The sequence below is a fragment of the Xenopus tropicalis genome, chromosome 7, assembly GCF_000004195.4.
Source record: "Xenopus tropicalis strain Nigerian chromosome 7, UCB_Xtro_10.0, whole genome shotgun sequence".
Lineage (NCBI taxonomy): Eukaryota > Metazoa > Chordata > Amphibia > Anura > Pipidae > Xenopus > Xenopus tropicalis.
In genome coordinates this window covers 21,200,835-21,345,013 of record NC_030683.2, presented here as the reverse complement: position 1 = coordinate 21,345,013, position 144,179 = coordinate 21,200,835, and the positions used below count along the sequence as shown (strand labels likewise).

The 144,179-nt window shown below is 41.5% G+C and overlaps 3 protein-coding genes across 7 annotated transcripts; 2 read left to right on the top strand and 1 right to left on the bottom strand.

Moving 5' to 3' along the window:
* The first annotated feature begins 6,799 nt into the window (after positions 1-6,799).
* Positions 6,800-26,105, top strand: ppp2r2d (protein phosphatase 2 regulatory subunit B, delta). Its single transcript, NM_001006696.1, has 10 exons — positions 6,800-7,034; positions 9,620-9,694; positions 16,564-16,661; positions 17,257-17,422; positions 19,303-19,415; positions 19,955-20,132; positions 20,725-20,889; positions 23,100-23,269; positions 23,377-23,468; positions 24,358-26,105. The coding sequence occupies exons 1-10, from the start codon at positions 7,028-7,030 to the stop codon at positions 24,635-24,637; spliced, it is 1,344 nt and encodes a 447-aa protein (NP_001006697.1). The 5' UTR covers positions 6,800-7,027; the 3' UTR covers positions 24,638-26,105.
* Positions 26,106-27,609: 1,504 nt separating this feature from the next.
* Positions 27,610-39,104, bottom strand: bnip3 (BCL2/adenovirus E1B 19kDa interacting protein 3). 3 transcript variants are annotated; one of them, XM_012966550.3, is made up of 6 exons: positions 38,894-39,097; positions 34,225-34,405; positions 33,867-33,948; positions 33,404-33,510; positions 33,175-33,324; positions 27,610-29,993 (listed from the first exon to the last, which is right to left on the bottom strand). In XM_012966550.3, the coding sequence occupies exons 1-6, from the start codon at positions 38,937-38,939 to the stop codon at positions 29,948-29,950; spliced, it is 612 nt and encodes a 203-aa protein (XP_012822004.1). In that variant the 5' UTR covers positions 38,940-39,097; the 3' UTR covers positions 27,610-29,947.
* A 39,559-nt stretch (positions 39,105-78,663) lies between these two features.
* On the top strand, positions 78,664-143,221 carry jakmip3 (Janus kinase and microtubule interacting protein 3). Of its 3 annotated transcripts, XM_031906433.1 has the most exons (23): positions 78,664-78,901; positions 89,512-90,009; positions 99,100-99,315; positions 103,777-103,896; positions 107,246-107,392; positions 107,491-107,619; positions 108,860-108,895; positions 109,000-109,059; positions 110,911-111,036; positions 113,013-113,141; positions 114,338-114,421; positions 115,611-115,673; positions 116,468-116,566; positions 118,093-118,191; positions 118,278-118,331; positions 121,172-121,237; positions 125,558-125,626; positions 125,709-125,786; positions 127,064-127,267; positions 128,284-128,349; positions 129,019-129,091; positions 130,979-131,752; positions 142,707-143,221. In XM_031906433.1, exons 1-21 carry the CDS (start codon positions 78,767-78,769, stop codon positions 129,067-129,069), a joined length of 2,529 nt encoding a protein of 842 aa, XP_031762293.1. In that variant the 5' UTR covers positions 78,664-78,766; the 3' UTR covers positions 129,070-129,091; positions 130,979-131,752; positions 142,707-143,221. The 3 variants fall into 3 exon arrangements, with proteins under 3 accessions (XP_031762293.1, XP_031762292.1, XP_031762291.1); XM_031906432.1 differs by lacking the exon at positions 99,100-99,315; XM_031906431.1 differs by lacking the exon at positions 99,100-99,315 and having other exon boundaries at positions 118,278-118,337.
* Positions 143,222-144,179: the final 958 nt, after the last annotated feature.

Here is a 144,179-nt window from a genome sequence, read left to right as displayed (position 1 = left end):
TGGTGGTCAGTGGGTCGCAAATTGGGTTGCAAATAAGGCACTTGTAGGTTGGGACATTTAGCCGGTCAAAGCAAGTAAAAATGTGGGCTGTGGGCCTGGGTCATGGGTTGCGGGTCCGTTCTGTGTCTTTAAAATTGGTTTAGTACAGTGTATTTCACTGGGTAAATACAGTGTTTTTATGCATTTTGTAAAAATACAAGATGGACTGGTGTAAAAAATGCCCTAATATTCTCTTTAAAGGGAAAATAAACATTTTACATTAGGCATATTTCCTATTAAAGTGCCTTCCCGATTTTAGAGTTTCTTTGTGTATCCGACAGGTTTGGCTGTTCAATTCGCAGCTTTTTTGTCACATTTAAAAGGACAGAGTAATTCCATGTCTCTATGCCGTGTTCTGTGTGTACGTAATTTGGACATCTCATCCTGTTGTCATAGTTTCTCTTTTCCTCTGGAAATAAGCAGCGCCGTTTGGCGAGAAAGTGAATATAAATAAGGAAAAGAGTGTTATTCATCTGAAAAAAAAAAAAGAAAAAGTGGCAGCTATTTATGGGGATAGCACATTTTATTGAGAGATCAGCTGTCGCAAATACTATCACTGGCGCATCTGCTCCTCTCTTCATGGTTATAATTCACAACAGTAACAATAAATGACACAGCATATTAAAAGATAGGGGTGATTTTTTGCATTTTGCAAGGGTGGCAATATGCTGCCAATCTCCCCATATGCCCTAAAGGGCCACTGCACCTTTATTATTTCAATTGACTGTGTATTGTTCTAATGAAAACATTAAAAGGTTAATCAATAATTATATTATTCCTATAAAACTGTTAATAGCTTGTGCCAAGGTTGCCATTGTCTTGGTCTGGCTAGCCCCAGCCTTCCTTTTCAACTGCCACTTTTTTTTTTTTACAAACTTGTAAAGAAGTATTTAACCATTTAGTATGCTATAGAATGAGCTATTCTTGCCAACTTTTCAATTGGTCTTCATTTTTTTATTCTTTATAGTATTCAAATTATTGTCTTTTTTGTTCTGACTTTTTCCATCTTTCAGATGGGGCTCACTGACCCCGAAAGCCAAAAAACGACTGCTCTGTGAGGCGACAGTTTTATTGTTACTTTTAATTACTTATCTTATTATTCAGGCCTCTCCGATTCATATTTGGACCTTAGCAGCCATATAGCTTCTACAATTTTAACTGGGGGACTGCTGCTGAACAAAAGGTGAAATAAAGGGGACATATTATGTGAAAAACAATATTGTGCCAATGAATTGTACTCATCTAAATATAAATAATATAAGTAGTGTTTTGGGCTGATTTATTGAACATTTTTGCAAAAACCCCATTAGTCCCACCCAGCTGATTTACTGGCCCAGTTAATTCTGTACACAAGGATATCCAGTTTGTATAGTAATCTGAGAAGGGCTGTCACTGGGGGGTGCTCCAGTCAGGGGCCCCGTGGAAGAGGGAGGTCTGCAAACATATTGTGGGGTGGTGGGCGGAGTTTGGGAAGATCATGGTTGGGGTTTTGACATAATGGGTTGTGAGTGGATCACGGTGTGACCATGTGTGCGTAAGGCTATTTTTTCATTGGGTCCCCCATTCTACTTAATGGCAGGGTCCACACACAGGAGGCCCATGTGGTGGGCTAATAATCAGGGCACCCTGAAGAGGAAGGCTCTGTTAACTTATGGCCTCAAAATAAATGACAGCTGAGTCTGAATCTGAGTGGCAATCTGAATGGGAAGTTCTAGGGGTAAACCATTCGTCTGATAAATTGCTGAATTCTGAATGTTCTACAAAAGATTTGGGATAAATACTGAGCTCCCTGGTGCAGGCCCAGACTGGCAATCTGTGGGTTCTGGCAAATGCCAGAGGGGCTGCTGTAAGGTGCCATAGACAGTCACTATTTATTGGGCTGGGGGGGGGGGGTCTGTTTGGGCCTCTGTGTACTTGGAATGCCAGGGCCACTATATTGCTACCTGTCTCTCAGTGCCAGTCTCACTGTATTGCTGCCTGTCTCTCAGTGCCAGTCTCACTGTATTGCTGCCTGTCTCTCAGTGCCAGTCTCACTGTATTGCTGCCTGTCTCTCAGTGCCAGTCTCACTGTATTGCTGCCTGCCTCTCAGTGCCAGTCTCACTGTATTGCTGCCTGTTCCTCCGTGCCAGTCTCACTGTATTGCTACCTGTTCCTCAGTGCCAGTCTCACTGTATTGCTGCCTGTCTCTCAGTGCCAGTCTCACTGTATTGGTGCCTGTTCCTCAGTGCCAGTCTTACTGTATTGCTGCCTGTTCCTCAGTGCCAGTCTCACTGTATTGCTGCCTGTCTCTCAGTGCCAGTCTCACTGTATTGCTGCCTGTCTCTCAGTGCCAGTCTCACTGTATTGCTGCCTGTCTCTCAGTGCCAGTCTCACTGTATTGCTGCCTGTCTCTCAGTGCCAGTCTCACTGTATTGCTGCCTGTCTCTCAGTGCCAGTCTCACTGTATTGCTGCCTGTCTCTCAGTGCCAGTCTCACTGTATTGCTGCCTGTTCCTCAGTGTCAGTCTCACTGTATTGCTGCCTGTCTCTCAGTGCCAGTCTCACTGTATTGCTGCCTGTCTCACTGTATTGCTGCCCGTCTCTCAGTGCCAGTCTCACTGTATTGCTGCCTGTCTCTCAGTGCCAGTCTCACTGTATTGCTGCCTGTCTCTCAGTGCCAGTCTCCCTGTATTGCTGCCTGTGTCTCAGTGCCAGTCTCACTGTATTGCTGCCTGTCTCTCAGTGCCAGTCTCACTGTATTGCTGCCTGTGTCTCAGTGCCAGTCTCACTGTATTGCTGCCTGTGTCTCAGTGCCAGTCTCACTGTATTGCTGCCTGTGTCTCAGTGCCAGTCTCACTGTATTGCTGCCTGTCTCTCAGTGCCAGTCTCACTGTATTGCTGCCTGTGTCTCAGTGCCAGTCTCACTGTATTGCTGCCTGTCTCTCAGTGCCAGTCTCACTGTATTGCTGCCTGTCTCTCAGTGCCAGTCTCACTGTATTGCTGCCTGTTCCTCAGTGCCAGTCTCACTGTATTGCTGCCTGTCTCACTGTATTGCTGCCCGTCTCTCAGTGCCAGTCTCACTGTATTGCTGCCTGTCTCTCAGTGCCAGTCTCACTGTATTGCTGCCTGTCTCTCAGTGCCAGTCTCACTGTATTGCTGCCTGTCTCTCAGTGCCAGTCTCACTGTATTGCTGCCTGTGTCTCAGTGCCAGTCTCACTGTATTGCTGCCTGTCTCTCAGTGCCAGTCTCACTGTATTGCTGCCTGTCTCTCAGTGCCAGTCTCACTGTATTGCTGCCTGTCTCTCAGTGCCAGTCTCACTGTATTGCTGCCTGTCTCTCAGTGCCAGTCTCACTGTTTTGCTGCCTGTCTCACTGTATTGCTGCCCGTCTCTCAGTGCCAGTCTCACTGTATTGCTGCCTGTCTCTCAGTGCCAGTCTCACTGTATTGCTGCCTGTCTCTCAGTGCCAGTCTCACTGTATTGCTGCCTGTCTCTCAGTGCCAGTCTCACTGTATTGCTGCCTGTCTCTCAGGGCCAGTCTCACTGTATTGCTGGCTGTCTCAGTGCCAGTCTCACTGTATTGCTGGCTGTCTCTCAGTGCCAGTCTCACTGTATTGCTGCCTGTCTCTCAGTGCCAGTCTCACTGTATTGCTGCCTGTCTCTCAGTGCCAGTCTCACTGTATTGCTGCCTGTCTCTCAGTGCCAGTCTCACTGTATTGCTGCCTGTCTCTCAGGGCCAGTCTCACTGTATTGCTGCCTGTCTCTCAGGGCCAGTCTCACTGTATTGCTGGCTGTCTCTCAGTGCCAGTCTCACTGTATTGCTGGCTGTCTCTCAGTGCCAGTCTCACTGTATTGCTGCCTGTCTCTCAGTGCCAGTCTCACTGTATTGCTGCCTGTCTCTCAGTGCCAGTCTCACTGTATTGCTGCCTGTCTCTCAGTGCCAGTCTCACTGTATTGCTGCCTGTCTCTCAGTGCCAGTCTCACTGTATTGCTGGCTGTCTCTCAGTGCCAGTCTCACTGTATTGCTGCCTGTCTCTCAGTGCCAGTCTCACTGTATTGCTGCCTGTCTCTCAGTGCCAGTCTCACTGTATTGCTGCCTGTCTCTCAGTGCCAGTCTCACTGTATTGCTGCCTGTCTCACTGTATTGCTGCCCGTCTCTCAGTGCCAGTCTCACTGTATTGCTGCCTGTCTCTCAGTGCCAGTCTCACTGTATTGCTGGCTGTCTCTCAGTGCCAGTCTCACTGTATTGCTGCCTGTCTCTCAGTGCCAGTCTCACTGTATTGCTGCCTGTCTCTCAGTGCCAGTCTCACTGTATTGCTGCCTGTCTCTCAGTGCCAGTCTCACTGTATTGCTGGCTGTCTCTCAGTGCCAGTCTCACTGTATTGCTGCCTGTCTCTCAGTGCCAGTCTCACTGTATTGCTGCCTGTGTCTCAGTGCCAGTCTCACTGTATTGCTGCCTGTCTCTCAGTGCCAGTCTCACTGTATTGCTGCCTGTCTCTCAGTGCCAGTCTCACTGTATTGGTGCCTGTCTCTCAGTGCCAGTCTCACTGTATTGCTGCCTGTCTCTCAGTGCCAGTCTCACTGTATTGCTGCCTGTCTCTCAGTGCCAGTCTCACTGTATTGCTGCCTGTCTCTCAGTGCCAGTCTCACTGTATTGCTGCCTGTCTCTCAGGGCCAGTCTCACTGTATTGCTGGCTGTCTCAGTGCCAGTCTCACTGTATTGCTGGCTGTCTCTCAGTGCCAGTCTCACTGTATTGCTGCCTGTCTCTCAGTGCCAGTCTCACTGTATTGCTGCCTGTCTCTCAGTGCCAGTCTCACTGTATTGCTGCCTGTCTCTCAGTGCCAGTCTCACTGTATTGCTGCCTGTCTCTCAGTGCCAGTCTCACTGTATTGCTGCCTGTCTCTCAGGGCCAGTCTCACTGTATTGCTGGCTGTCTCTCAGTGCCAGTCTCACTGTATTGCTGGCTGTCTCTCAGTGCCAGTCTCACTGTATTGCTGCCTGTCTCTCAGTGCCAGTCTCACTGTATTGCTGCCTGTCTCTCAGTGCCAGTCTCACTGTATTGCTGCCTGTCTCTCAGTGCCAGTCTCACTGTATTGCTGCCTGTCTCTCAGTGCCAGTCTCACTGTATTGCTGGCTGTCTCTCAGTGCCAGTCTCACTGTATTGCTGCCTGTCTCTCAGTGCCAGTCTCACTGTATTGCTGCCTGTCTCTCAGTGCCAGTCTCACTGTATTGCTGCCTGTCTCTCAGTGCCAGTCTCACTGTATTGCTGCCTGTCTCACTGTATTGCTGCCCGTCTCTCAGTGCCAGTCTCACTGTATTGCTGCCTGTCTCTCAGTGCCAGTCTCACTGTATTGCTGGCTGTCTCTCAGTGCCAGTCTCACTGTATTGCTGCCTGTCTCTCAGTGCCAGTCTCACTGTATTGCTGCCTGTCTCTCAGTGCCAGTCTCACTGTATTGCTGCCTGTCTCTCAGTGCCAGTCTCACTGTATTGCTGGCTGTCTCTCAGTGCCAGTCTCACTGTATTGCTGCCTGTCTCTCAGTGCCAGTCTCACTGTATTGCTGCCTGTGTCTCAGTGCCAGTCTCACTGTATTGCTGCCTGTCTCTCAGTGCCAGTCTCACTGTATTGCTGCCTGTCTCTCAGTGCCAGTCTCACTGTATTGCTGCCTGTCTCTCAGTGCCAGTCTCACTGTATTGCTGCCTGTCTCACTGTATTGCTGCCCGTCTCTCAGTGCCAGTCTCACTGTATTGCTGCCTGTCTCTCAGTGCCAGTCTCACTGTATTGCTGGCTGTCTCTCAGTGCCAGTCTCACTGTATTGCTGCCTGTCTCTCAGTGCCAGTCTCACTGTATTGCTGCCTGTCTCTCAGTGCCAGTCTCACTGTATTGCTGCCTGTCTCTCAGTGCCAGTCTCACTGTATTGCTGGCTGTCTCTCAGTGCCAGTCTCACTGTATTGCTGCCTGTCTCTCAGTGCCAGTCTCACTGTATTGCTGCCTGTGTCTCAGTGCCAGTCTCACTGTATTGCTGCCTGTCTCTCAGTGCCAGTCTCACTGTATTGCTGCCTGTCTCTCAGTGCCAGTCTCACTGTATTGCTGGCTGTCTCTCAGTGCCAGTCTCACTGTATTGCTGCCTGTCTCTCAGTGCCAGTCTCACTGTATTGCTGCCTGTCTCTCAGTGCCAGTCTCACTGTATTGCTGCCTGTCTCTCAGTGCCTGTCTCTCAGTACTCGCTTTCTTTCTAGCCCTCACATTTGAGCCTAGATGCCACAGAAACAAATGATGCTGATGAGAGTAAGGGGCCCCAGGCTGCACATCCCTGATATATATATATAACCCACCATGTAACTGTGGCTCAGAGAAAATGCTCCCTCTTCTCTACACTAAACCTGCCCCTAGGATTAGCACGTATGTGTGTATGGAAACATCGGTGTGTCCCACTGTGTGTGCCTCTACCCCTCATTCCCAATTGATAAAAATACCTCGTTCACTAACAGCCCCCTCCGGAGCCGCCATTGCGCACAAGCCCAGCGCAGCAGCACTGTCCCTATAAATATCCCTGCCGATATATAAATACACCTATGCATATACACTCAGGCTCCGCCGACCAATCGAATGGAGCCAGGCAAAAAACACCACGCCCACTATTGGTGCCGGTCAGGAGGGGAGGGGCGGCCGCATCGCTCACTCTCACTCTTTTGCCTCAGTGCCGCGCCCGGCGCCAGAAGGGTTAAATGACGTCACCGAATCATGTCGACGGGCCATGGGCGCCATTTTGAAACCCCGTCCCGGAGAAGCCGAGAGTGGCGGCTACTGAGCGCTGCGTCCCCTTTCCCGAAGCGCTTCCCGTTTCTCTCCTTCCTTCCTTCCCCCAGTCCCCTCCCTCCCACACAGGCAGGGACTTCCACACGCACCTATCCGAGCAGCCGCGCCACCGGGGGGAGGGAGGGCAGCGAGAGTCTGAAGGGCGGAAACCCCCTCCCGGGTTCGGGAAAGGCCTGGTCCTAGAGGGCAGCCATGGCAGGTAAATACCATTGAGAGAGGAGGGGCGGGCTCAGTTTGGGCAGGCCACCTCCGGGGCCCATGGGCATCCTTGCTGCTGGCGGAGGGATACTGGGAGTCGTGGGTTAGCATGGCTCTCCCAGCATTCCCTCTTGCTGCAATTCATTACGGCCTAACTCTTCTTCCTTGGCTGCTGATACAGTGTGTTACCTGTCAGGGCATGATGGGAGTTGTAGTGAAACCGCAGCTCCCAGAATGCTTTGCAGGACTGTATTGCTTATAATGCGCTGAAAGCTTTGCAGCTCCGTGTTGTGTTACATTGGGGATGGTGTATACAGGGCATGTACTGGGGGTGTGGGGCTGGGCTCCTGGGGCTCATATATATATATAAATGGGCAGTGGGGTAACTGTTAGAGCTATGTAAGGGTATCACTGGGGCTAATATATATATAAATGGGCAGTGGGGTAACTGTTAGAGCTATGTAAGGGTATCACTGGGGCTAATATATATATATATATATATGGGCAGTGGGGTAACTGTTAGAGCTATGTAAGGGTATCACTGGGGCTAATATATATATAAATGGGCAGTGGGGTAACTGTTAGAGCTATGTAAGGGTATCACTGGGGCTAATATATATATATATATAAATGGGCAGTGGGGTAACTGTTAGAGCTATGTAAGGGTATCACTGGGGCTAATATATATATAAATGGGCAGTGGGGTAACTGTTAGAGCTATGTAAGGGTATCACTGGGGCTAATATATATATAAATGGGCAGTGGGGTAACTGTTAGAGCTATGTAAGGGTATCACTGGGGCTAATATATATAAATGGGCAGTGGGGTAACTGTTAGAGCTATGTAAGGGTATCACTGGGGCTAATATATATATAAATGGGCAGTGGGGTAACTGTTAGAGCTATGTAAGGGTATCACTGGGGCTAATATATATATAAATGGGCAGTGGGGTAACTGTTAGAGCTATGTAAGGGTATCACTGGGGCTAATATATATAAATGGGCAGTGGGGTAACTGTTAGAGCTATGTAAGGGTATCACTGGGGCTAATATATATATATAAATGGGCAGTGGGGTAACTGTTAGAGCTATGTAAGGGTATCACTGGGGCTCATATATATATATAAATGGGCAGTGGGGTAACTGTTAGAGCTATGTAAATGTATCACTGGGGCTAATATATATATATATATATATATGGGCAGTGGGGTAACTGTTAGAGCTATGTAAGGGTATCACTGGGGCTAATATATATATATATATAAATGGGCAGTGGGGCAACTGTTAGAGCTATGTAAGGGTATCACTGGGGCTCATATATATATATATGGGCAGTGGGGTAACTGTTAGAGCTATGTAAGGGTATCACTGGGGCTCATATATATATATATGGGCAGTGGGGTAACTGTTAGAGCTATGTAAGGGTATCACTGGGGCTCATATATATATATATATATATAAATGGGCAGTGGGGTAACTGTTAGAGCTATGTAAGGGTATCACTGGGGCTAATATATATATATATATATATAAATGGGCAGTGGGGTAACTGTTAGAGCTATGTAAGGGTATCACTGGGGCTAATATATATATATATATGGGCAGTGGGGTAACTGTTAGAGCTATGTAAGGGTATCACTGGGGCTAATATATATATAAATGGGCAGTGGGGTAGCTTTTAGAGCTATGTAAGGGTATCACTGGGTTATGTGGTAGGACCCCTTCATTTTTATTTACTTTGGCCCTGGTTTTTACAACTTTTTTCTTTTAATAAGTAGTAAGTTGGGGTCCCCTGAGTGCTGCATATAATATACTTCTAACATGCAGTATAATGTTCCTGTGGATCTGCCATAGGCTATACACCCCCTAATCTGCAGCCATTTATGCCCTACACAGTGCTTTGTAATGATAAGGGGTTAAAGGGGCACATTGGGTGGCAGCTGTCACACACCTGAATCATTACAATTACCTCTACCAGGGTCCATGGCCATCAAGCAGATCAACTTCTGGGGGGTGGGGCACAGGTTAGCCGCTGGGGATGCCTAGTTAGGGGCACAGGTTAGCCGCTGGGGATGCCTAGTTAGGGGCACAGGTTAGCCGCTGGGGATGCCTAGTTAGGGGGAACAGGTTAGCCCCTGGGGATGCCTTGTTAGGGGCACAGGTTAGCCGCTGGGGATGCCTAGTTAGGGGCACAGGTTAGCCGCTGGGGATGCCTAGTTAGGGGCACAAGTTAGCCGCTGGGGATGCCTAGTTAGGGGCACAGGTTAGCCCCTGGGGATGCCTAGTTAGGGGCACAGGTTAGCCGCTGGGGATGCCTAGTTAGGGGCACAGGTTAGCCCCTGGGGATGCCTAGTTAGGGGCACAGGTTAGCCGCTGGGGATGCCTAGTTAGGGGCACAGGTTAGCCGCTGGGGATGCCTAGTTAGGGGCACAGGTTAGCCGCTGGGGATGCCTAGTTAGGGGCACAGGTTAGCCGCTGGGGATGCCTAGTTAGGGGCACAGGTTAGCCGCTAGGGATGCCAATTTTGGTTGAATGGAGCAGTAGGAAGCAAAGGGTCATTTCTCACTCTGCGGCTTCTCTCTTGCAGGAGTAGGCGGAGGGAATGATTTCCAGTGGTGTTTCTCGCAAGTGAAAGGTGCCATAGACGAGGATGTGGCGGAAGGTTTGTATTGCACCAATGGTTAAGGGTGTTGGGAGTTGCAGCTCCTCTGCATAGGCTCGGATAGTGCAAGCTGTAGTTCAGCAATGAGGGGCTGTGTGGGTATTTATATTCATTATCCATGCATAGAGGTAGTAGGCAATAAACAGTGCTTTGTTTACAGACAGTGCCCCAACTTTAGTTGAACAAGGACCCTTATTATCCTGTACAAGATGACTATGGGAATAATATGGAATGTATAAATCCAAAGGTTGATGATATCCTGCTAAAGAGCTTGCAGTTTATTTGGGTTTTGTATTGTAAATCATCATCCATTACTTAAGTGCAATATATTAAATCATATATTAAATTTATAGTCCTACAAAGAAGTTTATGGAGCCCTTGAGCAGACAAAGGCCATAAAGGTCTATGGGGAAGGTCACATTCAGCCCATGGGCCTCCACTTGGACAGCCCTGCCTTGGGGCTTTTGTTATTTAACAGCTTGTAACTGTGTTGATAACTATATCCCTGATATTTATGAATTCCCTGGGGCAGACAAGTGCAAGGGAGCTTTATCAGTTAGAACAATACTGTCTGGCTTTTCCATGTGGTGGGCCAGAAATGTATACTAGTTGTTGGGGTCAGATAGCAAAGGATGATATTATGCAAGCTTCTTATAGAACCATAGTTATCTCTAATGCCACAAAAATCCCTTGGGCCTGTGCTCCACAGCCTTCCATTCGGAGGGTACCTTCATATTCACAAAGTAATACAGGTATGGGACCTGTCATCCAGAATGCTCGGGACCTGGGGTTTTCCGGATAAGGGATCATTCCATAACTTGGATCTCCATAACTTAAGTCTGCTAAAAATCATTTAAATATTAAATAAACCCAATAGGCTTGTTTTGCTTCCATTAAGGATTAATTATATCTCAGTTGGGATCAAGTACAGGTACTGTTTTATTATTACAGAGAAAAGGGAATCATTTAACCATTAAATAAACCCAATAGGGCTGTTCTGCCCCCAATAAGGGGTAATTATATCTTAGTTGGGATCAAGTACAGGTACTGTTTTATTATTACAGAGATAAAGGAAATCATTTTTAAAAATTAGTATTATTTGCTTATAATGGAGTCTATGGAAGACTGCCTTTCCGTAATTCAGAACTTTCTGGATAACGGGTTTCCGGATAAGGGATCCCATACCTGTACAGTATTAGTACTATGGAAGCTGCACTCCTCCACATGATTTGTAGAGTTCCAGAATGCCCAAGTGGTCCATAATCTTTTATATATGATATCATTGTTTATAAAATATCACTTGTATACGTTTAAAGCAAACATATCCCATAATGGCAAAACCACCAAGAGCTTGGATGGTATTTAGAATTGCCAAAGCAGCAATAGGCATGTCTTGGATTGAGTCATGTCAGACATATTTTTTAATAATTGCCTTTGTTGCTAGAGTGAGTTTAGAGGCAGATCAAGTTTGTCGGTTTTGAGACATTGCTCATGTTGTTTGTTGATGGATGTTGCTAAACAAGGTGAATTTTGCTGCCTTTGCATAATATTTATAAGTGAGTTTAAAGGAGAAGTAAAGTTTCTGGGGGTTGCCAATTTGTTAGGCACAAGTGGTACTAATTGCTAAAATGCTACCCCAGAGGATGTGCCATTCTGGGGGAACCTGCCCTGCACATACCCTCAGCTTTAGTAGTCACAGGCCCGGATACCTGGAAGGTAGGTGGTGGGCATCCAAATACCCGGCCCAGTTAAGGTTAAATTGTTTTTGACCCCAGAATTTTCCCATTCACCTTATGAACACCGGGTTGGCGTGATTTTGGCACAGCTCATGAGGGCCTGTAAAAATTTTTAGCGTTAATTTGTTTACATAGCTTATGTTCTATAGGTTCTGTAGGGGTGGGTTTCTAGCGATCAAAATTGTAATAAAGCACACTGAGCTATATTTGGAGTGCTTAGTGGTCCCGCTCACTTCAAAATTGCAAGCTTGTAGGACAAAGATGACTTCTTCGTGCTTGTAAAATAGTGAAGGACTGTGAAGTACTCTGCTTGCCTGGGAGAGCTGATTTAGGTTAATCCTGGTCTGACTTTTTCTGCGCATGAAAAACAGTTGCACTCATTTGTATTTGGCAAAGCTTCCACCCTAGAACACCAATGACGTCCACTCTTAATTAGTCTCTGTTGGAAAGAGACTCGCATTTTTCCTCTGAAGAGAGGTGAGGGTTTGGAAATGCTTATTGTTCCTTGTGCCTCTAAGGCAAGTGGTGCAAATATTAATTCCGTTCCATTTCTCTCATGTACTATTGCTGGCTTCTCTTGTGTCTTCAGAGTTCTAAAAGTTAGTAGTAATTTATTGAGAATATGAACATTGTAGGCTTATCTGGAAAAGGCTCAGGTTTATAAGGGAATTTATACCCTACCCCCTCCTTTTGGCATGAACTTGTTTAGTTGTGCTTATGCAGAAAAGGTGCTTAATATTAAGCAAATATATATATTTTTACACAGACATGTCTGATTCCACAGCTAGTGTTTTATGCTGCTTTTCATATGCCCAACTGAATGAGCTTATGTTAAAAAGAGGCTATATTTTCCCTTTAAAACCAAGATAGTCATGGATATTAGTTTCTATTGAGGTTGCCAAATCAACAGTTTTCCTACCATGTTTTATCAAATCAGGATGATCTGATCATTTGGCCTCTGAGCCAACAATGGCATCTAAAGAGGCCCACATAAACATGCTGCTGCAGTCTGCACTCAACTGGATTTTCTAACCTGACTGATGGCAGATAGACAGCCTGCCTGCCTGATATCTGACTGGGGTAGGCAAAATATCTATTGAGCAGGTTTGTTAGGTTTGGGCCGCATTATGTTGGGAATGCCTGACAGCCAATGAGCACAGCAAGGAATTGTTTGGTGACCTGATTTGGATAAGCCCAGTTTGGACTACTACATTAGTGACCAGATAGGGCAAAATAACCCATCTCACTTGGTGCCTTTGCCAAGCCAGTGTATGTGTTTAAGCTACGCTATTAGAACACAATAGGGTCCATATACAATCACAGGGGCAATGCACAGAGCCAAATTGGATCCATTTATGTTCTCTCTACAAATGTTCTTCTGACTCTTCTATACTTGCACATGTATTATAGGGAGCCCTGAACTAAAGGCCTGCATTGGGAAGGTGTTGCACGCTTCCATTTGTGTGTTGCACCTAAACATGTAACTGCCAGCACGCTAACACTCTTGGGTTCCACCTGCAGCACTGGGCTTAAAACCATGCAGTTCTACCATCTCGCATGGCCACCATAAACACGCAATGCATTGTGTAAATCCCCCGCAAGTAAGGCACTTCTTTACTGACACCTGAATTATGGGTGAAAAAACATGAAGAACTATGTAAATGTTGAATTTGTTTCAGTCAGAAAAAGGAAAGTGCATGGCCAACTTCAAGACTTTATTATATTATTCTGTAGGATGTCCAGGTGCTTAATATGCTAAAACTGACCTATTGCTTTGGACTAATATCTTTACCTTTTTACCTCAATTGGTAAGCTTTAAATAATATCTTTTTTACATTTAATATATATGTGTGATATGGTTTCCAGAAGCTATCACCTAACAAACACAGGCTCAGTTATTTGCCAAAAACCACAAATTGCCTCAGCGAAGATTTGTTTCTAAAACCACCCGCAGTATAAGCAGTTACCTGAGCTTAAGGATGGACTCGCTTTCTGCTAATATTGCTGATTTCTGCTAAGCTTAGCTTCTTCACTGCAGACCATAACACACTGAGCATGTGCAGTGCCACTGGCACTTAAAAAGAATGACAAGATCATACTAGAACTGGAAATTCAGTTCATAAAAAGCGGTATTTTTCCCCCACAGTTTGTCTCTTCCACTTGCAAGGTGTATGTAAACCGACACCATTAAACCCACTCCTGTTAAAGCACTGCCTCTGCATAGAGACCATTAGCCCAGGTTTCTATCTTATTCACTGTAAATGGTCTGGGGAGTGAAGAAACACATTAACTGTTTTAGAGATAGCAGGGTTGACCTTCATAGTCTACATATGATTGCCTTGTCAATAACTGGCCCTCCTGCGATATTATTTCTGTCTGACACCACTTAAAGGGGAACTCCACCCATAATCAACTTTTAAAAACAATTAAAAACCATGTTTAATGTAATAATATGGTTTGGAGCAAGTTCCCCAAGCCCTGCCCCCTGTTCCCCTGCTGATCTGGCTGACTCAAATAAAATGTAACAGTAGTCATCTGTCCCCAGCCTACCTTCAGCCTGCATCATCCATATCCCACAATTCCCTGCACACGTGATGCCAATAAGGAAAGGAACATCACAGTGCAATGCATTGTGGGTTATGTAGTTCCTGCATGCTGTCTGTAAGCTGAAGTTGTTATGATACGGTGATGTGGCTGTGGTGTTAAAGCAGGTTGCATTGTGGGTAACAGGCTTCCAGGCGAGGAGTCGGCGTGCTGCAGTCATGAATTGAGGGGCAGCAGTGCACAGAAATTGCATTTGGTAGCATGTCCTTATGCCGTCACAGCTTCCCCTTCATGGCCAATAGACTGCATGATTGCAGCAGGGATGGGCTGCCTATAGCCTTTTCTCCTTTACAGGCAAACCATAAACATAATTGTTTATGAGCATTTTTTCTTCCTCAATCATCTACTTATAGGGCAGTTTTTTCCTCTTTAAATACTAAATGGCTTCTATAGAAATCTTGTTTTAGTGTGTATGGATTGTACAGTGTCAGAGCATTTTAGTGCAGCCTTTACAGATAAGGGAGAGTTTATTGCGGAGGTTTTTGTTACGCGGCTGCTCTAAATAAACAGGAAAATGAAAGTACTTTCAATTTTGCTCCAATGACAATTCTTTGTCAATTCCTTATTGCCTTCAGTGAGTTACATAACCCCTCTCCATGGCTTACCCATAAGTCACTGTGCCTGGAGTATGTCCTTCTCTTTAAAATGAATTGCTCTCGTGGAACTCTAGGCCCTATTTTTGGGCACAGTGTGGCTATTGTTGGCCATTTCCCAGCAGTGGGCCCCCTATTTTCATGACTTCCCTGTTGCTATGGAGATCTGGGCTTCATTCACCGGCTTCTCCCTGGTGACGCCTGAGATCAGCGCTCAGTTGGTTCTGATGATGTCAGTGATTTTACTCTGCTCAGCGTGCCAGTGCGTTCCCCGTGGCACAGCTACATGATGCCTACTGGGAAGCAGCACTGGCTGTTGAACTACATCTCCCAGACTCGCACCTTTGGCCCAGTCATAAAGCAGTGTTAATGGTAGGCGGCAGCTATAAGAATGACACACCCTTCTATGTTTGCTTATGGCTTAGAGTGAATATATGTCTATTCCACTCTTCTACATACAGAATCCCCATGATGAAGTAGGACTCTACCTTCCGATAGAAGCACCAGAGCAAGTGGAATGGAACATGGGTCACTGCCGGTGCAATGTACAGCAGAAAGACAGCCTCTGCCACAAGCGGGGTGCAGTTGATTGCCATTCTGGCCAATGGGGGCTTTTGCCTTCCATTTGAAAATCACAGTGGTGACTGTCTGGTGTTCCATTGTCCTTACAGGAAATATATTGTATTAAAGGATAGGCCTGTTATATAAAAGTCTGTCATCTCTATAGCTCCAAAGTATGGTAATGCCATTGCCCATCAGTCCAAAGTTCAGAGAATTTTTTAGACAGAAGATTTTACATCAATGGTCCCCAACCAGTGGCTCGGGGGCAACATGTTGCTCACCAACCCCTTGGATGTTGCTCTCAGTGCCCTCAAACCAGGTAGTTATTTTTGAATTCCTGACTTGGGGGCAAGTTTTGGTTGAATAAAAACAAGATTTACTACCAAATAAATTCCCCTGTAAGCTGATAGTGTGCATAGAGGCTGCCTAATAGCCAATCTTAGCCCTTATTTGGCTCCTCCATGAACTTTTATGGTGCTTGTGTTGCTCTCCAAGTCTTTTTACATTTGCTTGTGACTCACGAGTAAGAAAGGTTGGGGATCCCTGAACCTAAATGGTCCTTTTTGGTTTTGGGTTTTTGCTGTATCCAGGAGAACAAGTAGTCATTACCCAAATCCCACCCTAACTGGACCTTAGTCCGGTTCCCTCTGCCACTGCTCTGTGCCTTGTAGTAGCATCGGACCCACAGTTTGGGGCCCAGATAGGAGCTGTGATGCCAGTAAAGGGTTTGCAAAATCTCTGACAAGAAAGAAAGGTTGGCCAAGTTTGTTCATGGTGATGAAACTGACAAGGGGATGGTCCCAATGTATAAAAAGTTGATGTCTTTTAAAAATATAAAGGAGCCATAGAATAAACGAGGTTTGTACTTAATATGTGGAAAGGGGTTTCCCCAGTGTTTGTTTTAACCTTAAGGCCAGTGCTGCCCACCTTCTGAGGTACCGAGGGCTGGAATTTCTCTGGCCTATGTGGTCTAGGGCTGATAATGGAAGCCAGTTTTGACCACTCCCTTTTTAAGGCCACACCCATATTATCAGAAGAACTTTTAAGACCATACCCACATTAATGGTGTCGCACACCAAAGAAAAAAATAGTGCTCACTGCACGGATATCACCCATCACTCATATGTAAAAAAGGGTTTTTTTATTAAGACATACCCTTAAATCCAAATGCCTCCCTGTGGGTAGCACAGCAACCCCCAGCATATAATTACACACCTAAGAGACACCGTAACAACTATTTCCATATGCAGCAAAATCCCATAACAGCCCTGCCAGGTAACTTATTCTGTATGTGCTATTTTCTATGTTACCTTTTAGGTATCAGATCTTTCATACATGTGAATATAATATCAAGTGATTTTTTTTTTTCTTACAGCTGATATTATTTCAACTGTCGAGTTCAATTGTTCTGGAGATTTGCTAGCTACAGGCGACAAAGGCGGGAGAGTTGTTATATTCCAAAGGGAACAAGAGGTCAGTATTGGATTTCGGGAAAATATTATTATTGATCTGGATTACTGGAGCCTGAGTGCTTCTCTTGTATCTGTCCTGTTTGAATGGCTGTAGCTGCTCCATGTAGTTGGCTACTAATCAGGTACATTGTTTCCAAATGTATAAGCATTATTTATAATATAATTATCTATATGCATTATTTACTGCTATTCTGGCAGTCTACAAGTAGCAAGTACAGCAGTAATGGCCAGAAATATATTGTATTCTATTCTAAGATATATTGATTCATTCAGTGAGAGGGTAATTCTTCACCTTTACAAAGAACTGGTATGGCCCCATATAGTGTGTGCAGTTCCTGGAATCCATGACTTGAATTTTTTCTGACTTTTGTTTCGAGCCCACCTTGACGTCCGACGTTTGGTCTGGGCTGCCCCATACCTTTTACACCCCTTTTATATGTAAATATTGCAGTCATTTAGCCAAAGGTCCAAGAATATCTGGTGTAGAAAATGTTTTCATCTCAAATCAATCTCAAATCTCACCCACTTCTGCTTCCCCAAGGCACGGCTCCTAAGATTGCACTTGAGTATTCAATGTTTTCACTTTTATTTTCTAGAATAAAAGTCGTCCTCATTCGAGGGGTGAATATAACGTTTACAGCACTTTTCAAAGCCATGAACCTGAATTTGACTATTTAAAAAGTCTAGAAATCGAAGAAAAAATTAACAAAATTAGGTGGTTGCCCCAGCAGAACGCTGCTCACTTTCTACTGTCTACCAATGGTAAGTAAATGGGTTTGATCAATACATGGTCCCCCTCCCAGTGGCTTTTATTTTGTGGCTCAAAATAAGCAGTTGGTTTTCACTGGTGTAGTCAAAATGAAGAAATGAAATGCCTGGATGCTGTTAGTGGATAGGGCCACATTAGTTTTATAGCCTATGCAGCTGGAGAATATAGGGTTTGGGCATGCAGTTGTATACTGCCATAATATAGTTTGTATGGCTCTCTATAAATAGGACATTGTGTGTGAATTCTGATGTTTAATTTGTTTAGGTGTGAACTGCTTTTCCTGCTAACAGCAATTTGCACACTGATTTATAGCAATTCTTCTAACATGAGCCACACCTATGTAGAGGATATCTGACTAGTCAACTTAGGTGACAGAAAATAGTCCAGTTTGACTACATGGTGACTAGTGATGTGCAGGCCGGCCTGAAACCTGGCAGAACAGTCTGTAGGTTTACCTGTGGGCCAGAGGGTTCCTGCTGACATCCACACATTCTTTGTGGGGCCAGAGCCCCGATCTGTGACCTTACCATGCCCCAGTTCTGCTTCAGTCAGCCTGTATTAATAGTCTCGCGCCCTCTCCCCACCCACACAGAGATGGATGGGTCGAGTGTGAGTCTATGAATACCAGTAGCTCACCAGTTCAGGTGTGGGTGGGTTAAGGTCAGGTGGGGATCAACTTTTCATTCAGATAAGGAATCTTTCCTTAATTTGGATCTCCATATCTTAAAGGGGACATATTATGTGACAATTAATATTGTGCCAATAAATTGTACTCATATGAATATTGAAGGAATTTGTTTAAAAAGTAGTGTTTTTGGCTGATTTATTAAAAATTTCTCCAAAAACTCCACTAGTCCCACCATCTGTTCGCTTCCTGCTGCATCCTTTCCCAGGCTGTGCCGGGGGGGCGGCAGTACACTGCACTGTAGGATAGGAACCAATTAGCTGCTAGGCTGACCTGATAGGAAACTGAATCCTGCCTTTGCTTGTGTGACTGCACAAGACTTCAGGTTTTTTTTATCCTATGTGTCTTCTTTAGGTAGACTAAAATAATTTAAACATGAAAAAAACTCAGTAGGACTGTTTTGCCTCCAGTAAGGAATAATGATATTTTAGTTGGAATCATGTACAAGGTACTGTTTTATTATTACAGAGAAAAAGTATATCGGTTTTAAAAATAAGAATTATTTGATTAAAATTGAGTGTACAGGAGATGGCCTTCTTGTAATTCGGAGCTTTCTGGATAATGGGTTTCCAGACAACATCCCATGTCTGTATAAGTAAAACACCGCTCCAGACTCCTGCGGCAGTGTCACATACAGTTTTGACTAATAGCCTATGATTACAGGTGGGATTGCCCAAAATATGTTGGCCCATTGTGACGCTAACAGGAGCCTCATGTTTTTAATGAGAGAAAATAAAGGTTTTATATTTAAATTGACACAGTGCTGGTGCTTAGCTCTCCTCTTCTCATTTTAGCTTATTGCCATAAGTACCCATACACCTTTGGCTTCTCTGCCAAACCAACCATTTTGGTGACGTGCATTGGTTGATCATATTATATGTTTGGGTAGAAACCTGTGAGAAGCCACAATAAGGTGCTTCTTGAGAAAGTAGAAATCATTTTCCCCTTATATTATAGCGTCGGCAACTGATAGAACTGAAAGTCCTCAATTGCATTTTTGTTCACCCCAGATATATAGATATTGTCCTTGGGCAGGAGGCAAGAGCCATAGAAATTCCCTGCAAGGTGACATTGTGATGGCCCTGATAGATACAGTATTGTTTGGAAAGAGTGCGCTGTTACCTTACTGAAAGCAGTCATGTACAAAGGTTGTTTTCATGCACTGAAAGGAATTTATCTTCCCTGCAGACAAAACTATAAAATTGTGGAAAATAAGTGAGCGAGACAAACGAGTTGAAGGCTACAACTTAAAGGACGATGACGGCAGGCTGCGGGATCCATTTAGAATTACATCTTTACGGGTAAGTTTTGGGGGAAACAGAGTTATGAAGAAAGATAATTAGAAGGGTACAGCCACTACATTATCTATGGGCATAGGCTATTCTGGGCGAGCAGGGAAGTATTTAGTTCTGGTGCCCCTGTAGGTACTGGAGATAACTACACCCCCAGACAGCGCAATTCCCCCCCCCCCCCCCCATAGCTCCCAACAGATTTCCCCTGGTGGCTACTGGCGAGGGTTTTTATTTTTTCATTCTTTTAACTTAATTGATTATATAGGCACCAAGGACCTTTCCCCTAAGGCTGCCACCCTAGGCACAGGCCCTTGGGTGCCTATATACAAATACAGGCCTGCACACAAGCTGAAGTGGAAGGGAGTTGACTGTGAGAACTGGTAGTAGAGCCCTATGATGTGTAGTGACCATAGTAGTAGAGCCTTTACCAAGCCTTGTTTACAGCTACAAGATGTGCTGTAGCAATTGTGCCCATTTTATTCTTGCTGTTATTTCTTCATTTCTTGCCAAGGTTCCCTTTAACCACTTTGCATGTATTCTCATTTCAGGTGCCAATCCTAAAACCCATGGACCTAATGGTGGAAGCAAGTCCACGACGGATATTTGCAAATGCGCACACATATCATATAAACTCAATTTCCGTAAATAGCGATCATGAAACTTACCTTTCAGCAGATGACCTGAGAATTAATTTATGGCATTTAGAAATTACAGATAGAAGTTTTAGTATCCTTTGCTTACCATCAGCGTTGAAAAATTTACGTCAGTATGGCACTGGCAAATAGAAATATATTCCTGGAGATTCTCCTTACTGTTTATTTTTCCTAGATGTTGGGCTAAATATATGTTATGTTTTATATTATTACTGTCTCATACTATCAGTGAATTTATATAAGGATTTTCATATTGGGAAATTAATTTTTATGGGGAGTGCAGTCTACTGTATGTCGGGGCATGGAGCCTACTATATGTTCATAGCCAGCTATAGAGGTACCTGCTAGTTTTCATCCTATGGGATACAAGCCTAGACACAAAATGGTTCTAGTTAAGCATGAACTATATTGTGTAACTGAGCTTTCTGCTCCCATCTTTTGGTCTTTTTGTTTTCTACCCCCATGTGTAATAAACGGCACTAAGTTTGCCCAGGAGCAGTAACCCATGGCAGCCAATAAGATGTTTGCTTTTAAATAGGTGACCAGAAAATTCTTCCTGCTGATTGGTTGCTATGGGCTACTGCTCCTGGGCAACTTAGTGCCTATCCTTACATAGCCCCCATAATTCTATTCGATTGTTAGAAAAACCTTAACTGCCTTTCCAGACATTGTAGATATTAAGCCTGCTAACATGGAGGAGCTGACAGAAGTCATAACGGCTGCAGAATTCCATCCCCATCATTGTAACGTGTTTGTCTACAGCAGTAGCAAAGGAACAATTAGACTTTGTGACATGCGAGACTCCGCGCTCTGTGATAGACATTCAAAATGTAAGTTCCAGAATTCACCAGGTCACATGTCTGACGAAGGGGCTTCCCCCTAAACATTACATGGTTTGCACTAAATAAACACGCAGGGTTTATCCCACTCACGATTGCCCTGTTGTGCCAGTGTCTAAGTTACAGGTATAGGACCTGTTATCCAGAATGCTCAGGACCTGGAGTTTTCCAGATATGTTTTCCGTAATTTGGATCTCCATAACTTAAGTGTGCTAAAAATCATTGAAACATGAAAAAACCCAATAGGATTGTTATGCCTTCAATAAGGATTCATTATATCTTAGTTGGGATCCAGTATAAGGTACTGTTTTATCATCAATTTTAAAAATTAGAATTATTTGCTTATAATGGAGTCTATGGGAGATGGCCTTCCCGTAATTCTGAACTTTGTGGAAAACAGGTTTCCGGATAACGGATCCTATACCTGTACTATGTACTAACAGCCAAGAGCCATGTTGTACACCTGTGGTTAATGACCATTTACAGCATGTCATATTTATTGCCAAGGTGAAAAAGTGCCTTTATTATAGTACAGGTATGGGATCCCTTGTGCAGAAATCCATTATTCAGAAAGCTCCGAATTACGGAAAGCCCTTCTCCCATAGACTCTATTTTAATCAAATAATTCAGAATTTTAAAACTGATTTTCTTTTTCTCTGTAATAATAAAACAGTACCTGTACTTGATCCCAACTAAGATATAATTACCCCTTATTGGGGGCAGAACAGTCCTATTGGGTTTATTTAATGGTTAAATGATTCCCTTTTCTCTGTAATAATAAAACAGTACCTTGTACTTGATCCCAACTAAGATATAATTACCCCTTATTGGGGGCAGAACAGCCCTATTGGGTTTATTTAATGGTTAAATGATTTCCCTTTTCTCTGTAATAATAAAACAGTACCTGTACTTGATCCCAACTAAGATATAATTACCCCTTATTGGGGGCAGAACAGCCCTATTGGGTTTATTTCATGGTTAAATGATTCCCTTTTCTCTGTAATAATAAAACAGTACCTGTACTTGATCCCAACTAAGATATAATTACCCCTTATTGGGGGCAGAACAGCCCTATTGGGTTTATTTAATGGTTAAATGATTTCCCTTTTCTCTGTAATAATAAAACAGTACCTGTACTTGATCCCAACTAAGATATAATTACCCCTTATTGGGGGCAGAACAGCCCTATTGGGTTTATTTAATGGTTAAACGATTCCCTTTTCTCTGTAATAATAAAACAGTACCTGTACTTGATCCCAACTAAGATATAATTACCCCTTATTGGGGGCAGAACAGCCCTATTGGGTTTATTTCATGGTTAAATGATTCCCTTTTCTCTGTAATAATAAAACAGTACCTGTACTTGATCCCAACTAAGATATAATTACCCCTTATTGGGGGTAAAACAATCCTATTGGGTTTAATGTTTTATTGATTTTTTAGCAGACTTACGGTATGGAGATCCAAAGTTCCCTTATCCGGAATACCCTTGGTCCTGAGCATTCTGGATAAAGGGGTCTTATACACCAGTACTGTGCCTCACTATGGATAGTGCTATATACTTATAAAGGTGGCCACATACAGGCAGAGTTAAGCTGCCAATTTGGATCTGCCCATGTATGGGGCCCTCCGACAGGCCTCCCTAAACAATATCTGGCCAGAAATTGGCCAATGTTGATTGCACAGTCTTGATTTTTCTGTCTGATCAAAGACCACATTGCCTCATTGATGTAGTCCTCGCTACGACTTGTGCAATAGCACAATATTGCCCACCCAAGGCGGGCATATCGAGGGAAAGTTTCTTACCATGTATGGCCACCTTAAGTCTGTCTACCCAGTGGCATTCAGTGTTGTATTGCTAAGCACTGTGCTCCAAGTTGCTGAACTACATGGCACTGCATGAAGTATAGTTCTGCAAATCTCTAGAGACAGAAGTCAAAAGTGGGTTTTTATCTATGTTACCTGTATGTACAGGGTTGCTGGGAGTTATGATGTAGACAGCTGGAGGCCCACAAGATTGTCCTTTAGAGGTCTCTTTGCTACTAAACGTTCATGTACGAATGTAGAAAACTCCTGAGTATTGTATTGTATGTTCTCATTGTGAATATGGTAACTAGTATTAAAAAAAAAAAAATGCTGCAGACTGGGTAAAGGTTTATGATCAGAACCTGTTTATCGAATATTTTTGTTGTCCTTCTTAGTTTTTGAGGAACCAGAAGACCCCAGCAGCCGGTCGTTTTTCTCCGAAATAATTTCCTCAATATCAGACGTCAAGTTCAGCAACAGCGGCCGTTACATGATGACTAGAGATTACCTGTCTGTAAAGGTGTGGGACCTTAATATGGAAAGCCGGCCAGTAGAAACCTATCAGGTCAGTGCGCCATCAGTTGTGTCTTTTTAACCTTTGATCCCATCTAATTCTGGTTTGTTTAGACTTATTTTGAGTTTTAATGTTTTTTCTCTTTTATTGAACATCAGGTTCATGAATACCTACGTAGCAAGCTGTGTTCTCTGTATGAAAACGACTGCATTTTTGACAAGTTTGAATGCTGTTGGAATGGATCAGACAGGTAAGAGTTAACTCTGACCAGATAGTCCGATAGGTGTCCTTTTAAATGGATTGGTCACCTTCAAATTAAATACTGTCATGATTTTTATGGTATACTTTTTATTTATAAATTACACTACCATTTAATATTTTATTCTTGAACCAACAAATGTATATTTAGCTGTAATATTGGTGTGTAGGCGCCATCTCAGTGCATTGTGCCTGAGTCTGAGCTTTCAGCCAGCGCTACACATTAGAACTGCTTTCAGCTAACCTATTGTTTCTCCTACTCCCATGTAACTGGAGAGTCCCAAGCTGGACTTGGATTTCTTACTATTGAGTGCTATTCTGATACCTACTGGGAGCTGCTATATTGCTCCCTTCCCATTGTTCTGCTGATCGGCTGCTGGGAGGGGGGGGGGGATATCACTCCAACTTGCAGCGCAGCAGTAAAGTGTGACTGAAGTTTATCAGAGCACATGGCTGTGGCACCCTGGGAAATGAATATGGCTAGCCCCATGTGAAATTTCAAAATTAAATATAAAAATTACCTGTTTGGATTTCAATGCAGGATTCTTCTAGAGAAGCTCATTTATTATGATGTAGACATTGCTATTCTGAAACAATTTGCCATTGGTCTTCATTATGTTTGTGATGAGTTATTTAGCTTTTTGTTCAGCAGCTATCTGGTTGTTTGGGGGTCTCAATTACCCTAGCAACCAGGTATTGGTCTGAATGAGAAACTATCATATGAATAGGAGTGGGCCTGAATAGAAAGATAGGTAATTAAAAGTATCAGTATAATTGTAGCCTCAAAGCATTTTTATTTTTTTTTAATGTATATTTATTGTAATATGTTGTCGCTGTGTATATAATAATTGAACCCAACTGTGTGTGTGATTTCTCCGCAGTGCAATTATGACCGGTTCCTACAACAACTTCTTCAGAATGTTTGACCGCAACACGCGCCGGGACATCACACTGGAAGCCTCTAGGGAAAGCAGCAAACCACGTGCCATCTTAAAGCCGCGCAAAGTCTGTACGGGCGGCAAGAGGAAGAAGGACGAAATCAACGTCGACAGCTTAGACTTCAACAAAAAGATCCTCCACACAGCGTGGCACCCTACAGACAACATCATCGCTGTCGCCGCCACCAATAATTTGTATATATTCCAGGACAAAGTTAACTAAAAGAAAAATGGCATTATTACTTTGTTTTTTTTTGTTTTGTTTTTGAGGACAAAGTCTTGTTCTTGCATAGTTAAGCCTAGTTGTTTATCTGTAAGAGATCAGGCCTCCTTGTCCTCCTCCCAAAACCAACATGGATGCACTTCCCTTTAATAGAAACACACAGAGAGAGAGCTGGATTGTCATGGTAAGAGGTCTGGCCTCCCCGTAAGGGGGGGGAAAGGCACAAGGTTCCCCCAAAAACAAAACGTCAGAAGTGATGAACATCTCCCAGAAGCCTGAGCCTTCCTTTCCCACATTTTGACCAAAAAAACGGGGATAAAATCGTAAAATGTGATTGTGATTTTTTTTTTATACTGAATTAAATTTGACACCATTTTCTTTCTGCTGTTCTCTTTGGGCCTCTGAGAACATACACTGTGTTATGCCTGTAACATTCCTCCTCTGGCCTTTATTTGGGCAAAGTGTTTTTTTTTAATTTATATAATCCGAGCACTTAGCTAGAACTCCTCAGGTCAGCTGACCTTTTCCCATGTCTATTTACTGGCTGTACTAATGGCAGTGCCACCTGCTGGAACCACTAAATAAGAAACAAAATAAACATTTACAAAAGTGTTTTTTAGATCTGACCAGAATTCATTGGAATTTCCCCTAAAATGTTCTTTCTTATCGCATGTTCCTGAGCCGCGAGCGGTTCTATGAAATGATACCAAGATCAAATCTTCAAAACGGTTCTCTGAAATAGGACTTTGGTCTCCATGAGCTTAAAAAAAAAATGAAAAACCTACAGGGATTTTGCACAGTATTATGGGATATTTTAGCTAGACAACTTACGGACTATACCTTTTGTGCATTATATTTTTTTACTATTTTTTTTTTTTTTTAATTTCCATTTTGCATGCCATCCGCCATTGTTGCACTTCAAGCCCCTCCCCCCCCAGATCTGTCTTTAAAAAATTTCGTTATGCCAAACTGTTTAGCGTTGGAAGAATGTACAGTGAACAAATAGGTTTAACCTTCGTGCATCCGCTTGACACTAATTAGTCCGGTTCCCTAGAGCTCGCGTAGTCGCCACCCTGAGTCGCGGGAAGCGCAGACTCGTGCCAAGTGGATTTTGTGCCTCCCCTGGCGACGAACAGAGGCCCCCGACCCGCTCTGTTTTAGCCAAGAACTCGATGGTCAATTATAATTCCGACAGTTAATATGCAAGAACAAAATATGTACCTCATCCCTAATTTATGTCCATAGAGTGCCACCCTCGCCCGCATTAGGCCTAGCTACAAGAGAAAACAAATCATTTACATTTCTACAAAAAAAAAAAGAGAAGACTATCTGACTATACTGTATATGGGTTGTGACACTATATTTCCAGATGCTGAGTTGTGGAACTTTTTGGCCGTTACAAAAAAAAAAAAACCTGAGAATCCGACTACATTCATAGAAGTGAAAACAAAGGAAAAGAAAAAAAAAACATAAAAAAAAAAAAGACCAGAGCTAACAAACGGGATTGTATATATTTGTTCAATTATTTTGACCAAAAAGTTTAATAAATTTTAAATGTTTACCTGACTTGGAAGTGTGTTATTTGCTAGGTGTGGAAGGTGGTTACTAAAGGGCAGGGCTGCCCCCTGGTGGTGGTGGTGCAGGCAGCATAAGGATCTCCTATGGTGATAATACAGCAGAGCCTCAGCACCGGGAACAAGCAGGGAGATATACTCTTCTGTGTAACCTAATGTACAATTGGTCAGCGCTTGCAGTGTATTTTTTTTTAGACATGATAGTAGTAGTTTTACACTGCTAATATCAAGAATAGGTAACCTAAGTGCCCCCTGTTCTTCAAGCCGGCAGAAACACAAACGTGTTTAGAATGAACCAGGAACTGCTTCAGTCGGTTGCTCAGTGTGACTGGAGATATAGAGCTGAGCGATCAAGAGACTTCCTGTCAGAATGAGCGTTTGGCTGTTCTACCCTGGGCAAAGAGCAGGGAGGTGCTCAGGTTACACATATGTGATATTAGCAGTATAAAACTGGTAAAAAAAAATTGTAAATTGCAGAAGTGCTCAATAGGGCAAGCACCGATTTTACCTCGTTATATAACAACGTATATGTCCCCTTTAAATAGTAGAACAGCTGTTGATTTGCAGTAAAATTGTGGTTACTGTGGAGCTGATTGTGGTTACAGTGTTGCCTCATGGATATTGGTATTAAAGGGGAATTTAACAATCAAACCTATGTTAGCTACAGAACTGAAGCTTGTGGATTGTATCGAGATTTGGGTTCTGTCCAGAAGAGGGCGCTCCTTCTCCATCACTGTCCCCAGTGGCTATAGCACCATGAATGTGATAGGACAGGGATGTTCTGATCAGGAAATACATGGTGCATAGGCTACAGATTCCATAACAAGGGGGCATACACTGGCTTATACTTACAGTACCCATCAGATAACAGTACGTTATATACTTCTCTCCCTGAATGACTACAAATTGTGCCTGATGTGAAGCCGCCTCAGGTTCCAATGGCTACTCTAGCGCTTTCCATTACTGCTACACCAACTGGCTTATTTACCAGGGGATCGGCTGATCTGAGCATGTGCAGAGTCACTGACTAACGTATGTGGGAAGGACTAAACCAAAATGGGAATGTAATGGAAAGGCAGCGTATTTGGGCATAAAAAGGAGCTGAACAAGGCCTCCTAGCTAGGGTAAACTGGTCCATTTTCAAGTTCTGATACTTTGTGTAAACAATATTGTTTCCCCCATTAACCAGCCACTGACATGAATAGGGTGCTGTAAGGTTAAAGAGCCACTGCGCCTTTATTTGTCTAACTGGGAATGTATAACCACAACGCCAGTCGTCACAACCTAATCATTGCTCATACCAACCATTCCTGCCTTGTTGACACCAACATAACTGCCAGGAAAATACGTCTATAAAGCTGCCGTGCAAAATAGTAAAAAAAGGTCAAAAGCAAAATATGATTTTCAAAACACAAACCTTTATTTTTCACAGAATCACTTGTATTAACATTCATGGCAGGGCTATGATATATACAGAGTTTGGATGAGGGGGGTGGGCGTGCCTGGTTTGCATGGTCACTGAATACTACACTCCAGTGAGTGACTATGGCACCACCAATGACCAGAAAGCAGATGAGTGGAACCCGCGTTACTATAAATCAGCATCCTACAAAAGGGAAACAGTACAAACATATTACAGTGAATAAATTCCCAAATACAAGGGTTGTGATTAATGACCCTCAAGGGGGGCAATTACCCATCTAAATGTCACATTGCTCTTCTGAGCACTTTTGTCATTTACATTCTTTTCCATGATATCATTAATATGTAACAGTAGCGCCCCATGCTGTTCCGGCACAACAGAGCTTACGTTATTCACTATATATATGCTTTAGTTTCACCCGGATACTTTATCATTAAGCAGTGAGCAAATAAACGCCAGGAGACGCTTCCTGCATCAGTCATTTACACTTTTGCCTTCTTTTCAAAACAGCAGAGGGCGCTGCTCTTCCACATATATGATATTAGTGTACACAGATAAAACAAAAAGCTGCAAAAGTGCAATTTTCCTTGATACTGGATATTATATATATCCCTTTAGAAAATGCCTTTGGCTTATGAATGAAGCTCATCAATATGAATCTCCATGTACATACACCCATCACTGGCTACAGAAAACTTCACATTAATTTTCCTACAGAGCTTTAATCTTTAAACAGGGACGCCCGACCCCCTGCTAAAGGATGCTGGGAGTTGCGGCTATAAGCACACCCCGCTGAACCCTGGCAGTTGTAGGTCCGTTCCAGCTCATCCTATTGAAGATCCCCCCCACCCTTTTTAAGGTGCTTGAGCATTCTGGGACATTTTAAAAACATTAAATAGGTTTAAATTTTTAAAACTGGGGTTAAGATAATAGATATTTTGGTAAAATTACAACTTTGCTATAATATATATATATATATTTATTTTAAAATCATTTCCTTTAGTTGCAGATCTCTGTCTCATTGACTGCCCTATAGTCATTACAGGGGAAATATCCTTTTGCTTCTTGCTACAAATTGTCCAGGGGTTTCGGAAGCAGATGGTTCTGATGTGCAGGCCGGCCCAAAAGTCACGGGACAAGTGGGTTCAGGCCAAGCTTCGCTTAGTACCTGTGGGCCGCGGGCGAGTTTGGGCTACCTTACTCTGCCCTACTTTATAGGCACACCCTCTGCCCCGCCCCTTTCATGAAGTCAGAGATGGGGTGGGTCTATAAATATAGGTGCCTTGCCAGGTTGGGTGCAGGGCGACATTTTGGCGACCAGCACATCATTTGTAAGCGACAACTTCACAGTGTGGGAGACTTACAAGGGCACAAAGAGTACTTAATGGATGTTCACATTACTCCGCCCCCTGTGTAATGTCTTCCCCATATAGATATAGAGCCCCGGGGGCCCACGGTATCTATTGAGGGATTCTTTTCAAGTTTTTAAAGTGGTCGCCTCACTCCTTTTTACTCTTTCTAACTATGCAGAGTATCTACGTGCCCATACTTTCGCCAGTCCGGTACAATATCCAACAGAGGGATACGGTAGGAGGAGCCACTCACTTGGTCACATTGTCCAACAGCCCAAACAATAAGCACAAGTGACGCGGTTATTCCCAGAAATCAGGTACTTCTACACAGTTATTCCCAGCAATCTGGATAACAGAGAACCAATCAAAACATCCAACTAAAACTGAGATACTATTCTGAAACTGCATTGCACGCTGCTGTATACACTTGTTTTACTTGTTTAAATTCTATTTTTAATTCAAGGTCGGTAGCTACGTGAATAAAAAGGGCATATTTTTGGGTTATTGGCCACAATCTCAACTACCATATATGAATAGGGTCATTATTTGTGCACATAGCTCCAGAATTCATCTCAATCACAGTACAACGTATATATTTATATATAATTTCATTTCCTTAGACCTGAATCCTCCCATCTGGAGACATTAGAAGTTCCCATATTAGGACTGGTGCATACGGGCCATTCCCTCCCTAGCGCAGGAGGCGCAAGAACACATCTGTAGTTAAAAGAACCTTGTACTATTGCATGAAGCAGTTACGTTTCACAGTAGACGGATAGTTACGTTAAACATGCCCGTTAATTTCGTAATGAAAATGTCACCTCAGTTTTTGGGGCTGACGGCCCCCTAAGCTCAACAAGCAACATTCATTTACAGAGCAAAAAAAAGGCTAAAACGAATAGTGAGTTCAGGAGTCACGCTCTTGGGTGTTCACCGTTATCTCATGCTGAGAGTTTCTCCTTTAGAAAGTGCCGGTGGAAGTGGTCAGGCGTCTTCCGATGTAGACTCTTTTAAAAAAAGAAAGAACAGAAGATAAATTTGCTGCACAAAGTTGCTGGTATTGTCTAAACACAGTTGGGTAAAGAAGGAAAGGTTCTATTAACAGGCGCTGTCCCCTAAGCCAAGGGTCTGAGACTGAATCTAAAACACAGTTGGGTCAAGAAGGAAAGGTTCTACCAACAGGCGCTGTCCCCAAGGCCAAGAGTCTGAGACTGAATCTGAAACACAGTTGGGTCAAGAAGGAAAGGTTCTACAAACAGGCGCTGTCCCCAAGGCCAAGAGTCTGAGACTGAATCTGAAACACAGTTGGGTCAAGAAGGAAAGGTTCTACCAACAGGCGCTGTCCCCAAGGCCAAGAGTCTGAGACTGAATCTGAAACACAGTTGGGTCAAGAAGGAAAGGTTCTACAAACAGGCGCTGTCCCCAAGGCCAAGAGTCTGAGACTGAATCTGAAACACAGTTGGGTCAAGAAGGAAAGGTTCTACCAACAGGCGCTGTCCCCAAGGCCAAGAGTCTGAGACTGAATCTGAAACACAGTTGGGTCAAGAAGGAAAGGTTCTACCAACAGGCGCTGTCCCCAAGGCCAAGGGTCTGAGACTGAATCTGAAACACAGTTGGGTCAAGAAGGAAATGCGTAAACCAACTTGTCAAACAGAAAAGAGCTTCACCTGCAGATCAAACAACATAATAGAGCTCCATGTGAAGACCAACTGGCCAAACAGAACACTGCAGATCAACAGGGCAAAAAACAGAGCTCCACCTGCAGATCATCAAGTCAAACATAACAGAGCTCTACCTGAAGATCAACAAGTCAAACAACCCAATACAGGTCCATGTGAAGCCTAACTGGCCAAACAGAACCTTGCTCCACCTTCAGATCAAGATAGCTATACTTAAAAAAAGGCAAAATCTCCAAAGCACTTGAAGCTCTATTCTTTTACCTTTTGATCTGCAGGTGGAGCTCTGTTCTGTTTGACCTGTTGGTCTGCATATGTGAAGAGCAACAAGTATAACAGAACAGAGCTCCACATGCTTTGGAAATTCTGCCTTTCTTAGGTCCAGCTGCCACTGAATAAGAAGCAATCCCAGTAAATATTGTGCTTACTACTACTTCAACTACTTTATATATCTTTTTATTTCCAATTTTTCACTCAATCCAGATGCAGTTTGGGTGTATTGAATGGGCAGATTATGGAGGCCACTGATAGGGGTCAGAGCAGAATGATTGTACAGCAGCGCAGGAAGCTGTGTATCCATATTATTCACTGCTCTGGCCAAGGTACAGGTTATGTAGACACAATGTACTGAGTTCCCTCGGCAGTTAATCAACATGCCATTCTCACCCTGTCCTTCACTATTACGGTTCATACAAGGACAGGGCACTTCATTAAAAAAAACCTTGCATCTTATTTCCAAAACTGCTAGCCGTATATTTCACAAGAGATGTTAATGAAACAGCTAAGTAATATGCTTTGCATTTAAACAAAAACAGGCCAGGGTTCTACTGCTCCATCCTCAAGCAGAGCAGGAAGTCAGCCTCTCTGGAATCTTCCAATACCTCTCTGGTTGTCCAGAGGTTAATAGTAAGGCTGCAGAATCCCCTTAATCACTTAGATTTCCTTCTCCTCCTTGGCCCCCTCCCTCAGGAATTTACTTGGCTGTTGGCTACTGGGCATGCTCAGTTCTTCTCAGCTCTACTAAACACACCCTCCAGTCAAGCAGCCAATGAAGACACAGTATTGCTGGTTCCCCCAGAAACTCTGCTCTAAAGCTGGCCATACACGCACCGATAATATTGTACGAAACCTCGTTTCATACGATATTCGGTGCATGTATGGCAAGTCGGCAAGTCGGCCGGTATCGCAGGAAGCTGCTGATATCGGTCGACTCGCCGATCGGCCAGGTTAAAAGATTTTGATCGGGCGCCATAGAAGGCGCCTGAGCAAAATCTGCCTTCAGGGCTGAATCAGCAGAAGGAGGTAGAAATCCTATTGTTTCTACCTACTTATCTGCCGTTTCAGCCCTGAACGGTTTGTGGCGGATTGTATGATCGCAAATCGCCACGTGTGTGGCCACCTTAACTGTCTGCTCCTATTTTTTATTTCTAACCTCCTCTTCAGCTCAGCTTAACCATTACAGTACTTAATAAAAGCAACATTTTTTTTATCAAAGTTTTGCCCGTGTAAGCCTGCATTCTTGATTGCATGAACTTTTAAGTGCACATGTGCTGTTTGCAGATGTAAATGTCAGTGTGAGAGGGATTTGTTTTAGGAAAATGTGATGGTGCTGGCAAATGGAGGGGAAATATGCAGTACAAATTATGCCATTTGGGTGGGGGAGATGTGCCCCTTATATACACTGTAGGAAAAAGTTTGCGTTAAGGAAAAAGTTTCCTGATATGACGCTTTACTGATACTCACAGAGGCACTGATGGGTAAAGAAACGCCTGAATAATTCTGGCACATTTAGCCGACTGCTTCCTCCTGCGTAAGTATCCTGTATATATACACAGTTCCACAAGAGGTTCTTGGCAACAAACCCTTCCCCTTCTCTTCCTTGGCTACACATCCACAGGATAAGGTACTTCTGTGCTAAAGGGGCAGAGCTAAAGGGGCAGAGTTTAACAGTCTTTTCTCTAAACACAAGTGGCCACGGTTACATAGGCTTACGTCTTAGGTACAACGCTTGGGATAAACCATTCATTCCTGGCAAGGGGGAGCATTCCTGATGTGCCAGCCCTCAAGCATATGTAGGTATTTTATAAAACCCATTGACAGGGTCGGACACTGATCCACTGGGGTTTGGAGAAAAATGGGCCCAGCCCTACAAGCTTAGGGCTTGCCACCAGTCTGGTGTTGGGCATAGGAGAATGGGGCAGTAATGATGCAGAGCCCTAAAGGCCCAGTTCTCCAATAGGTCACATGTTTCCCAGTCCAACACTGACCATAGAACTGCCTGCAAACAGAGAACTTAAATAAGCAATAAAAAAACATGGATTTAAATCCAAGTGACATATAGCCTTATATTTGTCACTCTCTGACATCACAGAGTAACAATTACAGGGATATAGTTCTTCATTCAATGTACACTTAAAATTTTTTACTAGTAATAATAAAGAAGCAGAAGCTAAAACATGGCCAACAGGCACCCTATGGGAAGCTTTGTATCATTAACATCCTGCGCACTCACCCCAGTCCAATAGCGAGCAAGTGAGAGAGCAGCAGGGACGGGAGGAAAACTTTTAAAAATTCGGCGGAGAAAATTCCCCCTTTCTTCATGACACTGGTGTTCCTCATGCTGAGAGCGGAGCTGCGCTTTGGGTGCTTGAAAAGAAACTCCCTGAAAAACACACAAAAAGGGGTTTTAAACTGATGTCTCCCCTCGGCACCGTGTCACCCACACATGGCTCTGCTCCTACTTTGGTGGGATGTTTTCAGGCCGGCTAGACCAGTCCCATATCCAGTCTGAATTCTTCTTTAGTAGGTTTTCCAGCTCTTTCCTCCGCTCAATGTAATCTTCTTCTGACTGCAAACAGGCAAAAGAGCATTCAGCCACCAATCAGAAATGAGCTTTCATTATTCTACATGCACTATTGGGTCTATAAGGGGCTGTTTGGGCCTTTGTGTACTAGAAATGCCAGGGCCTATTTTGAATTTCAGTCCAACCCTATGAAATCATCAGATTCCATAAATATGTTAGAGATACATTAGAAGTGTGCAGAAGGAACCAAGCCTCTATTATACCGCTCTGTGTGTTTTATAGAGAGAAAGCCATGAAGGCTTGGGCTTGGAAGAACTGATAATGGAACTCTGCTAGCACAGGTGTTGGAGAAAGCAAAATGGCACAGAAATGACAGCTTGCATGGCGGCGAGACCCCCTACCTGAGAGCTGCTCTTCTCCTTGCTCCCTGAAGTATCACTTTCACTGCATCTCTGGATACTTGGGGTCTGAGAGCGAGGTGGGCTTCACATGTAAACCAACAACAACAAAGGGATTAGTACAACATTTGGCACCAATCAACCCAACAGCGGTTTATGCCAGAGGCAACACAAGTCCGATAAATAAATATTTATCTTCAAACCAAAGTCATTAATCTGGCCATTGGTTTGCAATCAGTGCCGCCCAGAGATTCCCATTTGCACACTGTGTCCCTGATCTTCCAAGAGATCCGGAGATGTCCCCTTCCTGTGAGGGCAGAGAGAGACAGAACGTAACAGAGCTGTTGCCATTAATAGATACCTGTCACAGTGTGAGCTCTCCCTGGAGCTGCTTCGGCCCGATTCGTGCTGGGCGTCCAGGAGAATTTTTTCCATGTCGCCATTGTGAATAGATATAGAGGCCGGCCCTTGGTCCTGGCCCATCAGCTGCGTCGTTGGGAAATTTCCATTGTTACTGAAGTGCAGTTCTACCCAGGAACCTGCTGGCCACAAACCAAGGTAAGAACACGGTCAGTTTTTAGAAGGGCAGTTTTTTTTCCATTCACTGACAGAGACTTTATTATGTTTAAAGGAGAAATAAAACCTGTGTTTTACATTGCAGAACTGTTAGGAGTAAGTAGTCACAGTCACGCAAATACCATAAAATACACTTCCCCTGCACAGCAGCGCCAGCCGTCCCAACCAACCAGGTATAGCCAATGGCATATTTGGGGGTCCACAGTGGTATGGTCCAGGAGGAGGTGAAAATGGTTCTACAGGGGGGTTGAATGTATTTCACAGGCTCTTTAATAAAGGAACTTGTGATTTGTGATATTGTGAAACTGTCACTACTTACTGCCAGCAGTTCTGTCTTGATTTATAGCAAGGATCTGTGTGTGTGTGTATATATAATATATATAAAAATTATATGGCAAGTTGGAATAAAGACTGAATTATGGAGAGTCCTGGGAGTGTGCTATGTGCTTATATTTATATATATATTTATACAATAATATATACCATGGTGACCAGTTTGGCAGTGCCTGTCACTGATTCTAACACCATAAATGAGGACAGCACGGTTCAAAGCACCCCTTGTGCCCTTAAACTTAATGCCCACACAGGGGCAAAAAGGCAAGTTCTTCACAGTACAGTTCTGAGGAAAAAGGATTCCAGAAGGGATTCAATCTATTACACAGGCTCTAGTTCCCCTTTAAAAGGAAACTGTACTTTGTGGCATTGTGCAACTCTCGCTACTTATTTCCAGCAATTCCATCTTGCTTTATGGCAGGGATCTGTATATATAATGTAACACAGACACAGTGCTGTCTAACTTATTACATGTAGTGGGCGGAGAAGTTCTCATATAACATGTTCGAGGGCCAGATTAAATTAAAATGATGATGTCAGTGAAGTCTATGGAGACTTTAAGCAAACTAGGGGCCATAAAATTCTATGGAAGGCCACACCCGGCCAGCGAGCCTCTGGTTGGACAGCCCTGATATAGACCATGGTGACCAGTCTGGCATTGCCAAAACAGCAATGAATGTCACTGATTCCAACACCACTGAATGGGGACCCTTAAACTTAAAATATGGGCAGGGATGCAAGATCTCAAACCTTTTGCGAGTAGCCGGTTTAGCTTTTCGCCAAAAAAATGGCAGAATCTCACCAAATGCATTGGAGTCAATGGGCATTTTTTTTCCTCAGTACAGTACAAGACAAAATGCATGGAGAAATTCTAATAATAATAGATTTTAATTATGCATTTGTCTTTTTTCCCTGCTTTTTTATTTCTGTTGAAACAAACAGCATGGAGAAATTATAGTGCAGATATTTGCCACTGGCGAAAACGCGTATTTTACAGTGAAACTGTACTAGGCAAAAAAGTTCACGCATTCCTACCAACTTGGAACGCCCAAATGCCCTGATCTAAGGTACTGGCCCAAAAGCTGCACTCAAATAAGTATTCTAATAATTACCCACACAGTAACGACACAATATGTCACGCCTAATGGTAAGTCTCGAATGAATATCCACGCGGAGCACTTTGTTCCACCTTTATTGTCATTGCCGACCAACTGACTCGCAGTCATATGACTTTTGTTTTCAGCTCTCACTGCGGCACAAGTACTAAAGTTCAGTTAAAAATAGAAATCCGATATGACCGGCTATTAGGTAATGAGGCCGGAACAAAGTGCCCTGCACCAATAGTGTGAGCGGAGCGTCACTGGCACTGGGCTTGTTGTTGGTGCAAAGATAACAGGGCGCAGGAATGAGGAATGGGAAGTGTTACACAAGCACAGCTTTACTAACAAACCCATTGCCCAATCAGCAAACATCCGCTAATTGCCTACAACTTGGCACGCTACAGCCAAACAATATTCAGAGAAAGTCACATTTAAAGGTACAGGGTAGTGATAAGCTAAATTTTTCGGCAGGCATGGATTTGCTGAGAAATTCTGCATTTTGCATTGCCAATTTTTTGGCGAAATGGGTGCAAAAATTCACTGTGGAAAAAAGTTGTGGTTGCATCAAATACATAGGGGTTGTGTGCCCAGTAGGAAAAAAATCGCCTGGGATCATGGTGACCCATCTCTCTCCTCTCATGTAGGTAATAATGACATTTTAAAGAGAAAAAATTGATACTTGGAACCCTGTTCAATAATAATAGCATTTTGGCTGTCTCCACGTTTCCCCATTAAAGGAGAACTAAAGATTAAAGGGGTAGGTTAGTAACACTACACATCATGGGGGTTACCACCCCCCTCTGGGCAGTGTGCAAAAAAAGAAACAGGAGCAATGCACCCACTTTTTTTAAAAAATAAATGGCACACTATACTGTATATATAGAATATAAATGGCACACTATACTGTATATATAGAATATAAATGGCACACTATACTGTATATATAGAGTATAAATGGCACACTATACTGTATATATAGAATATAAATGGCACACTATACTGTATATATAGAATATAAATGGCACACTATACTGTATATATAGAATATAAATGGCACACTATACTGTATATATAGAATATAAATGGCACACTATACTGTATATATAGAATATAAATGGCACACTATACTGTATATATAGAATATAAACGGCACAATATACAGTATATATAGAATATAAATTGCACACTATACTGTATATATAGAATATAAATGGCACACTATACTGTATATATAGAATATAAACGGCACAATATACTGTATATATTGAATATAAATGGCACAACATAAGGCTAATTAGTAATGAATTCAGATTCACGGAAACCAATGCATTTTGCACCAAAATGTAACCATCAGCCCTGTAGCATCAGCTTCAGTGACAGATAAACATCAATTTATGTTTGAGGCTTCAGTATAGAAAACAGGGCTGTCCAACCCCAGCATCACAGTTGTACAACTCCCATCACCCCCGGGCAGCTGCAGGATGGGCAGCGCAGTGCTATTGCTACAATCTTGCCCTACTTCAGCCATCTTTCTATCCTGAATATCTTGGCACACAATAGTTGGACACAGGCCTGGACTGGGATTCAAAATAGTCCCTGGCATTTCAAGTACACAGAGGCCCAAACAGCCCCAATAAATAGTGACTGCCTTTGGCAGGGGTCCCCAACCTTTCTTACTCGTGAGCCACAGTCAAATATAAAAAGACTCGGAGAGCAACACAAGCACCATAAAAGTTCATGGAGGAGCCGAATAAGGGCTGTGATTGGCTATTAGGCAGCCTCTATGCACACTATCAGCTTACAGGGGCTTTATTTGGTAGGAAATCTTGTTTTTATTCAACCAAAACTTGCCCCCAAGTCAGGAATTAAATAATAACTCCCTGGTTTGGGGGCACTGAGAGAAACATCCAAGGGGTTGGGGAGCAACATGTTGCCCCCGAGCCACTGGTTGGGGATCACTGGTCTATGGCATCTTACAGCAGCCCCTCTGGCATTTGCCAGAACCCACAGGTTGCCAGTCTGGGCCTGGTTGGATGATCTGTCTAATGCTCTGAGAATATCAAGATATGGATAAATAAGTCAACTGCGCACAGTACTGTATAAAAACATGGCAATACAGACATACTGAGTTGTGAGTTCATACAGGGAGCGAGGATTCCCGCCCCCGCCCAGATCAGAATGAGGGCAGCTGGCAGATAGCTGGGCAGGGACGTGCAGTTCATGAGTCGGGTACAGACTAATCTCTTGATGTCAGGGATCTGCTGACTCGGAAGAACAAACACATGGACAGACTGCATTACTGGGACTCTAAACAAAGCCTGATACTCCCTGCACCCTGGCAACGGGCAACTCAGACAGCTGGCAGGGTCAGTGCAGGACAGCGGGCAACACCAGGCTTGACATAAACCTATAAGGTCAAAAATGGTGAAGCACATAACCAAAATCTGTATCCCTGCCTTCAACTCAGCCCATATAATAACAGGGATAGCCAACAGTAAGACACACAGAGCTACTAGTAGCAGCTACTTGTCGTGGCTACTAAAATAGACAGTGCTGATCATTTACTGATAATTGTCTCTGTGTGTGTTTTAGCAGAGGGAATTCTCAGTATTGTCTATGGCAGATGATTTTCTGGAGATTAGTAGCTGTGACAAGTAGCTGCTACTAGTACTTCACCCATCAGCATCAGGGCAGCCATCCCTGCCAAGCAGCAACATTAATCCTGATAAGGAACCGGTAGCTCTCTAGCTGTCACTCAGCTCCAACTCCCAGAAGCTTCGGGCCGCCAGGGAGTCCTACATGCTTATTAATGGCTGAGAGGCGTGCTGCTGCCTGCACTGGTTTCTCCATATGGCAGCAGCAGAGGTAACCCTATCAGTACTGAATGAACATACTGCACCCCTGCCTGTGTCTATTCAGCCATTCCAGTTATTGCCGAACTGTTACACAGTGCATGCTGGGAGCTGTAGTACTGTAACAGCTGGGGACACAGATTTGAGCGGATTGGTGCCGAGTTCTTACCCTGCAAATGTTCGTCCTGCAGGTTCGGCCCCTCATTCTCGGACATGGTGGTGGTTCCCCCTTGCGTTGGCTCAGAAGCTTCTCCGGGTTCAGCTCTGCCCGCACCGCTCTCCCCGCAGCTCCCTCTCTCCCGCTGGCCTTGTTATTGTTATGCTTCTACCTCACACTGCTCAGTCACGTTGCCCGCGTAGCCGCCATATGATTGGCCAGGAGGAGGCCCACCTTCCCTGGCAGCAACAAGTCCCCGCCCACTACGCCAGTCCCCGGAGTGAAGCCAGCTCAGCGCTTTCCCCCAGCGAGTAAACATGATGTCATCCTAATGCTGATAGGCTGTTGCTAGAACGCCTGCCATTGGCCGCCTGTGTTTTTATGTGGGTCTGTCAGCGTGTTGTAGATTGTAAAGTGCAACTTGTGGGTTTTTTTACTCAAGGAAAGACAACGTTATTCTTAGCAACTTCCCAGTATTACATTACATTACATTAACATTTATTTATAAAGCGCCAACATATCCCACAGCGCTGTACAATAAGTGGGTTACATACATTGGACATACAGAGTAACATATAAAGCAATCAGTAACCGATACAAGAGGTGAAGAGGGCCCTGCCCAAAAGAGCTTACAATCTACAAGTGTACGTTCATTAATAAAACTCCAGTGGTTTTAAAGCTATTTATAAATATAATTGCTACTGAAATCATTGTCTAAATGCCGCTATTTTCTGCGCTGCTGGTTCTGACTCATGAAGGAGATAACTTCTGCTACCAAAGAATGGAGGGGAATAAACTGCAATTACATTTACATGTTACTTTAAAAACACTGACACAAATAATTATATGTCATTCATCCAGGTCATGATACACAGTATCTAATAGAATTAAGTCTAAAGCAATTGGACTTTCTGAGTTTTTCATAATTGGAAAAAAAAAACTGTTTCAAAGTTAAGTTACCCTTTATATTTCAGTGCTGATAGGTTGGTATGTTGATGTTTTTTCAGGTCTACATAGTCACATGACAGCAGTTTGCACAGGGCTGGGGGGGGGCAGGTTTTGTTGACTATTCCCAGTGGGTGAGTCAGAGGGGAGGATTGTTATCCCTGTTATTTACTTGCTGTGGAAAATCCTCTGTTTGGGTACATGAATGCCTCCCCCTGGCACCGCTGCCCATGAGTCCAGCTATTCCCAAACTGGGCAGTGACTTGGTACAATGCTGCTATTTAGTTGGCAAGCTGCTATATTGATTGTAAGCTCTTGTGAACCCTATTTTTCCCACAATTCCAGCAACATTGAGGCCACAGTGGATTGTATTTTGCTGCAAATTGCTTCTAGTGTTTTCAGTGTGGGGGCTATGGCACTTGCAATTCACTGGGCACATCTGGTGATCTTTTGACACAACCCTCTGCGGGACCCCTGCAGCTACCGACACCTGGACCCCACGTAGCTCCAGGGTTCTCCGGCATCAATAGGTGCTGTTGTGCGCAATTCCTTGGGAGAGGCACAATGGATACAAAGGAGTAATTTCCTAATGCAGCTGCAAGTGAAAGTCATTTCAACAAGGAGCGACATGCACTTAAAATTGCATGCATTCTGACACATTGGGAGCATTTCCAGCAGGAGCAAATTCCTGTCAGGCTAGGGTTGCACGGCTGGGATTTCTCTAGCCTAGCCAATAAAATACCAACCAGGGTCAGTATTACATATTTACCAGCAATGTACTATTCTGCCTGTGGTCCACCCCAGTTGTGCCCCATTCCACTTCAATCCTGCCCCCACTCATTACTTTTTCCACCCTGTAGCTCATTCCAGTTTTCCTGACAGTTTAGCAGCAATGACCCCCTCTGCATCATTATTATTATTAACATTTATTTATAAAGCACCAACATATTCAGCAGCGCTGTACAATAAGTGGGTTTCATACATTGGACATACAGAGTAACATATAAAGCAATCAATAACCAATACAAGAGGTGAAGGGAGCCCTGCCCAAAAGAGCTTACAATCTACAAGGAGAAAGGGATGAGACACAATGTGTGGGAATGGACATGACAGAGGTGTGAGAGGTGTGGCACAGGGTGTTGCTTTTAGCGGCACACTGAGGCTATTTTAAACAAGATTAGGGTAAGCTTCTCTAAATAAATGCATTTTTAGAGATCTCTTGAAGGCAGAGAGATTGGGAGAAAGTCTGACAGTTTGTGGGAGCGAATGCCAGAGAAGGGGGGCAGCCCTTGCAAAGGCTTGAATGCGAGTGTGAGAGGAGGGAATGAGAGAGGGGTTGAGGAGCAGGTCAGTAGAGGAGCGTAACAAGCGGGTTGGATGGTACCTAGAGATGAGTTCAGAGATGTAGGGGGGGCAGAGTTATGAACTGCTTTGAATGTGAGAGTCATTAGTTTGAATTTTATCCTGGATGGTAGGGGAAGCCAGTGCAGGGATTGGCAGAGTGGCATGGCAGAGGAGGAGCGGTTGGAGAGGTGTATGAGCCTGGCAGCAGTATTCATTATGGACTGGAGTGGGGACAGTCTTTGGAGGGGAAGGCCAATTAATAGGGAGTTACAGTAGTCCAGGCGAGATATTATAAGAGAGTGAATAAGAATTTTGGCAGCATCTTGGGTGATAAATGATCGTATTTTGGAAATATTTCTTAGGTGAAAGTGACATGATTTGATAAGTGATTGGATATGAGTGAAGGGCAGGGCAATCATAACCCTGCCCATTTTCAGTATGGGGCCACAGAAAAGGTGGCAACCCTATGTATTACCGTGAAATTGTGGGGTGGGGGGATGCTACATTGTAGGTAAAAAACATAATGATTTTCATCTGAAATTGCACTTTGTGCAGTGCACTGCATTTGTAAATTACCTTTATGCGGAAGGGTCACATATTTTAAGCACCTGGTCAATAAAATGAATGCTGGGCACACATTTTAGAAACAGTAAGTAAGTAGAGTAAATTCAGGATATGGAAATTGTGACCCTCCTGTGTAGAACTGGAACACTCACCGCCTGAAAGCCTGGTTATCTGTGAGTACTGCATGGAGCAGATCTACAGTACGTTAGCCACTGTAATAGGTGTTTTAATTTCACCACGAGATGGCGCAGCATATGTAATGTTACATAGTTACATAGTTGACCCTTTTGTACAAGTAAATCCTACCTAACTTCCAGCTGATCTAGAAGAAGATGAAAATAAAAAATCTTTCAATCTTCAGTTTGTCCCAAAACTGCCAACTGGACCAGTACCTGGGCTGCCTGTGCAGTAACAGATACATTCAGTAAACATGTATTTTCTCAGGAGCTAAAATTCCATCCACCCCTTTCTTGAAACATCCAATGTATTAGCCATTAGAACCCTCATGCAGAGAATGTTCTATGTTGCTAAAGGAACAGTAACACCAAAAAATGAAAGTGTATAAAAGTAACTAAAATATAATGTGCTGCTGCCCTGCACTGGTAAAAGTTGTGTGTTTACTTCAGAAAGTCTACTATAATTTATATAAATAAGCTGCTATGTAGCCATGGGGGCAGCCATTCAAAGGAGAAAAGGCACAGGCACATAGCAGATAACAGATAAAACACTATTGTATTCTACAGAGCTTATCTGTTATCTGCTATGTAACCTGTGCCTTTTCTCCTTTTTTCCAGCTTGAATGGCTGCCCCAGTGGCTACACAGCAGCTTATTATATAAATTATAGTAGTGTTACTGTAGCAAACACACCAGTTTTACCAGTGCAGGGCAACAGTGCATTATATTTTAATTACTTTAAAGCTCTTTCATTTTTTGGTGTTACTGTTCCTTTAATAAAGAAAATTATGTCATTTGCCTAACTCCTGCTTGAAATGTAAAATTCTATCTGGTTGCTGGGGCTACTGACAATGGTAATCAGTAAGCAGGCTATTCTTTAGGCTAAATATTTATTATTATTATTTTCTATGCTGAAGCTCTCCCATTCTTCCATCAGTCTGTGCTGAAACCACCACCTGGTTGATGGGGTAATTGGGACCCTAGCAACCAGATCTAAACTAAAAAACAGAACAAAAAAAAAACAACAATTAAAAAATAAAGAACACCAATTGCAAATTATTCTAAAAACGTACTATCTACATCAGGTTCATTCAATGTAAACTGTCCCTTATGACATTGTTGGTAGAACAACAGTCCCTCGCCAATGGTGGCAATTTGTTACTTTCCTTCTTCCCTTCATTGTGACTAAACCAATCCCTCTGTAATCTTCACAAGCAAATGCTAACAAGGGTGAAGTGGGAACACGGGAACAGGAACATTGTGCCAAAGATCACTTATCATGCAATAATCATACGGCTCCCAGCCCTTTCCTCTAGTACACAGACTATTTATATCCAGCTCTATGGATTTCTGCTGTTATGCTAAGAAGTACCTTTTATTTACACGGTACCCATATTGTTCCTTATTCATTGTCCCAGCAGAGCTTACAGTCTTTCATCAACTGGCTCTATCTGGGCAGCTAAGTGCCAGATGAAATTAGATGTTGGTAAATGCTAGGTTAGGTATCTGGGATTTAAAGAAGGACCTACATGGCAAACGTAGCTGTTGCAGTAAAGCCGCTCTCAAGCGCCGCACTTAGAATTTTATGCAGAATCTTCAGTTAAGGGGGGATATTATAACTATGGCATGTAGCGGCAAATACATGGATAAATGTATAGATACAGATTTGAGAAAGGGTTGGAAGGCTTTTAGCAAAGGGGAGAGGTTACAGAAATTATCCCATAGTGTCTGTACCACCTTCTGAGGCAAATTAGCTTTGGATGGGTTTTTTTTCACCTTCCTCTGAATCAGCTGGCTAGTTGTTGGGCAGGTTTCAGATGGACAAAAAAGCTAGATTTTGAAGATACATTTTTTTTTAAATTCTTTTTTATTGCTTTAAATACAAACATTAGCAAAAAATAAAGGAAAACAAATAGATAAACAAAAGAAAAGAATAGGTGGGTATGCACAGTTCATTGCTTACATGCTACTGTCAATTGAAGGTACAATGAAGAATAACGTTGCAATACACAGTGATAAAATATTGGTCTTAATGTGGGTTGTCCTCCAAACCTAAAGAGTCCAACCACCATTGCCAAACCTGGTCAAATTTATCAGGTATACCCCTTTGGTTAAAAGGTTAAATGGTTAAATTAAATGGTGTCTTTCTTCAACCTCAGCTACTATGTTACTGTGTATCAAGCTAAGCTACTGAGTATAGACTAGGGTTGCCACCTTTTGTACTTTCCCTCTAGTTACCATTTAATCTATATTTTGTTCCTTTGTACAGGAATGGAGAAAATAACAGATAAACTCTCCGCACTGCAGCTAAAAATAATGGGAATCAGAAGTGCAATATGTTCCATAGGGTAATTCTATTCATGCCAAATGGTTATTATTTAACTTGAATAGTTACACAAATAAAGTCATTAGGAGCAGCAAATTACCTCTCCGGCGCAGGAAATGCCGTTACTGATTCCCGTTACTCATTAACCTTGTGCGACTATATACAGTAGGGCTCTCACCGGGAGCTGAGGATAAACACACGTGGGCTAAGGGACAATGCCCTCCCTGCCATTTGGCTTAGTCAGATGTTTTTCTTATAGAAAAGTATTTTTTAACTTTCCTCTAGATATATAAAGGTATAGGATTTGTTATCTGAAAACCAAAGCACCGAATTACAGGAAGGCCATCTCCCATAGATTCAATTAATGATTCCCTTTTCTCTGTAATAATAAAACAGTACCTGTACTTGATCCCAACTGAGATATAATTACCCCTTATTGGGGGCAGAACAGCCCTATTGGGTTTATTTAATGGTTAAATGATTCCCTTTTCTCTGTAATAATAAAACAGTACCTGTACTTGATCCCAACTGAGATATAATTACCCCTTATTGGGGGCAGAACAGCCCTATTGGGTTAATTTCATGGTTAAATGATCCCCTTTTCTCTGTAATAATAAAACAGTACCTGTACTTGATCCCAACTAAGGTATAATTACCCCTTATTGGGGGCAGAACAGCCCTATTGGGTTTATTTAATGGTTAAATGATTCCCTTTTCCCTGTTCAAATGATTTTTTAGTAGACAAAGTTAGAGATCCAAATTATGGAAAGGCCCCTTATACAAAAAATAAACCCAAGTCTCAAACATTATGGATAACAGGTCCCATACCTGTAGCAGTTTGTTTGGAGTACAACCCTCCCACCATTTTACCCACCCCTGTACCTTCCCGTAATTACAGCATTATTGAGGATGCTAAGGGGATTTGCACCTGATGCAGTTATGATCAAGGAGTCCAAATGTTTGCAGTTAATCTAACATAGACACATAGTAACATAGTAAGTTAGGTTGAAAAAAGACATACGTCCATCAAGTTCAACCATAATGCCTATATATAACCTGCCTAACTGCTAGTTGATCCAGAGGAAGGCAAAAAACCCCATCTGAAGTCACAGTTTGGAATAAACGCCCATGCGTAAGCATCCTTAGCAGTAAAGGGGTGAAACTATATTAACACCCACACAGATAACTTCCCCAGTGATGAAGATGAGGACTGTCAGACTCCTAAAGGCATTGTGGCAATGAAAAATTTTCTACACCTTTATAAATATGTTCCTAAGGCTGCTTTGTTTTTTTTTCTCCAAATTAAAGAAGAAGGCCACCCTATCTGTGCCTGACTGTTAATATTCTTTTCACTACTGGTTCTGACTCCTGAAACAATATAGCAAAACTAGAGGAGAACTGAATTCTGCTGCATTGCTTTTACAGTCAGACCTGGAAAGAAATAGGGATAAACAAAAGCAAATACATTTTCAAACAACTGTAGAACCATTGGAAATGTGTAATAATTGTGTAATGAAAGTAGGTTGAAATGACAATTTCTTTCATTCACTGCCCTGAGCCACATTAACTAATATGCACAACAACTTATCCCTGGGGCTTTGTAGAAAACAACCACTGATACTGGAGAAAAGGATATTTTGCTTAGGCAGAGAATATAAAAATACATGATCAATACCCCAAAATTAGTGCATGTGTCAGTAACTAAATCTAAAGGGGAACTCCACTCTGTTTATATTTTTACACAATGGAAGAAAATGCAATTCCATTTTTGCTTAGAATTACATTAGGGTGCAACGTGTGGAAAATGCGAAAGCTTATACCTATTTTTGTACTTTGAACCCATAAGAAAATGGCCTCTAGTAGCTTTTTCCAGTGTAGCAGGTCAGTTCTCTTCCAGGTCATGTTAATTGCCTGGCTTCAGCTACATTGCTTCAGAAGTCAGAACCAGAAGATTCAGAGAATATAAACAGCCAGACAGTCACTGCTTACAGTAGCAATTACATTCACAAATATCTTTTAGGGCCCTGGCACACGGGGAGATTAGTCGCCGCAACAAATCTCCTGTGTCTCGGGCGACTAATCTCCCCCAAATGCCATCCCACTGGCGAAAATGTAAATCGCCGGTGGGATGGCATTCGCATACTCGAGGCAACTTGCGCGATTTCGCTGAAATCGCGCCGCCGCGTATGCCATCCGGTGGGATGGCAATCCGGGGAGATTAGTCGCCCGCGAACAGGGAGTTTTGTTGCAGGCGGATAATCTACCCGTGTGCCAGAGCCCTTAGGGTGAAGACACACAGAGCAACTAGTAGCAGCTACTTTTTACGGCTACTAAATGCCAGAAGACAATGCTGAGAATTACCTCTGCTAAAGCACACGTAGAGACAGATCAGCATTGTCTGTTTTAGTAGCCACGACAAGTAGCCGCTATTAGTAGCCCTGTGTGTCTTCACCGTTAAACCACTGAAAGCGTTTAATGAATGTACAGGTATGGGACCTGTTATCCATAATTGCTTGGGACCTGGAGTTTTCTGGATAAGGGATCTTTCCATAATTTGGATCTCCATAATGTAAGTCTGCTAAAAATCTTTTAAATATTGAATAAACCAAAAAGGCTTGTTTTTCCCCCAATAAGGGGTAATTATATCTTAGTTGGGATCAAGTACAGGTACTGTTTTATTATTACAGAGAAAAGGGAATCATTTAACCATTAAATAAACCCAATAGGGCTGTTCTGCCCCCAATAAGGGGTAATTATATCTTAGTTGGGATCAAGTACAGGTACTGTTTTATTATTACAGAGAAAAGGGAATCATTTAACCATTAAATAAACCCAATAGGACTGTTCTGCCCCCAATAAGGGGTAATTATATCTTAGTTGGGATCAAGTACAGGTACTGTTTTATTATTACATAGAAAAGGGAATCATTTAACCATGAAATAAACCCAATAGGGCTGTTCTGCCCCCAATAAGGGGTAATTATATCTTAGCTGGGATCAAGTACAGGTACTGTTTTATTATTACATAGAAAAGGGAATCATTTAACCATGAAATAAACCCAATAGGGCTGTTCTGCCCCCAATAAGGGGTAATTATATCTTAGTTGGGATCAAGTACAGGTACTGTTTTATTATTACAGAGAAAAAAGAAATCATTTTTAAAACTTAGAATTATTTGCTAATAATGGAGTCTATGGGAAATGGCTTTTCCGTAATTTGGAACTTTTTGGATAACAGGTTTCCGGATAAGGGATCCCATACCTGTATATTGAAAAGTTTTGGGGTGGACCTCCTATATATACTGCTCCTCAGCAGCTGAGCTATATTATGTGGCATTGGGACATAGTCCCCTGCAATGGAGCTGCAGACTTGTCTGGCTGCCTGTCAGGGTCACATTCAGCATCCATCTATCCTCAGGATACCCCTTGCCTTACTGTAGCGAGGCAGGCTTGCAGTTTTGGAAGTGTGCACTTGATGACGTGCTTGCACACATTTGCTAGCTGCAGGGGCACCGCAATGGCTGAGAGCGAGCGGCTGAATGCTAGCAATGAGCTCATTCTCTCAGGAGGGAGCAGGAATCACAGTGCATCCCTGGGAAATTGCATCTTGCCTGTGAAATCCATCCCCAGCATCCTCCTCCTCCTCAGCCTGATGCTCCACTGGGTGGGTGTGTGTATGTGATGATGATGGTGAGCACTCTGGTTTTTTTCTTTCCTCCTAACCGGGATTGCTGTGATGAATCATTGCCCAGCCTTTCCACCATGCACAGCATAGGGATCAGGTATGAATCCGTGCAGCAGGAATGGATGGCTTTAGTTTGTGTGTCAGGGATGAAACCCGTCCCAGTCTGCTAGGAAGAGCCTTCAGCTGCTGCTGGCTTTAGCATGAATTGCACTGCATGCCAGCAATGGTGCTATTCACAGGTAAAAGGGATTTATCTGTTGAGCATCATGATGGATCCTATATGTAAGGTCAGTCTTTTATATATATAAATCTATACATTCACATACTGTGACAATTAATATTCTTGCACCCTTTCCTAAAAAGGAGCAGTGAATAAAATGCAGTGTTAGATATTGTGCACTGATTGTCTGTGACCTAAGGGGATTTATTATCTTTGCACAATACTGAGCTGGTCCGACTGAGCCCCCTCCTAATGCTGGTTCTGGGGCTACCCGTCTGGGTGCTGTATAATTGCTCCCTACCATGCTGCTTTGCACTGAATGATTGTGTCGAAGGGGCATAATGTGCAGGAATGTGCATGTAATGTGTGCATCTCTGATCCGATATGAAATCCCATCTGGTCCCTGGCAGCTCCGCTTCTTGTTTTGCCTTAACCTTGAATACTTCTGTATCAGGAGCCATATTAGAGCAAGTTCATTATCAGGCAATGGAAAGTGGGCTGGGCAGAATGCATCTTGTTGGTTATTCCAGAATAATTATAAATGATCAATATCAGATTTGTTTTAATATCCTACAAAAGGAATGTATTAATAAATACAATATATATCATAATTATTCTATTTATGTATTTTTCAAATTAATGTCTAGCACCATTATATTTTGTAAGAACGTATTTTAGTCTCAATTTTATTAAAAGTGTTTTCTGATTGGCTGTGCATTCATCAACGGCGCTGGATAACTTTTGTAGCCAAAAACAGTTCAACTTTTTTTTTTTTAATACCGTCGCACTTCAATTGGTTTTCCCTAAAAAGATCAGGCCCCTCATTTATTTTTCCTTGTTCTGTTGAGAATACACACATGAAGGAATAAAGTGTGGATTTCTACTGTTGGTTTGAACTTTTAGGTTTAAGTGGCCACTGTCATGGCAGATATGGCACAGGGCATTTGTGGTGGTTCAAGGGAAAGTTTTTGGTTCAAGGGAAAGTTTTCGCTGTTTAATAATAAATGAAAAATCTGCAGATAGGAAAATACTAGCGTTCTATGGAAATGTATGCCAAAGAATTATAATAGTTTTATATGGGTCCAGTTGGTTAGAGGTCAGCTTATGAGATATATTAGTCTCACGTCACTAAGGGTGTCAGACTTGCTTTGACCATGTTAGGGTGTTAGGGTGCATTCACTTACCTAGATGCAGTGTGCAAAGTGCAATTTTGTATGCAATTACCATGTTTTTTTTCTAAAATGCAACAAATATTATCTAAGTCTTTCTGCTGTTATTTCCGGTGTTCACTGACTGATGTGTGCACCCTATTCTATTGGGGGAAGTGAATAGGCCTATTGATGCAGGGTGCCTCCTGGTCAGAAGGTGGTGGTAGTTCCAGAGTTCCCCTACATCAACAGGCGCAGCAGCCAGGGCCACTTTAGGGTACCAGCGGGTCCTGAGCAAAATTGAATTGGTGGGCTCCCACTGCTCCAAGATATTTGTGATAGAATAAGCCTCAAGCACGGGAAGATATAGTCTGCGCTTACTAAAGTAGACATGATCCCTAGGTGTGCTGCCTGGACCAACATCCCAACATCCCTGGGAGCAGAAAAATGATAAAATCGTGATGCCACAAGAAAAAATGACAAGGAAATTAGAATCATACTGTAGAGCTCCTTTGGCAGATTAAAATGAGGGGTCTCCCATCCCTTCAGGATGTTATCCCAGATGAATAGTGTGCTAGTGGGCTCCCTATCTTGGTGAGTGGGCCCTGGGCAAATGCCCTTTTTGCCCATTTATTAACATGGCCCTGGCAGCAGCACCTGATTTGAAACAGAAGGAAACAGACTAAGTGGCCCCAAGCACAACTATACAGAGCTTCGAAGAGCCCATTTTGACACAACTACCTTTTATAAAAAGTTGATTTAGATGTAACTGACTGCGGGGTAGAGCGCAAGTTGCCCACTGCGTCTGCAGACAAAAATGAGCTCTGTTGACTGGGCACAGCAAGAATGAAGGGGGTGTGCAAATAGCTCTAAGAACATCATTATTTGTCCTTCCCTTCCCTTTTCCTTTGGCTAATTAAAATAACTAAAGAGGTTGAATCACCATTTTCATGAAAAAGTACATATATTAATGCCTTTATATGTATTAAAACAAGGGATGTGGATGAAAAGTTACTCTGAATCCAATTTCACATGTCTATCTGAGCACAAATCTGACGCTGTTTTATTGCAGTCCCATGGGAAAATTCCATATGGCACAGAGCAAAGAGAAAGACGGAATAATAGAATCGATGACATTGGCACAATGGTACTTTTTGATCTCTGTAGATTTGTAGGTGGCATGTCTCGTAAAGGGTTAACACCGTTTCAGGTTCTGAGCAAAGTTTCTAGTACCACACACCTAAAGGCCACGTCAATTATGTATCTTAGAATACCATTGGTGGGAGTCTATTACTGAGCCAGAAGCTTGCAGTCTATAGACCCTCCGCCTATCTATGGCACCCTACTTCCTTACATGAAGGTCATGTGACAGCAATTTGTGGGTTAAGCTTTGAATTTGGTTTACATTTGTTTACTTTACACAAGGATATATGGTAGCTGATAGGAAACTACTAGGTTTACTTTTTGTTATTGTACAGAACCAGAAACTGACGTTGTCAAACATGGCAGCCACCAGCTCCGCTGTGCAGCTCTGCTCTTAATGTCACATTATGAGGGAGCAAGACTTTATAAGAGTATGTCAAATAGTTAAAATTGCAACCAAAAGGGTTTAGTTCCCCTTTGAAAATTAAAGAGCAGTCTTTATTTTTCCCCATGCAGGATTTTTTTTTCAGCACTCAATGGGTTAATTGTCATGCTCCATCTTTGTAACTGAAGTTGCTAGGCAACCAGTGAACATTTAAAATAATGATAATGAGATGTTAGAAGATCAGTGTGTGTGTTTTATGTTTCTTCTGAGGCAGGAAAATACTGATGGGTGGAGGGAGGCTCTGTAACATCGTCACGCTTCCCTCCCTGTTAGTAATAGGTTGGTTCATCTATTCGTTATGAATTGAATTTAAGCCCTGTTCTGTGGGATTGATTTGATGTGCAGTTATAAAGGGGCACTAAAGGAAAACTGTACCCCCAGAATGAACACAAATCTAGAAATATATTTATTAGTAAATATTGCCCTTGTACATCTTTTTTCTTAAAGGAACAGTAACACCAAAAAATTAAAGAGCATGCACTGTTGCCCTGCACTGGTAAAACTGGTGTGTTTGCCACAGTAACACTACTATAATTTATATAATAAGCTGCTGTGTAGCCACGGGGGCAGCCATGCAACCTGGAAAAAAGGAGAAAAGACACAGGTTACATAGCAGATAACAGATAAGTTCTGTAGAATACAATAGTGTTTTATCTGTTATCTGCTATGTGCCTGTGCCTTTTCTCCTTTGAATGGCAGCCCCCATGGCTACATAGCAGCTTATTTATATAAACCATAGTAGTGTTTCTGAGGCAAACACACCAGTTGTACCAGTGCAGGGCAACAGTACATTATTTTGGAATTTCCTTTATACACTTGAAATTTTTGGTGTTACTGTTCCTTTAAGCCACCATTTTGTGCTGGTCTGTGTGCTCCCTCAGAGATCACCTGACAGGAAATAATGCAACTGTCACAGGAAGTAGTGTGGGAGCAAAAAAAAAGAACGTTTTTATCATTTATTGGCTGATGGGGCCTAGCATGTATGTGTGCCCTTGGATTGTTTGTGTGCACCGTGAATCATATGATCCCGGAGGGCGGCCCTTAGTACTTAAAGTTAGATGAAGCATTTGAGCTGTTTTATGATATATATAGACCTGCATTGTTCAGGGGTATAGGTTCCCAGGACACTTCTAATAAATGCAGGTTGCCAAGTGGCATTGATTGCACTTAAAATCATTACAACCATACACAGTAACGTAATAGTTGAGGTTGAAAAAAAGACACAGATCCATCAAGTTCAACCCTTTTGTTCAGGTGAAACCTGCCTTACCGCTAATTGGTCCTAAAGGAAGGCAAAAATCAAACATCTGAAGCCCCTATGATTTGCCTCGGAAGGAGGGGGGGTTCTTCTCTGGCTCCGCAAGGGCAAATACACCGGTCCCTACATTTTAGTGAGTCTTTTTTTTCCACTTGCTAAAAAGGCATTCCACCCTTTCTCTAAGCTATCTACTGTATCTACCATTGCAAGAGCCCCAGATTGCGAATTCCACTTCACAGCCCTCACTGCTTAAAGAACCACAAGGTTGAAAGGGTTAAAGCTAATAGTTCACCTTGGATAATATGAGACGTTAACTCTAATTTTTGTGCCTTTGTATTTAATTATTTGTTTTTCTACTTTGTTAAAATAATATGTGGTTGCTGGGCTCACTAATACCCAGCGACCCAGAAAACATTCAATCTGAGGCGGAAGTTTGCAATGTTATTTGGATTACATGTCTGGAACCCTAGTATCCTCTAATATAAGAGCAGGCACAAAGTTTGTTCTAGGTCCAGTAACACATAACAACCAATCAGACAATTGCTTTGAAACAGCAGACTAATAATTGCTATTTGTGAACCGGTTGCTATGAGTTACTAGAACTAAAGCAAACATTGAAGCTGTTATATTGAATGTTGTAAATATAATAAATGAGAAACCACCTAGGATAAAAAATGAAGACCAATGGCAAAAATGTAAAAAGTGAACATGCTCCATCAATTTGTACATAGTGTTTAGAAGGGGGAAAGGCAAATACATACTGAAACCACAGTTAACATTGCAACATGCTCGTTCTTAAAGCCGGCAAACAAAGGAGATACTTAGGGACATCTCTAGATCTGAAATCAATGTCCATGTATCCCATGAAACCCCTTTTATGGCACAAATTTCCATTGCATAACAATGAATGAGGCCAATGCTAAGCGCTGACTTTCTGTTTGCTTCTCGGCTTGCCTTACATTTGTATTGATTGAAATCAGGGCGGCCTGTTAGGCTGTCGGTGAGTTGTTAGGAGCTAAAGTTTCACAGCATCGGTTTGGGCATTCCTAATCAAAATATTGAACTTTGCTTTTAGTATTTCCCCCATAGGGACTGTATGATCCTGAATAAAATCAGGCCCAGTTTCCCTGGATATTAAAACCTGCTACCCCACTTAGTCAATTTACTGGTCCATGTGTAGGCCCAAAACAAAATCCTGCCCTTCATAAGCCTCATTTATCCATTAGAAAAAATGGATGAGGCAAAATACAATTTTGCCCCCCAAAAATTTAATTTTTCCCCATTTATTATGCAACAGAACTATGACAAATACAAAACATACCCCATCTAAAGGCCGTCAAGATCATGTAGAAATCAATGGCAAGTGTCTTTTTTACAACTGGAAGATCTTTTTTTGCTTTGTGGTTCTAGAGGTTTTCAGGTTTTTTTAATGCCTTCATTTGTGCAAAAAAGGTTGAGGTTGAGGTTTTCACGTTTTTTCCGTTCATGCTTTTTCAGTTTGGAACTTTAATAAATCACTAGACATTCCTGGTTTTTGTGGAAATGAGTTTAGTCACGGTTTCAAAAAAACATGAAAATCTGAATGATGATAAATCTGCCCCAAACTGTCTGATATGGTCCTAATATGACAGAAAAACTCACCTGCTGATTGGTCACTATGTTATCTAATCACTTATCAGCAGCAATTGGAACAGCTATTGGACCAGCCATATTTGGCCACCCAACTGGTAATTTTGCTGGGTACGGTCAACCTTAGAGAGAAGTTGGGGCACATTTGACAGGGGCTACATTAAGGAAGACTGCACAACTTGCTGATAACTGAAGGCAGTTTATAAATTCTTTGGTAAAGGTTCTTTCTGGGTCATCTGATCAACGGTACAGAGGCTAAATGATTGGATCAACCCAGTTTGGCTTGTGTGGCCATAGTGCTCAAAGTTCTATTCTATGCAAGGCCCAGCATCCCTCTGACTGTATATGTGTGTGCCAACATGTCTGGTTCTGCTTCAGCTTAACCCTTCTCTGTTACTGAACAAATAATAAGCATGGCAAAATCCATCTGATGTGTTATGTCTATTTCCTGTACAAAAAATATCCCATTCATGCCTGATATTAGGGAATTAGATCACGTTAGGCATTATCTCCTCTCTGCTGGTTCTCTTATCTCTGCTATTCGCCTCATGTTCTTTGGGCAGTATTAATGAAATATATGAATAATTGATAAGAGCACATTGCTTCCACAGCAGAAATAATAAACTTATAGCATCCTGAGGCTGGGTTATGCACAACATGGCAAATACAGTTAGAGGCTGATACAACCAGCGACGGTTGCAGAACAAAAGACTTTTCTTAGAAAATGAGGTAGCCATCTTTGTATCCGCATTCCCTAGTAGAGCAGTTTGAAGTCCACAGGCAATAATCACACCACATCATTACTGTTTGTGCATTGCTTTTGATGCAGGGTTGCAAAGGGCATCTTCTTGTACCATGCTGGTTCTTGGAAGAGTTTAGGTTTAGGTTAAATGAGCTTCATATCATTGTGTTGCACATTATTGTGGCCCTTGAGTGTTCTGTGTGGAGCAGTGGGCACTATTCAACTGTGAAGGAAGGTAGCACCTTATGGAGACTCTTCTTTATATGCTAAGTGCCCCTGTACCCTAGCGCTATGAGGTGTTAAATTGCGCAGGTCTTTAGAATGGACAAAGAGGGAATAGTGACAAATATATAAAGGGGAAGAAAAAAAGGCTTCTTTGGGCTGGCAGTCTGAAGCAGAGGTCCCCAACCTTTTTTACCCGTGAGTCACATTCAGATGTAAAAAGTTGGGGAGCAACACAAGCATTTGGGGGTGCCAAATATGGGCTGTGACTGGCTATTGGTAGCCCCTATGTGGACTAGCAGCCTATAGGAGGCTCTGTTTGTCAGTACCTCTTGCCTCCAAGCCAGGAATTCAAAAATAAGCACCTTCTTTGAGGCCATTGGGAGCAACATCCAGTGGGTTGGTGAGCAACATGTTGGGGATCACTGGTCTGAAGTATCAGAATAGCAGTAAATCGAGAGAAGCTGTGGCTCCTCTTTAAATCCTCCTCCGCCGACGCACCATACTCTTGCCAACATGGCGCACCAACAGATGACATTTTTAACCTTGCACAATGACAAAAACAACCAATGTCCATGCTAGCAGTTTGGATCATCCAGGCAGCGTGAATGTATCAAAAATCTTATGGGTGCATGCCTGGCCAGTTTTAACAGATGTCAATAGGAAGCAGCAGTGTAGCCCTATGCCTGATTATCGGTAAAATAAAACTTTGGCTTTTAGATTCTCTTGTATCTGTCTGTGTAGAAATATTAAGAAGTGCATATAAATACTGTCCCACTCTATCCTCTAGCCTCCATTGTTTACTGACTTGTAGTCACTCCTTTCCTTATCAATATACTTATCCATACAAGAATCCAACAGGGGGCAATATGAAGCAGAGTGTGTGTGGTATATATATATAAGAAACGAAAGGAGCACACCCTATAGAAACCCAAATGCCCGGGGTGCTGGCAAAAAATATTAGTATACAGACAGTGAACCACACTCACCAGGACTTTTGCAAAAAATAAAAAGTTTATTTAGAAAACAAGCCCAACGTTTTGGAGCACTAACTGTGCTCTTCCTCAGGGACAAACCTGAGGAAGAGCACAGTTAGTGCTCGAAACGTTGGGCTTTTTTTCTAAATAAACTTTTTATTTTTTGCAAAAGTCCTGGTGAGTGCGGTTCACTGTCTGTATATATATATAGTCTAAAAAAGCCAATAGAGGCATATCTCCAGTGGGGATAGTGCCCTTAGTTTTATATTATTTTATTTGATGTTGAAAAATTAAAGATGGACGTGCATTCCACAGTGTAGTGGAGAAGGAGCAGTGGTGGCTGGGAGCAGATTGGGAGCAGGGAGTGGCAGTGGCTGGGTGGTGGGCCCTTGAGTTGGGTACCTGGTGGGTCCTGGGGTACCCCAGTCTGAGTTTTCCAATGTAAATATCCTGTAACTAGACAATGTTTTTTGGTGCCCCCCTAACCAATAAGCAGAACTATTCTCTCTGCGACACCACACAACTTCTGCCCAACATGGAATTGAGATGCCCCCAAACTGGACAATCCTGACTTGCATTGCACGGAATACTGATCATGCACTGGTGCACATTACTAACGCACAAACATTGATTGAATGCAAATTGATCAAATGGAAAAATAACAGTTTTAGGGAAACACAGCTCAATCTTTCTGTCAAACATAGTAATTAGGGCTGGTTTATTGTGCCGGAGACGAGACAGCTGCTGCACTGAGTTTAGGACACACGTGATTTATGAAGCAGACACCCAACATACAACACTGTGTCTCCTTAATTTCCACTGCAACCTTTAATTAGCTATGAATTGAAAACGCATAGAAATACCCAACATATAGCCCTCCATGTGCCGCTGAACTGCAACTCCCGTCCCACAGGCAACTGAAGCTGAATCTGAAAACCAATGTTTACCTCACTGCAGGATTCTGAACCATTGACTGGATTATTTAAAAAAGGGTGATTGATGGAACAGCTTCACAAAAATACTTGTAAAACCCCTCATTCATTTCAGTGCTAATTGCTGTAATTGATGCCATTACAGGTCAGGCAATTGCTGCTCAATAATGCAGGTGTCAGCACTTTTGAGCAACAATAAAATGAATGAGGGGCTATACAAACCCAGCGAATGAGGGGCTGTTATCCAGAATGCCTGGGACATGGGATTTTCCGGATAAGGGGTCTTAACATTAACATAAACATTTAACATTAAATAAACCCAATAGGCTTGTTTTGCCTCCAGTAAGGATTCATTCAAGGTCCAGGTATAGGACCCATTATCCAGAATGCTCGGGACCAAGGGTATTCCGGATAAGGTGTCTTTCCGTAATTTGGATCTCCATACCTTAAGTCTACTAAAAAATCAATAAAACATTAATTAAACCCAATAGGATTGTTTTGCATCCAAAAAGGATTCATTATATCTTAGTTGGGATCAAGTACAGGTACTGTTTTATTATTACAGAGAAAAGGGAATCATTTAACCATTAAATAAACCCAATAGGGCTGTTCTGCCCCCAATAAGGGGTAATTATATCTTAGTTGGGATCAAGTACAGGTACTGTTTTATTATTACAGAGAAAAGGGAATCATTTAACCATGAAATAAATCCAATAGGGCTGTTCTGCCCCCAATAAGGGGTAATTATATCTTAGTTGGGATCAAGTACAGGTACTGTTTTATTATTACAGAGAAAAGGGAATCATTTAACCATTAAATAAACCCAATAGGGCTGTTCTGCCCCCAATAAGGGGTAATTATATCTTAGTTGGGATCAAGTACAGGTACTGTTTTATTATTACAGAGAAAAGGGAATCATTTAACCATGAAATAAACCCAATAGGGCTGTTCTGCCCCCAATAAGGGGTAATTATACCTTAGTTGGGATCAAGTACAGGTACTGTTTTATTATTACAGAGAAAAGGGAATCATTTAACCATGAAATAAACCCAATAGGGCTGTTCTGCCCCCAATAAGGGGTAATTATATCTTAGTTGGGATCAAGTACAGGTACTGTTTTATTATTACAGAGAGAAGGGAATCATTGAAACCTTAAATAAACCCAATAGGGCTGTTCTGCCCCCAATAAGGGGTAATTATATCTTAGTTGGGATCAAGTACAGGTACTGTTTTATTATTACAGAGAACAGGGAATCATTTAACCATGAAATAAACCCAATAGGGCTGTTCTGCCCCCAATAAGGGGTAATTATATCTTAGTTGGGATCAAGTACAAGGTACTGTTTTATTACAGAGAAAAAGAAAATCAGTTTTAAAATTCTAAATTATTTGATTAAAATGGAGTCTATGGGAGACAGGCTTTCCATAATTCGGAGCTTTCTGGATAGTGGGTTTCTGGATAAGGGATCCCATACCTGCACTGTTGTATTATTACAGAGAAAAAGGAAATCATTTTTAAAAATTAGAATTATTTGTTTATAATGGAGTCTATAGGAGATGGCCTTTCCGTAATTTGGAACTTTCTGGATAATGCGTAATGGATCCCATACCTGTATTTAGATGTGTATGAAAATTAAATGGGGGCATTTGCAGATTACAATTTTCTATTAAGATGACAAATATATGCCTTTAAAATGGGGAAAGAAGCATTACAGCCACTAATATTTCTGCTTCCAAGGATGTGATTTAAAAAGTTAATGGAAAGGATGATCTATCCCCCCTAGAACACATCCCTGCTACTCTTTTACTAAGCATTATGTTAAATGGATCAGGTTATCAGCTTGCCGTAGAGAGATAGAGACAGTAGCAGACAGGTGCATAATAGGGACATGAAGTGCATAATCAGACTGGGGGTTCCCTGGGTTCCTCACTGAACTGCTGATGTCTCTGCCGATGTCCCTGATGTGTCGCTGCCAGACTCAGCAATTCAGCTTCCCAGCAGCCTGCCCCAGGGGTACATGCACTTCTTATTAAGCAGGGGGCGTAGGAATATACCACGTGGATACATGCCTAGATATCAGCACAGCCCTGCTCACTGCATTGCTTATAGAAAGCCTTTCTTACTACACCATAGCAATGCTGCTTCTCATCAAGAAGATACAGTTTCTCACCATTGTTAAAAAGAAAATCCAACTAAAGTTCAATTCAAACTGACAAATATGTATTTTCGTAACCTGCAGAAGGGAAAGAGGTACCAAATATATATAATTTCTCTTTAAACTCCAGTTCCAGGTGACACCCGCCGAAGTGTAGGCACCACAGTCTGGGACTCAGGGTACGGTTACACTGCGACTCCATTTCTCTCAGATGGGCCCTCGCAAGCATTGAAGGAGGAGTTTGATAGAGAAATGAAATTAGGCGCCAGAATTTCTTAATGAGAAAGGTCATTCATTGAGTGAAAGAAATAGACAAAGGGAGGTACTTCCCTGAGAATAGCATTACACAAGGCAAGTGAGTTTTAGTGGCATTCCCAGGGCTGTGTTTAGAAATAAATACCCAAAGGCCTGTGTCTAGGGCGGCAGCTAAAGGAGGATGGCCCTTGGATCCCTACAATTCAGGGGTGCCCAGACTTTGTCACCCTGTGATCTACTCTTGTCTATCATTTGGCACAATAAGCAAGAAAAAGTATCAATCGATGTTTAACAACTACACATAGCAATATATAAATGCAGTGCCATATTCACATTTTAATGCCCACATAACATTATTCAAGTGCCAACTTCATGTTTAATTTGAAAGGATTGTAGTAGTTTTTACTTCTTCATGGCCCACTGCACACAGAAACATATATAAAGTGGGAACAAATATATACAGCGGCCTGGTGGGGACAATCTTCTATACTGGGATGAAACTACAAAGACGGATGGCTTGAGCAGCCGCACTCAAAAGCTCCAGTATGCTGGGGGGAAAAAAGAAGTGACGGGATGTCATCCCACTGCATTCCACCTCGAGGTCTACCAGAAACTTTAAAATGATATACTGGTAGACCGAGATCTTTTTGGGCACCCCTGCTATAAATTACATTTTTTGTAATTAAAAAAAATGTCCCCAGCCACCACTGGAGACTTGCTGTCTAAATCCATCAGCGGAGGTGAGGGGTACTATGTGCATCTTAGAGTGTCACAGGTGGAAGTGACATCACATACAACCGGATGTGATGTCACATGCACCCTACACTTAGGCGGTTGTGTTGTGGAATTCTTTCTGCCGCTTCCTTTAGCTCTTTCACTGGATGCCTGCTTCCTGACTTCCCTGGGGTTCTAGGACTCAAAGCTCGATGCTATTACTTGGACTGATAAAGGGTTCTTATTGATGGACCATGAAAGGGGTGGGTGTAGCCTGAGAATGTGTAGGTAGGGTGGGATATGACCATGGAAGGCCAGGATGGGACTATTCAGATGGAAGGTCTTGCCTGGTATATTTAGATGAGCATGTGTATTTTTAAACTGGAGCCCAGTCTACTTAGTTGGCATTGCCAACCGACCGGGTTTCTCAGGTGGGCACTGGGCTTTTAACTCAGGTAGCACAAGGTCTGTGATTTCGGAGGGTTTCCCTATTACTCAGTACAATCAAGTACAAGTCTCTATCTTGAAAATTCAAGGGCTTAACAAAGCAAATAACATTGCTGCTCTAAATCCTCATTAGCTTTTTCAAATGCTGCCTCTCGCTGATTCCGTTGAATAAAAGCCGCTTTTCTATCCGATTAGGAAATTAAAATGGTAAATCCTGCTCAGACTGGCACCACCTCAGGCTGGCAACTCACCCCCTTGGGTTACAGAATCGCTGTGCCACCCTGATCATCCCTCTATAGATAAACCTAAGCTGAGTAGAGTTCAATTCCCTGTAATAATGTGTTTATGAATTGGAAATTGCATGTTATCAAAAGGAAGAATGTGCCTGTTTCACCAACAATTTAGAAAAGGAGAAAACAGAATTTTATACTCGACTACACAGTTACATAAAATACATAAAATAATTACATAGCTTTATAAATACATGTGTTGCTAGATATCATCCAAAATTATAACTCTATAACTAAATTGCAGGCATGAGATCCATTATTCGGAAACCCGTTATCTAGAAAGCTGCAAATTACGGGAATGCCATCTCTCATAGACTCCATTTCATTTCATGTTTTTAAGAATGATTTCCTTTTTCTCTGCAAATCAGCAGTATCTTTACTTGATCCCAACTAAGATAAAATGAATCCTTATGGGATTCAAAACCATCCTAATTGGGTATTTAATGTCTATTTTTTTTAGAAGACTTAAGGTATAGAGATCCAAAATATGGAATATGGAAATATGTGGAAACCCCAGGTCTCGAGCATTCTGGATAACAGGTCCCTTACCTGTATTAGTGTTGCATGGATCAGGCTAAATCCCAGGGGACCCACGGGTTTATCCGTATGTAGGGCAGGTCCAACCAACATCCTACTTACTGGGGTGGGTTGCGTGCAAGGCCGTTTTAATAAATAGGGCAATTGCCCAGGGTCCACCAGGACTGGGGTGGGCATCAGATTTTTATCTGCTATAATGTTTGAGTAAAGCATCCTCCAAAAGTTGCAGACCCCTCATTTTAATCTGCTGGAAGAGCATTTGTTTATCCCACAAGGTTTTATTTTTAATAAAAAGCTGGTATTTGTGATTGCAGTTTATATCTTTCCCTTGTGAATGAAATAATGGCTATTATACCCAGGGGCAGTAGGTCTGTCGCTAGACCATAAATATCAGAGATGTAGGTCATGCCCAGGCACTCTAATTACTGAACCATGCTCCGCGGGGTGTAAAACATTCTAATCACGGCTGTGCATTGTCACTCAGCAGCATCAGTGCCTGTAATTTCTTGGCTATTATCACAGTTATATGTATATACTGTAGTTTCATTTGGGTTTTAGGTTATATGTACCATGTGAACATTACTAAAAGCTTTTGTCATTGAGCCAAACCAAAGCCTAAAGTATCAGAATCAGCTCAACTGATTGGCCTTGTAAGGTGCCCGAATGTTTGTTTGCTTTCTTTTAAAACTCGTGGTACTGCTGCTCCTGGTGATTCTTTTGTGGCCCTTTACCCACACCCACTGGTACATCCCTTGGTGAAACCCCACTAATGCCTCCTCTTCTTTTATCTCTGGCCCAGTCAAATGCAAAAATTCCAGCCAAAAACCTAGTAACAGAAATTCTGAATGGCCCTATTTAAAGGGGAACTCCACCCAAACACATCTTAACCATTTTGAAAAGTAAACAGAATTTTACATAACTTTGTTATATACTGGACATCAGTTAAAAAATATGCAGCCTTTCCATGGTTTTTAATGTAATAATATGGTTTGGAACAGTTCCCTAAGCCCCGCCCCCTGTTCCCCTGCTGATCTGGCTGACTACTTTGAGACTCAAATAAAATGTAACAGTAGTCGACTGTCCTCCGCCTGCCTTCAGCCTGCATCCTCCCAATCCCACAATTCCCTGCACACGTGATGTCAATAAGGAAAGGAGCATCACAGTGCAATGCATTGTGGGTTATATAGTTCCTGCATGCTGTCTGTAAGCTGTAACATCAATGTTTTAGTCCCTCCTCCCCTGCCAGGATTTCAAATAATGCAGAAAGAGAAGAGAACTGTTTTGCAGCTGGATTTCAGCATATAAAATGGTATTTATTCCTACTTTATGAAGGAACAGGTTACAGTGATAGGGATATTAGGGGTTTCCGTTTAAGGCTTTAATCAGATACCTCATTGCCTTTCTTCTTTTCACTCATTCCCCTCCCTACCCCTCCAAACCTGGACTGACAGTGCTAAATATTTGTTGTGGTTTCTACAAAAGCCGATAAAGGCTGAGGCCATAAAAACAACGCTCTCGATTTCATTTAATGACCCAACACACCATTTCTCCTGAACATACCATGAAATATGTGACATTTGGCTTGTGCTATTACCCTGCCCGCTTTCCTGATGGACTGGACAAAATGTTCTTATTTCATAATTTTCTGGCAGGTATCCACCATCCGTAACAGTCACGAGCAGCTTGTTTGTGTCGTCCGGCAGCGAGAGCAATTCTGCGGCAATTCATATCTTTATGACGGTTTATTGCCTATTGTAGCGGAAAGGGGCGACACAGCCAATACATTAACAGGATGGAACATTGCTCTAATTTTAGTTGCAAAAATGTTGCCAACAATAAACAGAACAACAATTGGACTTATAGGGCACATAAAGCTTTTAAAAAAAAATCACATTTGTCATGTAGGCAATATTTAATTATATATTCTGCCTAAAAATGTCATTAATTACCTATAAAAGGATGCCTTTATTGGGGCTCCCCATACATCTTCTTCCATCTGTGTCTTTGGAGACTTGGCCTTATTCTCTGTCCCCACAAGCACAGTAGGATATGGATAGCCAATCACAGCGCTACCTTCATAATGGGAAGAAGGGTTGCAGTTCCCTGTCAGGTCCACCTGGTTGCTAGCTGCCTGTCAACCAGATTAGGATTGGCTGTCATTCTAAATGCCTCCACCCAGTGCAAAAAGCATGTTCCTTCTGTTTTAGACTTGGATAAAGGAAATACTTGTTCTTGATACTATAAGTCTTACTACAGAATTTCAACGGTTGTGGCTTATTGCCCTGTAGATGTAAGGGCAGTAATGTGGGCAATGGGGAACAGTGTGACAATACTGTATGTAGCAGGGTGCACTGGGGTGTAATAACAGGTGTCCATCTCAGGAACAAGCTTACATCAAGGACTTTGTATTTATGAGAATGCTGTGAGCTGCAGACTTGACCTCATGCTATTGCCCTGGAATAGACTCTAGCATATATATATATATATATGTTCTGCTAAAACTGAACTTATTCTGGGAACATTCCTTTATCAGAATGCAGATTTAACCTTGGAGAGGAGCCAGGCTGAAATGCCGTACTGTCTGTACATAGCAGAATTGCACAAGCTGGCAGCAAGAAAACATTCGGATCTAAGTAGCAACAAAGGCTCCATGTTTGTGGCTGTGACCTGGAGCAGGGTCCTTATGCTGCTGTGTACAACAAAGACATACATATATACTAATATATTCTTGTGTCTGTACCTGGTATATCACTGTATGAGTAACAATAAAGACCAATGATTATTATAACAGCTATTAAGGCAGGGCAAGCTTCATAAAACAACCAGCGAGTTGTGCTTCTGTAATGCATTATTGGCTATTTTTGTGCCCCTTAGTGCTCTTTCACTAGCATCTGGGGGCCAAAGTAAATAACCTCTGAAATCTTGTGAAAGGATATTGACCCAAAGTAGGTCTGTCGCTTGTGCTGAGGAAGAATATGGCCTGCCAGCCGGCAAGGCAAGCTATATCAGTTACACAGAAAGGAAAGTTCTGTGGCACAGTGGGCATTCTGAAAGGTGAGGTGCACTCAGGGAACCCGTCTGTCATCAAAATTCCATTCCTATCAGACAGCTACTTTGCATCACATAAATGGAAAAGGGGCCTCCTGTGACATATACTGGCACAGTCATGCACAGATTGCCCAGGAATGCCAATGTGTTTATTGGTAATATCTACCAAGCCTGGATTGGGAGTTAAATTAGGCCCTGGCATTTCAAGTACACAGAGGCCCAAACAGCCCCCTATAGCCCCAATAAATAGTGAGTGCCTATGGCACCTTACAGCAGCCCCTCTGGCATTTGCCTGAACCCACAGATTGCCAGTCTGGGCCTGATACCCACCCAACAGGACCACAGGCAGCATATTGTTCACTCTAGTGATTCAGGAGTGTTTGTGGCATTTTAATCACTGCCTGAGAGGACCCCAGCAGCCATTGGCATAGAGGAAAATAATCACACATCCAGCTCTTTGTATTTTCATTAAGCAAAGGAGGTATAGCAACCCTTTAATAATTAAGTATTGCAGTTTGGCTTGTTTCACCTGGGAGACAAGGAGGAACTCAAATAAAAAGCTGAACCAGCAATGTCTGCTTCCGAAATCAATGCAACTGCTCATGGTTCCATCTTTATTCTCAGTATAGCTATCCTTATCTGGCAAATGTTTTTGCCTACTTTTCCTCCTTCACTTTTTAATTCGAGACTGGGGTGTGAGTATCTGGGAACCAAGTGCCCACTGATCGTAGATTCCAGTCGGCTGCCGGACCCTAAGGACCAATATGAAGCATATAGCAAAGCCTGTCAGTCTCGTACATGTGCCTCGCCCCATGTTATGCCCTGTGATATATAAATATAAGCTGGCACCTTTCAGATGAAGTGCAATTTACAGCACAAATCAGTAGCATGTGACATATAATCCATAAATCTCAAAGGAAATGTCTTGGATGTAGAGACGCAACAAATCCATCAATCAAATTTAAGGGAAATAAATCATTTGCATAATCTAGAACCAAAAAATACATCGCTTGCAGTTGTCCAGAGCTTTAAAGTCTCATGAATTTAAGGGGTTGGATTCGGTTTACGTTAATGCTAAATCTGAGTACTGCAAAAAGTCCTGGAAGATATGAGGCACATTCAGAATTTTGACCCAGGAAGCATTTTATTTTGAGTGGGAAATAGCTGCCCCTTGTAACGCTAACTGATGAACATAGCTCTGTCGGGGGGAGAGGTGGCACTGGGCAGGGTCGGACTGGGGGGTGCAGGGCCCACCGGGGCTCCCACCCCAGGGGCCCTGCATCCCCTGGTCCCCCCCTGCAGGGGCCCCCCTAACCACCCGCAGGGCCCCCCACCTGACGTCCTCCCCTGAGCGCGTAAATTAAACTCATCAGGGGAGAAACAGTCGGGCAAAGGGAGCGCCGGCAAGGGTCGGGTCTGGGCCGCCGGGACCCACTAGGGCAGGGGCCCACCGGGATTTTTCCTGGTGTCCCAGCAGCGCAGTCTAACCCTGTTACTGGGTCTACCTCAGGTGGCAGGAGAACTAGGGTCATCCCTGATCCTTACTTGGATGGGGTATGAGTGCCTGTGAGCCACACAAGTCAAATAAGCTTAGGCTTAGGCTGTGATTGGCTATTTGGTAGCCCCACATGGACTGTTAGCCTGCAGGAGGCTCTGCTTGGAGTAAAACTGTGTCTCTCTGCTTCCAAAACTTGCCTCCAAGCCAAAAATGTAAAAATGGCACCTACTTTGAGGCCACTGGGAGCAACATCAAAGGGGGTGGTGAGCAACATGTTACTGGCGTATTGGATTAACTCTTCATTATCAGGAATCAGAGTTCTTCTCCACTGTTGGGCTGATTGCTATTCAGGGAAGGATCTTCTCCTTGTGTGTCAAACCACATTAACCCTGTTTTTCCCATTATCTCACGGAAAGCTTTCCAGAGAAGTACTGAGAGATGGATTTACAAAGATTACGCTGCTTAGAGTTTTTCCTTGCTCATATACGACTGGAGCCAGACAAGAGACTCTCACACAGCGCTTAAGAGCTCAAGAGTGGTGGCTCTCTCTGTAAGCGCCTCATTGTGTTCCCCTGTCTGTGCCACAGGCATATGGGTGATGCTTATTTAAAATACTTACCAGGGAATACTGCAGGTAGTGGATGTACTGGACATTGGGCATGGATGGACATGCTCTTTGAATGAGCCCCAAGGGGCATGTTTTGCACCACTTAGTGCTCTTGGACTTGCATCCTAGCTGTCTATAACCTACCCCATTTGCTCTAGCAGAACATACCAAGCCCCAGAGAGATATTATTTTGTCTTTCTCCCATTGTTCTTCTAATCACCTCATATTTCTAGCACCCAGTGTTCCATATTTCATATTACCCAGTGTGCCACTGCCCCAACTGTACATAAAATTACTCTAAAACAGATTTACTGAGCCTTTCGTGGCATAGGAACTGAATCTAGAAGAGACTTTCATTATCTCCCAATGTCATTGCTTGTTGGCGGCACGCAACTGGTAATCTCATTGCACAAAGTGTAACATGCACAAACAAAGCCTTCATTTACATTAAAAAAAAGCATTAAAATAAGTGGAAAATCCTGGCAGTGACTGGGAGTCTGGCAATGGGCAATTATCAGATTAATTACATCAAAGGATGCATCTTATATTAACACAAGATTACAGGGCTCTTTTAAAGAAATTTTCTACCGGTGTCACTTTGTGTCTGTAATTAGCTTATAAATGCCTCCGAGGGCCATTAACAAACTCGCTTAGAACTTCTACTAAGGGGTTGGGGAATAATAAGCATTATAAGATAAATTACGTGTTGCATCTGTGTAAAGGAGTGCCTTATATCATTCACACTTTTTAGTGTATTTTTAGATTACCAAATCTCTCAAGTGAAATCCGGGGGCAGGAAGGGGCTGCGGCACACTGTGCAATATTTTTATATTCCACACCCACTTTTTGGAATCCCCCCATTGTCATAAACCCACCCAACATCACAGACACATACTTATAATATATTTCACTAGAAAGCTCCAAAATAATTATACACATATTCCTTCCTTCAACAACAGGAAACCACGCCTTCCATTTTTTTCCTGTCTCGGAATAGCAACGATTGGCTGGAGGGGCTCTGTTGCTTCCGAGAGGCAGGGATACTTGCCGGGGTAATGGGAACCTGAAATGGAGTCAGCCCCCCAGAAGCAGGGACTAATGGTAACCTTACTGTGTTTGTATAGCACAGACATATAGGCTTAATGCTGGGGTTATTAGGTTTATACACAGTGCTTGTTTCTAGGTCTCCAATGGCCCCTTAAGCTGAATCCAAATGGGCAAATATGAGCAGAGACAATCACAGGGAATGCCTCAGGCAGTGTTACTACATACGTAGTGTAAAACAGTACAACTGACAAAAGGTTATTTTCCTACTTATATATGCTAAATCAAAATTCAGTATTCAAGTAGTCAATAACTCAGAATGTCAGCAGGATTCCTGAAGGCTGTTTCTACAGCAACAAGCAGATTTGCCATCAGGAGGGGCAGGGTGGAGTCCTGTGAGGGCCTGGTCCCAGTTTTGTTCATTCATAAGTCCCTGATCTGCCATATTCCCATCTCCTTGACAACACCACCCTGCCCCTTGATATTACCTCCCCACTGCTGAAATCCCCACACTGCCCCCCTCAACCGCTCCACCCTGTGACGCCATCACCCCAACTCTTGATGTTGACTGGTGGGCAGATAGGGTGTTTGGGAGTAATGGGGCATGTTTAGATCAGGAGCCTGGCCATTTATACAAGTGTTTTATCTCACTCACCCACTTACTTGGTAACTCTAGGGCAGTGATCCCCAACCAGTGGGGAAAGAGTAACATGTTGCTCCCCAACCCCTTGGATGTTGCTCCCAGTGGCCTCAAAGCAGGAGCTTATTTTGAATTCCTCGCTTGGGGGCAAGTTTTGGTTGCATAAAACCAAATATACTGCTAAACAAAGCCTCCTGAAACCTGCCAGTCAACATAGGGGCTACCAAATAGCCAATCACAGCCCTTATTTTGCACCCCCAGGATCTTTGTGTTGCTCACAAATTCTATTTACATTTGAATGTGGCTCACAGGTAAAAGGTTGGGGGCCAGGCAGGCAACAAGCTTATAACCTGTGTCCCCTGGGGAGATGGAACTAGCTAAGCAGTATGGAGCCCCAAGATTTCTGGTGGGGGCTACAGCTGCCTGGGTGGTGATACAGCTTAAGCTTTTGAAAAATAGCTGTTTTCATTGTACGTCTTTTGTGCTGCTGAAATTGTATTTTTATCTGTCAGAGGAAATAGGCCGAAGTATCTGTGGTGCTGGGAAGAGATGCAATCGATGCGGTAGCGCATATGATTTAATGCCCGAGCCAATGCTCAGGGCTTTAGCGAGTTCTAATTGAGTCACAGGGAGATGCCGGGAGCAATTTCACTTTCTCACAGACCCACTAAACAGCTGTGGGCTTGGGCTGAATCTATGCGGGAATGGCGGCCACACAGGGCAATTATTGTTTCTCTGCAGGAAACTGTGTTTTTTTTTATGTTGTTTTAACCCTTTGCTTTAAAATATATTTATTTCTGTTGTTTATTTGGTGCAGCCTGGAAAGGATAAATTCACCCACCAGAGGACATCATTTCATTAAAGCCTATGGATAAGTGGAGCTTCTGAGCATTTTGCGACGTGGCAGGACTTTCGGTGCAGAATAATATTTTACTAATGATGTGGACGCAATTTGCCATGTTTTGTTTACCCAGAATGTAGCATTTTTTCACATAATTGCAGCAACAAGGAAGAGTTGCGCCCGATGCACCAACACACATAAAACTAAGCAATAAGCACAGCGGGGGGGGGGGGGGGGGGTAATTTATCAACACTGGGCATGGACATTAACCCTTGGCAACCAATCAAACTGTTGATTGGTTCAACAGTTTAAACAGCTGACCAATAAATTCTACCCACTGATTGGTTGCTGTGGGTAACTAGACAAACTGCAAACTTAAAGGAATACTGTCATGAGAAAACATGTTTTATTCAAAACAAACCAGTATATAGAGCTTCTCCAGCAGAATCCTGCATTGTAATCTGTTTAAAAAGATTTTTTTTGTATTTAATTTTGAAATGTCTCATGGGGCTAGCCATATTCTTCATTTCCCAGGGTGCCACAGCCATGTGATCTGTGTGCTGATAAACTTCAGTCACACTTTACTGCTGCGCTGCAAGTTGGATTGATATCCCCCCCCCCTCCCAGCAGCCAATCAGCAGAACAATGGGAAGGAAGCAAGATAGCAGCTCCCAGTAGGTATCAGAATAGCACTCAATAGTAAGAAATCCAAGTCCGGCTTGGGACTCCTCCAGTTACATGGGAGTAGGAGAAACAATAGGTTAGCTGAAAGCAGTTCTAATGTGTAGCGCTGGCTGAAAGCTCAGACTCAGGCACAATGCACTGAGATGGCGCCTACACACCAATATTACAGCTAAAAATACATTTGTTGGTTCAAGAATAACATGTTAAATAGCAGAGTGAATTATTTGCTATGTAAACAGTGTCATTTAGAAATATAAAGTACCCCATAAAAACCATGACAAAATCCCTTTAAGAATATTTATTACATTCACATGGTGAATTTATTGCTCCATCCTGTCTCATCCAAGGGTGAAAATATTTCTTAGCTCTCCCTCTCTTTGCAAGTGCAATAGGAGACAACAAGTTCTGTACATTTATTTCTTTCCTTTGTAGCTGAAGCAGGAGTTGGAACAGCGGAACAGGTGTGGCATTTACAGGCAGCATCATAAAGTTTCATAGCCAGCAAGATAAAGTAGTCGAGATATAGTGTACCTGCTGGGGCATGTAAGGCCAAAGGAACAAAGGCAACGTAAACATGCTGTATATGTGAAAATCAGGGCAAGAGGAATGCAAACAATAGAGGAACTTGTCCTGACAGATGGGGATACAATAAGGACAAGTAAAAACATTAAACGGCTATTTATCTACTAAACAGGCAGACTTGTGGCTGCTATTTGCCCTTAGGGCATCATTTTTATAGAGTTCTAAAACTCTTTACCTTTAGGGGAGGTTAGTCGCCCGCATTAAATCTCAGGCGATTAATCTCCCCGTGGGACATTACTATTACTGGATATTTTCTTCAAAAGGAAGTAGGGGAGCGGAGGAAGAAATCTGCTTGACATTTTACATTCTGAAACTTCCCGGTAATTAAATTGGGCAAATTTGAGTTAATAGAAAGGGTGAGCACCATTTTGGTGTTCATGAAACTGCTCTTATATAATATTAAATAAAGGGAACAGTGGCTGTGACATAATGCTTGCCTTAAGTTGGCTTTGTATTATATACCTGTAATTCTACCATGGTAAGTAATGATCAGACCCAATGACTCCCTCCTCAGGACTTACTATAACATAACATCTCATAAAACCGTATATTTCTGAGAACAGGCAGTGTGGTTTGGAGGCTTCCTTTGGATTTTTCAAAAAATAAAACAAAAAAAAAAATCCACATAAAAATGAATTGCATACACCCAGTTATTGTGCAGCTCTGCTGTATATGTTGGCCCTTTATAAATGAGTGATAATAATAATAAGAATAAAATAATATATGGCACCTGGTTATGCATTTCTGGTTTAGGGTAACTGCACTGTGGGGGATTTTGGGCTTGCCAACTGCCCATCCTAAGACCCAAGCCGTGCCCTCTCTGTGTGTCCCTAGTGTCCCTTGCTCTGGTGGCATCTCTTAGTTAGCTGCATCGTGGGAAGCCAGTGTTGGGCTAACCTTAGGGTGAATACTCAGATAGGGGTAGGGATTTATTTCCACACACAAAAAAGGCACATGTTCAATGTCAGACTTGGATACCTGTTGGTTTGAACCAGTTTTTTGCACTTTGCACACTGCCCTGCTCTTTGTAAGTGACCCCTAAAGCTTTGGTAGGGACCCATAGGGTTAATATGTGCTTTGGTTTACAGGTTGACTCCACCCTTTGCACTCCAATGTAGTGTTTAGCAAAGGGGTGGGTCTTCCTCTTTGGCTGCCTCTGATGTCTCAGGTGGAAGGTCCAATGAGCCTGGGATCAACAGGCAACAGGACCCAGTAAAGCCATCTCTACCCTAGAGTTTCCATCTACACTCTAGTGAAGTCGGGGACAGGGACCCCGTGAATGAGGACCAGTTATGTAGTTATACTCTGTTGAGCACTTTCTAGGAAAGTGAGGTAGTTAGATGAAGGAAGCAAAAGCAGCTTTTGGCTCCAACCAGGAATGTAGCTGTAAGTACCCTTCCATACAGGCACTGTTGGGTCGGTTAAGACACAGGAGTACCTAAACCCTGATCAACAGTCGGCTGTAGGACTCTTTAAGCTAAAGGTATTCAACCTGAGGACTGAGGTATCTATGCAGACTGCTTCCATAGGGGTACCAAGCTGACCAGGAGCATTTACCCTGCCCAGTCTCCCAAAGAGGTGGGATAAACCCGTGGCAACCTCTCTCTTGTTGTCCTCAGAGTAATAATACTGCATGTTGCATCTGCTTTGTGAGTATATATGATAACCCTGCATCTTGATTTGTCTCTGACAATAAACCCAGTTGCTATTTGTTCACCATCAAAAACCTTCTGGCGTCCATTACGCTCTATTTTACTCTGCACACAGCTACAGTGAGTTTCACTACACCCCAGGCTACTTCCGTATAGCGAAGGCCCATCCTGTCTAAGAGAGTCGCATGTACCCCATGCTCTAACCTATTCTAGCTGGTGTTTTACAGCCAAATAGGGGTTACACTTTAATTATGTGATGAGAGTTGGTGTGATTAACCAATACACAGGCGCTAAATTGCCCCTGGGCGGTTACCCATAGCAACTATTCAGTAACAAATTTAATCAATCTACAGGTCAGAAAAATAAAAGCAAATATCTGCTAAACTGCATTAGGGCACTTTAGCACTTTAGCAAATCAAGCCCATTATCCCCTTAGCAGCCTGTGAGTTGTACTGGGCTCGCTGTCCGTGGTGCTGAACTCAGGGAAACGGGGAAAATAAATTTCAGCACAGCAGCTGCAGTACTGCTATTAATAATACAGATATTGGACCTGTTATCCAGAATGCTCGGGCCTGGGGTTTTCCAGATAAGGGATCCTTCTGTAATTCGGATCTCTTACCTTAAGTCTACTAAAAAAATTAATTAAACGGTAATTAAACCCAATAGGATTGTTTTGCCCCCAATAAAGATTAATTATATCTTAGTTGGGATCAAGTACAGGTACTGTTTTATTATTACAGAGAAAAGGGAATCATTTAACCATGAAATAAACCCAATAGGGCTGTTCTGCCCCCAATAAGGGGTAATTATATCTTAGTTGGGATCAAGTACAGGTACTGTTTTATTATTACAGAGAAAAAGGAATCATTTAACCATTAAATAAACCCAATAGGGCTGTTCTGCCCCCAATAAGGGGTAATTATATCTTAGTTGGGATCAAGTACAGGTACTGTTTTATTATTACAGAGAAAAGGGAATCATTTAACCATGAAATAAACCCAATAGGGCTGTTCTGCCCCCAATAAGGGGTAATTATATCTTAGTTGGGATCAAGTACGGGTACTGTTTTATTATTACAGAGAAAAGGGAATAATTTAACCATTAAATAAACCCAATAGGACTGTTCTGCCCCCAATAAGGGGTAATTATATCTTAGTTGGGATCAAGTACAGGTACTGTTTTATTATTACAGAGAAAAGGGAATCATTTAAACATGAAATAAACCCAATAGGGCTGTTCTGCCCCCAATAAGGGGTAATTATATCTTAGTTGGGATCAAGTACAGGTACTGTTTTATTATTACAGAGAAAAGGGAATCATTTAACCATGAAATAAACCCAATAGGGCTGTTCTGCCCCCAATAAGGGGTAATTATATCTTAGTTGGGATCAAGTACAGGTACTGTTTTATTATTACAGAGAAAAGGGAATCATTTAACCATGAAATAAACCCAATAGGGCTGTTCTGCCCCCAATAAGGGGTAATTATATCTTAGTTGGGATCAAGTACAGGTACTGTTTTATTATTATAGAGAAAAGGGAATCAGTTTTAAAAATGTGAATTATTTGATTACAATGGAGTCTATGGGAGATGGCCTTCCTGTAATTTGGAACTTCTGGATAATGGGTTTCCGGATAAGGGATCCCATACCTGAACAAACATTTTCCTCAAAAAGACACTGGTTTTGCTCCCAAAGAGGCTGGAGCTGGAGTATATTTGCTTGAGGAACAGCCAGGATAGCTGCTGTATAGATCCAAATTCACCTTTATTTCTTTACAATTTGGGTCATTATTACCTTTTCATTGTTGCCTTGTCACTTGGCAGTTGGGGAATACTAGGGGTAATGGCAGTGCACAGTTCAATGTACAATTGCAGACACAAGTAGCCATGTTTTTTACCCAGAGTGCAGCATTTTTACCCCCAATTCCAGGTATATCTTTTTTTTCTGTGTAATAAACTTTTTCAGATATAAGTGCACCCTGCTAATTTAATTACTTTAAAGAATGGCGTAAATATAGGCAAAAACTGTATTCATTTACGTGACCGCCACTGCGGCTGCATTGGTAAATGAGCCCTACTGACCTGCCCAGTCTTATACAGTAAGGGGCATATTTATTATAGTGTGTAAGCCAACATAACCGGTGATATTGCCTATAGCAACCCATCAGCTTTTGTTTTCTAACTTGTAGATGACCATGAAATTCTAATTGCTGATTGGTTGCTATGGGCAATATTACCGGCTTACACACTATAAAAATATCCCCCTAAGTCTGTATGAAGCCTTGGGCCTAACCATGAATTAGTCATGTATCAGTCACCTGTCTAATGAACACAACACCATCCCCACAGGTGAGCAATGCAGCCCAAAACATGCTACAGAAAAAATGGAGAATGTGATTTTTCTCCTCTGATCTTTACAAGCACGTTGTTTATTTGATGGAAAATATGAGAGAATAGCTCAAATAAAAAGAAAAGGGGCATTACCCTATATAATGCAGATTATCACAGACATGAATCCAAACAGACCCCTTGGCATCAGATCCTCTGGAACATTTATCTGCTCCATTATTACATGATGTTACAGCCGCTGATATCTGGTTCCGCCAATAAATCATTGGTTCAGAGATACAGAGCTCCGTGCTGTGCCAGGAATTGTATTTCTGATGGAATTAAAATACAAGTTCTAGTGAATTCCCATTCTTTGCCGATTCTGATTGCACCATGGGGCATTCTTCTTTGCTTTGCTTTTTAAAGACATTTTGCTTTGAATTTGGTTCCGGGATTATCCAAGAGAAAGGAATCAGGTCACGCAATGTTGTCTCTGTGCAGCCCAAACAGCTGTTAATCCTGGAGGATTTTCTGATGCTTTTCTGACAAATGAGGTTTCTGTGATTCACCATGTTTATCCTTTCAGACTGAATTATATTGGGGTGAGAATAGGTTTCATCTAAGCAGTAACACGGTACCTTTTGTCTTCTTTATTGTGCCATTGTTGTTTGTGATGTTCTACCTGTTCTAAACACCCACTTGTCCCAACTGGTGAATACTGAGTGCTTTCCCAATGGCTTTAGAAGATAGCTAGAGGTGATACAGACAGTTCTACCGGTCCCTTCTGCCTTTAGATGAGTAGTCCTCTGACTGCCACCCACTTGATTGTCTTTATACGTTGCTAGGTTTGTGAGGGACACTTCGGCCAAGCACAAGTTGTGAGAATGGTGCATAGGAGCAAGTACCCACTGTTAATAGTGAATGGGTGCAAGCAAAATAGAGCCCAAAAAGATATAAATAATTTATATTATGATCAGATTGACAAAATGCTTTATAAGAAACATCAGGATGAAGATGTTTGGATGGTTCTCAGAAGGTTGGGACAGCTGTGACCACTGTAGGACAACAGGGCTTGTCTGACCATGGAGTAAGATAATAGGAAAGAATTAGATTCTTCCTGAGATCAAGACAGGGTTTTGTGCCGGACATTACACAACTTTCTATAGTACTGATCCCCCTGAAATGAAAAATGCCAGGAAGAAGTCTGGTTTGATTGATGACATTAGAAACCTCTAGGTGCTAAATGCCAGCCAATAAATGTTTATGTAGATCAGTGAATAGGATGAGAATGAAATGTGCCCATAAAATGAGAGCCACAAGGTCACCCCTTACAAAGAGAGAATACAGAACAGAAGGAATAAAAATAATTAAGATTGTGAGACAGTTCCACCAGCTTAATAATCTTAGTGAATGAACGTTTTACTTATCTGATCTTTTAATCTTTTTCAACCCATTTTGGAAAAAGAATGAAACTATGTCACTTATTCTATGGATTTAAAAATAAAAAGTCCCCAATAGACTTCCATGTACTGACACTGTTATATTTTTCAGATGAAAAACAAAACTGAATGGGTCAGGCTTTCCATAAAGCCCCTCATTTTCCGCATTCATTTATTGGGTCCTTCTTCTTCTCTGAATTATTTTATTTCAGGTAATCCCCTACTACACCCAGCTGTCCAAATGTGTAATCCCAAATGTAGTACAGTCAGGGTCAGACTGGGGGGTGCAGACAGAGCCCACTGGGGCCCCACATCCCGCAAGGAGCCACCTCTGAGGCCCCCCACACCCCCCCTGCCACCTGCCCGACCCCCTCCCCCAAGCCCTGCACACCCCAGTCTGATGCTGATGGTCTGGGACATTATTTTATTTACCCTGTACATTTCTTCAAGGTACAATATATGGTACATGAAAATCCTCCAGGCAATTCCTGAACTTTTGGAGCCTACGCGCTTGTCAGTGTGCAACAGAGCCCCTTCGTTTTTCGTGTGATGAGATTGCTTTCTAGCATGTAATCCTAAACCTACTGTTGATCCCATTATACACTGCCAATCTAACAGCTATGAGTGGGATTTAGATGGAGTCATTAGGATGCACAGGCATTCCCCTTGCACAGGCATAAAAGCTACACTATATATTTTCCTTAAAGGTTAAAGAGAGAGGGAGCTCTGCAGAATACATTATGTTGCCTGTGATCTCTGTGCAACTCTCATTCCATCAACATTTCTATCCATACTTACCTATTGTGATAACATACTGTTATACTATGGCTGTGATAGGACTTCAGCATCTCTTTGGGCCAAGCTATTCCCTAGCTAAGGCCTAAGGCAAAATCATATTATTGACTGGAAACTATTTGGGGCAAAATAAGAGGAGAGGCTTACTAATACTTTGCCCTAAAAACCTATTTTAAAATTATATTGTAAGTTTGAACTCATTTCCATGACTCCATTGGCCGCTATTAGACAATGCCACTGACATTGAGGGAAACTTTTGAAGCTTTACGAAGCTTTTGTTCTCTGTGTGTCCTTGGCTGTGCCCAGAGGGTATTCTACCTGTGTGTTTTCAGGGTATAGGCTCACATTTTATTCTTTAAGCACAAGGCTCTGCCATACCCCACTGCCATTTGTTACTGCCTAGCCATTGAGCGCACCAATTACTACCCTTGCACCCAGGCCACATGTGGGTGGAAAATTGAAACATTTACGGGGAGCATCAGTGTTTCAGTCCCTCTCACTGCATCCCTTTGGCAAATGAGTGCTCAAGGTCTGAGGCAACTTAGTGTAGTGTGTATGGCTCCGCCAATATGGTGCATTGGGTGTAGACATTATACATGCACAAACGCGTGATGCCCCTGTACATGTGCAAGGCTCGGGGGATGTCACGGGTGATAAGGAAGTGGGGGGAATGAGGGTTTATGAATTCTGTCCCCGAGGAAGCATGGCATTTAACCACGCAAAACACGTTAGACTGAATTGAGCCCATCAGTTTGTCTATGTGCTGTACCTATATTGGATGTTCTGTACGTAGCCAATTTTTAGTGTTTTACTATTAAAATTCTGCTACACTATATACCGGCTTGTATGTTTTATATCCAACCTGTGTAGCATTGTGATATTTTTACATTGCTGGGGCATTTGGAGATCTGTCATAGGAATATATGCACCATCATTCCTTTCCTTTTGGCTTAATACTGATCTATATCTGGTATATATCTAAGTAACAGGTTTAAGAAATGGGCCTGCTTTCTGGTTCCTTGTGCAGTAATAGGTCTTACCCAGCCTGGCTTAGAGCAGTAGCAACTCCTTGCAACTCCTGGTAGAGCAAGTGTTAAATGGTCTCTTTGCTTTCAGGTGGGCCCTCGCTTTACTGATAGGGGAAGAGTTAACCCCACTGATTCCACACACAGAACTTGTTCTACAAATAACTGGGGTGCCGGTGGTTCTTTAAACCAAATGAACTTTTAATTGTATGTATGTATTTATATAGCACCACCAAAGTACACGGTTCTTTACAAGGCATAAACACAAACAAGAGCATAGTTATTATAAGTTATACAGTTTAAATATAGAAATCTATGCTTAAGTGCTTCAGTGTTCAATACACAATTGGGATGAGGTCCCTGTCTCAAAGAGCTTACAATCTATTAATGGAATCTCTTCACAGTCGCTCTAGTGGTGCTGATTTTGATGGTAGAAGATGGCACAAATCATTAAATGCTTTAAACACTTTCTCACATCAGTTGTTATTCACACAATCTCAGCTGTAGAGTCACTACACCCCAGGGGTGTTACTCACTGACTTGGTCAAACAATTCCCAGTGCTACGGGAAGCTCACAGTGGCCCCACACTCCAAGGATCTCTCTATCCCTGAACTTAACCACTTAAGTCCCTATAATAGTGGCCTTGTCACCGTAGGGTACTAAACCTTACTGGGTTCCTTGTTGGAGCCTCTGACTGCTATACTAACTACCCCAATCCCGCCTCTCACTCCTATATTGAGCAATATTACAAATCTATTCTTGCAGTTATTACTTCTTCTAAAACCTTCCTCCATCCCAGGCCCTTCAGTACCACCTCCTCCAGCAAGTAGGGAACAAAAGAGGCTGAGCACACATCGGCTTCCCATTTTATAACTGGGAATCCTGACATCTAGTTAATTACTGTGCTGCCAAGAAAATACTTTAACCCAGAAATGAGAAAAACTCCCCCTCCCAACTCTAATTTAGGCCCAAACCTAGATACCCAAACCCTCCTGGGAGCTAAAGATGGGGAGCTATTGGGAGCATCGTTGGAGGCACAGATCTTCCCTGCTAAGGATTGTTGTTGCCTTGGGCTGGTTGAAAAGCCCAAATCGCACGTAAGATGACTAAACTAACTCTTTGTTCAGCTTTATTTCCCCTTTAACTAATAATGCTTAGAAACAAGGTTGAATCTCTAAAGCCCAGAATCATAACCATGGCCTGTCTATGCAATTTTTTTTTAATGCAGAACATTAATGATTATCTTGGCGTGAAACGATGACACCACAAAGTTTAAGCCTCTCCAGGCAGCACCGAGTCCCGTGGTCTTATTTACCTTTATAATGATATTTTTATTTTTTAGGTCAAAGTTTCCGGCTGTGAGTCTCATTAACTAAAGAAGACAATAAGGATCTGTCGCACAATCTACTATAAAACAAATGTTCTACTTTTTTTTTTTGCAGACAACCAGAAAAATGTAGAAAGCAAATAAAGTATCACTGTCGCTCCGTGAAACAGGGAGTAAATCTCTCTGATTGGGACTGCACCCTCCCTGGCCCTGCACCTCACAATGTCAAAGAAGGGTGCCAGCAGCAGAGCTAAGGGAGACAAAGCCGATGCCTCCGCTTCCTTACAAGCCGCCAATGAAGACCTGAGAGCAAAACTCACCGATATCCAAATTGAACTCCAACAGGAAAAGAGTAAGGTGTGCATCTTATACACTGCTACTGTAACAATGGGGCTGGGAGTTGGGGAGGAAATGATCCTCTTGGAAAGCAAAGGATATTCCGTGTATGTTGGGTAATATTAGCGAATGAGGGACATCTTTACTTGGTGAAGCAAAGGATATTCCATGTATGTTGGGTAATATTAGCGAATGAGGGACATCTTTACTTGGTGAAGCAAAGGATATTCCGTGTATGTTGGGTAATATTAGCGAATGAGGGACATCTTTACTTGATGAAGCAAAGGATATTCCGTGTATGTTGGGTAATATTAGCAAATGAGGGACATCTTTACTTGGTGAAGCAAAGGATATTCCGTGTATGTTGGGTAATATTAGCGAATGAGGGACATCTTTACTTGATGAAGCAAAGGATATTCCGTGTATGTTGGGTAATATTAGCGAATGAGGGACATCTTTACTTGGTGAAGCAAAGGATATTCTGTGTATGTTGGGTAATATTAGCGAATGAGGGACATCTTTACTTGGTGAAGCAAAGGATATTCCGTGTATGTTGGGTAATATTAGCGAATGAGGGACGTCTTTACTTGGTGAAGCAAAGGATATTCCGTGTATGTTGGGTAATATTAGCGAATGAGGGACATCTTTACTTGGTGAAGCAAAGGATATTCCGTGTATGTTGGGTAATATTAGCGAATGAGGGACGTCTTTACTTGGTGAAGCAAAGGATATTCCGTGTATGTTGGGTAATATTAGCGAATGAGGGACGTCTTTACTTGGTGAAGCAAAGGATATTCCGTGTATGTTGGGTAATATTAGCGAATGAGGGACGTCTTTACTTGATGAAGCAAAGGATATTCCGTGTATGTTGGGTAATATTAGCGAATGAGGGACGTCTTTACTTGGTGAAGCAAAGGATATTCCGTGTATGTTGGGTAATATTAGCGAATGAGGGACATCTTTACTTGGTGAAGCAAAGGATATTCCGTGTATGTTGGGTAATATTAGCGAATGAGGGACATCTTTACTTGGTGAAGCAAAGGATATTCTGTGTATGTTGGGTAATATTAGCGAATGAGGGACGTCTTTACTTGGTGAAGCAAAGGATATTCTGTGTATGTTGGGTAATATTAGCGAATGAGGGACATCTTTACTTGGTGAAGCAAAGGATATTCTGTGTATGTTGGGTAATATTAGCGAATGAGGGACATCTTTACTTGGTGAAGCAAAGGATATTCCGTGTATGTTGGGTAATATTAGCGAATGAGGGACATCTTTACTTGGTGAAGCAAAGGATATTCCGTGTATGTTGGGTAATATTAGCGAATGAGGGACATCTTTACTTGGTGAAGCAAAGGATATTCTGTGTATGTTGGGTAATATTAGCGAATGAGGGACGTCTTTACTTGGTGAAGCAAAGGATATTCTGTGTATGTTGGGTAATATTAGCGAATGAGGGACGTCTTTACTTGGTGAAGCAAAGGATATTCTGTGTATGTTGGGTAATATTAGCGAATGAGGGACGTCTTTACTTGGTGAAGCAAAGGATATTCTGTGTATGTTGGGTAATATTAGCGAATGAGGGACGTCTTTACTTGGTGAATCGTTAGAAGATCATTTCCTTGAATATTCCCGGGTTTCGCCTCTTTTATTAAAGAGGGACAAAGACCAAATCACCTTAGAAAATATAACTGGTGCGGGGTAACCCACAACAATTAGCAGCCAATAGTACAGGGAGATTTATCAATGTTTGAAGTCCCCAAAAACTCGAATGTAAAACTTCAGCATCTAAAAGCTTGCGAGTTTATGTAGAAGTCAATGGGAGTTGTCCCAGGCAAAGTCAAGGCATATTATCAGTTCCAGATTTTTGAGTTTTTTGAGTTTGTAAACTCACAAAGTTGAGGTATTTAAGTTTTTATTCGAATTAGTTTTTCATATTTGGATTTTTTAATAAATAAACAAACATTTCATTTGAAGTAGAACAAAGCATTCACAAACTTGAAAATCTCTTCCCTTGGCAACTAAGAGCTTGGCCCTTCAAAACACTACAGGCCTGAAAATGTAAAAAAAAATTATGTCTTTTACTTGCTCCCCATGTGTTTCACTGCACTGAACTCTAGCCAATAGCCTTTTCGAGTCTCCCCACAAGGTTCTGTCAGTAGCTGTAACCAATTTGCTCCAAGTTAATCAGGCAATAATGTTGCAACTTGCGTGTAATCTTCCAAAATGGAGGTTTTGTCTGTATTAAGGCATTTTGTGCAACATTGTGGAGGACACAACTTGGCTGCATCAGCCATTATGATGGAATTCCATCTATGATAGAATAAACTTCTCTATGCATCAATAAGGAATCTGCATGCTTTTCATAGCTCTTGGGCATTATACTGTTATATTATTTCCCTCTACACCAAGAGATAGGCTAGCCTCTTTCTTCCAAGAGGGTAGATCACCATAAGTCACATCTGAAGTTAGTGCTTTTACCCAATAAATGGCTGCATTTAGAAATGATTGCTGAGGCTTTCTGTACCTTTTGCTGACATTGCACATCTGCTGGTAAATCAAATATATTCAGCTGTTTGCTATGCAAGCTGAGACTCCTAGCCCTGAACGGCAGCCTCCACAGCTTGGCCCTTACATGTATCTGTCTTCTTTCCACCATATATATATTTGGTGTTTTGTTTTACAGTACAAGGCATTCACCAATAATTTACAATAGAAGAATGCTAAGGTTATTATAATCCCCCTATAACCGCTACATTTTTATCCAGATATGGGCAAATGTTTTTCCGCTTGCTCCTCTAGGACAGGAAATATTAAAGCAGCGGTTTTGCATTCACAAGCTGTGTGCTCATAATTGCAATTTGAATGATAAAAGCCATTACTTGCATTCCTAATTCCCAGGAGGAGACACATTGCTTAGGGCTATTAATAAACCATTTAATGCATTTTCCTCCTAGATTCCAGGGCAAAATATACAGTAAGATTAGGGATAAAGCTCAAGGGTAAATCCCTTAATCAGAATCAGGGCCGGAACGTATTACAAGGATTGCTGTTGTATAGCAGCTGAAAATACACTTTTTTTTTCTTCCACTATCCAAAAAGAGACAAAAATCAATGTTTTTACTTTAAAAAACAATAGGATGTGCCACCAGCAGTCAGCAAACATGTGGTTACTCTGCATAGTGAACCTTACTTATCTTGAGAACTATATTTATTAATTAGAGTGGGAGCTTCCATGATTATGTCCCCCCCAGTATCCCAACAATAAAGAAGTTGCACTGTGAGAAGACTATAGGCCATAGTGTATGGCAAGCTTTAGAAGAAAGATCCCTATGTTTGGATATGTCACAAAAAGCTGATTGTTGTCATCATTGTTGGTATCCAAAGGCACAACTGCTACTCCTGTGCCTTTTATAATAGCACATTGTGGGTGGGGGTCCATATATATGATAAAGTTATTCAGCAGGATCCTCCCCAATACAGGTAATATATATTCTGGAAGGAATCTCAGTCTCCAGTATTAATGCATATTCTTCACACAAAGGATATGTCATAAAAAGCTGATCTAGCTATCTAAGTGGTGGTTAAAGATCCAATCAGGTACTTCTGGGAAAGCAAATGGTTTAGTAGAACAATGACGAGATAAGTAGAGGCCAAGCCAGCAGTATGGTGTCTGTAGAAGCTAGTTTAGGGAGGCTGCCAGCTGATCATTGTTAAACTGGGTGGGAACATGTGCCGTTGGTTGGGGTTATATCCACTTTGACACAACCTTATTATATAAAATTGTTTGCATGACCAGTTTGCTGATTGGTTGCCAGATTTTAGTGACTGAAAAACCAACATTGTAATTAATTACATACATAATTAAATACAGTAGCACAGACATCCACACAGAGCCCACAGTGTAGGTTCTTCCCCTAACTGCTACATTTCAAGAAAGGACCATCCCATCTTCACATGAAGTCTCATACTACTGAGGTCCCTCAGTCTTATTGGTCTGGCCTCATTCTACCTCCACAATATATCTAACCAATCACACTTCTGTGGCTGGAGCAAGTGGCTAAGCTGATGCTCCAAGACCATCTACTGAGAGACCTCATCATTGACCAATGTTCTTGGAAAGTCTTCCACTGTGGCTCTTATGGTATCCAAAGGCTCAACTGCTGCTCCTGTGCCATTTATGTTAGCCATTACAGGGGGATGGGGGGGCTTCCGTATATATAATAAAGCTATTCAGCAGGAGCCTCCCCAATACAGGTAATATATACTCAGGAAGGAATCTCAGTCTCCAGTATTAATGCATATTCTTCACACACAGGCTTTACAAATTGCACTCTATTAGCGAAAGAGATTGATATTTGCCCTTTCCGAGATGAGTTTATACATTTGTCTCCCTAAAGCTTCACACACTCATTTCATAAAAAGAATATTAAAAATTGTTCAGCAATTCTCTTTCCCTAGGAATATGATTTACCAATCAGCAGGACAAATTAAATATTATACTAGATGAATCTCTCGGAGTCGCAATGGACGGAGGAAGAAGTATTCTTTGACTACATCGAGGCTTTTACTTTCTAGGAAATTATCAAGACAATTGATAGCGGCCATTTAGTTGCGCTTTCAGCCTTCAGCTATAAAAATGTCAGGCGAAGGCAGCTACAGATTAGAGAACAGCAATCAGGCGCCATTTAAGGCTTCAGCCGTGAATTTCAATGGATCCTGGAAAGATTCAGATGTGCAGCATTAAGAGCAGATAATGAATAAAATGAAGCATTGTGTGAATTGATTTACATTGTGCTTCTCCGTGATTCTTATTGAACTTTGACTAATCATTCATGGTTTATAGGAGAACGAGGGTATAACAAGTGAAATAGAAATGATATAATGAAGGTTGCACAGAATGGAGGGGTTAGAGCTGCAAGAATGGTCAGATAGGAACTGTACTTAGTATAAATGAATGCCTATTCTAGCAAATGTATTTCTTGCACCAACTAAAACCTGGGATTTCTCTGTGCTACTGTAGGTTCAGCTAATGATGCCCCTAAATTACATAATATGAACCCCTGTTCCTTCTGGTTTCTTGTTTGGGGAAACCTAAAATAGGAGGGTTATGGGTTACTTTAAAGATAGTAATGGCCAGCCTGTGCAAGAGACAGTGCCTGCCAAGGCAAAGCTAAAGCCAGTAGCACCTTCCAGGAAATAAATACAAGGAAATTAATGATGATATAACCTTTTAATACACTAGAGCCTTGAATGTTTTGTAAATTATATCCTTATTATACACAAAAGTTGTAAATATCCTGTAAATTATATCCTATAATAATAATAATAATAATAATAATAATAATAATAATAATAATAATATAATCCTTATAATACACAAAAGTTGCAAATATACTGTAAATTATATCCTTATAATATAATAATATCGATTCTTAGTGATGTTATCAGTTATAACAGTGCTTAGTGATGTAATTTCTGTCACATGACTCACTGAAACTTGTGTATCATAATAAATAAAGTACCCCCTTCGGCCTCATGCTTTTCTGTGATCATGGAACACCTCAGGGACTTATAATATGCTTATATTTATACAATAGGGGGTACTTTATTCACTATATAAGCAGTGTTTAGTGATGTCATCAGTTATAATCAGTGCTTAGTGATGTCATTTTTTCACATGACCCCTGTTTGGAAAATATAAGGATATTAGAAGTCACCTTGGAGTTCCATGACCTGAAATACTACCCACTGATGGTAACATAGTAACATAGTAACATAGTAAGTTGGGTTGAAAAAAGACATACGTCCATCAAGTTCAACCATAATGCCTATATATAACCTGCCTAACTACAAGTTGATCCAGAGGAAGGCAAAAACCCCATCTGAAGCCTCTCTAATTTGCCTCAGAGGGGAAAAAATTCCTTCCTGACTCCAAGATGGCAATCGGACCAGTCCCTGTATCAACTAGTACTAAGAGCTATCTCCCATAACCGTGTATTCCCTCACTTGCTAAGAATCCATCCAGCCCCTTCTTAAAGCTATATAATGTATCAGCCAGTACGACTGATTCGGGGAGGGAATTCCACAACTTCACAGCTCTCACTGTAAAAAATCCTTTCCGAATATTTAAATGGAACCTCCCTTCTTCTAAACGGAGTGGGTGCCCTCGTGTCCGTTGGAAGGACCTACTGGTAAATAAAACATTAGAGGGGTTATTATATGATCCCTTTATATATTTATACATAGTTATCATGTCACCTCTTAAGCGCCTCTTCTCCAGTGTAAACAGACCCAACTTGGCCAGTCTTTCTTCATAACTGAGACTTTCCATACCCTTTACCAGCTTAGTTGCCCCTCTCTGGACCCTCTCTAACTCAGTAATGTCTCCGCACTGGAGACCAAAACTGAACAGCATATTCTAGATGGGGCCTTACCAGTGCTCTGTAAAGGGGAAGAATAACCCCCTCCTCCCGTGAATCTATACCCCTTTTAATACAGCTCAGAACCTTGTTTGCCCTTGCAGCTGCTGCCTGGCATTGCTTGCTACAGCCAAGTTTATTATCTACAAGGACTCCAAGATCCTTCTCCATTATGGATTTGCCTAGTGCAGTCCCATTAAGGTTATACGGGGCTTGCATATTTTTACATCCCAGGTGCATGACCTTACATTTATCCACATTAAATCTCATCTGCCACTTAGCTGCCCAGATTGCCAGTTGGTCAAGATCCTGCTGCAGGGATGTCACATCCTGGATAGAATTGACTGGTCTGCAGAGTTTTGTGTCATCTGCAAACACTGATACATTACTCATAATACCCTCCCCTAAGTCATTTATGAACAAATTAAACAAAAGTGGACCCAGTACAGAACCCTGAGGGACCCCACTGAGAACCTTACTCCAAGTAGAGAATGTACCATTAACAACCACCCTCTGTACCCGATCCTGTAGCCAGTTTTCTATCCATGTGCAAACGACTTCACTAAGACCAATAGACCTTAGCTTAGAAAGCAGTCGTTTGTGGGGAACGGTATCAAATGCTTTGGCAAAATCCAAATAGATTATATCTACTGCATCCCCACTGTCCAGCTTCTTACTTACCTCATCATAAAAAGCAATTAAATTGGTCTGACGTGACCTGTCCTTCATAAAGCCATGCTGATTACTGCTCATAATGCCATTCTCCACTACATAATTTTGAATGTGATCCCTTAACAAGCCTTCAAATAACTTGCCCACCACGGATGTCAAACTTACAGGCCTATAATTGCCAGGCTGAGATCTTATTCCCTTTTTAAATATGGGAGTGACATTCGCCTTCTTCCAATCCCTAGGTACCATACCTGATGAAAGAGAGTCTGAGAATATCAGAAACAAGGGCCACTGCAATTCTGCCCCTAGCTCTCTCAGTACCCGAGGGTGTATTCCATCTGGCCCAGGTGCCTTGTTTACATTTATCGTGTGTAACCCTTTAAGCACCATATCCTGTGCCAACCACTGTGTAGTTGGAGCTGAGGCAACAGTGAAGCTATTGGGTGAGACTTGGCCCACTGGCTCCTCTACTGTATACACAGAAGAAAAGAACTGGTTAAGCACATCTGCCTTTTCTGTATCCGCTGTAACCATATTGTTATTATAACTCAATGGGGCCACACCCTCAACCTGCATCTTTTTACTATTAATATACTTAAAAAACTTTTTGGGGTTAGTCTTGGCCTCGGCCGCGATGCGCTCCTCATTTTCTATCTTTGCCTTCCGGATTGCTGTTTTACAACACTTGTTATAGTGTTTATATTCATTAAACGCAGCTACTGTCCCCTCTGACTTATATTTCTTAAAAGCTTTCCTTTTTTTCCCTATTAACTTCTTTACCTCAGAGTTAAGCCACATGGGGTGATTCTTAACACTTCTACTTTTTCTTATTAATGGAATGAATTGAGAACAGTAATGATTTAATATCATTTTAAATGACAACCATTTCTGCTCTGTATTTTTATCAGAAAACATAATGCCCCAATCTATGCCCTGAAGCGCTGCCCTTAAGGAGCTAAAATTTGCCTTCCTAAAATTCAGTGTCTTTGTTGCCCCCGTGTAAATTTGTTTCCTGCACCAAACATTAAATGAAATAACATTATGGTCACTATTACCCAGGGGTTCAACCACTTGCACATTTGCTATACGTTCTGGGTCATTAGAGATCACTAGATCCAGTATAGCATTGTTCCTGGTTGGCTCCTCAACAACTTGTGACATAAAGTTGTCATGCAGCAAGTTTATAAACTTGTTCCCAGTTACTGTCCTGGCAGTACTATTGCTCCAGTCAATATCAGGGTAATTAAAATCCCCCATTATTATCACTTGTCCCAAACTAGCAGCCTTTTCTATTTGCAACAGGAGCTGGGCCTCCTCCTCTTCGCTTACATTAGGGGGTCTATAGCATACCCCTACAATTAGCTTGGTAGATTCTTTACTATCTGTGAGAAGCTCAACCCATAAGGATTCAGCTCCCTCTGTTACCCCCATCACTTCCTCCTTAATATTTGCTTTTAAGTCGTGCTTAATGAACAGACACACTCCTCCTCCTTTCCTATTGCCCCTGTCCCTCCGAAACAATGTATACCCCCCAATATTAACAGCCCAGTCATGAGACTCATTCAACCAAGTTTCAGCAACACCAATCACATCATATTTCCGCTCCAACGCCAGCACCTCCAGCTCTCCCATTTTACCAGTCAGACTCCTTGCATTGGTAAACATACATTTAATACTGGTTCCGGCGTGAGAATGACGTCATTTAAGCCATAATAAAATCCTAAATAGAACCGATAAAGGAACAACCAAACTAAGGCGACTGTAACCGTAGTTTCCCTTGAAGGCTTGGCAGAGATCCGTGACCCAAACTGACCGCGTGTCGGCATTCCCAGAAAGCGACGAATGAAATGCACACGTACATACATTTAATGCAGACACAGAAGATTCAATAAAGCAGATTAGTTAGTGTATTGGCTTAGGCAGAACTGCATTGGCTTTCATTAACTGTTGTACAGATGCAGAATTGGCTGCTTTTATATCATTTTCTCTTTAACCCTGTAGCGACCGTGCTCTCTGTACATATACGGGTCATGCTCTTCGCACTGTGCGGTTTTTTGTGCCAGAAAACAATGGCAACAGCATTATTAGAACTTCTCCAGTTGACACTGCCATTTTACATATTTTTTAAGGTTCCATCAAATTTGTAGAGAACCATTGTAGTTTTGATCTTCTAATTAAAAGTTTGGGATGCTCCATCTAATACATCTATCTTTCTGTTGCCTATCTATCAGGACCAGCTGGGTGTGTGTATTTCTGGGACTGTGTAGTTACCAACTGAGCCACTGGAGACTCTTCAGGCTGGCCCTGATTGGTTCCTGATGAAACCAGGTCCTGATGTACCTCTCCGCCCACCTTATTAGCCCCATGTATAGCTCATCATTTAATCAACACCCTTTTTAAACTTGCCCCTGGCCATTGTCCTTTACTTGGTCCTTTCTAGCCTAGATCTTGCCCTCCTATGATTTGTGTTTTCCCGTTCCTGAGTCCTTGCCTGGGTTTCTGCCCTGTTCCTGTACTCCTGTGCCCCTCCTGGCTCTGTTCTTGTGGATCTCCCAGTTTTTACTTTGGCCTGCTCTTCAACTCCACTTGCCAGCTGCTTGTCCCGAATACTGGCCCAATGACTGGACTCCATTTCTGCCTGCCAATTGCTCCTGTCCCTGGCCTGTATATTTGTTCATATTGTTTTTGTTATTTTGTCTTCATCTGTCTTATGACCTCATTTGTACTACCTTTGTTCCATTTCGCTTCACCATAAAATTCCCGAAACGGCAAGAAAATTCCCAAAACGACAAAAAATTCACGAAATGCATTGTCGCGCAATTTTTTTGTAGCCCACGTCTATTTTTTGTTACCCGTGCTTTTTTACACGACCACGCCCAATTTTGACGCAACCTTTTTTTGCCACAACCGCAACCTTTTTTTTGCCATGACCGCGTCCAATTTGACACAACCGTGCCCTTTTTGATGCAACTGCGTCCAATTTGACGTGGGACAAAAAAATTTGCGAGACAAATTTTTCTGCGGTGAATTTTCGTGGAAGTTTCACGAAACAATTCCCCAGTGGCAAAATGCAAAAATTCACTGCGAGTCCATGCCTGGCGAAAAAATTCGCTCATCACTAATAATAACAGGGCTAGTGGTTGGGGGTAACACCAATAATTATTTTGTTTAATTTTAACAAGACAGGTCTCTCAATCAAAAAAGTAGCCCATTCCAGTATTTGCAGATGAAACCTCCCACAGGGCTTGGGGCAGATTTAAGCCTATTCCCAGTAGACTGATACAGTAATTCCCAACCTGTAGGACAGGCTTTCATAGATATATCCGGAAGCCAAGTCTGAGATTCGGGGTGAACGATTACTTGGTTACTTAGATGTAGGAATTACGGCTGAATAAAATGGTGTTGCCAAATGCACATTAAAAAACACCTTGTTCTACTCGACCACAGAAGATCAACTTACTCGAAAAAGTTCTATAAATAATTAATACCTGAATCTCAAATATCTCGTTAATCCCATTTTTTTCTGTTTATTTTTAGGTCAGCAAATTAGAAAGAGAAAAAAATCAAGAGATCAAGCAAATCAGAGAACACGAACAGCATAAAAATATTGTTCTGATTACCGAGCTAAAGGCCAAGCTGCACGAGGAAAAGATGAAGGAACTTCAGGCTGTGCGGGAAGCCCTGCTGAGGCAGCATGAGTCGGAACTGTTTCGGGTTATTAAAATTAAAGATAACGATAATCAAAGACTTCAGGCCATTGTCAACGCGTTGCGGGATGGTGCCCCGGAAAAAGTCAAAACTGTTCTTTTCTCCGAGGCGAAAGAAGAAGCCAAGAAAGTGTTTGACTTTGAGAAGATCAAAATGCAACAAGAGATTTTTGAACTGAAAGGAGCCAAAAGGCAAATGGAGGAGGCCTTGACCGTGGTCATGCAGGCCGATAAAATGAAAGCAGCGGAAATAAGGAGCATCTACCACCTGCACCAGGAGGAGATTTCCAAAATTAAGCGGGAATGTGAAAGAGAAATTCGTAGGCTGGTATGTATGCAGATCCAACTGTGTTTTATGTTGCATTGTTAGCAATAAATACAGCTATTGTATAGCAAAAAATCTGAAATCTAAAGGCTTAAATAACTTTGGTTGTTTTTCTTAAATGATACTTGAAGGTCAGACTGATAAAGCATAGGCCGGACCTTAGAATAACAAGATATCGCGGTGTTGGCTAATGAGCAAATTTAGGAACTTCTACCAACAGCCATTGTCTTTATGGTTTTGCCTTGATTAGTAAAGTCCTTTCCATATTCCCTATGCAGTCTTAGTGAACCCTACTCCTATCAGGTAGGATAGGTCACAATGTTGTAAATGCTAGCCATATTTGTTTACCCATGAAGTCATTTGTTGTCTGCTATTTTCATTATATAGCTAATGCAAAGACTTCTAAGTCTCCTGAGCAGTTCATGTTGGGACACTAAAGGCCCCCATACATGGGCCGATTCTAGCTGCCGATATGGGTCCCTTAGACTGTTTTCGGCAGCTAATCGGTCCGTGTATGGGCACTACCGACGGGCCTGCCCGACCAATATCTGGCCTAAAATCGGCCAGATCTCGATCGGGCATGTTAGAAAATCTAGTCGGATCGGGGACACCATCGGCCAAACGATTGAATTATCCTGGATTCTCAACATCACCAAGCGAGCAGATCGGCCCGTGTATGGGGACCTTTACACCAACCTGCCAATAATGAGACACAGCACTTGTAGAGAAGGATCAAAGGCTCAATCTGGCAATTCTAGGCTTGTAAGCTTGACACCTTAATGAGGAAGATATTTAATTATTTGGTATAGAATGGCACTATGAATATGGTTTTATAAAGGCCATATCATGTCAAAAACAACTAGCTGCTTTATATGATGTATGGAATTAAGTAGGAATATGGGCATTGGTGTTGCAGTAGATGTAGTAAATTGTCTAAAGTAAACCCTGTTGGTCTGTATGGTGATATTTATTTGTGCATAGATGTAAGGTTGTTTTAGGCAGAGTCTAGATTTTTTTAATTAATTTAATTTTTATTAAACAGTACTCTAGACAAAAGTACATTATCTAAATGAACTAAGGTTATGTAGGGTTCAGTATTGGATCCACTGTTATTGAATCTGTTAATTTTTGACTTTTGCAGTGCATTGAAATGTGGTTTCCTCTAAAGGACATGTAAAAAAAAAAATTAATCAGGGAACTTTGAAATCTTTAAATACCTGCCCCTCCTGTTGTTCAAAGATTATTAGTTAAGCTGCAGCATCCCCTTAATCACTTAGGATTCCTTCTCCTCCTCAAACCCAGCCCCCTCCTTTAGAAACTGACTTTGGCTCTTGGCTACTGAGCATGCTCAGTTTTTCTCAACTCAGGTCACCAAACACAACCTCCAATCTATTAGGCAATGAAGAGATGACACTGCTGGTTTCCATAGAAACTCTTCTCTAGCTGTGCCCTTTGCTGGAGAAATGTGTTTTTTCTCCTAACCTCCTCTCCTGAGCTCAGTTTAACCATTTCAGGGTACAGTCCAAGCAGGACTTTTTATCAAAGTAAGTTCTGCCTGTGTAAGCCTGCATTCTTGATTGCATGAGCTTTACAGCGCACATGTGCTGTTTGCAGATGTGTGTGAGAGGGAAAATGGCCGCTGGGTGAAAGCTGCTATTTGCATTAGGAAAATGTAATGGTGCTAGCAAACAGAGGGGGTATATGTATAAGATTTATATGTCTTTTGAGGGGTCAAAGGGGCTGTACTACTGCATCAGGTAGTTTCAGCAAAGGGTCCTATGCCTTTTTGGTATTCTGTGCAACACTTCCCAATGGCCATGCAATCTTGCCATGTGTCAGTGTTCTTTGAGGTATGTTATTGTGTTGCCATTCACTGATCTTGTTATTCCTTGTTATGTCTTATCCCTTATATCTGTTTTAAGACACCTTGTATATCGATTTCTGTTTTTACCTTATACATGGCCATGTAAGTTAAAGGTGGGCTCGTTGCCTTTTATGTTACCTTTGAGGGAGATATGAGAATTCATGTAGGCGAACAGGGCAGATACTGAGGCTGATTTATCAGAAATCAAACCTGAAGCATTTTTAGCGCATCAGTACTTTCCCTACGTACTTATAGCTTGCAGTGAGAAAAAATTTGCCAAAATATATTCCATTTTTGATTTATTAGCCTTTCTTTTCTTTTTTAATGATGAATTCAATGATAGCGCATTTGCGTATCCATACTGTAATTACTGACATCGTATTCTATTGAATGCCCCAACCCCACTCAGAGTATAGGCTCTTGCTTTCAGCGTGACTCTATAAATGCATATTGATGACTCAACGCTGGAAAGAAAATGTATATTTAAGTAGAAAGAGTTGGCGTTCCAGAAATGATACGTTATATTTAGAATGAAGAAATATTCTTAGATAGATGTCATGTAAAATGCTTTTTTTTCAATGTCACATTATACAAAATAATTCTGCACCCACTAACTCCTCTTAGCTTGTTCTGACTATGATTACCATATTGCGTGTGTGTATGTATGTGTGTGTATGCAGCAGCTCTGAATTTCCAGCCCCTGCCCCAAAGCATCCATGTCTACCCATATAGCTCATGTATGGTCTACAGCTGGACCAGTAACGTAACCAGGACCTCCCGGTCTTGCAACCGAGCCCCCCTCCCTAGATGTGTGTTTTTTTCTCTTCCAGAAGCACACTCGCTTTGAAATTAATCTTGATGTAGCTGCTGGCGGGCCACCAGGGGGTGCATGTCCAGATACAGTTGCTCCCCCTGTGCCCCCAATATTTAAACCCCCTGGGCTGGACTGGAATGCCAGAGGATGTTCTGTGGGTCTGTGGGCCCAGACCCTAATGGTCCCAGCAGGGTCAGACTGGGGGGTGCAGGGCTGCCGCCCCAGGGGTCCTTCAGGTGCCCCCGCTGGCAATGTCCCCCCCACCCCTAACCCCCCGCAGGGGCCCCTGCTGAGCCTCCATTACCCCCACAGGGGCCCCGCTGAGCCTCCCTAACCCCCCCACATGGTCCCTCACCCGTCGTCCTCCCCTGAACGCTCATAAGTTTAACTCGTCAGAAGAGAAATGGTCGGCCGGGGGAGCGCCAGCTGGGCCACTGGGGCCCACAGGGTTTTTTCCCAGTGTCCCAGCAGCCCAGTCCGACCCCGGGTCCCAGTCAGAGATGGTTCCCATCAAACTTTTTGTATTTTTCCCTATAAACTTATATATTCTCTATCTCATTTAATACTGTCTCCTTCAAATTGTTGTGAGCATAGGTGGTGGGTGATTTCTGCAGTGGGGATGTTAATAAAAGGCATTTTTTACACTGGGCTCATTTTCATTTCCCAGGGCCATCACTGTCTATAATATCTTAGTAGTCATGGATGGATAAATACTGAGCCAATTTCATCCATAATAAGACCAGAACACAATGACCCAAAAAAACAAACCCCACAGTACACAGCAGGAGAAATATATTGTCAGTTTCTTTTATAGTAACCTCCAGAAACATTGTAGGATAAATGCAGGGCCAATTTTACCACCAAGTAAACATGGTACAGTTCCATTTATATATATCTCCATCCTGTGTACTGTAGGAAGTTTAGCATACCCAAACTTTCATTAAAATATGCCTATAACTGTGAGGTTGGACCCTGGAAGTCAAGTTTTATGATGGTACCTAGGGGGCGCTGATATGGTTAGGGTAAACCCCTTGATTGGTATTTGACTGTCCCAGCCGGTAAATCCCCAGCCAGGGCCAGAATTACAAATTTACCTGAAATCGGGCAGATATGGGCAGGCAGGTTTGAATTGTTGATTTGTTGATACGGTCCCCGAACCAACGGACACCTATACCCCAGGGCCAAATGACCGAATTAACCCAATATCGCCCAAGCGAGTGGATCTTAGTGTGTATGGCCACCTTAAGAGAAGCAACAGGGTTAAAGCTACTACAACATCACATGCAAACGCTGAGGTATTTATCATGTATACAGCACATTATAGAAATCCTCAATTCCATCTCTTGTCACGGCAATGTGTTTTATATCCAATCCCCAGGCTGCAAGGTGCTCAGATGACAGATGAACCCATCAGGGAAGCACCTAACTCTCACATCAAGGCAGCTGAGACTGTTCCCCAAGGCACCTACAGAGCAACAACCTTTCCCTTTCCTCTTTGCAGTAAGGCTTTTATCCAGCCTACAATAGCTAGTGCCCCAATTAATGAGATGATTCTCCAATGAAATAAACTGCCCTACTCCACCCAACTCCAATCCCTAAACAGCACTATATCTACCTTCTTGCTTACAGTGTAATATCAGCAATAAGGAACTACTAGGGTTCATTCAGTAATACAATGTGCACTAATTACCCTCAATGCATACGTTTCCCAAAATGTCGTAATTGTTGTTGCCATCTAAGTAGATTGCACAGCAATTTGACAGTCTAGGGGGCCCATTTACTTACTCACGAACCGGCCAAATGCGTCCGATTGCGTTTTTTTCGTAATGATCGGTATTTGGCGATTTTTTCTTATTGTATTGTAACGAAAATCGTATTGTAACGAAAATCGTATTGGTAACGAAAAAGTCGCGACAATTTCCGAAAAGTCGTAAAGGCGCTGAAAAAATCGCAAAAAAATACGAAAAAGATGCAAAATGTTCGTTTTCCAATCGGAATTTTTCCAATTCGGATTCGAATTTGTGTCTTAGTAAATCAGCCCCTAGGTATTGGAATTGGCAAATCGTGAGCAACTTGCATTCACTTGCACTTCATAGGGGAGAATATTGTCAATCTGACTTATTATGACAAATACATTTTTTTTTTTTTGGGATGTGGCATCTTGTCATAGTTGAAGAACAAGTGGGTCTTTTACTCTTTGGTTGCATAAAATCAGGCATACTGCCAAACAGAGGGACCCGGAGCTTCCTCTATAGTCACCCTACATACAGAAAATTCTTGCACCTACTACCTGCGCCTATTGAGTGGGCTGGGGCACAGGGAGGGATACTTGTAGAGCGTCGGGCCCCTCTAAAGATTTCTTGCTGTGGGTCCAGACGGTAATTCCAGGGCTCCATTGTGTCAATAAACACAACTGACTTGTGTCAAATAAACCAAACGTTAAGGTAGGGGAAATAATTCACCTCAACTTGTATGCAATCTACCCAAATGGACCCAAATTAGCACCCACAGCAGTAGATACACCTGCAATTACACTAGAATTCTAAAAAAAATGGTAAGCTTTGTGTGCAAAATGTGCACATTGCACTTCTATTGTAAAAGGGACTTTTATTGTAAATGGGGCTTCCCATATTTAGTTCATTCTATGAAAAATACTGCTCTTGGTAAGGTAAGGAACACTGATGGCTTATTGGGAGTTGAATCTCCATATCGGGGGGAAAAATGCAGCAGTGTTGAGAGCAGCAGGGCCTATAGGTTGGGGTTAGTTACAGGTCCCCCTCCGTGGCTGTTCCACGTAGCAATAAGTATGAAGCATGCCTGGCAACTGCCCTGGTAGCCACACTAGCTCTTACATTTATCAGCTTAACATAATGGCTTTTCCGATGCTGTGCCAGGATGATGTTGAAATCGATTTGGTTCCTGGAATGTGCGTGGCAACGCTATCTATACACCATAAGCCACATTTGATCTCACTTTATAAATGCCAGCTTTTAATGGAACAGATTTCCTCCTATACAGCCCGGCCCTGAGAGTATTGATAACTTTATTTTTCTTTCTAGCAGATGTGGTCTCTGTGCATTTACATTAGAAATGGCTTTCTTGGCATAGCTGCATCGGCTCTTCCATTTTTCCTTTTCACTGATTTTTTGCCCGGCTGCTAAACAAATTTAATGTGCGTGGGAAGCAGATTGAATTAAACCGAGCTCATTTATTTCGCCTTCATTATGCGCCATGGCTGCAAGGCCTGTATTGTGCCGCAGGGCGAGATTAGTTCCTAATCATATCAATAGCTAATCAATCAAATGCACATTTAGGGATCACAGCTGTATTTTAATTACATATAGCAGGATTTTTGTCATACTATATACAGAGTTGTTCAGCTAGACACATCTTTTTACAGCCGAAGCCTTTTTATTGCCACCATAGACTTCTTCATATGACATCATCATTAAATTCTGGCTCTTGAACAGGTATATTGGCTAATCAGCCAACTGCAAGAAAAAGGATGGACAACTCTGTTATTCAGCAACTTATCATTCTGTATCCCCCAACTCCCAATGCTGAGTGGTTGAACCCAGTAATATTTTGGGTGCAAGCTCAATATGGGTGCACTAATGGCTATTGGAAGATGTTGGAAAGTGTGTTACAATAACCACTGGGAAGCTGACAGTGGCTTGGCACACAGAGTGCTGTGCAGCTGGCAGTGTTCAGTTGCCCAAAAATACCCCCTTAGCCTCTCATTTACACAAATATTACCTTTAGCATTTGGTAAGCATTTTAGTCAAACTAAGTAGAGTTAAAAAAATTACTTTATCCAAGAAAATTACCAAACAAATAAGAAGGGACACATAATATTAACTCACAATGAACCTGATATCTGTAAGCCAAGCCTCAGTAAGTGTGCATTCATATAGTCAGTAGTACAAATGTGTGCACTGTGGTTCAGCCTCCTCCTCAAGCCCTGTCAATCGAGGCCATAGATGTTCACCCCATAACAACTACAAGTGTATCAGTTTAGTATTAGTTCTGTTTCTCTTGGAAGAAACCTGCTTTTCTAAATCATTAATTCACTCCACCCCCCACAATAACTTGTATAGGATTACAATGAACTATAAGGTAGGGTGGTAGAACTCAATGCTGCCCAATAGAACAAAATGGTGCCCAGCTAGGGTTGCCACCTTTTTCTGTGACTAATACCAGCCTTTGGATTGAGTGTAGGTCTTAACATCATTGGGGGGCAGGGTTTTGGTATAAGGGGAGGGGAAATGGGCAGGCCCTGGAGAGCTTGGAAAGGGTTACATTGAACAGCAATGCTTAAATCCTTTATACATGGTCATTGGGGTTAAAAATGACACATGTCCATCAAGTTAAAAGTTTCTGTCCAAGTTAAACCTGCCTAAATGGGGGGGGGAGCAATCCTTAATTTGCTTCAGATGGGGGTAAAATTCCCGGCTGATGCCAAAGGGCACTCATATTCATTTAATTGATTCAATAGTTTATTAGTTGCATGTAACCCTCTCTTGGAGCAAACTAAGGTATCTGCTAGCATAGCAGTCTCAGGGATGCGGAAAGCCCCTGTATGTGCTGGTGAATAAAGCATCTGGGAGTATATTGAATATTGTATTAATATAAAATATACATATCAGCCAATAAGCTCCTTTTCCCCTGTGTAAACAATCCCAACTTGGGCAGCTTTGCTTATAACCAAGACCTTCATTTACGTTTATCAAGTGGCTCCTCATTGAATTTTATCTAATTCAATAATATCCCCTATATGCTCCGAAGACCAAGATTCCTATATACTATGGTATTGTATAAATCAAAGAGCACATTTGCTTTTTTAGTATCTCATATATATTTTGGCTAGTCCGGTGCTGGCCTACATATGCCATATCTGTAACATGTATGAATATGCCAGGAGTTGCATTTTAGCAATAATTGGTAACACTTTTCCAAGAATTATTTTGCTTTATTTAATTTTATTTCTTGTATTCCTTTATTGTACCCAGATGTTCTTTTTTTTTTTTTGACAAATGCACAAATTTAATTCATAGCTGCATTTGCCTCCGTTCACTAAAGACAGCAGTAATGAAATTATAACCATCAACTCCAAGTCAACGAAAGGAAGAGAATACAAGGAACCTTAGTATTATCTCCTGCACTTCTGATGCTTCAAGTAGCAGAAAAAATCCAAATATTCTTGTCTCATTTTCCTTACATGCTTCTGTGATGTTATTTGGTGTGCAGTTTCGCACATTTCTACTTTGGAAGCCTTGAGGAGACAATATTCTCAGATTTTAATCTTTATACCCATGAGCAGAGCTTGTATTTTGCTTGCCCCTACGCAGAACATTGCAGGAGAACTGTTCCCTTTGTTGATAAACCATTGATTGTGAATTCCTATCACATTCTACTGTATGTACAAGAATATCTATATACAAGCATCAAACGCATTTCCACCCCACATCTCAGCCTAACTGACCTTCAAGCTGGGCTCTCAGATATATTCAGCAAAGCATACTGGCATTCTCATTCTAACAGCCTTCAGACTGAGCCCCCCCAGCTACTGCTGTAAAGGAGCGGTTTAGTGTAAAAATGAAAATGGGCAAAATAGACAGACTGAGTAAAATAAAAAAAAAAATTCAATATAGTTAGGCAAAAATGTCATCTATAAAGGCTGGAGTGAGCAGATGTCTAACATAATGGCCAGAGCACTACTTCCTGCTTTCAGCTCTCTAAGCTGTTAGCAGTCACCTCTTAGTTAGACAGTGACTTTAGGGGGGCCACATGGGACATAACTGTTCAGTTAGTTTGCATTTAAATCTGACCTGTCTGCTCACAAACTAACAGTTATGTCCCATGTGCCCCCACTTAAGTCACTGACTAACTAGCAGGTTAGAGAGCTGAAATCAGGTAGTAGTGTTCTGGCCATTATGTTAGAAATCTGCCCACTCCAGCCTTTATAGATTACATTTTTGCCTAACTAACTATATTGAAAACATTTTTATTTGTCTATTATTTGTCTATTTTACCCAGTTTCATTTTTACACTGAACTGTTCCTTTAAAGCCACCACCTAGTTTAAGAACCACTGTTCTAGGGTATGTAAAACAGTTTCCTCTCTAGTATATATACATTGAAATATGCAATAAAGAAATCATCTTGGCGCCAAATAAGCCATATCCCTTACTTCTCACTGTACAATAAAAATATTAATGGAACATAAACGCCACTTATCAAACCACCTATCATCCTGCTAAACCATAAGCAATCTAGAATATAAATGCAGTGTGATGGATTCCGAGTTCCTTCCCCTTCAGGTGTTGAGTTATTACCAGAGGCCTAGGAATAGCACCCTAATGTACACAATGGACACTGTTGACCATTTGAGTGACTTTGTTTTGTTCTCCTTGTAGATGGATGAAATTAAATTAAAAGACAGAGCAGTTAACCTGCTGGAAAAAGAGTTAGGGGTGCAATCCGGGCATGCTCAAAGACTTCAACTCCAAAAGGAGGCCTTAGATGAGCAGCTTATCCAGTTCAAAGAGTCTGACCGTCACCTGAGCAGCCCGAAACGGGAGCTTCCCAATGCCAGTGGTGCAGGAGAGACTTCAGATCATTCTGGAAGCCCTGTAAGAATTTTAACCTGGTTTTTCCCTAAAAAAAATTGTCTTTATATAGGTATCCCACGTTTTTATGAGCATTTTCTTTTTTCAATCTATTCCATTTTGTGCCAGACGTCAATATATATACAGTGCAAAAGCATTCAGACCCTCATTTTGCCCAATAACAAATCCAGCCTGGCCGGTTTGATCTCTGCAATATTTTTATTTCAAAGCACTGAAAGACAATATCGATTTTATACCAGATACAGATCTGTTTCTTTCATTCAATCCCCATGCGTCAAAAGTTTGTAGACCCACATTCTACTTTTTATCAGTAGGGTCTGGCCACTCAGAAGGGATGGTGCAAAATATAGGGACAAGCTGAGAGAGAGCCTGATTCAGGCTGCTAAAGACTGGATTTCTGGGAATTTTGATATTTCAGAAGAACAATGACCCCAAACACAAGGCAAAGTGACACTGGAGAGGCTGAAGGACAAACAGGCCAAGGTTCTGCAATAGCCCAGTCTCAGCCCTGATCTTCATCTGAGTATCTGTGGCTGTATTTGGCATTAAGGTGCACAAGTGTCATCCATCTCTAAATAACATTGCATTGTGGGAATGGAATACTTAGACCAGCAGCATATTTCTGTTTATTATTATTATTATTATTATTATTATTATCTTACTAAAAACAATTTTACACAGAGAAAACACACATTTTCAGAGTCGAAGATTAAAATAGAGATATTACAGAACAAAATTTCAGTGTGGAATTTGTTGTTCCGTAAAATGAGAATATTGCTCAAGGGTCTGAAAGGTTTTCTAAAGGCACTGTATGTATGTGTTCATATATATATGTAGTATATATATATATATACAGTATGTTTTTTTCTTTGAATGGAACTTGTGAAGATGCATGTTTGTCCCTTTTATTGTGTAAGAAGGGATGGTGCAAAATACTGTGAAATATGGCTGGTAAAAAAATACATGTGGCCAAAAGCTCAGCTTTTGAGCTGAAGGACATGGCTTAAGTAACATTAGAGGGGCTAATTATCCTACAATGGCCCAGTCATAGCCCTGATCTCAGTTCCATCTGTGGCACTGTTTAAGAAATGAGGTGCCATCTGGCGAGCTTGGTGCAAATCTGCCTGGAAGAATGGGCCAAAATCATTCCTGAACAGTCTAAAAAACTAGTGCAGACTTAAAGGAGGACTAAACCCTCCACAGGAAAAAGCCCCCATAGACTGCCCTCAATTGGCCCTCCTCCCTGCTCCCTCCCCTCACAGTTGATTATATGGAAAAGTGTCCTTGTTTGGAAAGCTGGCCTATAGATGCAGAGTAGCACAGGCTATAGGCGATATCTTTTGGATTTTCGGATCCTCTTTTTTCACTTCACCAATGGATAGAGTTTTGCACATGTGCAGTTGGAGCTAATCTCAGACTAATCCCGGACTAATATCATATTAATCTTGAACTAATCTCGGACTAATCCCGGACTAATTTCGGAGTTATGTCAGACTAATCTTGGACTAATTTTGGATGAATATCAGACTAATCTCAGATTAATATCGGACTAATCTTGGACCAATCTCGGGTTAATCTTGGACTAATATCGGACTAATCTCAGACTAATCTCGGACTAATCTCAGACTAATCTCGGACTACTCTTGGACTAATCTTGGACTAATCTTGGACTAATCTTGGACTAATATCGGACTAATCTCAGACTAATCTCGGACTACTCTTGGACTACTCTTGGACTGATCTTGGACTAATATCGGACTAATCTCTGACTAATCTCGGACTACTCTTGGACTAATCTTGGACTAATCTTGGACTAATATCAGACTAATCTCAGACTAATCTCGGACTACTCTTGGACTACTCTTGGACTAATCTTGGACTAATCTCAGACTAATCTCGGACTACTCTTGGACTAATCTTGGACTAAAATCAGGCTAATCTCAGATTAATATCGGACTAATCTTGGACTAATCTCAGGTTAATCTTGGACTAATATCACACTAATCTCAGATTAATATCGGACTAATCTCAGATTAATATTAAACTATTCTCTGACTAATATTGGACTATTCTTGGACTAATCTTGGACTAATCTCGGACTAATATCAGACTAATGTCGGACTAATCTCGGACTAATATGGGACTAATATGGGACTAATCTCAGACTAACATCAAACTAATCTTGGACTAATCTCAGACTAATCTCGGACTAGCTCCAACTGTGCATGCACCATAAAGCTCAGTGCCGGTGAATTTGCTAAACAAAATCCAAAGACCTAGAAGATGGCGCCTGGGAAGTACACTGAACTATTCTGCATCTATAGTTTAGCTTTCCAGACAGGGACACTTTGGTATGTAATATACTCTATGGGGAGGGGGCCAATGGAAGGCAGTCTATGGGGGCTTTTGGCCTATGGTCGGCTTAGTTATCCTTTAAAGCTCTTATTGCTGCTAAAGGTCCCTCAACAAAATTTGAGGATGAAATACTTTATTACTGTTTTTCTTTCATTTTATTTTTTCTCCTTTTTCTTAATGCAACATTAAGAAAAACTCATTCTCATTCTTGGAACTAAAGAAAAAAAATGTAATCAAAAGATATAGTAAGATGGCAGAATTGGTTGAGGGTCTAAATACCCATGTAAGACACAGTAAGATGATGGTGCCATATTGCTGGCCTCAACTGAAGCACTTATCATACTGGGCAACAGCGCCCCTAGTGCCCCTGCTTATACATGTTGTTGCCATTCCATAAGGCTTAATACATTGTATACAATTCAGAGCTTGCATATTGCCAGGATCTTGGTATCTTTGTGTCAATCTTGTGTTTTTGTTATGTACGCTAGCTAATGGAACTGACACTTAGTAATGGTCATTTTTGTGATTATCTGTTTCTCTGTTTCTCCTTTCCATAGAAATTAGGTAGACATAAGGGTAAAACGGGGTTACCCAAAGTCTCTCCTGCACCAGTTGTTGCAAAATTTGGCTTTTTGAAGACTGTCCATCTAATGGCTTCCTTGGTCTGTAGTCAAAAGGAATTTGTTGCTGTTGGTTTTAAATTTACTGTTCAGTGCATGGAAATCATGAAACACAGTCTGAATGTGGTAGGACAGACCCTGCAGTTACACGGCAATTTATTTAGTATTTAGTTTAGGAAGCACACAAAGCAATCTTTCCTAGTGTAAAGGTGACAATCGCTCCACCTAATTGGATGAGCAGTTTCATTTCTTTGACCATCTGGAAATAAATGGCTGCCTTAGTGGGGTGGTTGTGATTGGCTATCCTATCATCTGGCCATGAGTGGCCACCTTAGAGGTTGCACCCTATCATATGAACCTGAAATGCCAGCTTTGCCATATGAAAGATCCTATTTAGTTCTAGCCAGTAGGGCTAAATTGAAAATGTCATCCTTTAATGCCCTTCCTTGGCAGGTAGATACGGCAGATGTGGAAGAGGCATGAACCACAGATTTCATTCATCTAGCATGCACTAAATGTCTCTTACTGTGTATTAAAGGGGAACTCCGGCTTCCAAACACAACACAGAAAACTCTAATATACCTATCACTGTAATCTGTTTATTCAAAAACTAGGAATAAATACCATTTTATATGCTGAAATCCAGCTGCAAAACAGTTTCTGCATCATTTGAAATCCTGGCAGGGGAGGAGGGACTAAAACACTGATGTTACAAATTGTAACAACTTTTCCACAGCTTACAGACAGCATGCAGGAACTACATAACCCACAATGCATTGCACTGGGATGTTCCTTTCCTTATTGGCATCATGTGTGCAGGGAATTCTGGGATATGGAGGATGCAGGCTTAGGACAGGGGGCGGGGCTTAGGCTGCATATTTGTTTACTGATGTAGATTGCAAAGTTGTTTGAAATGTTTACTTTCCAAAAAGCTTAAGTTGTGTTTGGGTGGAGTTCCCCTTTAATATTTTTTATTGCAATTTTGTTGGTCTAATGAAAAAATACTCAAATACCTCAAATTTAAAAACTTGAAAAAACCCCCGCCCCAAACTCCAAAATCTCGAATTGAACAAAATGGCTTGATATTGCCTTGGGCAACTCCCATTGGCTTCTACACAATCTTTTAGATGCTGAACTTTCAAATTTTGGATTTTTTGCACGTAATAAATATCGAACATGTGAGTTTTTAAACCATAATTCTAATATTGTGAGTTTTAGCGCAAAAAAACAAAAAAAAGGAATCGCCCTCTGCGAGTGGATATCAGCCATAGCTTTATCTACCAACAGGATGATATTGTCTTTATTTTGACTTCTGTGTTTCTACATAAGTCATTTGTAATTTCCTTTTTCCTTATTTGCTGTTCAGGTGTATAATCTAACAATTTGCCCATAATACAATGTACAGCGAGTTACTGAATTTCCGCCCTGACGCCCCACGTTCCTCGTTTGCTTTCAATGCGCAGTTATTTGCAGGTGATCTTTGTTTTAGGAACAGCAGTTGGACGAAAAGGATGCTCGTCGCTTCCAACTCAAAATCGCTGAATTAAGCTCAATTATCCGGAAACTGGAAGACCGAAATGCGTTGCTATCGGAAGAGAGAAATGAGCTAGTAAGTGTAATGTGTCAGCATTTGTAAGGGGTAAATATTGGATTTCGGCTTGGGGTAAAATACTGGGTAACAGACAAAGCCATGCAGAAGTACTGTAAATATTTAGAGTGTGCCTTTGTGTCACGAATACAAACACTTCCGCTTGAACAGTAGCAGAGCTATATAAGCCTTTATTTATTAAGGAGGAAACACTATTTATACGTTGAGTCCTGTTGAAGCTAAGGAAATAATTTGTGCAACTAATGTTGTGAACAGGAAATTCCTTGTACAGGTATAGGACCCATTATCCAGAATGCTCGGGACCAAGGGTATTCCTGATAAGGGGTCTTTCCGTAATTTGGATCTCAACAGCTTAAGTCTACTAAAAAATCAATAAAACATTAATTAAACCCAATAGGGCTGTTCTGCCCCCAATAAGGATTATTTATATCTTAGTTGGGATCAATTACAAGGTACCGTTTTATTTCTACATAGAAAAAGGAAATCAGTTTTACAATTCTGAATTATTTGATTATAATGGAATCTATGGGAGACGGGCTTTCCGTAATTCGGAGCTTTCTGGATAACGGGTTTCCGGATAAGGGGTCCGATACCTGTACTAAATTTAAAGAGTACGTGTAATGTGGAGGCCGATAACGTCTTGGCCAACTAGTGTTGCACCACGGTCACTCACCAGGGAACTCATAGTAGACTGTTGTATTGAATAAATGGGAGGGTCACAGTAACTCAGTAACACTTTATCGCAGTCACCAGAATAGTAAACGTTGTCACACACAAATTCCCAACAAACAATATAACCAGCATACGGTATCCCAGGCCTCTGTGTCCCAGCCTGATGCCTGCTTCCTTGCTCTTTCCTCCCCATCAGGGACACTGTACCTTCTTACAAACGTTTAGCAAAGGGGGTTAGCCTTGCATTTGAGACTGTAGACCCTACGTAACCTAGTCCCTCTTCCACCGGGTCCCTATCTGGGCAAGGCACCGCCAGGACAATGGTCCATGACTCTAACCTCAGTTGCTCATCTCACTAACCTACCTCTGACTCTCACCACCTACAGCGAGCTCCACTAGTCTACCCTACCTCTATTTATCCTAAGTAACTGTTCTCCTTGGTAACTTTCTGAGATGTTAGACCTCAGGATCCCTGGCAACATTCCATCAGCCATAGAAGTAGTACCCTGTATTTTCCCTACCTAATACAATCCGTTTTACTCTCTACACTTCCCCATTAGTTAATCAAACTGGTCCTTGTTCTTAACCAAATAAAACACACTCAAACCTAACCCCTCTGACATATGAATTCTGTTTGCCTTGACCAAAGTATTCTTCACTGCCAACAAATGCAACAGCACCCCCTATGGTCATAAACAGTACTGTATTTCAGGCAAATAATAAAGCCATTCCTAAAACTTTGTATAAGTATGAGTAAATGTTTCTGAGAGAAGGTGTCTCAGGCTGAATCTATCACTTTCCTAGAGCAAAATACTCCCCATTGAGTATAATGTGGATAATGCATTTTATTGACTGTAATTAGAGATGCGCAAGGCTGGAAGGGAAGCCCAGCACATTTATATGCAAAGAACCAACATGACTTGTAATATTCAAATTACAAACAGTAGGGGGTATTTTATCTGCTATGATAGAATATAACTAAGCAGAGAGAAAGAAATAACGGGCGAATTACAGAAAGAAGGATAAAGAAGAGCTTTAAGGTCTACTGACTTAAATAGAGGGAAACCGGTGGAAGCACAAGAGAAAGCAGCTGTGGTTGAGAGGTAACATTATCCACCAAAGGGGGGTGCTACGGGGATGTGTTTGACCTATACTTTTTCTTTAATACATTATTAGCTGGGAGTTTAGAGGAAAACTTGTGGTAAGATATGAGAATATACTTTAATTTACTGATCCCGCAGGTAAAAGTGCAGGGGCTCTAACTGCACCCCCTAGGAACCACTCTTGGAGCACTTGCACCGTCAGTACTATTGGCCAAACCACCGCACTGTATTTAATGCCTGACACAAGCAATTGGTGCTCCTGATCTAAATGATGTGCTAGCTATCTGTCATCCAAGGGCTGACAGCTCTGTATACATAGGGAAGTGCAGCTCCCATCTTGGGAGTGCAAAGATCTGCCCCTTTGGGTATAAGCAAAGGGAATTCTTTGCTTTTCAGATTGAGTTGAGCCCAGAACAATGGGGAATATTGTCCTCACCATATTAAACAAGTGAGTGACGCTGCCCAAGAAATCATGCAGATCCTTATACATCTGTTAGACTGACTCTTGCCTTCTTGCTTGACGTTTCTGTATAAGGCAGAATGTAGCCCACTTTTGTGACAGTGCTGCTACTTGGCTATATCTTTGGCGCTACAGGAGTCCTGAGCCCCGCTTACTATGGGGGAACAGGTGCAATACAGCTAAATGGCGTGCCTCCACCCTGGGATAATGTAGTGGGACTATAACTCCCAACCCTGGGACCTTAATATTATGCCGGATCCTTGATGGGTACTCCACACAACCCTAGGTACCTAGTATCTGCTTACTGGTCTGTGGAAGATCCCTTGATAGGAAGAAGCCAGACACAGGTGGTTGTAGTGAACCAGGTGAATCTCTTTATTCAGGGCAGACCTCTCCAGGAGTGAAACACATACATCAGGGCTCAGTCTCCTTAACTTCACACTTAGAGAACCTCTCTCCTTAGCTTACCCACGGTACTCCTGCCAGATGATCCTCCTTGGGAGTCCCCCCCCGTACTCTCACCAGGAGACCCTCTCTTAGGGCTCTCCCCGGTACTCTCACCTGGCTGACCCTCCCGTGACCCTCACCCCGGTACTCTCGACTGCAGTTCCCTTAGATTAGGAATCTCCCTCTACCAGGGGCTTACTCCACCTGACTAGACACTTTGGGCCCTGATCTCCAGCTGATGCTTTGCTGTGGGATCTTAACCCCTTTATCACTCCTGGAGGGACAATGTCCGCCCTTTCTAACTATTAGCCTACATATCACTCCTAGAGAGATCTATTACTTGAACTTGCTCTCTAACTCCCAGGCCTGTTGCACACCTCTGTCCAAAGGGAGGTCCCAGGATGAAAAACCAGCATGGGAGCTATCCCCTTTTATATCTTAACACACCACCCAGTGGCTGTAACCCGAACTGCAGGGAAACTCCCTGTTAACTAATGACATCCCAGACCACTCATGTGTCCCATTAACCAGTACCACCCTGGGTGCCTGTCCTAGGGGTGTCCATCTCAAGGGGCCCTAATTTAGAGATCCCTACATGTATAAGGCAGAATTATACCAACAAATATTTTCATAAGTGTTTTCTCATAATTTTATTTTTTAATTTAAGTTAAAACGTCTAAGAGAGGCAGAAAGTCAATATAAACCTATTCTGGACAAAAACAAGAGGCTTAGTCGAAAAAATGAAGAGATCTCCCATTTGTTACGGAGAATGGAGAACAAGCTGAAGTTTTTAACGCAAGAAAACATCGAAATGGTTGGTATCACAGTGTTATTAAGTGGAAGCGTTTGTGTGAGAAAGGTCCTGGTTTGAAATATCCAGCTCATTGTTATTTTGTTTTTTTATTTATGCAGAGACAAAAAGCTGGAATTAGGAGGCCAAGCTCCTTGAATGATCTAGACCAAAGTCGAGAAGAGAGAGAAATTGACTTTTTGAGGCTGCAGTTGAATGAGCAGCAACTCTTCATTGATGAACTTTGTAAGGTAAAGTCTAAATAATATTAAAGTACCAAACAGACATACTGTAAGATGAGAGAGGACTTTAAAGTCAATTGATATCAACATCTGTTGACTCAATATTAAGAAACTGCCAAGACCCACACCAATATAATTTGATGGCCCTCAGAATGGTAGGAAGATAATCTTTTCCATAAGCTTAGGATACAAATTAGCTTAGGATACAAATACAAATCAGCGCCCAATGGGCCCTCTACATTTCTCAGCTCTCCAGAGTCTTCCCCTAATCAATAAGATTCAGTCTCCTCAGCTTTGTAAATGGCAGTGCAAATATATTACACTGTATCTATGTTTTAGCATGATGTCTTTGTCAATATGTCTTCTTCATGACCAGGGGAACCCAAACTCTTTTAGCCACGAGCAGTATTTAAATATTAAAAAATAATGATCAACGCAAACATGAAAAAAGTCCCTAGAGAGTGCCCAGTAAGGTCTGTGATTGGTTATTTGGTGACCCATGTGGACTGGCAGCCTATGGTCTCTATGCCTCCTAAATGTGCCTCCATGGCAGAAATTTGAAAATGAGCACCTGGTTTGAGGCCAACATCAAAAGAGTTGGTGAGCAACATGTTACTCACTAGCCACTGGGTGGGAACCATTGATGTAGATCAGGGATCCCCAATCTTTTATACCCGCAAGCCACATTCAAATGGAAAAAGTGTCGGAGAGCAACACAAGCATGAAAAAGGTTCCTAGGGTGCCAATAAAAGCTGTAATTGCCTATTTAATAGCCTTACATATAGACTTACATCCTACAGAAGGCTCTGTTTGGCATCACACTGAGTTTTTATGCAACCAAAACTTGCCTCCTAACCAGAAATTCAAAAATAAGCACCTACTTTGAAGCCCCTGGGAGCAACATCCAAGGGGTTGGAGAGCAACATGTTACTCATGAGCCACTGGTTGGGGATCACTGATGTAGATGTGTCAACAGAGCTATTAGCAGGTGATAGGAGACAAGTAGGACACAGGTAGGAGGCAAGAAGAACATGAAGTTCCATGGAAAGCTAATGAAAAATCGTGCTGATGAATGGTTTTATTGCCACTGTTTATATTGATATAAAAACATTTACTGTTAATACTCATTTCAATTCTCCATAAATGTAACTAGACATCCATCTCAATATGGTTGTACTGTGTTCTGTTCTCTTGAAATAATTATGCAGCAAATCACTTTAATGAATGCTTATGTGATTTATTTTACCAGACTCTGGAAACTGCCGGCTATGTGAAGAGCGTCTTGGTAAGTACTGGGAATCTGTGAAGAATTCGCCTGTCCATTGTGTGATATCACAGGGAAGGGGTCCGGCCTCCGCTTAAAACAAAATATTCTTCTATTTTCTCAAGGACCGTGAAAAGCTTTTGAGGTTTAGAAAGCAAAGAAAGAAAATGGCAAAACTCCCCAAGGTACAGTTGCTTCCATTCTCTAATTGTCTGTCGTTTGTGGTCAGAACAATAATTTTCTGTTCCTGGGTCGGATTGTAGGGCTGCAATGAAACGCACAATATTTTATTTCACTGACACGATTTAGTGGGATTTTATACAGACTTATTGCAATGGTTTTACTTTGGATTCTGCTGTTTCAATATTATAGTTTATTTTGTATATACTGTAAGCTGTGTCTCCTAGGAGGAATATTTGATCATGAGGTTATTATGTTTAAGCTTTTTCTTAATTATTCATTGACCGTTTTCACTAGGAAATGTAAGTACACAGTATATTCTCATAGTTCTGAAGGGGGGGATTTCTATAACTATAGAGAAACAGGCCCCCGGACCTCCCCGCGACCAAGGAGTCTGCTTCCACTATAGTTACACCACTGGTTGTCATTTAAAAATGCATGTACAGTCTGCAAAGTGCAATTTTGGGCCAATATGGATGAAATTGCAACCAGGATCGGACTGGGCCTCCGGGACACCGGGAAAAAAACCCGTACCCGACCCTATTGCTGCTCCCTCTGGCCTCCAATGTCCTCCCCTGATGTGGACGTCGGACAGGGGCCCCTGCGGGGGGGGGTTTAGGGGGCACCTTGGGGGGTGCGGGGCCCCTGGGGTGGCAGCTCCGGTGGGCCCTGTACCCCCCAGTCCAACCCTGGTTGCACCTTGCATTTTAAAGTGGGGGTTGCATCACTTCCAAGGTAAAATGGAGCTTGCCTCCAATGCACTGGGTGCAAGTCTAGTGTACTTATTGATGCACATCACTGTGGGGACCCTGGAATATATGCCAGGCCCAGGGTGGCAATAGCTTTAGGGTTCCACCAGCTGTAATAGGCATAGTTGTGCACCATTTATTAGAAGAGGTGGGATGGATACATTAGGAAGTATGGGGAAGTGCAGAGGCATTTTTTGATGAAAGTACTTTAATGATTTCTGTCAATATTCACTCTGCATTGCGTCCATTTTGGAGCACCTAAGTGACCCCTGATGTGTAATATTATAATGCACAATGGCTGCTTAATATAGTAATTTTATACCAAACATTTAAAAGTTTCCTGTGCTTAAGTAACATAATCTTGTTTTATCAAGACTCATTCTGCTACAAAAACCTTTATAAAAAAAAAAACCTTACAGAATGAGAAATCTAAAAACATATCATTGAAGGGGCGCTTGTGGGTTTAAGATGAACAGAGCAGACACAGGCTAAGCTTCTTGGCTAGCACTTACCTACCCAACCCTACGTAGGAGCAATTCACTATGTAGAATATGGATTATTTTCAAACGTAATAACAGATCAAAATAAGGTACTGTACAATGTAGGTGTTTGGATACTGGATTATAATTGCTTGAATTGTTTGAAGACATAGATAGGGAAACATCTTGCAAGTAATGTGGAATCCAAAAATCATGCATACAGTATATCCTTAATTAAGACTAAATGAGAGCCCTGGCACAGAATGGTAGGAAACGGGAAATATCAAATTAGATTGAGTTTAATACGGAATTAGAACATAAAGAAGAAATTAGACAAATAGAACCACTAACCAGAGAAAACCCCTGACAAGAAGGCACCGGGGAAGAGCGATGGATCTAAGTTTCACCCACTTAGAGATGTGATAGAAATGCAATATTTTTATTACGTTAGATTCTAGATCAATGATGTACAGGCTGTTAGCAAATAATAATGGACGGAGGAGGAGTTTGGTCAATAAATATATGGGAAGCAGATACATTTATAAGAATTTAAAAAAGTTTTTTAACTCTCCTTTACACTCCCCTCCCATGTTTATATTAAATGTAAGTTCTGAATATTTCCCTACAGCCCGTCGTGGAGACCTTTTTTGGATACGACGAGGAAGCTTCACTAGATTCAGATGGTTCTTCAATCTCCTACCATACAGACAGAACAGATCGTACACCGTGCACTCCCGACGAGGATGTGGAAGAGGTACAGTAAACTAGTTTATCTGATAATGCAAGTAGTAGCAGTGTAGAGAGTGATCTCCATTAAATGTATCACTAAACACACTCAAAGAATCTATTTTTACATACATAGTTACATAGTTACATAGGGTTGAAAAAAGACCAGTGTCCATCAAGTTCAACCCATCCAAGTAAACCCAGCACACCTAACCCACACCTACCAATCTATACACTCACATACATAAACTATAAATACAACCACTAGTACTAACTGTAGATATTAGTATCACAATAGCCTTGGATATTCTGATTGATCAAGAACTCATCCAGGCCCCTCTTATAGGCATTAACAGAATCTGCCATTACCCCATCACTAGGAAGGGCATTCCATAACCTCACTGCCCTCACCGTGAAAAAACCCCTACACTGCTTCAAATGGAAGCTCTGTTCCTATAATCTAAAGGGGTGACCTCTGGTGCGCTGATTGTTTTTATGGGAAAAAAGAACATCCCCCAACTGCCTATAATCCCCTCTAATGTACTTGTACAGAGTAATCATGTCCCCTCGCAAGCGCCTCTTTTCCAGAGAAAACAACCTCAACCTCGACAGTCTAACCTCATAGTTTAAATCTCCCATCCCCTTTACCAGTTTAGTTGCAGTCTCTGCACTCTCTCCAGCTCATTAATATCCTTCTTAAGGACTGGAGCCCAAAACTGCCCCCATACTCAAGGTGAGGCCTTACCAGGGACCTATAAAGGGGCAAAATTATGTTTTCATCCCTTGAGTCAATGCCCTTTTTTATACAAGACAGCACTTTATTTGCTTTAGTAGCCACAGAATGACACTGCCTGGAATTAGACAACTTGTTATCAATAAAAACCCCTAGATCCTTCTCCATTAAGGAAACCCCCAACACACTCCCATTCAGTAGATAGTTCGCGTTTATATTATTCCTACCAAAGTGCATAACTTTGCACTTATCAACATTGAACCTCATTTTCCAGTTTGCTGCCCAGTTTTCCAATTTTGTCAAATCGCTCTGCAAAGCGGCAGCATCCTGCATGGAACTTATAGTTTTGCACAATTTTGTGTCTTCAGCAAAAATAGAAACAGTACTGTCTATGCCCACCTCCAGGTCATTAATAAACAATTTAAAAAGCAAAGGACCAAGGACTGACCCCTGCGGTACTAAACTAACCACACTGGTCCAATTAGAAAATGTTCCATTTACCCCCACTCTTTGTACTCTATCCTTCAGCTAGTTCTCTATCCAATTACAAATATTATGTTCTAGGCCAATATTCCTTAATTTGATCATTAACCTTCTGTGAGGTACTGTATCAAACGCTTTAGCAAAATCTAAGGAGATAACATCAACTGCCATTCCAGCATCAAGGTTCCCACTCACCTCCTCATAAAACATACATACATAACATACAATAGGTAATGTATACAATCCAACCTCTGATTGGATGGCAGTGAGAACATAAAAATGTAGAATTTGCATTCATTCAGTACTATGGGCCAGATTTTGTTCCATGAGAAAACATCATTTTATGGTTTATGACATAAAAACTTATGGGCAAGATTTAATGTGAGGAGGAAAAAACTTTTTCTCATAAACCAGTTCCATTTCTTCCCCATACACTTTAATGCAGTTTTCAAGTGATGAACAGTGAATTGAATTGCATCTGGCTCTATGGGAACATCTGGAACTGAATTAAGACAGTCTAGACAGTCATATGCATGCTCTATGGTTTCCTAGTAATCTTTATGTACTCTTCATGGCCAAATATTCTACTTCTATATATATATAGAAGAGAGAAAAGCAAGAATGGAAGTCAGACGTTACCTTCTAATGATCTCTGCTAACCCTAAACGCTACATTAAAACCATGACATTTTTGCAGTTGTGTTTAATGACTGCTAATGCCAGCTGACTGCATAGTAGAACGTACTGACATGAGAATCATATCCTTAACTACCTATGAATTTATTCCAGGGAATGGCCAAAGAAGAGACAGAGCTGAGATTCCGCCAGCTGACCATGGAATACCAGGCCTTACAACGCGCATACGCCCTTTTGCAAGAACAAGTTGGGGGAACCCTAGATGCAGAGCGAGAAGTTAAGGTCTCTGTAAAATAATCTCTAGAATTGATTTGTATTCATGAACTTAATCACAACTTGCAGTTTTATTGAAAACGTTTCACCGCTCATCCGAGTGGCTTCTTCAGAACTGAAGTGGTCACTTGGATGAGTGGTGAAACATTTCAATAAAACTCAGAAAGTCCAAATGCCTTAGACTTAATTCTACTAGATACTGTATATCATGGCCTGGATGATTGAGAATCTTCATAGACTCATTGGCCTACGGGTTAAGGGACATATTTATTAAGACGCAAGGTCAATTTTACCCCCCAAAATAGAGCATTTGACAAAAAAATGAATCCTCTATTTATGAAGCCTCAGCATGTAAGTAATTCTAATATTTCATATATTGCACATGTAAAAACCCTTGTGCACCTATAAGTACAGAATGTACACCAACATTTGACACTTCAATTGAAGTGAATAGGAACAAAGTCATGTCTAGCACAGAGTGGGGGTTGTGTGACTTATGGTGCACGTGTTTAAAATGGCGTTTCCATGCTATTGCCTGGGCACAAGTCTGGTGTGCTTATTCATGCAATGCTAACACTACTGCAAGGTCCAGGGTGGTGGTAGCTCCAGGCTTCCCCAGCACCAGAAGGAATGGCTTGGCATCTGTATTCCCAAACATGTGGTAGCGATGAACTTTTTTGGACAGAAATACCTTAATAACTTGCACTATAAGTTCTCTGCCAGAGGACCAACACTGGATGCATTAGTAATTTACTCCTTACATCTTGTTGGCGCTGACGCCATGGACAGTAATAGTCCACTGATGGAACCAATTAGGCACTCATTCTTTTATATATATTGCCATTATGGATTGAGCTACAGAAGATGAAAAACAGGGCAATGCAGGAAGGCTGGGTACAGCTTGAAACCCGAATTACTTAAATCTACTGAATGACCCTCTGCAGCTACGATTAGCCGTCAGGGTATATATGTAGAGCTATAGAGTACAGCGCCAACAAGTCATGGGTTACAGGCTGGAAATCCTTAGCATACATAATAAAAGTTAGTACAATTATTAAATAACACAGTAAAATATGTAATTTGTAATTTTGTAATGTGTCATTTCATGTGTGCTCCTCCTGAGGCTATCTCCATTGGATACAATGTTAATAGTAAGTCCTTCCATTCTTGTAACTTGAGCCCATGTATTCTGTGATATCCAACAGACCCGAGAGCAGCTACAAGCAGATATTTATCAGTACCAGAGGACAATAGAGGATCTTGAAAAAGCCATGTCTGAGCAGGGCCAGGTAAGGCAATCCTCTGATCTTGTATTATTAAATGGCATGATAGGAATTTAGCATTAAATGGAAATCCGTATTAGCTATATTTCATTACTTGAATTTGTACAGATACAACAATCTATACAGCCCTTTCACTATGGTGGCTACAAATAAAGGGGCTATAACACAGTCTGGGCATTAGAAAATTAACAAGGGCTTGTGCTTTTATGTCATGATATTATTCGTGCATTAAGGAAAACAGTGCAATGGTTAAAATGGTTTTTGCTAATGTTCCAGAATGGCTGAGGAGAATGAGCCAGGAACTAAGGAATGACAGCGCCATGACAGGGCTAGGAAGGAGGGAACTGGAGGAGAGTGTTAGGAATTATGGGAATTGTAGTTGATTGGCTTGCCTGCTAGGAAAGGTGGAGACAGGGGTAAAAGATGGAGGAAGTGAAGGGAGTGTTCTCTTTTACCTTGAACAGCTATCGCCCGCCCTCCCCAGACAGAAGGGGTAGTAGAGCAGGGGGTAAGACTAGTATGGAGTTACAACAGGAGGGGCTCCCCTGGTGGGTGGGAGCAGGTGATAGGGGCATGAAGTGTAGGCTGTTAGACCTGGGGCTAAAGTGATGGATGGGGCCTGGAGGAAGGGGTGTGAGTTATGGAGAAAAGCCACACCTAGGAGGAACAACAGGCGGCCCCTCACTCTTAGGGAGTAGACACATGGAGCTACTAAGTAGTAGCTACTTAAGTTGTCACAGCTACTTATCACCAGAAAATAATCTGCCATAGATAATACTGAGAATTGCCTCTGCTAAAACACATGTAGAGATAATTATCAGTAAAGGATCAGTATTGTCAATTTTTGTAGACATGACAAGTAGCTGCTACTAGTAGCTCTGTGTGTCTTCACCCTTGGAATGGTTTGCAGCCTTCAACGGCTTTTGGAAGTTACAAGGAAGTTAATTGTTAAAAATGAATGTCATTGTTTACATTGGCTAACCCTTAACTGATGTTCATATATGTTGGTTGTTATTTACAGTATGTAAATGTGTTAATAAATGTGCAGAGGCTTTTTTCACCCAAAGTATTTTGTGTAGTCTAGTATGTTATCTTACTAAGGGGGAGGAGCTTGTGTTTGTTGGGAGGGGCCCCTCAAACTGACCAGAAATGTTTTCTTGCTGCAATTATATATTCTCTTTCATTTATTTTTTAGGATATGAAGTGGATTGAGGAAAAGCAAGGGTTGTACAGGAGAAATCAAGAACTTGTAGACAAAGTGAGTATTAAATCAGACATCAAAAAACCTCTACTGGTCTATAATTCAAATGTCTAATTGTATATTATACTGTATAGATGACTTAATGTAATTGATTGTACCCACCAGGATAATATTATTATTATTGTAATTTATAACTACTCCACCAGGGTGTCTATAAATAATTTTTTAATAGTCATTTTTTTTCAATTTATTGTTTTAATGATATAAATTAATATAAGACACTACATGCAGGCTTTAGAAGTAGAAATAAGCATTCACTACAATAAGGTTCTCTCCCTATTGGTTTCCTTATGGTTATACATAATATGCACTTTAACTGGGTACGTTAAATCTTGGTGCCGGTGGTGTAGCCACACCAGGTGAAGAAAGGTGGAACAAGATGTAGACAAAATCTTATGCCTTTACAATATACCCTGATATGGCCCTATAAATAGCCCCAGCACTGAACTGGGTTCAGACAAGGCTAAATATCTGACACAGGGAACACAAAATTGTCATTGTATTACCCATACAAATGCAACCTGGGAAATATAAATAAGCCTTAGATGTAACATGCTCTAATATACTTTCATTTCAAGGGTAATTAGTCTATCTTTATATTCAGCTTAAAGGAGAACTAAAGCCTAACTAAAAAAGTAGGGCAGAAATATTGTACATTATGTTCTGGGTCCTGAGAGAAAGGGTGCAAGAGCTAGCACAGAACATATGGTTGGTGGGGTGACTGATCATGCCAGGGGTAGGCCTACGCCCTGAAAACAACAGAATCCTTATACACTATCTTCTCCCTGCAGATCAAGCAAATGGAAACTGATGAAGCCAAGTTCAAACATGACATTCAAGATGTTAAAGATCAGAACGAGCTCCTGGAATTTAGGATATTGGAGCTTGAAGTAAGAAACTATATATTAACCAAATGGTCAGGCATTTTATTTTCCTTATTCATTTATATATTTCCTACTGTTTATTCCTTGTTGGAATGCACCTGTTACTTAAATTGTCACTCTGATTATAAGAAGTGCTGCTATCTCTGTAGGCTTTATTAGCTGCTCTGATGTCTACAGTCAGACTTCTAGTTCACAACGCAGCTTGGGCATTTTTCCAATGAAGCAGCTGCTAATCTCAAACTTACATAGGTTCAAACCTGGCCAAGGAAGCTTATACTTGAAGCTGAAAAAGGTTTTCAGAGGATATGTATATAACATAAAGGTATTGCAATTAAAGATAAACAGATATATGTAAGGGCTCATATATATATATATATATATATAAACCAATGAGTGGGCAAATGCTGGTGTTTGCCTCTGTACACTTGAAATGCAGATTGCACCTTTCTCTTGCACAAGGGAGTACCACCTAACACTTACCTGAGAATCAAATACAGGACTATGTTCTATCTGCAGGCGTTCTTAACTGTACATGCAGAATGGCATAGTGGTAAGGGGGGGCTCAAGAGGAGGCCCACATGCCACCTAAACGCTTCTCCCATGAATAACCTACAGTATGAAAAGTGTCCATTCATGTGTGGAAATTGCTACTCAAACACTGGTTTACATTAAAATAGTAGGATCTTCTTATTGACAAATATCCATAAACAGATAATAAATGGGTAAGTGATAGCATAATAAGTGGTAAATAATCCCAAAAATATATTCCAACCTGAAATGTAGGGGGTGAATTGCTAACATTAATTTCTTTCCGTTTTTACCCCACTGGACTTTATTAAGGGTTCTAGGGATGCACCGAATCCAGGGTTCGGTTTGGATTTCAGCCAGGATTTGCCCTTTTTCAGCAGAATTTAGATTTGGGTGAATCCAAGTGCCTGACCGAACTGAATCCAAATCCATAAACTCACGTGACTTGCATATGGAAATTGGGATTCAGATTTAGTTCTGGATTTGGCCAAATCTTTTGTGCAGGATTCGAGGTTTGGACGAAAAAAAAGGGGGAATATACATTGTTTATAAGGTTTATAATTATACATAAACTGTATACATCTCCAATTTGTTTAATTTTATAGATGCTAAAGATTGAATCTACTGAATACGAATCTTCTAAAAGTCCCATTAATTCATAACATAAAGAAAGAGGTCAGCATTCTCCTAAAGGTGTTGGCCAAGCCACAATATATCACAAATAATGGGGCCGGCTCCTACATCTACAGGCAGTGGCCGGGCCATTATAAATCAAGAGTAATGGGACTTGTTTATTCATCGACAGAGAAATGGCCCAATCACTGCGGAAGATGAATGAATGATTGATGATGTGCGTTTCTCTGTAGATGCCGCTGTTCCTTTACTATGATGTAGGGTCACTAAATCATAATTAATAAACCCTGAACTCTACCTGAGAGCTTTATACTCTGTATAAATCCCAGTTACACTCAGTTGCACACACTAATCCTTGGCTTATTTTGTAGGAAAGGGAGAGGAGGTCCCCTGGCATCACTTTCCATCACATCCCTTTTACAGAAGGAAAGAGCCCGCTGCAAGTTTACTGTGAAGCAGAAGGTGTTACTGTAAGTTCTGAGGTCTTCGCTCGGGTGTATTTGGATTACAAGCTTTTTGCTCACCCTGATATATTACACCTTTTTGTTTTTTTTAGGATATCATTGTTTCAGAGCTAATGAAAAAACTGGACATTCTAGGGGATAACGCCGTAAGTGTATGTTCCCTTTCTAAATCGTGCATGCCTATGGTCGTCACATGTCCTGCTGTCCCCCAATGCACTGCTGCTGCTTACATGGAAGCCTAGGAGGTGGCTTGGGCAGATTGACTTTTGTTACCCAGCAATGACTTTAAAGAGTTAGATTTTTTTGTATTTTACAATCTGCCTATGTCATATTTGTCTCCCTGAGTATGTCTTTCTGCTTGCTTGCTACCATTCTAATCAGTCCTGGTTGATAATGTAGTCGGCCAATTAGCTTTTCGTTGTAGAGGCATGGTTAGCAGAGCTACAAACAAAGGGGTGTGGGTTTAGGACAAGAGGGGTCACAGCCCTAGCACTAGAAGGACAGACCCTATGCCACCGACATAGAGAAGGAGCAAAAAAGTCCATGCTGGGGGGGAGAGGTTTTTAAAGGCAAATTAGGCACCAGGGATTTTGATTCTCAACAGAGAACGTTTGTTTATATCAATGTAGATTGGTTATATACTCGATTAATCTAATTGTTATAGAAAAATATGAGTATTCATTACAAGATATGACTGATTCCAAGGCATCCAACTGTAGACTGACCTCTAGTGCAGGGATCCCCAACCTTTCTTACTTGTAAGCCAAAGTTAAATGAAAAGAGACTTGGAGAGCAACACAAGCACCATAAAAGTTCATGGAGGAGCCGAATAAGGGCTGTGATTGGCTATTAGGAAGCCTCTATGCACACTATCAGCTTACAGGGGCTTTATTTGGTAGGAAATCTTGTTTTTATTCAAACAAAAATTTACCACCAAGTCAGGAATTCAAAAATAACTACCTGGTTTGGGGGCACTGAGAGCAACATCCAAGGGGTTGGGGAGCAACATGTTGCCCCCGAGCCACTGGTTGGGGATCACTGCTCTAGTTTATTCATATTCTACAACATGGGCACTTTATTTCATATACAAGTTTCAGTCATTTGACAAATGTGACCACTAAGTGCTGATTATAACAGATGACATCACTAAGTGGATTAATTAGTGATATGTTTGTTCCTTTCTTTGTGTATTACAATCAGACTGGGCTTAAATTGCCCCATTGTGTTGCATTTGTAAATTCTGTGCATATTTTTATTGAGCCCAGCAGATGAAGACCAAATCTGACCTGCTGTGCGGTCTCTAAATACAGTAGTTAAGAAGGTTTATTAGAGGAAGCTTGCTGCATTAGGTCTTCTACTGAGAGTGGGGGAAGGCAGTGTTATAATGATAGTTGGGGAGGGATAAATAAAAGAATGATAGTAATATAGAAATAAGAGCACTGTCTGGCTTTTAATGGACTGCAGATTGATCTGGCTCCAGTTATGGAGCACTACTGATACCTCATTCCAAATAGATGCTGGAATCACTCTTGGATCCAAGTTGGCCCACATGATAAAGTGCATTATGCAAAGTGCTTAAACAAATGCAAAATGCTATTTTTTACCCACCGTGTCCATTAAATAGTGTGTGCTAAACTTGAGCCTGATTTACCAATGTGGGTGCTAAATACTATCGACTATGCAATTTTGTCAACTATTTGCAAATTATTACTGTATTTGTGTGCAGATGGTGTCACTTCTGCTGCAGGGGAACAGCCATGGCATTAGCATTCTGTGCACTAGATGCTAGTCTGTACCAGCTCTTGATGGGAGATGCTACTGCTAGGGTTTCCTGGCTCTTATAAGACCTGGGTTCAATATTATGCAACTCATCAGTGTAGGCAGTGGCTTAAATACTGGGGGAGCAACATGAGTTTTTGTAGATAAAAAATAGGAGATAAAAAGGAGCACCACTGCAAAGGGTGAACGCTATGGGAACTCGTAGACGTAATCAGTAGAAGCACCTGATTTCCTGCAACCAATTTGGGAAATGGGGTGGTGGGTTCAGAATGACATTGTTTATTGCAATATGCTCTATATGAAAGGCTCTTACTGGACCAGCTCCTTGTCTGTTCTCACCCTTCTAAAGGTGGCCATATACCTTACAATTACGATCTTTCATGCAACCATTGTTTGCAGGAAAGATTGTACCCACCCTCCACTGATGTTCATGGCTGAATCGTCAGATACGGAGGTAAAAAACAATAGGGATTCTTCCCCTATCTAACAATTCAGCCCTAAGCGCAGATTTTGCTTGGGCACCCTCAACAGCCTCAGATCAAAATCTTTTGTCCTGTCAATCAGACTAGCGAAATCTGAAGCTTTTGTGATATCGGTCATCTCGTTGATCCACCAAAAATCGTACAAAACCTCATTTTGTACAGTATTATTAATGCGTGTATGGCCAGCTTTACTCTTAACAAACAGGTGGAAATGTTATGGTAGCACAATGGAAAGGAGGCTGCAAGTTGCCAAACGTTCTCTGGGAGCACAAGCCCCTAGTCCAGCTTTGGTTAGATATATGGGTGGTTTCATCAGTTATATTATATTTCTTTGTTGTATAAATCTGGAAAGGGTGAACCCCAAAACTGCAGTTGCCATGACTTCAAACTCCTCTGCTTTTTGACCAGATTCCAATTTATAATCATTTTGTAAGGAGTCGTGTATTTCACAAATGTGGCACACAGCCCTATTGGCATTGTTCCTGCTAGTCATGCTTTATGGACACCACAAAATGCTTTTTTATGCAGATAAGCAATACCTAGCTAACAAATTAAGGTAGAGGTTTTCACTTTATCCACAATATTCTTTTTTTTGCTTTAGTACCAGACCTTATTAGTGCTGCTCATTGTTTCTCCCTTGCTTGTAGAACTCAGAGCTGGTTTCCTTCATAGCAATGAACCAAGGAACTTAACACTAACCATCCCATCTGTGCTTTATCATGTAGAACCTGACCAACGATGAACAAGTGATTGTCATCCAAGCAAGGACTGTCTTGAACCTGGCAGAAAAGGTAAATAAACATAGCACTTGGCTTGGATCCAGACATTACCCAGTTTACTAAAGAGATGAAGTTCAACAAACTGCAGCTATCGGCAACATATTCACAATGGAAGCATTTGCATGGGTCTCGGATCCAACCAAAATAAGCTTTGCAATAACATAAATTGTTTTCTCTTTAACATTTATTATTAGTCTTTATGTCTGGTTTGTATAGATGGATACTTGAACTGAAGATCAATTACTGTCCCAATTATGGTGGATGTTACAAAGGCAGCTGAGAAAAGAATAGCTCACACTGCAGGCAACAGATTAAGTTGTTAGATAGTTACTATAGTTATGATCAAATCATCAGTTGGTTAGGTTTTCATATTCTACTGAGGACACAAAGGGCCTGATTCACTAAAGTGCGATAAAAATTATCGCACGCTTTTTTGCGTTAAAAAACGCAAAATAATTTGCATGCGATTCACCATAGTATTATCGCGTGCGAAAAATCGCCATTTTCGCATGGGTTATTTCTCGCACTAGTTTTACCGCATGCGTTAATTTCCGCGCTGAAAAGAATACGATCGCATGATTCACTATAACTTTTGCGCGCTAAATATCGCATTCGGCTATGCGAAAATTAACACCTACTACAGGCAGGCGAAAAATTATACAAAAGTACAGTAAATGAGTTTTTGCAATAAAATATGGACTTACAGTGTTATTTATTCAAGTCTGTGTTTCCCCTAGAGTGACGCAGCCGCCAGTTTGCAGGGAAATGTTCATTTTTAATACAGTAATTTTCTGCAAGTATTGGCGTGTATGGCTAACATGGCGTGCGTTCATTTGCGCGACTATTTATATTTGGCTACAAGTGATGAAATGCTTCGCCAGGCATGGATTCGCAGCGAATTTTTGGACATGCATTGAATTTTTTTGCGGCGGATTTTTTCATGCGTTTCGCAAAACAATCCGCCAATGGCAAAACGCATGAAAAAAATTGCCACGCAAAAATTCACTGCACATACAAAAATTTATACAAGCGTCAAAAAATAATAGTCACAGCAACAATTTTTTTGCCCACACAACATTTTTGCCGTTTCGTGGATCTTTCGAAAGATTTGCTAATTTTTCACTAAAGAAACCAGAACACATTTGCTCATCACTAGCGGCTACTATTTATATGCTACTATTTATATGCTACCATTTATATGCTACCATTTATATGTGGCTAATATTTATATACACCATTTATATGCGGCAACAATTTTTATACACTATTTCTAAGCTACCATTCATATGCGGTGACTATTCGCGGGCGTAATTTAGCGCATGTACCGGCAAATACCGCATTGAAATAGTCTTCGCGAGTTAAATAACGCATGCAATATCGAGCGTAAAAAAGCGTGAGTATGCTTATAGTGAATCGTGCGAAAAATCGCCAAAATTAAGCGGCGGTAAAAATTTTAGCGCACAATAAAAATAGCGCACGTTTTATCGCACTTTAGTGAATCAGGCCCATAGACTTATAACTGTAATGTACAAAACCATTCAAGTTTGACCAGTAAATGGGGACGAGATGAAGACATGGCAGCTACCACTCATATCTATAAATGTAAATATGAACAGGAGGAATTTTCTGTACAAACGTAACTCGTCTTAATACTTCTGGGGTTACGTAATAAAAGGAACTAAGTTTGCCTATAGCTGCCAATCAGCAGGTAGAATTTTCTGGTCACCATCTTATTGGTTGCTATGGGTTACTGTTCCTGGGCAAACGTAGTGCATTTTATTACATATGGAGGTTAGGGACTAATGATTAAAGTGGTTGTTCTATTTTTGAAACAAATCTGAAAAATGTTGTAAAGTTCTTTCTAATTAAAAGGGGATGTAAACCCAAAAATAAAACTGTGCCTTATTAAAGAAGCTTTTCAGTATACAGGTATATAAATTATACCTTTTCAATGGGTAATAATTGTAAATGCCATAGAAAGCAGTATCTTTTATCCCTTTTTGTTCTCTGGGTTGAACAAATGTAGAATTACAAGTTACGTTGGTACAGGCCAGATATTGTCTGTGATGAACAAGCTCCCCATTCTTCATGTATCGGAAAAAATGTGAATTGAACCAAAGGTATAACCTGAGATCACCTATGAATTACATTTCTGAGCTGTGATTTTGACGTGATTTGCAAAATATCTATTTTTATTATTTTTTTTTCCAAGCAAGTTTTTTCAAAAGATCAAAATCTTGTGAACAAGATCAATGTGAACAAAATCATGTGAACAAGATTTTGCCAGGATTCATATTGATCCCCAAAGCAGCCCTTCACCTGGGGGATGCCTACGTGCCTCCCACCACCCCTGCTTCACTGCTTCATGAGCACCCCGCTGACAAATGTGAAAAACATGGTGGATTGCATCTGTTTTTGCTCTTTGCACCCTGCCCTGTCCTTAGTGAATTAACCCTTATATGTTTTAGTGGTGTTAGACATGGTACTCAAAATTAAAAAACACCCGTTATCATCTAGATCAGTGCTGTCCAACTGGCGGCCCCACACCTGTCTGGCTGCTTTGATGGCTTACTCTTGTGTAAGCTTTAAATGGTATCAGTACTGTGATTAACTGCCCCCCCTGCATGGTTCTCACCTCAGATTCAGGCTGTAATCCCTCTGTATTGTTTAAACGTGTAATCCCCTGCGTTGTTCACACCTTTTAATCCCTACATTGCTCACCCCCTGCAGTGTTCACACCTCAGGCTCGGCTGTAATCACCCACATTCTTCAACTGTTCACACCTCAGCAGTAGAAATCCACAAATAAACCCTACACACTATAAAAAGAACATATACTGTGGTGGTACTGCAATTAAAAAGTTTTTTAATATATAGTTATTGTGCAGACTGTAGGAGCAGTGCCAGCATTGTGTCACTGTAGGCTACCTGTGTGTGCCATACTCTACCTTCCGTATGCAGCATAGGACAGGCAGAGTATGGCACACACAGGCAGGGTAGGGAAGGCAGAGTATGGCACACACAGGCAGGGTAGGGAAGGCAGAGTATGGCACACACAGGCAGGGTAGGGAAGGCAGAGTATGGCACACACAGGCAGGGTAGGGAAGGCAGAGTATGGCACACACAGGCAGGGTAGGGAAGGCAGAGTATGAAACACGCAGGCAGGGTAGGCCTGGCAGAGTATGGCACACACAGGCAGGGTAGAGAAGGCAGAGTATGGCACACACAGGCAGGGTAGGGAAGGCAGAGTATGGCAGGTTTTTGCTGCACTACCACCATTAATATGGCTATGGTCATGCGATAACATGGGTGTGGTTTCAAGTGGGTGTGGTTTTAAAAAGGGGAGTGGTCAAAACTAGCTTCCATTATCGGCCCTCCACCACGGAACCACAACTTCGGTACCACAGAAGTTGGACAGCACTGATCTAGATTGTAGGCTCTACGGGGCAGGGACCTCCATCCTCTTGTGTCTTTGACTCTTAACTTGTTGCAACTGTACCTTGTATTTATTTGTATTTATTGTTATACTTTGTATTTATCTATTATTATCCTAATAACCCCCTGTTTGTATTAATGTATTCTACTGTACAGCGCTGCGTACATAAGTAGCACTTTATAAATAAAGATATACATACATACATTATCCAGGAAGCCACAGGTCCAAAGAATTGGGCACAATAGATCCCATACATATATCCCATTTTATTATTAGTCTGCATCCTGAGTCTCTTACGTAAGGGGCTCATTTATCGACACTTGGCAAATTTGCACACAGGCAGTAACCCATAGCAACCAATCAGTGATCAGCTAAATTCAGCCAGCTGCAGGTAGAACAATAAATAAATAAATTCCTTACAGCTCTGTACTCTACCCTCTGTATTTGCACATCTTGTCCATCCATTTGTTTTAAATATCAGCTTTATGTGGACACAGTACTTATATTAAAAAAAAAAAATTATATATATCTATATAAACCACTTGACTACACTGGCAGGCATTCGCCTCTTGGCAAGCTATTCACCTTTTGGATGAATCAGTAATATCTCAAACGGATATAGTTTTTCCAACACACTGTTTAGTTGAAAAGTTTATGGAATTTAAGTTCTTCAAGCACAAAATAGTGAATTATTATATCTGAAAAACAAATAATTATTGCCAGCAATTAATAAGAATTAGCCTTCCAATGTACTTGCAGTAAAGAGAAGAACATTTGAAGGATTTGATAATTAATGAGATTTGTTTGCTATGTGATTGGCTTATTGCTTCTTGGATACAAACTGCACTCATTCATTCTGCTGACAGACAGACTGACCCCCCTGTTCTTTCCCTGTAGTGGCTCCAGCAGATAGAGGTGACTGAGTCTGCTCTGCAGCAAAAGATGGTGGACCTGGAAAATGAGAAAGTAAGGAGCGTGGGGTACCTTGTTCAGAACCAAGTTAGATCATTAAGGGTGAAAGTGACTTTACTGCTTGTCCTCTCCTTAGGATCAGTTCACAAAGCAGAAAGGATATTTGGATGATGAACTGGACTTCCGGAAACAATCCCTGGATCAGGCTCACAAAGTAAGGCACTGATTGGATTAGAAAATCCCACTTTGTCCTATAAAAGTAACAAGGAAAGGGGGCACTCAAGGTGCCGTTCGGCCACATCTATCAGCCATATTGCATGGAGTGCTTACAGTATGTTGCATAGTGTTATTTTCTGTGTAGGAAAGCACATTGAACAAAGTTTTGAGGGTCTTCAGATTCTTTGAAATGTTGTTCATTGAGGTTTGCTGATTCAAGGAAAGAACAATGTGTGGACTCAGTAGTAGAAACATTGGGTTAAGGTGCTTAGCCCCAAACCTACATCCAGATGGACAGGATCTCGCCATATTAGCCAAATTGACAGGCACTCAAAAATTCCAACATTGACGGTTTGATTAAAATGAAAAGTTTGTCTTTATTAAAGTTTACATGTCCATAAAAGCCAAATGCTGCAAGACACTTAATTTTAGTTTTACCTAAAAGTGTATCTTTTGAATAAAGTGATGTATGTCACATAAACACAAGCTTGTACAGGGTGCCTCAAATGAGAACAGAGTAACAGGTATGCAGGAGAGTTATGTTTAGGTAGTGAAGAAGCTCTACTGAGAACCCTGACAGCAAAGGAAGCCACCGGTGGTTGGTCAGGATGAGCAGAAATTAGCAAAGACCATAATCACGTCAAGGTCAGAGATAGTAACCAGGTGAGGTCAGGGCAGGCAGCAAATCAGAAGAGTTGGTAACCAGGCAAGGTCAGGACAGGCAGCAAATCAGAAGAGTTGGTAACCAGGCGAGGTCAGGAGAGGCAGCAAATCAGAAGAGTTAGTAACTAGGCGAGGTCGGGACAGGCAGCAAATCAGAAGAGTTGGTAACCAGGTAAAGTCAAGCCAGGTCTAGCAGACGTCAATACACTCAGAAGCAACCAGAGAGACCAAGCAAAATATTAATGTACAGATACCAGGCAGGCTTGTGGGAGGTGAAACTTCTCAAGCCAACTTCTCAAGTCAATTTGGTGGTACAAGTCAAGTCATGTATAAATTGTCGTACTGGAGAATAGGGAAAAACAAACAACTTTAGAGCAGCTTCAACAGAGCCCAATATGCCACCTTGCAGGAACTTTATCAGGCATTTTGAGTATCCTGTTACCAAACAACAGCCCAGTTATGTTTTATGACATTAACTTCCCAATAGACATGGAATAGCGAGAAAAAAGAGAATGGTTCTTTATTTGGAGGCAATAAAACATTTATAGAATGAAGCCTGTGTGATATTGTGATGCTAGCGCTCTAGAACTAACTCCCATCTCCCTTGCTTAGCAAATTCTGGAACTGGAGGCGATGCTATACGATGCCCTGCAGCAGGAGGTGGGTGCCAAGATGGCTCACTTACTCTCAGAAGAGGAAAGAGAGGAGCTGAAATGTGCGGTGGAGCAGTGGAAAAGGCAGGTCATGATTGAGCTTCGAGAAAGGGACGCCCAGATCTTGCGTGAGCGCATGGAAGTTATCCAGCATGCCCAGCAGGTAAGTGAGCATGGCACATTATGATGGTGGCATCTAAATTCCACTGGGATTCAGTAAATCAGTCCAGTTTACCAGTAGGAATTTTTTAGGCAAAAATACAAATATAAAAGATAAAAGCATATTGGTGACTCTTTTTAGTAAGGTAAATGCAGCCTAATTATAAAGATGAACTAGAACAAGTCAGATATATGTAAAACCAACATTTCCACCTAGAAATGCTCGGTTGATATTGGCTATTCTGAAGACACCGCCTTTATTTGTGTTTATTCATATGAGTGGAACCTGCCATATATTTTGCTTGTAAGACACTGCCCTCTGTTGGCCAAACCTTTTATGACATATTGTAGAATGTGCGCTTGGTGTAGTTTTGAAAGGACATCTCTATGACAAGGGGAGCAAACATTAAAGTGATGGGTATAGTAGGGGTTTCTGTGTCGTGGGGCTCTTTAACAAATTTACGTTCGGAAGTTCCCCTTTAATGACAGTAAAAAGGAGAGTAGATATCAAAACAATATATGTATCACTTGACTTGCTTATATAGACGAAGAAGAAGAGAATAAATGTTGTTCTAACTTGTCGTCCCAACATATCCATATTGATAGGGTCGGACTGGGGGGTACAGGGCCCACTAGGGCTTCTGCCTCAGGGGCCCCTGCACCCCTCAATGATGGCCCCCACTGCCTTCACCCCCCCCCCATAGGGGCCCCCAATACCCGTCCACCTCGCTCCCTTGAGTGCGCCTAAATGAAACTTACCTGCAGTGCGTTGGGGGAGGGAGACCAGCGGATCAGTGGAGCACCCTGCGGGGATCGGGACTGGGCCGCCAGGGCACACCGGGATTTTTCCTGGTGCCTTGGTTGCCCAGTCCGACGCTGCATATTGATTAACTGATTAAAGGACCCAAATCCTCCAGCGAAGGCAACAGTATCCTGATTGTCCAGTTATTCCCGCTTTGGGTGCCTATACTTTGCTTTTGCTCGTGACTGAATTTGAATGTACAATTTTTTGCCTTTCAGAAAATAAAGGAACTAGAAGAAAGAATAGAATTTCAAAAGAGGCAACTTAAAGAATTAGAAGAAAAGGTAACATTGGTGTATACTCTTTTTTATAATATACTGCATACATTTCACTGAATGGGACTAATCCAATGTAAAAAAATAAGGGCACAGAAGAAAGGCCTATAATAGCCCGTCATGTGTTTGTATTGCCAAAAGGTTTTTGAAAACAAATTGGACCTAACCGTGATCTATAGTAACTGAATTCCCATCCCTATCTGCTCCTACTTGTGTACTGTATACACTATTTCCTAATGATCCATATAATCATTGGCCGACATACAGAATAATGTGCTTTGCCTTCACTGCCAATGGCATCATACATTGGTTTCCGGCAGCTAATAGGGACCCTGTCTTATCAAAGGCCTATAAGTTATAGGACTATAATACTGACATTATGGTGCAAATTACAGTAGTCTGCTTGTCAGGCCGTGCCCTAGGGACCTGGGCCCAAAGTAATTTCCCAAAATCTTCAGGGACTGCTGCAATTTATAGTATATTTAGCTCTTCAAAACAGCAAAACAAGCTTTGGATTGTAAAATTACCACAAGGAATGACATGTGTATAATAAAGACATATGAAATATTGTATTTCTGATTTCAGACTTCTATGAAACTGTAATAAATATACATCAAAATACTCAAAAGTGGGACCTTTCTTTGGTTAATTCTTTTTAACTTTTTCTCTGTTTTTCAGTTCTTATTTTTGTTTTTATTTTTCTCGTTGGCGTTTATACTTTGGTCCTAGATCTTTCTGCACGTCAGGCTGGGTAAGTATGAGTAACGGGGGGATCATCTTTGAGGTCTCTGTGTGTTCTCAATGAGCCCAAATGAAATCAGAATTTAAGCCATAATTCCATTAGTCATTGTCCACAATCATATTCTAGTAATAATTTGCTTAAAATCAATATCTCCAATGTATTGACCTATGGTACGGACTAATAAATGACATGATCATAGCATAGATTTGAAGATATAAAAAGCTCTTCTGTTTGTATTTGATTCCTTTGATTTGTCAGTTAAATATGGCAGCAGTTTATGAAATGGTAGCAGGGCAGCTGCGGAGCAATGGGGAAGGGCAGGCGGGGATCAGGTCTGGATCAGCTGAGCTAGACAAGAAACTTCCATAGTTTATCAAATGTGCTGGAAATGGCTGAAAATTTACTCTAGCCAATGGCTGCTCTCATAGACTGATTAGAACAATTAGAACAGCATACAGAAGTCCATAAACACAAACCACTATGCAGAAAGGGGCCAGATATCAGAAATGACTTCCCATAATAATAAGCTGATAGAGAACTACAGGTATCGGCCCCCTTATCCGGAAATCTGTAAAGGCCGTCTCCCATAGACTCCATTTTAATCAAATAATTCACATTTTTGAAAATGATTTCCTTTTTCTTTGAAATAATAAAACAGTACCTGTACTTGATCCCAACTAAGATATAATTACCCCTTATTGGGGCAGAACAGTCCTATTGGGTTTATTTCATGGTTAAATGATTCCCTTTTCTCTGTAATAATAAAACAGTACCTGTACTTGATCCCAACTAAGATATAATTACTCCTTATTGGGGCAGAACAGCCCTATTGGGTTTATTTAATGGTTAAATAATTCCCTTTTCTCTGTAATAATAAAACAGTACCTGTACTTGATCCCAACTAAGATATAATTACCCCTTATTGGGGGCAGAACAGGCCTATTGGAAATTTCATGGTTAAATGATTCCCTTTTCTCTGTATTAATAAAACAGTACCTGTACTTGATCCCAACTAAGATATAATTACCCCTTATTGGGGGCAGAACAGCCCTATTGGGTTTATTTAATGGTTAAATGATTCCCTTTTCTCTGTAATAATAAAACAGTACCTGTACTTGATCCCAACTAAGATATAATTACCCCTTATTGGGGGCAGAACAGCCCTATTGGGTTTATTTCATGGTTAAATGATTCCCTTTTCTCTGTAATAATAAAACAGTACCTGTACTTGATCCCAACTAAGATATAATTAATCCTTATTGAGGGCAGAACAGTCCTATTGGGTTTATTTCATGGTTAAATGATTCCCTTTTCTCTGTAATAATAAAACAGTACCTGTACTTGATCCCAACTAAGATATAATTACCCCTTATTGGGGCAGAACAGCCGTATTGGGTTTATTTCATGGTTAAATGATTCCCTTTTCTCTGTAATAATAAAACAGTACCTGTACTTGATCCCAACTAAGATATAATTACCCCTTATTGGGGGCAGAACAGCCCTATTGGGTTTATTTCATGGTTAAATGATTCCCTTTTCTCTGTAATAATAAAACAGTACCTGTACTTGATCCCAACTAAGATATAATTACCCCTTATTGGGGGCAGAACAGCCCTATTGGGTTTATTTAATGGTTAAATGATTCCCCTTTCTCTGTAATAATAAAACAGTACCTGTACTTGATCCCAACTAAGATATAATTAATCCTTATTTAAACCAAAACAATCCTATTGGGTTTATTTAATATTTAAATGATTTTTTTAAGGTAGGAGATCCGAATTATGGAAAGACCCCTTATTCAGAAAACCCCAGGTCCCCAGCATTCTGGATAATGGGTCCCATACCTGTACTACATATATCTACTGTTGGCTGTACTTCTTCTGTTTTTGTTTTTAGCAAACCAGGACCAGTAACGACTAGAAACAGGGCACAACGACTTGAACGTCCCTTTCAACAAAGCCCCGAATTCCTTCTTCATGTTCCTTTCTTATCTTTGACTTCCGCTAGAGAGGTGCTGTGCTGAATTTTGCAGCGACGCGTTTGCTACGGATTTTAGAAACTCAAAAAAGAACAAAAACAGACGAGAGCTTTGCAAAAATATCTTCTATTTAATCAGGCCAAATGGAATCCATATACTTTTCCTGCTAAGCAGGCAGCGAATTGCTTCTGTGAAGAATTTACATCACGCGCTTGTTGGCTCCATCCACTTGGAGCCTTGGGCACAGAAGTGAGCACCCTGGAGTGTAATGGTCACGGAACGCTTTGTTTGTACTCGCCAAAGACTAAGGCCTATGCCCCAAATCCTACAAAGTCTTTTTTTTCCGGTGGAAAATGATATCTGGAACAGGAGCTGGAATATTGTGTCGCTGGTCGGCGGGTTCTTACTGGACATTTGAAGACAAACATGGCGGCTGTAACAGAACAAGTAAGAGAAAGCACAAGAAACCCAAGTCCCATATTTCATCCATTCTGACAAACCAAAACTGGAAAAAAAAATCTCAAGGGAGCACTTATCTGAAATTCCACCAACAATATAGGATGAAGTGCCAAACGTTTGTTGCAGTGGTAGGAAAACAAACAGACTGGCTTTCCTAAAGGAACACTCACTTACCAAGGGAAAGTCTGATGCCTTCACAAACTCAGTTATTCTTGGTTCTTTCCATGTATAAGGTAAGTTTTCCTTTTGATTTAAACATCTGTTTGTTAAAGGGGAACTCTTCCATTTCCTTGGCATGAGCTGTCATTAAAGGGGAACGCCGGCTTCTGATCCAAATATGAGAGCCCCACACAACACAAAACCCCTAATATACTGATCACTGTAATCTGTTCCTTCAAAAAGTAGGAATAAATACCATTTTTATATGCTGAAATCCAGCTGCAAAACAGTTCTTCTATTTCTGCATCATTTGAAATCCTGGCAGGGGAGGAGGGACTAAAACACTGATGGAGGATGCAAGCTGAAGGCAGGCTGGGGACAGGCGACTACTGATACATTTTATTTGAGTCACAAAGTAGCCAGCCAGATCAGCAGGGGAACAGGGGGACGGGGCTTAGGGAACTGTTCCAAACCAGATTATTACATTAAACATGATGAAAAGGCTGCATGTTTTTTAACTGATGCATATTGCAAAGTTGTTGTTGTTACTTTTCAAAAAGCTGTGTTTGGGTGGAGTTCCCCTTTAAATGAATGAAAATACATTTGAAAAAAAGTATTTTTTCCATACAGAATACCTTCTATAGCAATGTGTAATGTTTCATCTTACAAAATGAGTACAGGTTATGGAGATTACTGTAGATCTACAGGTTAAGCTGAAAAATTTGCGAAACCACGAAAAAATGGATTTCAGATGAAAAATTTGTAAAAATGAATGGAATGTTGTGATTTTTTTCTCTGCGATTTAACCTGATTTTGTTTTGTGATCAAGTTTTTCCCATTCAAGTTCTTTTCTTAAAGGAAAACTGTCATGGGAAAACATGTTTTATTCAAACCCATCAGTTAATAGAGCTTCCCCAGCAGAATCCTGCATTGTAATCTGTTTTTCAAAAACACTAACAGGTTTTGATAGCCATATATAGCCATATTCTGTATTTCCCAGGGTGCCACAGCCATGTGACCTGTGCTCTGATAAACTTCAGTCACACTTTACTGCTGCGCTGCAAGTTGGAGTGATTTCCCCCCCCCAGCAGCCGATCAGCAGAACAATGGGAAGGGAGCATGACAAGGGGACTCCTCAATTTCCCTTCGCCTTCAGCCATCCCTCTGAACCCCATTGTTACATACATTAATAAAACACCAGGAGACGGAAATGGGTAAAAAGAGGCCACAGCATTTATTTACATTTTATCAAATAAATAGGACCTTGCCAGCCTCACCCCAAGGCAATATTCAAAGCCAGAATTCCATAAGAGATCGCTACTATGCTCTGCTGTTCCTTACTGAAGACTTGAGATCAGCACTATGTCATTATATCCACCACTGAGTATTAGGCTGCCTCTACCTACAGAGAGGATGGCCCCAAACTCTGCTACCAGCAGGAGCTGCATCTCCCACCATGAGAGAAGTTCAGCAGCCCTGCTGCCGGTCCTGAATCTGCAGTGCCTCGATGATAGGAAATCCAAGCAGGCTGTCACCTAGCACAAGCAGTAGTAGCGTCTGTATCAATCAACCCACCGTGCAGTCAAAGGAGAGAAGCTCCTTTCTCCCTCTTCTAAAATTTCCTGTGCAGTACTCTGGCAAGGTCCTACTGCTGCTGTGACAGAAACAACTTAAAATACATTAACATATATCCACTGTTTTGATCCAGAGGAAGGCAAAAAACCCAGCCTGAAGCCTGTGCCAATTATGCCTCAAGAGGGAAAAAATTCCTTCCTGACCCCACCTGGCGATCGAAATTCCCTGGATCAAGGATTTGACTTTTATTTAACATAAATAATACCATGCAGACTCTCCCATTCATACTGTATAGTGTTACCGAAGCCACAATATGCCTATGCATATAGGAAAACAGTCACATTCTGTTATTAACAGATAATATGAGAGCATAAAGAAGAAAATATCCTGGCATTTTACAAAATATGCAAAAAAGAGGGGAGGGTGGGTGGGATGTTTCTACCTGTTCAGAAGATAGGAAGGGAACTCCTTCTTTTGTGACATCATATCCCTATCCTTCTCCCCCCCCCAGCCCAGCTTTCCCCCTCCTTAACATACTGCTTCTCACCCAATCACAGCTGCATCTGATTTTTCCAATCTTTAAACATAAACCAGTGTAATCTGGCTGCTGGTCATTCGGATCCCTTGTCATGCAGCCCCTGCGTTTATAGCTTCAGGGCTTCCTAGATAGCAGCTCCCAGTAGGTATCAGAATAGCACTCACTAGTAAGAAATCCAAGTCCGGCTTGGGACTCCTCCAGTTACATGGGAGTAGGAGAAACAATATTTAACTATATTTAAAATGTAGACTTTGGATATTTGCGCAGAATTGCGTTTTTATTTTGAAGAATACAAACCAGATGTCCTATAGGCTCACATTGTGCCAGTGTAAGATTAGCAGTGACCACAAGAGGGTGATACGGCCAAAGGAAAAGAGTTACCAGGGAGCCAAATTAGAAGTTCTGTAATAGCCTCTATCTGATTGGGTGGCATTCCCTTACCCCGACCTGCAGAGATGCACTGAGTAATGCACACACCCTAGTGACAAACAGTACAATATAAGACACAGACATAAGCAATGCCAATGACACGACATTGAAACCCCTAATATACTTATCACTGTTAGGGAATATTTATTAGGGAACAAAATCCAAAATACTCTAATGTAAAACTGTGGCATCTAGAAGCTTTTGAGTCAATTTGAGTTTTTCGACTTTTTAAAATATTTTGAAGAGTTTGTTGACCCATTGAAAATGACGAGTAGAATACAGATTCGATGCATTCAAGTTTTTTTTATATATAATATATAAGCAAACATTTGAGTTATTCTAATCGGCTAAAAACCTCTCAAATTCCCAATAGACCAGTGATCCCCAACCAGTAGCTGGGGGCAACATGTTGCTCCCCAACCCCTTGGGTGTTGCTCTCAGTGCCCCCAAACCAGGTAGTTATTTTTGAATTCCTGACTTGGTGGCAAGTTTTGGTTGAATAAAAACAAGATTTCCTACCAAATAAAGCCCCCTGTAAGCTGATAGGGTGCATAGAGGCCCCTAATAGCCAATCACAGCCCTTATTTGGCTCCTCCATGAACTTTTATGGTGCTTGTGTTGCTCCCCAAGTCTTTTTACATTTGACTGTGGCTCACGAGTAAGAAAGGTTGGGGCCCCCTGCAATGTATGTATATCTTTATTTATAAGCGCTACTTACTGTATGTACGCAGCGCTGAACAGTAGAATACATTAATACAAACGGGATTATTAAGATAATAATAGATAAATAAAAGTATAACAATAAATACAGATAAATACAAGATACAGTTGCAATAAGTTAAGAGTTAAAGACACAAGAGGATGGAGGTCCCTGTCCCGTAGAGCTTACAATCTATATGGGAGGGGATATGCAATAGATTAATAAGTTTTTCAGAGTATGCAATTTTGCGTGCAAGTTCTTGCTTTGTACTTGGGCTTTCATCTGCAAATGAGCCCCACCGTGTGCAATATATTTATAGACAAATGGTTAAAGCTTAGATAATAGAGACAAACAGCATTGAAAATCAGTCCAAATCGGCACGCATTCAAAGGTTTTTAAAAACATGTAACCAGTAATATTGTTGGAAGGAATAATCCCACTACAAGGGAATCAGATCTCCTTTCTGCTTCAGTAATAAAGCCGTGTACTTGAATTGGATCAAGCATGTCTGTATTTTCTTGGGTGTATAAAAGTCAATGAGTTAAACACCCTAATTACCATGAGAATGGCCGGCTGAGCGAGGGGCTCTCCCATAGCTGCTTTATGGCTAACGTGCCATCTGTCAGCTCCAAGGTGTCAGCTTCCCCTGCCTGAGGGTGGGGCTTATTGCAGAGTTCAAATGAACATTATACATAGATGGGACCTACTACCTGGTAACATGGTAACCAACTTGTCACCCCTCTTGCGGGACCCATGCCGACAAGATCCTGCATCAGCACCAGTCGGCTATTCAGCCGTAACAATCCATGGCCATAGTCCCCCAGGGCAAGCATTCCACCGCCCGCTGTGACAACAAACATTTTTGGACCCAAGTGAGTCCCCCACATTTATAACCTCTCCTATAAGGTGGGTGGAAGGGACTCTGCTCTGCTTCTTTTTCAAAATGGCGCCGCCTCTTTCGTAGAGATGTAGCGAACCTCACAAAAAAAGTTCGCGAACCCGTTTGCAAACTTCTGCCAAAAAGTGCGAACTTTTGCGAACTTTGCGAACCCCATAGACTTCAATGGGAAGGCGAACTTTAAAACCAAGAAAAGCCATTTCTGGCCAGAAAACTGATTTTAAAGTTGTTTAAAGGGTGCCACGACCTGGACAGGGGCATGCAGGAGGGGGATCAAGGGCAAAAATTTCTCTGAAAAATACGTTGACACAGCGTTGCGTTTTGTGCTGGAAAGGGCAGAAATCACACTACATTTCTAAACTTGTGTAATAAACTGCTTTATAACGTCTGGCATCTACATAAATTACAGTAGCAAAGTAAAAAAACACAAAAAAAAATGATGTGAATGTGTGGTTGGTGCTTAGTGCACTACTATGAGCAGCACACCTGTCTCCAACACACACAGATGGAGCTGCAGTACACAATGAAAAGAAGAATACAGTAATCAGAAAATAAAAGCAGTCCTTACAAGGACTATTGGGTTACAGCAGATGAGATCAGCAGGACAGCTGTCCCCAGCAGCTACATACAGAGCAGTAGAAAGTAGATTACTAGTCAGCAAAGCTACCTAAACTGTCCCTCAAACCCCTGCACAGCTCTCTCCCTATGCTAACTCATCAAGCACACACAGGCAGAATGTAAAATGGCTGCTGGGCTTCGGTTTATATATGGAAGGGAGTGGTCCGGGGGTGGTCCAGGAGGGAGAGCTGCCTTATTGGCTGCCATGTATCTGCTGGCTCTGGGGTGAGAGGTCATAATTTGGCTCCAGCTAAGGCGAACCCAAAATTGCGAACTTCGCTAAAAGTTCGCGAACTTGCGAACTTGCGAACACCCGATTTTCGTGCGAATTAGTTCTCCGGCGAACAGTTCGCTACATCTCTACTCTTTCGCATGCTGCGCCCGAGTCTCATCTCCCCCACTACTCATCACTTCCTGTTCCTCCATGCCCTGTCACTGCCATCCTCCCTGCACTGCGGGCCGTCTGGAGCTCTTATTACGTGCGTTTATTCAATTATCTTTCTAAACAATTTTCTAGAGTATGATACACAGGGGGGGCATTTACTAACCAGGGCCAGAACTTGGGGTAGGCAACAATGGGGGTGCCAGGCAGGTACTTCTTCTGCCTACCCCTAGCCCACACTCCCTTGTCATTGTCATTCCACCTGCCCTTGTCATTGCGTGGGGGGGTGAAGGGGCAAGGTGGGCGGGTTGCCTAGAGTGCCTGGTCTACTTGGCCCGTCCCTGTTACTAACGCTCAGATTTTTTTTTTTCATGACTCAATCTCTTCATGATTTATAATGCAACAAATTCAAAAGCAAAAATATGTCATCCAAAACCTGTCAATGGCAGATGTCCTTTTTACAACCAAAATATCTTTCTTTGCTTTATGAGTTTAAAGGTTTTTGGGTTTTATGACGCTGTTATTTGTGCAACAATATGAAAAAGTCACAGTTTTGCCGCTCTGCCGCACACGTTTTTTCCGCATCTTTCGCTCGTACTTTATCAATTCAGACTGCCATTCGTGGAAATGAGTTTAGTCATAGTTTCAAAAACCTCTAAAACCACTAAAATCCAAATATTGATGAATGGGCCTCACAGTCTAGTACTGGGGTTGTGAAATGTATAATTCATTATACAGCGCCCATTTGTATGCAGGAAAATCTCTGCCACTTCAAAAACGATGGGGGTTTCCCAGTAACTTTACAGCTGAGAGTTTAGAACTCTGCAACCCTGGGCAAGAGGTAGGGTGGGAAGAAGATGGTTAACTTAACATACATAGACTACCTAGGGCATGGAAAGGGTCAACTCTGATTCTTTCTGTTCTTCCATCATTATTGTAGGTCCCCATCTGTGCTTGATAATACTGTCTATTCAGGGCCATTTTAATAAGTGGCCAAAAGGGCGTTTGCCCAGGGCCCACCAGGATAGGGGCCACTAGCTCATTTTACATCTGGGTTACTTTTGGCAGAAGCATCCCGCATAGATGACAGACCCCTCATTTCAATCAACTGGAAGAACTCTACAGTATTGTTATTTTATTGCTTTGTCTTTTTTCTTGTGGCACCACCATTTTGTCATTTTTCTGTTGGTCTAGGGAGGGACACCTGGTGATCATGTCTACTTCATCAAGCGCAGACCATTTCTTCCCTGCCTGCCTTACTATATTGAATTTCATGTGCTTGAGGGTTATTCTATCCCAAATTTCTTGGGGCAGTGGGAGCCCATCAACAAAATTTTGCCCAGGCCCCACTGGCACCTTAAAGAGACCATGTGTCTTTATGCCACAGATAATATATTTATGTTTTAAATGTTATCAAATCATTGCTATTACCCTTAATCCCTGATGTCACTTACCACTATGATTTCTATAGCCAGAAGCCCATAAGACAATAGCAGGTCAGACAGCCATGATAGCTTGTAAGAAATGTGCCTTTGAGATTACAAAACATCCCTTCCACTAGCTATGGGGGCCCTAATTGTAGTACTGGCCTTTACATAAACAAAGACCCTGAGCACCATAATGTAGATTATGTTGGTTCATTGCTAGAGAGGTCATTCATTTGTTCCACCAACATTTTTCAAAATCAAAATCAGGGTATTGTGTCTGCTCAGCTGGTGGGATTTACTAGTCAGCTTTTTGAAAGCAAACATCTGATTGGTTGTTATGGGGTTATATGATCTGCACCCACTCTGCCCCGTTTATTGCATTACCCATCTTGTCAGTACAGGTATAGGGTCTATTATCTAGAATACTTGGGACCTGGAGGTTTCCTGTATAAGGGGTCTTTCCATAATTTGGATCTCCATACTATATGCCTACTAAAAAATAATTTAAACAAAAATAAACCCAATATGATTTGCCACCAATATGGCTTAATGGTGCTTTGTTACCATCAAGTACAGGTACTGTTTTATTATTACAGAGAAAAGGGAATCATTTAACCATTTAATAAACCCAATAGGACTGTTCTGCCCCCAATAAGGGGTAATTATATCTTAGTTGGGATCAAGTACAGGTACTGTTTTATTATTACAGAGAAAAGGGAATCATTTAACCATTAAATAAACCCAATAGGGCTGTTCTGCCCCCAATAAGGGGTAATTATATCTTAGTTGGGATCAAGTACAGGTACTGTTTTATTATTACAGAGAAAAGGGAATCATTTAACCATTAAATAAACCCAATAGGGCTGTTCTGCCCCCAATAAGGGGTAATTATATCTTAGTTGGGATCAAGTACAGGTACTGTTTTATTATTACAGAGAAAAGGGAATCATTTAACCATTAAATAAACCCAATAGGGCTGTTCTGCCCCCAATAAGGGGTAATTATATCTTAGTTGGGATCAAGTACAGGTACTGTTTTATTATTACAGAGAAAAGGGAATCATTTAACCATTAAATAAACCCAATAGGGCTGTTCTGCCCCCAATAAGGGGTAATTATATCTTAGTTGGGATCAAGTACAGGTACTGTTTTATTATTACAGAGAAAAGGGAATCATTTAACCATTAAATAAACCCAATAGGACTGTTCTGCCCCCAATAAGGGGTAATTATATCTTAGTTGGGATCAAGTACAGGTACTGTTTTATTATTACAGAGAAAAGGGAATCATTTAACCATTAAATAAACCCAATAGGGCTGTTCTGCCCCCAATAAGGGGTAATTATATCTTAGTTGGGATCAAGTACAAGGTACTGTTTTATTATTACACAGAAAAAAAGAAAACCTTTTTAAAAAAATTTAATTATTTGATGAAAATTGAGTCTATTTGGAGATTTCTGGATAACAGATTCCATACCTGTATTACAAAAAATGGAAATGGCCAGTTTTATTTTTTTTTAAATGCCTCCCTTGCCCAGTTATGAGCCCATAATATAGTATTTTGATAGCCCATAGCAGTCACCTGCACAGTAATGTTTAAAAGTTGAAAAAATTTTAACATTTGTTAAATGTTAAAAGAAATGTTAAAAGGTAAATGTTAAATATGGAGGTTTCTATTTCCCTGACAGAGGCAAACAGCAGAAACCATCTGGATCCCCCTAATGCGCTTCATGCATGTTTAATGCTAAATGTAATAATATAGTTGTACAGGGGCACGTAGTGCCTAGGTTTGTAAGTGATTGAATTATTCTGTAATTAGTGATATTGTACCAATATAGCGACAGAGACAGCAGAACCCCTAATTCCCCTGCATTAATACTGGGCCTATTTATTGGCTGACAGAAGAGGTGCATCAGGTCCGAGTTCTCTCTGCGCATCATATCCACTAACAGAAATAAATTCATTGAGCCTGGGAAATTGCTGCCTTTGCCTCCCATAATGAAAGGGTTATTACGTTATGCAGAGAGGCTCCCAATCTTGTCTCATTAACACAACAGTCAGAGACACGGAAGGCAGCTCCATATTTCCTAATTACATAAACCATAATAACCATCTGCCTGGTGTAAAACAGCATTTCTCTTCTCCAACTCATCCTTAGAGCAAGTGAATAAGATTTACTGCCCGTCTGTCTGACTAAACTAAAAATCATAGCCATATCATTACTGTTTCTGTAAAACCAGATCTTTTTCTTCTTTCTAGTGTATCTATCTATTATCTATCTATATATCTATCTATCTATCTATTATCTATCTATCTATCTATCTATCTATCTATCATTTATCTATCTATCTATCTATCTTTCTGTTATCTAATTATCTATCTATCTATCTATCTATTATCTATCTATCTATCTATCTATCTTTCTGTTATCTAATTATCTATCTATCTATCTATCTATCTATCTATCATCTATCTATCTATCATCTATCTATCTATCTATCTATCTATCTATCTATCTATCATCTATCTATCATCTATCTATCATCTTTCTATTATCTAATTATATATCTATCTATCTATCTATCTATCTATCTATCTATCTATTATCTAATTATATATCTATATCTATCTATCTATCTATCTATCTATCTATCCATCTATCTATTTATCTATCTATCTTTCTATTTATCTTCTATTATCTATCTATCTATCTATCTAGCTATAATCTATCTATCTATCCATCTATCTATCTATCTATCTATCTATTATCTAATTATATATCTATATCTATCTATCTATCCATCTATGATAGATAGATAGATAGATAGATAGATAGATAGATGATTGATAGGTAGCTAGATAGATAGAGATACTAGAAAGATAGACAGAAATATGAATAAATAAATAGATGGATAGATAGAGATAAATAGAGATAAATGGAGATAACTGAAAGATAGAAAGATGGATAGATGATAGATAGATAGATTATATATTCTATGTATCTATATATCGATTTATCTCTATCTATCCATCTATATATTCATTTTTCTTTCTTTCTATTATCTATATCTATCTATCATCTATCTATCTATCTATCTATCTATCTATCTATCTATCTATCATCTATCTATCTATCTATCTATCTATCTATCTATCTATCTATCATCATCTGTAGTTGTATCTATCTATCCCTATCATACACTGTATATATGTATAAAATACTGATTGATCTACTTTTACTTAAAGAGACAGTATAACTGTGGCAATAAAAGAGCATATGGTCGGAACAAACACATCAGTACAATACTCTGCCATCTGCTTAGAGTCTATGGAGGATTGACTGGCTTTCACTTACTCCCCTTCTCCTTAACCATAAAATCAATGGAAGCCCCTTGTGTCCCACAAAGCCATATGACATCCTGAAGTGAGTCCTACACTTAGTCCTACACTAAATCCACTATTCTGAGATTCAACCGAATACCGTACCGAATCCTACTCTTCAGAAGGTTTAAACTGCAGGACTAACTGAACATTTGGTTAAAATAAATGATAAAAAGTCACATGATTTTAAGGATTTGGATTCGGTTCGGCCAGGCACATGGATCCTCCTGTATCCTGCTCAATAAGGCAGAATCTTGGCCAAATCCCAAGCTGAATCCTGGATTCGGTGCATCCCTACTTTATAGGACTGAATGGTGCAAATCATTTTATCCAGATCCCTGTAATTTGTGTTTGTTCATTTGTTAAATAAATTAATTTGATTTTCTACATTTTGCATAACAAGTGAATCTGTTGCTGAACTGATACAATTCACGGCTGAGTTGCAGCAATTTGTACAGACAAATCAGTTCCAGGGATGAAATGTATTCGCTCCTACAGTGAATATCTGCCTGGAATTGATCCGACGGATCAGCAGACTGTGCGCTGGGTGACGGGCTCATATAGACATGCATTTATATATTATATCATTTATATATTCTTATTGTATCTCCTCTGCTCCAGCTGACGTATGGGGCTCATTTCCCAATGCAAGCGCAGTGTGTAACAGTACAATTGCAGTTTTCTTTAACCCGTGATTCTAATGTTGTATGTAATGGACACAGTTTGCTAAAATGGCGTCTGTACATGATACTTTAGGTGCCAGTCACACACTTGTGCACGATTAGAACAAACTGGGGGGCCAGAGGGGTGTTGTACAAGATGAAGTACCTCTATTAAATGGTGTCAATACGGGAAACCATTGTGTCCATATTTGTGCCGCCATAGTTGCGCTTTAGCTATGAATGAGCCCTATACTGTATCTCTGTAGGTGTATCCTATATTTGCCCATTAATTATATATTCTTTTGACTTTAACATCTCAATTAAATGCCTTTATGACAAAACCTGCAACCACTGTCTTTCTGTCCTCTCTTCTCCGCCTCCTTCTTCCTTCACTTACTAATTCACCTTCTCTATTTACAGAACTTTCCATAGATTGGATGAAAGAAGTACTGGGCTAATGCTGAGCTGGCTGAGTCGTTTGCACACTGTGGATCACATACATTCCAGTTATTTAGATTTACACCGCTCTTATCTGAAATGATTTTGCTGGCACTGTATTGTATGCGCCATAGACAGAAGACACCACCCAAAAGGCAGCTGTCACCCTTGCATGGTGCTGGGTCTGCTGGCAGGCAGTTGGCTCCCCTCTGCGGCTCTCTGTCCTACACCCCAGCAAAGCTATTAGAAAATATAGAAGAAGTCCCACTGTACAGTTAATTCTAGATAACAGATTCGCTTAAGGTTAATTAAATGCCTAGTATTTATTCTGGGGCTGAGCGAATTTTGCTTGATTTCAAGGGGTTTATCAGTTTTTGTTGTTAATAACACTACACTGCACCCCTGGAAAACATTTGCTGATAAATGTATTAAAGGAAAACTATACCCCCCCAAACAATGTAGGTCTCTATAAAAATATATTGCATAAAACTGCTCATATGTAAAACCCTGCTTCATCTAAATAAACCATTTTCATAAAAATATACTTTTTTAATAGTATATGCCATTGGGTAATTCTAAATACTAAGTATTAAGGGCCGCCCCCTGTGATTGTGCACACAAACAAGCCAAGGCACACATACATGCTAGGCCCCATCAGCCAATTAATGGGCAGAGTTCTGCCTTTTACTCCCACACTACTTCCTGTTACAGTTAGAGCTGAATTACTTCCTGTCAGCTGATCTCTGAGGGAGCACACAGCCCATCACTAAATGGCGGCTCAAGGGAAAAGATGAAAAAGGGCAATATTTACGGATATATATATATATTACAGATTGGTGAGATTCTTTAATAGGCCACTTAATATGATACAAACTATCAATTGGTTAAGTAATTATTCTGGAGGTATAGTTTTCCTTTAATTAGGGTCTTAAATAAAGGGTCAGGGCTCTTTAAAGGGCAGTATATATGGGTTCAATATGTAGGGTTTTGTACTGAACTTATTCTGCCATCTAAAAATATACAGAATAAGAAATGAAGACCAATTGAAAAGTTGAATTGGTTAATCTATAACATATTAAAAGTTAACTAAAAGGTGAACTGTGCCTTTAAAAGACAGAACTGTACCAGCCAGGATACATGGAAAGGGGAAGGTTTAAAAAAAGAAATAATAGAGTTAATCTTCCAGCACAACATGAAATGACTCTGCCTTGTACTGAACCACTTCAAGACTCCTGGATTATTATGAGCTAAATAGAAATCTATAGGAAGATCTTCCTCAGTAGAGAAATCCTTCTGTATAAATGTTGGATAGAGGGATAGTGAATAGGAAAATGTACTGACATGACATAAGATGGGCAGCGCTGCTTCTGTGGCTCCCATTGATGCAACTCAAGCTCATTACAGCCAGGAGGAAAATGCTCCTGTGGTTGGTTACATTGATTATATGGCTCAGTG

What these genes read in the sequence shown, in the direction of transcription:
- ppp2r2d (NM_001006696.1), top strand. An exon ending in AGACGAGGATGTGGCGGAAG is followed by an intron (nt 9,695 to 16,563) that starts GTTTGTATTGCA and finishes TTTTTCTTACAG; the next exon opens with CTGATATTATTTCAACTGTC. An exon ending in TTAGAATTACATCTTTACGG is followed by an intron (nt 19,416 to 19,954) that starts GTAAGTTTTGGG and finishes TTCTCATTTCAG; the next exon opens with GTGCCAATCCTAAAACCCAT.
- bnip3 (XM_031905059.1), bottom strand. Translation starts at nt 38,939, where the DNA reads ATGTCCGAGAATGAGGGGCCGAACCTGCAGGACGAACATTTGCAGG. An exon ending in CCTGAAAACATCCCACCAAA is followed by an intron (nt 33,325 to 33,403) that starts GTAGGAGCAGAG and finishes TGTGTTTTTCAG; the next exon opens with GGAGTTTCTTTTCAAGCACC. An exon ending in TTGCTCGCTATTGGACTGGG is followed by an intron (nt 30,589 to 33,174) that starts GTGAGTGCGCAG and finishes ACTGTGTTTCAG; the next exon opens with ATTCAGTCTCAGACCCTTGG.
- jakmip3 (XM_031906433.1), top strand. Translation starts at nt 78,767, where the DNA reads ATGTCAAAGAAGGGTGCCAGCAGCAGAGCTAAGGGAGACAAAGCCGAT. An exon ending in TCCAACAGGAAAAGAGTAAG is followed by an intron (nt 78,902 to 89,511) that starts GTGTGCATCTTA and finishes GTTTATTTTTAG; the next exon opens with GTCAGCAAATTAGAAAGAGA. An exon ending in ACATTCTAGGGGATAACGCC is followed by an intron (nt 118,332 to 121,171) that starts GTAAGTGTATGT and finishes TTTATCATGTAG; the next exon opens with AACCTGACCAACGATGAACA.